Below are 137,856 nucleotides of genomic sequence, written 5' to 3' on the forward strand. Positions count from 1 at the left end.
TCTGGGTCATTCTTCTTCACCTTTTTCCTCCTTCTTCATCATGGGTTTGGGTGGTTTTCTGTAACTGGATGAAAAAGGTCCACATTGCAGGCCTTGGAGGATCACTATTGGGTGAGAAATATAAATAATATAGGTGTCACCTCATCATTGGGTAATTATCACTTAAATAGCCCTGGAAAGAGTTAGAAGCTCTCCATTTTACCTTGTTTCTCTAACTTGCCAGTTAGAACTCATGGCTCATGAATTTGTAAATAGATAAGAAATAATAAACATCCAAGTCCAAATTCAAAACCTACATTTCCCGTGTATTAATCCTGACCTTGGCAAGGAAAAAAAAAAAGGAAGTTAGAACCTTAAGAAGCCATGAGAGCCCAGTGTGTGTGTGAGGATGTGGCCTTGGTCTGGCTGACTAAAGCCAGGTGGGGTTGGGCTCCTCTCACAGCCATGGAGAGCACATCCCTTCCCTGGCAGCACATTTGTCTGCTGTATCTATCTTTTTTCTGCCTGATGTGAACATTCCCTCTAATCCTGCTGCCATCTGTCCGCTTGTTTTGCAGGTGCAGCCCAGGAGCCTCTGAGCTCGTCGGCAGGTGAGTGTTAAACCCAGAGAACAGGTGGAAAAAAGCCACTGAGTGGTGGGTGCTCACAGTGGTCACTGCTCCAGAGTCTCACCTTTGGAGAAAGGGGAAAAAGGCCTCACAGCTTTTGCCTTAATTAGTGTCTAGCCTCCGTGCAGCTTGACATCTCCATTTAATTTTGTTTGCAATATACATGCAGAGGAGAATGATAATGTAATACCGTAATGATCGTTCCTGAGACAGTCACTTATTCAAAATATTACTCCTGTTTAATCAGTGCAGCCAAGTGATTTATTGACTTGCATAACCAATCTTGCCTGGCGTCTCGCTGTAATTAAAACAGCCACGTTCCCCGAGTCCATCACACGCAGTAAATTGTAAAGAGCCGTGTCAGGGGGACATTAATGCTCAGGGTTCACACGGGTGACAGGCAGGTCCCTCAGAGCTGGGCTCATCCTCTGCAGCAGTGTGATTTTAGCTGGTGGAGCTGCCACCTCTTTCCCAATAAGCATCTCCTGTGGACAAGCTGCTTGGGGAGGATTCAGGCAAAGCAGTCAGGTCACACATCTCACTTGGCATGGGCAGCTCAGCAAGGAGAGGGAAGAATGATTCTGGGCCCCTCAGTTTGGGATGGACATTGAGTGCTGTGTCCGGTTTGGGATGGACACTGAGTGCTGTGTCCAGCTCTGGGATCTCAGTTTAGGAAGGACATTGAGATGTTTGAGCTCATCCAGAGGAGGGAATGAGGCTGGTGAGGGGCTGGAACACAAACCCTGTGAGGAATCTGCGGGAGCTGGGGGTGTTTGTCCTGGAGAAAAGGAGACTCAGAGGTGACCCCATCACTCCACAAGCCCCTGAAAGGTGGCTGTGCTCAGCTGGGGCTGGGCTCTTTCTCCAGCAGCACTGACACAACGAGAGGACACAGCCTCAGGGCCAAGGGAAATACAGGTTGGGTATCAGGGGAAAGGATTTTACAGAAAGGGTGATAAAGGACTGGAATGGTCTGCCCGGGGAGGAGGTGGAGTCCCCATCCCTGGGGGTGTTTAAAGCAGACTGGATGTGGCACTGGGGCCAGGGTTTAGTTGAGGTGTTGGGGTTGGGTTGGACTCGATGATCCTGGAGGTCTCTTCCAACCTCCACATTCTGTGGTTCTGTGAAGAAAGGCCTTTTGTATGATGTGTTCCAGCAAAAGTTTATTCCAGCACGCCGAAGGGAATCAGGAACAAAGCTGGGCCAGAGAAGGGGCATTTAGGGATTTTGCCAGGAGTGCTGTGGGGGAGTAAATCTTTGTTTTTATCAGATATTAGGAGATATCTGATCCCTGCTCAGTTTATGGAGGGAGGTGATTGTGAGGAGAAGCTCAGTGATGCTTAGTCTGGACCAGAGGAGACCCCAAAGCTGGGGCAGGAACTGAGAACTCTCAGTGAGCTGTTTGCTCCTTTCCAGGCTTTGGCAGGAGTCCATGAATTTGCAGCCTTGGAGGCAGAAGGTGATGGTGACACAAGTGTTTGAAATGCCAGGAGGAAATCTGGTGTGAAGAAGGGGAAGCTCTTGCTCTGTCCCCCACTCCCCTTCCCCTGCCTGAGCTCTCCCTGCAGCTGCCAGTGCCCCAAGGCATTGGATCATCCTGACCACTGATAACTTCACTTTTATTCCTGGGGAGTTTGTGAGAATCAGTTTCTTTTTATCTCGAGTCAAATTCCAACAACCAAAACGCAGATATTCTTTAAAAAAAAAAATATAGTGGAAGATGTCAGCTTGTCATTGAGAAAAGAACAACTGTCAAAACCCAAAGATTTTCTGCCAAAACCCACTGAAAAATGTTGGCTGAAAACTGCAGAGCATGAGAAGCCAGTCCAAAAGAGTCAGTTTGGGTGTTGTCAGCCTTTTTTGGACAAAAATCCTAAATATTTTGGAGAAAGGGGCAGCCTCCAGGAACTCTTGTTTTCAGCAGCTCCATCTTCTGTCGGTCCTAACCCAGAATTCCCCAATGGGATCCATGCTGCTGCCCCCCAACCTGACCCACAGGAGACAAAGGGGAGAAAATCATGATTTCAGTGGAGCTTGGTGGCTCCTCACTGCCCCAAGACCCTCCCCAGGAAGGGACAGTTCAGTGGGGAATTGGAGAGGAGAAAGTGCCTTCAGTCCTGCTTTTATTCCTGTTTTTGTTCTTTTTTTATGGGTATGACCCTGCCCTGCCCAGGAAGGATGCTCAGAGCTGTACCCACCATCAGCCACGCCAGCCCCTCGCTCCTGGGCAGGGAGGAGAGGTCTGGGGGAGGCAAAGGAATTCCTGCTGTGGAAATGGAGAGCGGAGAGCAGCTGCCTGCAGTGAAACCAGCAGCCCCAGGCAGTCAGCTCAGGGAGGGCTGGGGACAGGCAGGGAAAGGACACGGGCAGCTGCAGGGCACAAAAAACCATCTGGATGCCGCTTGTCTCTCACTCGAGGCTCTCATCCGTGTGCTGGAGTGTGGGAGGTTATTGAATTCCCAGGAAAGGGCTTGGGGCTCTCACCTGCCTGGCTGCTGCACGCGGGGCTGGTGGAGCTGGGGCAGCGTGTGTGCAGAGAGCTGCATTCCCAGCACAGAGCGGCCCCAGGTGATGGCACAGCCACCACGGAGGGGTCTGCGGGTCACATTGTCCCCACGGAGGGGTGTGCGGGTCACATTGTCCCTATGGAGGAGTGTGGATGTCACATTGTCCCTATAGAGAGGTCTGAGTGTCACATTGTCCCTATAGAAGGCTCTGGGTGTCACATTGTCCCCACGGAGGGATGTGGGGGTCACATTGTCCCTATGGAGAGGTCTGGGTGTCACATTGTCCCTACAGAAGGCTCTGGGTGTCACATTGTCCCCACGGAGGGGTGTAGGTGTCACATTGTCCCCATGGAGGGGTCTGCGGGTCATACTGTCCCTATGGAGAGGTCTGGGTGTCACATTGTCCCCACAAAAGGCTCTGGGTGTCACGTTGTCCCCACAGAGGGGTCTGGATGTCACATTGTCCCCATGGAGAGGTCTGGGTGTCACACAGCCCCTGGCAGGAGCTGTCACCAGCTGCAGGTGTCCCTGGGGCAGCCTCAGCCCCTCGAGTCCTCACCAGGGAATTCAGGAGCAGCCCCAGGCCAGGTTTTTTGTGCCCAAACGCCTGTGCAGGTTGGGCTGGCTCCCACAGTTGCTGCCACTCCCCCGCTGCTCCTTCCAGCATCCCTGTGTCTCCTCTCCCGAGCACCTGCAGCTCACAGAGCTTTTCCCCTTAGGACCTTTTCAAGCTGAAAATTTCCTTCACAGCTTCCTCATCTCAGAGATACAACCCTGGGTGTTTGGTTATTCCTTGGGTTTGATGTCAGGTCCTCTTCAGGATAAGGGAGGGGAATAAAAAAGTCATGGTCTTTGGCCACCCACTCCAAATAATGTTGCAGGAAATCCTGTCTCCCATTAGGCACGGGAGTGGGATCAGAACCAAAGCAGGTGGCTGCTCACCCAGAGGCTGACCCAGCCTGAGCACAGCACAGCCAGCTCTGGCTCGGGGCAGGAGGTGCCTTTGGCTGCTGGTGATGCCTTAAAGTTGGAGCTTTCCTGTATTTCAGATTCTGTGCTGCCCAGAGGTGCAGTTCTGAGCCTCATATTAAGTGTCAGTCAGCTCTGCACAGAGCAGCGAGACAAAAATATCCTTTTCCTGCTGAAGACCAAAGGCACAAACAAGGGAGGAACAAGAAGGATGGGACCTCACAATCTGAAGCTGTAATTGGACAATTAAACCCCAAGATGCAAATGGACCAAAACTTATCAAAGTGTGAGACCTCGTGACCATTTGTCCATTTTGTGCCCATTTTGTGCCCACCTTGGGTGTAGCCCTTGCCAGGCTCTTGCCCTGCCCAAGGTGGACCTTAAAGGCCTTTTAATAAATATCTACTTTATTCTCAGCTCTGCCCAGTCTGTTCCAGCTCAGCCTTCCCAAGGCATCACAGCAGAGGCGGATCCACACCCCAGAGCGCCCAGCCCCTGGAGCAGCTGAGAGGTTATTTCATGCTCGGGTGGCCTGAGAAGCAGGAGTGATTTATGGCTCCTGGGGCTGGTGTTCATCACTGCCCAGGGCAGCGTGTGCCGCTCCCACCCTGGGGAGACTCGGTGTGAGCTCAGAAACATCTGGGCTTTCCTTCTCAAATCCAAGGTGTAGCTGATGAACTGTGAGCTGAGGGCTAGGAGCAGGGGCTGGGAGGGGACACAAAGGTGTCAAACCCCGGAGGCTGCCCCGCAGTGTCTGCCAGGAGCGGCGCACACGGAGCACAGATGTGCACACATCTGGAGAGAAAGCCCAGAGGTTGTGAGAGCAGACAGAACTGATCACCAGCGCCTTTCCTGGCCCTGCTGCAGCCCCCAGGGGTGCAGGGTGGGAGGAAAGTGTCACTAAAAGCCTGTCGCCAGCCGGCCGGCTGTCACGGCAGCCTCAGCACTGTCACCTGTGGAGCTGGGACATCACGAACCAGCTCCGGGGCAGGGAACAGCCCCCGACATGCGTGACCGGGTCGGCGACAGAGCTGGTGGCACCAAGGTTATGCTGGACCCCGTGTCAGGCACTACCCCACAGTCCTGCCCTACCCGTGCCACACACAGGTGTCCTGGCTGTCCCCAACCCCGTCCAGGGCGCTGAGGTGGCACCAGCTGGGAGGTGGCAGCCAGAGATGCTTCTCGGTGACAGGGAACTGCTGAACGATCTGTCACCTTCCCGCGTCCCCAGAGGGTGTGTGGCTTGTGTGTGCACGGCACTCAGGGGAACACTCCTGTCCGGGACTGGAAAATGGAATTTGCAAGGGTTCAGCAGCCCGAGGGGAAGCTTTTACTGGCTGGAAATTACGCCTTGCTCAGAAAGTAACATCGGCTCTTTGTTTGAGCGCACGGAGCGTGTAAGCACAGGAGAGTCTCTCCCGGCTGTGAGCAGTGAACGGGGGCTCTGGGGGTCCCCAGGGGCTGTGCAGCCCCTTCCCCAGCTCGCAGCCCTCGGGCAGAGCCTGCGGACGGAGCTTTCGCCTTCCCCCTTCTCAAGATGCGATTGCCACCTACAGTTCTGCAGGCACAGGCAGCTCCAGGGCGCCGCTTCGGGCACCATTTCGGCTCCTCCCAAAAGAACCCCCTTCGTTCGCCCGGGCATGGGAATTTTCCTTCTCCCGGGTGTGGGAATTTTCCTTCTCCCAGGCATGGGAATTTTCCTCCTGGATGCGGGCATTTTCCTGTCGGCGCGATCCCCCGCTCCAGGCTCCGTGCGCAGTGCCCGCGCTCCTCCTGCAGCCTGTGTGCGCTGCCTGACAGCGCAGCCCCAGCCCCATCTGTGGTTACAAATTAGCAGCTTAATCCTAAACATCCTCTTTTTTTTTATTTAATTTTTTTTTTCGCTTGGAGATGCTTGTCCGAATCTGATTTTTAATCTGTCTTTACCAGCTGCTCCTGCTGCCGCCGCCTTTTGCAATTTATTTTGCATGTGACTTAATTTATTTTGCGTGTGATTTACCCTGGATTAAAAAAAAAAAAAATCTGCCTAATTTTCTCCCATGTCAAACATCCTTTTAGCTGGAGACGGTGCTTTAAATGTTGCAGAGTACAAGGGGAGCTCTGCCAGCGCAGCGGTCTCTGCTTTTCCTCGGGATTTATTGACTACAGAGAGGTCCTGCTCTAATCTTCTCCTCTCACACCCTGTTTCTCTCCCTAAAAACCACTAAGCTCCTTGAGTCTCCCGTATCATCTCTGTGATGGGCAGAGCTCCTCGCTGGCTCATCCCCTGCTCAATCCCATTGAAGTGCAGGGCAGCGCTCCGCATCCCAATCAGCACGGATTTTTTTATGGTTTTATTTTTTTTCCCTTGAATAGCCTGGTTTATGCACGCTCCGGGGGAGACAGCCAGCCTCCTAAAGACTAAAATCCTTCCAAAAGGGATTTTAAGTATTTCAGATAAATCTTACTAATGGTAAATGTAGCTATTCACTCCCAGCTCTTCATCCGAGGGATTTGACCCTTTTTTATGTTAATGCCGGCACTCCGTGGATGCTGCTCACGGTGCCGCTGCCTCTCCCTTTCGCTGCCGTCTGCCATCAGCCATCCCCGCCCCTGAGCTGGAGGTCCCCAAGCGCTGTTTTAAATAAAGGATGGGTTCTCGCCTTTTCCTGCGGGGGCGGTGAGTGCCGGGGGTGCCAGCCCGGGCCGGGAGGCACCAGCAGCATCACCCGCTGCAGGGCACAGGCTTTTCTCAGCCGCCGAGGATCAATCCCAGCCCCCGGGGAGGAGGCAGCTCCTTTGGGAATGGTTCTCACGGTGCGCTTCTCTCCCCGAGCGGTGCCGGGTGCTCGGGCTCACCGCGCCGCCGGGGCCGTGATGGCACAGGGGGGACTCTGCTGTCACACCGGGGACTGTGCCCGTGTTGTCACACCGGGGACTGTGTCCGTGATGGCACAGCGGGGACTGTGCTGGCACAGCGGGGACTGTGCCCGTGTTGTCACACCGGGGACTGTGCCCGAGTTGTCACACCGGGGACTGTGCCCGTGATGGCACAGCGGGGACTATGTTGGCACACTGCTGACAGTGTCTGAGCTCTACACCAGAGACTGTGCCCGTCCAGGCACACCGGGGCTGTGCCCATTTTGACATACCGGAGGTTGTGCCCATTTTTGGCACACCGGGGGTTGTATCCGTGTTGTCACACCGGAGGTTGTGCCCATTTTGTCACACCGGGGCAGTGCCCGTGTTGTCACACCGGGGCAGTGCCCGGGCTGTGTGTAGACACACGACAGCCAGAGCAAACCGCTGTGTGCACACGTTTCTGCTCGGAGCCGTCGGGGCGGTGATAACCTGGGATCCAAGAAAAAAAAATAAAATAAAAAAAGAAAATACCAATTACGCCAGGCTCTTACCAAAGAAATAAAAGAAGGGATGTAAGAAGGCTCCTGGAAGTGTTCTGGAGGAATTTCTTGGCACTGCTCGCTCCCGCCTGTCTGGGGCTCGTCAGCCGCTGACAGCAGTAAGTGCACGGGGCAGCGCTGTCAGGAGCTGGCGGCAGCGCTGGGCTCCTCCTCGCTCTGTCACTCAGCCCTGCCAGCCCCATGGGAGCTGCACAGTGACAATCTCCGAGCTGCTGCCTGGCCTTGCCTGCCCTCCGCTCCGGGTGAGCGCAGGGGAGCACCTGGACAGCAATTATTATTATTATTATTATTATTATTTCCTCTGCCCCGCTCTCTCTGGAGGCAGCTCTTGGCAGCGCAGCCTCGCGAATCCTCGAATCCTCGCTGGGATTCGCCCCCAGCAAATCCCCGGGACTCTGCACGGCTCCCGGGGTTCTCGGGGGGATTTCGGGGCACCAAAGGCTGAGGTTGCGGAGGGAATTGTGCCTCTCTGTCTGCGGGAATCGCGGTCCTGCTCCCGCTGGAGCCGTGCGAATCGTGCCCTGTGAGCTGCAGGATCCCAAATGAGCAAAAAGCCCCCAGCGAAGTGAGCCAGGTGTTTGCAGCTGGGTCCCCCGAGCCGAGGGAACCCTTGCCATCCCAGCCCCAGCCATCCCCAGGGCTGGAGCACATCGTGCTGGAGCAGGGTTGCCTTCCCTGATTGCTAATTTAGATTTTCCTGCCATCCCACACAGTGGAATCAGGGGAAATAAAATTACAGACTTATTCACTCTTTTTGTACAGCTGATGTGCTGATTACCTGTCAATCACAGAATTGCATTAACATCTGACAGTGTGTGCATAACAATTACCCCCATCAAATTAAGGAAACCTTTCACACTCAGAGACACAGAGAGGGAGGAAATTCAATCAGCGTAATTAGTTCAATCAGAAAAAAAAAATAAAATCTTCTTTTCATCAAGAAGGGGGAAAACGTTCAGTGAGAGCAGGGTGGGAGCCAGGTACGGCTCTGGGGCAAGAGGGTGGCTCGGATTGGATTCCCAGCCGAGAGTGACGAGCGTTTACCAGGCTCCACGTTTCTTCTCCACCCCACTTCCTCCACCCCTGGCTCCCAAAATCCTTTTCTGTGGTTTCTGGGTGTGCTTTCCTGCTCACCTGCAGGCGTGGGTTACCCAACCCCTCCACAATCCCTCCTCTCTGCACCCCAAAACAGGAGGAGGACGTGCAGGGATGCTGAGGCTGCCAGGGCCAGAGTGCGGCTGAGGTTTTGCTTTGTATTCCCCCTGGAGGTTTTGTTTTGTATTCCCCCTGGAGGGGACGGAGATAATTAATGCTAATTCCTGACAGCAAAGACAAGAGAGAGGAAGAAAAGCTCCGTTAGCAGATGTGTAAAGGCAGCTGGAATTGGTGCTGCTGAGTAGTGGCACTCCCAGACTATCCCAGGACAATGCCAGGGCTGGGCATCAGCACCACCTTCCCCCAGAGTGCTCAGAGAAAACTGGAAGGAGAGGGCAGGAGAAGCCCAGAGTGCTGGATCTGTCCCTTCTGCCACCTCCCTGTGTGAACCCAGGGACCAAAGGTGTCAGGACACCGAGGCTGAGGATGGCTCAGCCCGGGATCAGGCCTGAGGTGTTTCACACAGAGATCCTAGAAATGCCATGCGCTGGAAGGAGGGAAGGGATGTGGAGCTCCACGACATCTCAGCACAGCCAGCAAAAGCCACTGGAGTGACTAAAGGACGCTGGCAATAGTGCATGAGACAGGCACATGTGCCAAGGAACTCCTGAGCTTTTCTCCAGTTAATTGTCTTGTAATTCAATTCAAGTTGAAAGACAAAAGTGTTCGTGCCTCAGCCAGCAGCCCTGGGGGAGAAAGGTGGAGCAAGGGCAGGGGCCTGGAGAGGTTTTCTCCAGCATCAGCTCTGTGTGCTGTGAAGGTGTTACCCCACCAGAACCCGGGTGGTCTCATGGGCAGGTCCCTTTGACACCCACCACGAGCTGTTTGGGGTCACTGAGCCCCTGGGTTGCTCTGGCCTTGGTACAGGAGCTCCTGCACCTGAGCTCCTTGCTCTTTTGGGAATACTGGAGGTGAGATTTAAAGCACTTGGGGGTGGGACAGGATTTCCTGTTGCTGGGGTCATTTTTTAGGCAGAAGAGGAGTCGTTGTGCAATGGGATAGAAGGGTCTGTCTTGAGGGCACAAGCAGAGAGGGATGTGAAGCTGGGAGAGAGCAGGATCCTCCCGGAGCACTTGTATGGGAAAGGATTGTCAGGCAGGGCCAGGGAGAGGAGAACAAGCTGCTGGAGAGGCTGTGGGATTCCTGATTCCTCCCAGGGACAAGGAACATCCCTGGGACTGGTGACACAGAGCTGCTCCTGCCTGAGGCAGGCAGGTGCCCCTCTCAGTGTGTGTTGCTGTAGTTCTGCTGTGCTCATTATTAGTTTCACATCCCAGCTCTGCACTCAGACCAAGCCCAGCTTTGCAGGGCTGTGCTGGAGATGAAGGATCCAATCTCCAACCACTTGCAGATAAAGAAGGAGAGCAGGGAGGGAGGCAGCAGAGACACAGTCAGCCGTGGCCTGTGCCCATGTGTCTCCTCTCTGGGTGCAGATGTACAAAGCCACGATCATTTTCTTTCCCCAAAATACGGGCTATAAACGAATAAGCAAGTAAATAAACCCGTCCTCTCTCAGCAGCCTTCGTGCCATCTGCTCACCATTACCACCTGGCACCCACCCAGGAGTTTGTATCTCCCTTTTGCTCCAGAGGATCCAAAGCCTTCTGCAAACTCGGGGCACTGTTTGGCTCTCTCTTGCACCTGTGTATGTGCAGAACAACTCAGCGCTGACTTTGTCCTTTGAGAAGCTGATATTCAGGTTATTGGATGCCCACTGACATGGGCAGATGCCACCTGGATGGCCTGGGGCAGGCTGCTGAGGGACCTGAGAACTTGTGCTGCAGGATTCACCTTCCAAAATAATCCACTTGCCCCAGGCTGGGCACAGGGGATGGAGCGAGTGGGCGGCTGCATTCTCCAGTTCCTCGTGCCCCAGGTCTGCACAAGAATTTAACTCCAGAGTCAGGCAAGGAGCAGCAGAGCGAGGAATTAGGAACAAATTGTGAACAGATGTTGGGCAGAATAATGAGGAATGGATGGGAGGCCCACCAGGATATGTGGATGAAGCAAAACAAGCCCGGGGCTGGCTCCAGCAGCAGCTGCTGTCCTGGAGGGAACAGTGTGAGGAGGAGGAACCAGCCTGGAGAGAGAAAACTTGTGCTGTGCAGGTTCTGCTCCCCGGGGCCGCCTCTTGCAGCAGCTCCTGCTCTGCTCTGCTCTGGTTGCACAGCAACATCGCATTAGGATGCAGGATTTCAGCACTCAGCTGCCGTGCTTCCACTCACCCCCGAGCTGGGAAAATGGAGATGGCTTTGCCTCTCCTTCCACCTCATCCGTGGCTGCAGATGGAGGGAGGAGAGAAAAGTCTGTGAGCAGGACAGCTCACAAACGGGGCAAAAAATTCTTTGCATGGTGATAAAATCAGTGATTTGGTTCTCTTGCTTGGCTTGTGTCCCTGACCCTCGCTGGAGTGCAAACTTCATGGCATGAACAGCTTGGGTGAGTCCTGCTGGTTTCTGTGTAAAAACTCAAAGGCCTTTGATGGAGAAGGACCCTTGGACATGGGCTGGGAAGAAAAAAAATTCTTCTGAAATACCCCAAAAGGGAGTTTCTCTATTTACCCACAAGAGTAAAGATCAAAACATATTTTTTGTCATTAGCACACTCTAAAATAGCTTGTAATGAGTGAGTCAGAGGCAATGCTGGGGAGAGAGCAGGGCCTGTCATTCAGCACATGAAAGGCTGGAAAAGCTCTTTGTCTGTTCTACAGATTAAAGTATAAAGATTGGAGATTACTCCAGGCTGCAGATAATGGTGGAGCAGCTACAACCTTGGAGCAGTGGAAGGATGTGCTCTGGGCTGCTTCCCTTGTGGCTGGAGCAATATTGGCAGAGGGGCCAGAGCCGGACCCTGCCCATCTGTCCCGGCTGCCATCCCTGCTCTGAAAACTTCTTCTCAAGGAAATACTTCTTTTAAGTGCTAATATTGATATTTAAAATTGTTTCTTTTTAAGGGTTCTTTAAGCAAAATGGAGTTTTATCTGTGATTCAGCCCAACTTGCCAGTCAGGCACAGAGGGGTGTGTGTACAAATCTGTGCACACCCAGCCATGGCTGTGTCTGTTGGGACTGGAAATCAGTCAGTGCTGGGATGTAGTGACTGCTCATGACATGAGTTGGGTCACCAGGTTGGTTAATTGCTGCATTAATGACACCCTGGGACAGAGAAAGGCAGGAGAAAATAATAATAAAAAAAGCTTAACAAATTAAAATGGCAATAAATGCAAACTCTACCTGGACGTCGCAGGATGGTTTTCAAAACCAGCAGCTGAATTGGAGATGAGGAGACACCAAAAGGAACCTTGTTTCCTTTCTGTTCTCTGTTTGAGCAGCTCTGAAAACTCAGTCATTTTGTGTCATAAGGAAATTTCCCCAGCAGCAAGTGCCCAGCACTCCTGGGCTCCCTCCCTCCGGCTCAGGCTGGGCACCACTTTTCCCTTTCCAGCAGAAAATGGAGCTTCACTTTCAGTGCTGTGAGTCACGGGTGGGAAAGGGTGAATGTGGGACCAGAGAAAGGACCTGCCCAGGGCCCTTCCCTGGAACTGTGGAACACCTCAGGAGGGACTGAGGTCACACCACGGATGGCAGTGAAGGTTGGGGCTGCACATTTCAGGGGCTGGGTGTGTGCAGGAGGTGAGCAGGGAGCTCCTCTGCCCCTTCTCCATCCCTAAAGCTGGGGGTGTTTATCCTGGAGAAAAGGAGACTCAGGGGTGACCCCATCACTCCACAAGCCCCTGAAAGGTGGCTGTGCTCAGCTGGGGCTGGGCTCTTTCTCCAGCAGCACTGACACAACGAGAGGACACAGCCTCAGGGCCAAGGGAAATACAGGTTGGGTATCAGGGAAAAGGATTTTACAGAAAGGGTGATAAAGGACTGGAATGGTCTGCCCGGGGAGGAGGTGGAGTCCCCATCCCTGGGGGCGTTTAAAGCAGACTGGATGTGGCACTGGGGCCAGGGGTTAGTTGAGATGTTGGGGCTGGGTTGGACTCGATGATCTTGAAGGTCTTTTCCAACCCAGTGATCCTGTGATCAAAGGGTTAATTTCTGCGTCCCCATCAAGAGGAGCAGGACCAGGAGGGAATCAGGACCCGGCTCACCCCTCCTGCCATGGGAGGGTCCAGGCTGCAGACCTGGGGCTGTGACTGCTGCTGCTGGCCAGAGAGCAGGCAAAGCCTTTCAGAACCCGGGTAATTTGATTAGAAATTAATTGGCCTACATCAGAGCCTGAAAAATCCAACAGATTTGCTGCTGATAAAATTAAAATTAGAAACTGAATTGATTAGCCTGTGCCAGCAAAGGAACCAAAATGTCAGAGGCACCAGCTGCACATTTGCATTTGGTACTTAACAAAGTTCTCACCAAAGCGAGTGAGAGATGTTTGACATTTCCATGATTTCTGCAATTCTAATGTATGTTTTATTGATATTAGTTCCAAAATGCAAGGGGATAATGAAGTGGGGAATGACAGGAGGGAGTTTGGTCATTCCAGCTCAGTGTCTCATCCAGGGTGTGGCTCCTGCTCTGCCATTTTTAGGAGCAATTGGTGTTGGACTGGGCATGTGTCATTTTTATGCTTATCATGCTGGGGAAAAAAGAAAACTTGGGGAGTGTAAACCCTGGTGAAGTTTTAATTGGGAACAGTTATTTTGAAACATTTTCTTCTCTGATGTATTTTACCTTGGGGACTTATTACTGTGGGAAAATCCTTTCACATTTATGCAAAGGTTTCTGCCAGAGCCTACTGGGATATTTTAATTTCAGTTTCACAATGAGATATTCAGGAATATTGTGAATAAATTGGAATGATTTTTACAATGGGAAATTACGAACATTTTCACCAAAGGGGGTAAATTTTTTGGTGTGGTTTGGGTTTTTTTGTTTTTTTTTTTTTTTTTCCAAAATGAAAAGCTCCAGAATTTAGTTTTCTCTTTTTCAAATCCAGGGGCATTTCCATTGTGCCTGAGGCCTGGTATTCACCAGCTGCTGGTCACTGCTGGTGCCTGTCACTGCCCATGGGCTTCCCTCTCTCCATCCCTCACTGTGCTTGGCCTCCTTTCTGTCCCTGCAGACTAAAATTATAAATATGTCAGATGAAAAGCTTTGCTCTCTTGGAGTGAAGGTGAAGGAAAGCCTATCAATTTTGCAGCCTGTGTCTGAGAATCTGAAGGACAGCTGAAAATTCCCTCTTAAAGAGAAATCCCTCCTGCTTCATAAATATTAATTGCAAGTCAGTGGTAATGAGAGAGACGAGGAGCCTCTGGCTCTGATCTGTGATTGTTTGACTAATACAAGCAACAGTTTAAACACGCCAGTTATTATTTGATATGACACCAAATTAGAAGTTTCACACTTCTTATTAAATGTTGGCTTATGGAGAGCAGGAGGAATGTGATTCTGCAGGTCAGGGCGATGCTCAGCAGATCTGGAGATTAAATTAAATGAATGCCAGGTGGGTTGGGAAGGTGCCACCAGGGTGAGGTCCCCAGGCTGTCCCCAGGCTCAGCACGGGAAGATCGAGGCTGTGCTGGTGCCTTTTTGTGACTACCTAAAAACAGAGGGCAGAGAAAATAAAGGCATAAAAAGCAGTTTTATTTATTGAAGGGCCTTCAGGTACGTTTAGAGCAGATGAAGCCCCCCAGGGACTACATCCAAAAATGGATGATGGGTCATGGGTTTTCACACTTTTATAAGTTTGGTCCATTTACAGATTGAGGTTTAATCCTCCAATTACAGCTTCAGGTAATGAAGTCATTTACCCCAAGTTTGCTCCCCCAACTCACTTCAGTTTCCATCTCTGAGGCCTGAGGCAGTGAGGTGTCCTTGATCCCCATTCCTGGAGAGGAATTGTTGTGTCTGCCCAAAATGGGGAAGCAGCAGCTCACACTGTGTGTGGAGTTTAGAGTTATACCCTAAAGAATTGCAGGATTACAAATATATGAAAGATATAAAAGCTAAAATCCTAAGGCATCAGTGCCAAAGCACCCACCTGCTCCAGGAATGGAACTGCCTCTAAATCTTATAACCAGGCACTGAAAATTGGGAAAACCAGAATGTTTCCTCCTGCCAGCAACATTTCCTGGGGGACTGGGGCTCTGTGCAGTGAAGCCTCAGCAGAGGGTGGAGGAGGCACAGCCCAGGGAAGGAGCAGGATGCTGGTCCTGTGTTTTCCCCTGAGAATCCCGGGGCTGCCAAAGGGCAGCACAGCCAAAAACCAGATCAGGTGTCTGCACAGGCCCCTGGTGGCTGTTTCCCGGGAGAAAAGGTGTGGCTCCAGAGGAGCAGGGAGTGGAATCAATGATCCTTTGGATGATCCAGGCAGAGCTGGAATTCATCCTCTGGTACATTAACTGGGCATTATTTGTACCCACTGTATCACAGGCTTTGGGGAATGTGGGGCATTGTTGGTATTTTTATGCCCACAATTAATTGTTGTGTTCAGCTGCCGTTTGTGCAGTGGGTTCAGGTGACGGGTGAGCTGACAGCTTCCTGCAGTGACCAACAGCACCAAAACCTGCCTGGGGCTGAGCAGAATCCTGTGGATCCGTTGGGAACAGACATACAAGGAATAAGCTAAGGATAAGCAGGAAAACCTTCCCTGGATTCCACATCCACTCACAATTCAAAGCCCAAGCCGAAGTGACCCCGAGCGACTCTGACCATTTGAAGTCTGTGCTATAATGCTGCTAAAATTACCAAACCTCACAGCACTTAGGAAATAGCCATTATCAGGAGCTACTTTTATTGCCATGGAAACGGGAAGATAACAGAGCAAAGTCCGGCCACGTGTCCCAGCTGAAGGTGGATGTGTGTGATGTTTATGGATGAGCTGCTGGCCTGGGTGGGGCTGCCAGGGCCCAGGAGGTGCAGGGCTTCATGTGCAACATGTGTGTGGATATGTGTGAGTGCATGTATAAAAACGTACCTGCATAGAGAAGGAAAAATACAGCTTTGTGTCAAACCCCCAGAATTCCCCATTTCTTCGTTTTTCTGGACTTGTGGGAGGTGTGAGACTGATCCAGGCAAAGGGCAGAGCAGGGAATCCAGCACAGCACAAAGGAAGGTCACTTTGCTAGCCCCTGCCTCATCTGCACCCCGCATTCCTCCTGGTGCCTCAGATTTGGGATGAGAAACTCCAAGGCAGGGATGTGGAGCAGAGCAAGGGAGGACGTGGGGCTGGTGACACGGGAGCAGCTGCTCCTCCAAGGCTCTGGAGGCAGGGACAGTGCCAGCTGACAGAGCAGCCTGCAGGGCCCCTCTGCTCTGTGGAAGGAAGAGATGATGAAATTTTAATCAGAACTTCCCCAAAGTGCACAGGGCTGTGAATGAGGGCCTCGATGTGCTGCTCCACCTCCATCTTTCTCTTCCTCCTCTCATCTCAGGCACCATCATCTGTGGAGCCACCGTGGAGTGTTTTGTGCTCAGACTTTCCCCAAGACTTCAAGCCACCCAATTTACGTTCCTTTGAAGCACGAGACCTGCTCAATCTCTAATTTATATCTTTTAATTAGGACACCAAAGCGTGCGAGAGCTCAGGGGAACCATGTCCCTTTTAAAAACAAAGTTATTGCTTTAATAAACACGAGAGGAAGGCAGTAATGGACATGAGAGCTTTCCCCTGGTTAAAAATTTAGTAATCCAGCCCTGCTCTTAATGAGAATGAGGATTAGTCCCAGGGAACAGGAGCTTTTTTCTTGGCAGTGCAATAAGGATGGATGATGTGAGTGTGGGGAATGGCACGGCAGAGCCCCTCTGGCAGGGGGCTTGGGGCTTCCTCACCTCTCAGCCTTGTTTGGCTCTCTCCACGAGGGAATTCCTGCCCAGGGCAGTGCTGCTGGTGCCTGGCAGGGCACCCCCAGCCGGGGCCCAGCTCTGCAGGGAGGGCTCACCCTGTGTGCACACAGCTGGAGATGCTGGGTCCTGTCTCACTGTGATGTAGGTAATGACTCTGAGCTCCCGTTAAACCCCATTTCGCATTGTGCCTTTCATTATCCCTGTCATCTTCTTTATTCCCTGCTCACTTTGAAGCAGGCACAGCTTTGCACGTGGCCCTGGCTGGCCCTGGTTGGGGTGTCATTATTCCTCAGGAGCACATTTGCAGGATGGCAGCAGCTCTGGTTTAGAACAAAGGAGCCCAAAACCCCCCCAGGAGTGTCAGGGCAGTGGTGGGAGCTGGAGGGGCAGCAGAGCCTCAGTGCTGGGGCAGCCCCACAGTGACAGTGCCAATGACAGTGACAGTGCCAGCACAGGGGACACTGGCAGCTGTGGCACTCTGTGCAGCTGTGGGAAGGCTGGTGTGTGGCAAGTGGCTTTGAAACAGCAATGACACCTTTCTGGAAACGGAATCAGTGACACCAGAGGTCCTCCTGTCCCTCTCTGCGCTCGGGGGAGCTGATTGAGCCATGGGGAACAGCCCAGTGTGAGGCAATAGGAGTGTTCCTACCCCTCTCTTCTGCTTTGCAGCCTCTCCCTCCTCTGTTCATCGTTAAAGGCGTAATGTTCTGTCATGTCTGGCTTGGCAGCATGTCAGGAGTCCGTGCCAGGCAAAGTGGGAAGTGAGACTAAAGGATTTCCTTTCCACGTTCGCTCCATGTAAAATTTTCTCGGCGTTCACCAGATTGTTTTGCCTTTGCCCTTGAAAATGCCTCTTGTGCAGAAAACTCTCACCCACCCCTGTCCACCTGGCCTGAACCTCCTCGAGGCTGGTCCAATGTCTGGCTGTTCTCTGAATGGCTCCAGCTCTGCTCCAGCAGCAGGTGGAAACCTGAGGGCAGCGTCCCACGGAGCACACACAACAACGAGACAAATGAAGGAGGATGGTTTTTTTGCAAGACAAGCCAGTATAAAAGGCATTTATTCCTTCTTTATAGTTCATTAAAGCTGAAATGAGATTTTGCTGCTCAGAATTCAGATGCTCGGGATCCTTTCTGAAAGTGCTGTGAGCTCTTCTATCTAATTTTGGAAGAGATATATTCATACTGCTCCTGATGCACTTTGTTGTGTCCCCAAAGGCTGACAACCTGCTGGCAGAAAATGCAGGAAAATGCAAGTCAACCCAGAGAAATGGTGATTAGAGTGAGGCAGCCACAGGCCAGTCACTGACCTCTCCTGTGGCTCTGAGCTGTGCTGGTACCTGCTGGGAGCCAGAGCAGCCCAGGGATGGAGATTCCCACTGCACTGTGACCTCCTGTTTGTCCCCAGGGACCCTCCCCAGTGATTCCTGGTGAGGCTGGTGCCCCCTCTCCCCCTGCAATGTCTCCTCCACTTTTAGGGATGTTTTCATCAGGCCATCCTTTTCCCCAGCTCTAGTGCAGAGTGTGGCACTGCCCTGCCCTGCCAGGGGACAGGAGTTGCCTGATGCTGTCATTGGGGTCATTCTGGGCCATGGCTGTGTGTCCATCTGACATCTGCACTGTGCAACGTCCTCCTGATGCCTTGTGCTCCCTCCTCTGGGGTTCTGATCCCTCCTCTGGGGTTCTAATCTTTGTCCTGGGGTCCTGATCCCTCTTCTGGGGTTTTGATCCCCCATGCTCACTGTCCTGGGGTTCTGATCCCTGCTCTGGGGTTCTGATCCCTGCTCTGGGGTTCTCATCTTTGTTCTGGGGTTCTGATCCTTGTTCTGGGGTTCTGATCCCCTGTGCTCCCAGTTCTGAAGTTCTAATCCCTATTCTGGGGTTCTGATCCCTCCTCTAGGGTTCTGATCCATGCTCTGGGGTTATAATCCTTCTCTGGGGTTCTAATCTTTGTTCTGGGGTTCTGATCCCTGTTCTGGGGTTCTGATCCCCCATGCTCACTGCTCTGGGGTTCTGCCTTAACGCCTTTGCACAATATATATGCATTTATTAGTCCTGTGTTAAGCATTCTAATGAATCCAGGCCTTTGGGGAGAATTAAGAGTGAATTAACGCTGCATCTGAAAAATTAAAGGAATAGTCAAGCAAATTTCTTTTTATTGACTTTTAGTGAGCCATTTAATCCAAACATCTCGTTAACTGCAGTATAACGATACACTATAATGGGTTCTGCAGTAAGAACAATTAGCTTTGCAATTAGCAGAAGAGTGAGCGCTCTGCAACCGGCTGCACTTGGCAGGAACATCCCGTGGAGAGCAAACAGCAGCATTTCCATGGGCAGGGCAAAACCACTGGGGTTTAAACCCCAAGATTATTTCTCCTGTTGACCCAATGACCAAGATATGGGGGGGAAGGTTGGCTCAGGGTCATCTTATCACCCTGTCACTGGCATGGGGTTGGTCACTGGCTTTGCAGGGTGAGCCCTGCAGTCCCTGTCCTGTCAGTGGCATCCCGAGGTGGGCGCAGTGTTGGAACTCTGGAGGGTGAAAATTTCAGGTTTTCTGTGCGAAAAGACGCTGACCCTCAAGGAACCACCACATTGGACTTGAGGCCGTGGAAAAGGTTTCTGAAATTGTGATGGCACTGGGGTTGTGGGTGTGTGGGTTGAATAGGATTGTGTGATCTCACAGGGTGAAAAACTTTGAATTTCGGGGTTTAGTATGTAGTAACAAATGTGAAGCAATGTGGAGGATTTTGGTCATTGTCTAAGTCCTTCTCCCTCACCTTCTTCTTCTTGATTTCAGGTGGATTTTTTTCTAATTAGGTGAAAAAGGTCCACATCCCTTGGGTGGTCATTATTGGGTCAAAAATATAAATAATACAGGTGTCACCTCGTTATTGGGTGATTAATGCTTAAATAACCTTGGAAAGAGCTAGAGGCATTACTTTTACCTCCATTTTCTAACTTGCTAGTTAGAGCTCACAACTCGTGAGGCTGTTAATATAGATAAAAAATAATAATTTTTTACTCACACCGAGTCTGAACACGAAAACTGCGACTCCCGTGTATTAATCCCGGCTCTAACAGGAAGAAAAGAAGATAAGAAATGAAGAGTACAGGATGGATTTGTGGGGAAGCCTGGGCTGCTGAGCTGCTTCAGTGCAGGCAGAGAGCACCCAGAGCTGGAACCTGCCTGCCCCAGGGATGGTCCTGGGGAGCACAGGCTGCCGTCACCTCTGAGGGCACACGGAGATATTCCTGCTCCAGGAATTTTCTCTGTCAAAGGCAGAGCCTCTCTGTGGCTGCCCTCAAGCTTGTTTCTGAGAGAATATCCACCTGGGACTGTGCTGAGGTGTGGGATGTAATGGCTATCCATCACTCCAGGCCCCATCTGCCTGGAGCTTCTCTTCCTCGGAAAACTGAAGACAACAAGGTTTGACATCTCAGGCTATTGAATAAATAATAACCATCAAAATGTCAGCGTTTAGGTTTTATTTAAATCTCCTCACCAACAACACTAACTTAAACTTTATGATGCACCATTACAGCCTCCGAGAGCGTTCTGCCTGCTGAACAATATGTTCCATGAAAACTGATATAATCTGCTTGTTATCTGCAGCGCTGCCTTGTAGTGGGGCTTTATTGATTTTCAGCACAATCACAATAAAAAGACTCTTTTTTCCCCCCCTCTCTGGTATCTTTTCATGATTCTGCAGGATTTGTTTCCTCCCATCTGTCATTTTTCACCCACTCTTATCTTGGCTGGTTTATAATGGTGAAAACCCACAAGTCACTATTTATTTGCTGAGCCACATTAACAACCAGAGGCTGGAGTGGAGATGAGGAGAACTCCCTGGAGCTGCACGGGCAGACAGACAGACACACAGACAGACAGACAGGCACAGAGATAGGCACACAGACAGACAGACACACAGACAGACAGACAGATACACAGACAGACACAGACACACAGACAGACAGAGAGATAGGCACACAGACAGACAGACAGACACACAGACACACAGACACACAGACAGACACACAGACAGACAAACAGACACACAGACAGACACAGACACACAGACATACAGACACACAGACACACAGACACACAGACAGACACACACAGACACACAGACACACAGACAGACAAACAGACACACAGACACAGACACACAGACATACAGACACACAGACACACAGACACACAGACAGACACACACAGACACACAGACACACAGACACACAGACAGACACACAGACACACAGACAGACACACAGACAAACACACAGATACACATAGACACACAGACAGACACACAGACACATAGACACACACAGACAGACAGACAGACTCACAGACAGACAGACAGACACAGACACACAGACACACAGACAGACACACAGACACACAGACACACAGACACACAGACACACAGACAGACACAGACAGACACACAGACACACAGACACACAGACACACAGACACACAGACAGACACACAGACACACACAGACAGACACAGACAGACACACAGACACACAGACAGACACAGACAGACACACACAGACACACAGACACACAGACACACAGACAGACAGACACACAGACACACACAGACAGACAGACACAGACAGACACACAGACAGACACAGACAGGCACCCAGACAGACACACAGACACACATACGCAGACAGACACACAGACACCTCACAGGGGCTCCCTGGAGCAGGGGACAGGGGCTCACAGAAGCTCTGCCACCCTGGGAGATGCTGGGCACACAGCTGCTGGGGGACACCCCGGTGAGGAGGAGTGCGGTGGGGAGGCCGCTGGAGGAGGAATCTGCTGGCACAGGTCTGCCTCTGGTCTCTGCCTCAGGCACGTGTCCCAGGACAAGGGACACCTCTCTCAGGGACCAGGGAAGGGTCACAGCTCTCTCAGGGACAACGGGGGGCTTTGGGCAGCTGTAAAGTCACACAGAGATGTCACAGCAGTGGCTCTGGTTTGGCCATGGATGTCTGAAGCCATCTCTTCTGCAGAGTGAATGGCCCCTTGCTCGTGCTCACACCCTGCTCAGGGAGCTGCTGCCCTGTCCTCGCTCCATCTCCAGCAATAATCTAAAGTCAATTTGCTATAACAATTGAGACTGTTCCCTTTGATGAATTCCTGTTTGCCTTTAATTTGTTACAAGATGATGAGACTTGGAGGAAATGTTCAGCTGTCAGAAAAGTGCACTCTCAGACACTTAAATTTGTGAACTTTGATATCATCGACTGAGTCATTTTCCAGAGACTCTCTTTAACTCCCGGCGTTGTCGGTGCTGGGTTTTCTGTCTTTCTCACATTTGCTATGGCACCAGGCTGGGTATTTTACACTGGGAAGCCTACCTGTGCCTTGGTGAGATTTAGATGCTTTGAAATGTCACTTGCCATATGTTACCACGATTATTATGAATTACATTCAGACGAAGAGCAGCTTCTCCTGGGTCTGTAACGCCAGACCTTTGCACTTCACAGGATGCCAAAGAGCCCCTCATGAAATGCCAGTAATAAACAAACCTCATCTCTGCCCAACCAGGCACTGGATTCATTTTAAGCTTTTGAGTTGGTTACCTTCGAACCTTGGGCTTGAGTGGCAGGGCTCAGCAGGGACATTCAGCCCCAGGGTCCCAGTTTGAGGGGCTGGATAATGCCACCAGAGCCATGAGCACAAGGCAGTGGTGTAGGCAAACACTGCTCAGGGAAGGGATGCTGAAGCTCCATGCCAGACACAAAACTGGGATGGTTTTCCTGCTCTTCCCCCATAGTTTTGCTGCAGCTTCCCTTTAAGGAAGGCAGGGATAAAAACGGGGGGAGAAAAAATCTCTTTGCATTTCTGAGAGTTATGAAGTAATCAGGTGGCATTTCCCTTCATCACTACTAATCACAAGAACAAGCTCTCACAAGGAATTAGTTTGCACTAAACCTTCTGTAAACCTTGGAAGGCGCAGATGAGAGATTGCAGAGCTGGAGATTATGACTTTTAAGTTTAATTCATTACCTCAAATTAGCATCAAACTGCTGAGCCCTGTGAGCAGAGCTCAGGCACAGCCCCTGCCCTGAGCTGCACAAACCCAGCGGCTCCAGTCGGGTGAGACAGAGCAGAACTGAGAGCAAGGCTGGAGAGGAGCAGTTCATGTTCCTGTGTGCTCCAGACAGGGTTTTCTCTTGCTGGAAAAGATCATTGCATTATTAGGCAAAAGAGATTTTTAACATTGATTTTTTTTCTATTTTCTTTTTTTTTTACTTTCTTTTTTTATTTTTTTTTCCTGTGGTTCTGTTTAAGCTGAGTGAACAGCCTGGGCATGGGAGCTGTGCCCCTGCAGCAGTGTGAGCCAGAGGTGAGCGAGGAGGAATCCTGCTCTTAGAGTTCTGCTTGGATGAGCTCCCATCTCCCTGGCAGGGACAGAAAAGGGGCAGCAGGCTCTGGGGGGTGTTAGTGATATTTGTACCTGTCAAAAAAAACTAAAACAGTCTGGAGACAGGAGAGGAGGGAGCTGCTACTGGGGATGGTGGCTCTGCTCTCCTGCTCCTGGGGGAAAATGTAGGGATAAATTATTACAGCTCCAAGAGCAGTGGAAATTTCAGAGATAATTTTTGAAACTGATGAGTGTGAAGCGCCAATAAATCACTGAGGGGTGGTGGAAGGAGCTGGGCAGTGGGAAACCCAAAGCTGAGCCACCCTGGTCCTGCCACGAGCAGCAGGTCCCCCTGGCCCTTCTCAAGGGGGGAGAGAGGAGCATGCAGAGGTCCTGGGAACATGCCACAGAGTGCAGCTGCCCCCTCCCTGTGCCAAGAGCCATCTGTGGGGGCAGCTCATTGCTCAGCACACAATCCAGGCTCGTTTATACGCGCACAATAGAGGGAAATGGCTTTGCTGCTGGGATCAATCCTTCAATCGAATGCCTCTCACTCCATTGTAACTGTATTTCATCACCTGCTCGAGGATTTTCAGGTTTTTCACTTGACAGAACAAGAGCCACGGAGAGAAGGACAGAAGGATAAAAAGCACTCCAGTTTCCATTCAATGCACAATGACCTGGGCAGGAAAGGAAAACTCATGAGCTACGATGATACTCTGCTTATGTCTGGTGCTGCACTCGTGATGCTCTGTGTTATGGCTTTGTGGATTTTAAAGCAGGGCTCAGCACCTGCTTGAGCATCTTCTGCTACTCATGGAATGCTCCTGCCAGCTCGTGGCTGTGCCTCAGGCTCTGGGAGAGGGGAGCAGGGCTGGCCAGGCACAGCCAGAGCACCTCTGCCAGCCCAAACGGGGTTTGGCCACGGCAGAGGGGCACGGTGAGGGTGCAGGGGCCTGGGTGAGGGATCCCACATTCCCTGAAAGGCTTTTCCAAGCAGCCTGCCTGGCAGCTGCTGCAGACCTGGAGGCACTCAGAGCACTGCTCACTCTCGAGTGCTCACTCAGCCTGAACCAAAGGCTGTGGCAGCGTGGGGATGGCCCAGCCCTTCCTCTGCGCCTTCAATCAGGTGATGCTCCAGTGAGCCAGAAACTGAACTGCAAAAGCCATTAGATCCAGCAACAGCACAGCCAGGGCTCCTGCTCCCCGCCACACAGAGCTGTCTCCCTGGACTGACCCACCACTGCTCCTCCCAGTCTTGTCTTCATTCATTTTTCATCCCCCTGGCAGTGCTGGGCTGCGGCTGCAGGGCAGTGTCCCAGGAGCAGGGCTGGGGTGGGTTTTCCATCGTGGTTTTGGAGCAGACCAGAGTGGGGAGTGCACGACCTGGAGCCCTGGGCACAAACCAGCAGCGACAGACTCCTGGGCTGTGTCCTGTGAGGGGACCAAGGGCTGGTCCCCAAGTGCGACCTTGTCCCCAGAGCCCATCCCAGGTGAGTCTGGCAGCACCGACCCTGTTCCAGGACAGGAATGTCCCCTGCCCCACACCTGCCTGCATGTCCCACATCCCCACAGCAGCAGCACCCTACCAGCCCGCTAATTATGCCATTTAATTAGATGACAAATATTCGTCTCTCAGTAATGACTCTGCCCGTGCTGCATTTAGCTCCTCGCGCTGCAGTGACGCAGCTTCCACCCGTTTGCTCCCTCCTAATGAACAACCACTTAGAATTTTAAAAAGTGGAGAATATCTTTCTGAGTTAATTAGCTTGAAATTAGCTTAATCACAGCTCATTTAAACTTATCTAAACAACAGCATGAGGAACTCTAGGAAAACTTGGGCTCAGCCTTACACAGCTTTCCACCCAGCGAGCCCGGCCGGCTGGAGGTTTATGCTTCTGTGGCAGACTAATTTGAATATTAATTGTGTGTGACCTGTTGCATTCAGCTCATGCAGATCCAGCCCACAACTACTTTATTTACCTGCTCTGCCTCCTGCAATCGCTGTCAGGAGTAATGAATAAACCCTGAATTTGATCCTGAACAGAGAAACGTCATGCTGGAACAAGTTTATTATTTCATGCGCTTTTCAGGGTTCCTGAACACGGTGTAAGATGTGATCAATTGAACATCTGGATTTCCTGGAGGCTGAGGCAGGATCATGCAATATTTACATCAATATTCTGAGATCAAAGAAGGCTGCGAGGCTTCAGAAAACAACCTCCACGCAGAGGGATAAAATGGAGTGCAGGAAACCGCAGCTGAAATCCAAGTCAAGCCGTGCCCCGTGCAGACAGACCCCGACACAGGAGGACACGAGGAGGCCCCTCAGTGCCAGAGGGAGCTGCTGGGACATGGGTGCCATCAGAAGGGAGGGATCCACCACACCCTGGGATCCACCTGGCCCAGCGCAGAGAGTGACAGCCCACCTCAGGAGTTTGCTCTCGTGTGCTCCCACCCAAACCGCCGCGTTTTCAACCTGCTCTCAGCTCCAACTTCAAAGAGGGAGACAGATCCTTTAATGCTGAATTTCGGTTTCCAGAGCAAGTTCCACTGCACTTTCCCCCCACGAGCAGCTGGGAGCTGCCTGGTAGCAGGAGATGCTGATGGCAGTGCCAGCCCTGCTGCTCCTGCAAACACGGAGGAGAGCGGAGCAGGGTGAAGGCAGAAATCCTCCGAGATCTCATTAGTGGGAAGCATCCTCCAACTGCTCCGTATGGTTGTCAAACCCCAGCCTGCTCAGGGTGCAGCCACAGCACAGAGAACCGTGTCCTGGGCACAGAAGGGAGCATGGGCAGCCTGGGCTGATGCAGTCACCTCTGACCAGAGAGGTCTGGGCTGCAGGTTGTTCTGAGCTGTGTCACAGCCCACTGCCCATCTCCTCATTGCAGAGATGGAGGAACACACAGCCATCCCCACTGCAGAGCAGCTGCTGATGGGGTAAGAGGTGGAATGTGGGAGGGCCCCATTTCAGTTCCATTACACCAGGCTGAGGCTTCTTCTGCTGAGGATGAGGAGCAGCTCACCCCAAAATGTTCTGCTGAGGATGAGGAGCAGCTCACCCCAAAATGTTCTGCTGAGGATGAAGAGCAGCTCACCCCAGTACATTTGGCTGAGGATGAAGAGCAGCTCACCCCAAAATGTTCTGCTGAGGATGAGGAGCAGCTCACCCCAGTACATTTGGCTGAGGATGAAGAGCAGCTCACCCCAATACATTCTGCTGAGGATGAAGAGCAGCTCACCCTGGCATGTTCTGCTCGGGATTACAGGCAACTCACCCAGGTACCTCTCTAATTGCAGGTTTGCTGCATGGGCAGATTATTGTCACTGTGTCAGTAGTTCCCAGAAGGAGCTCCCTTCAGGGACACTCATATTTCCCATATCATGGCAAATGTAAGTAGCACTGAGGGCCTGTTTCACCACTCTGGTATTTGTGCCACTCTCATTAGCTGTGTGAGGCAGCACCACGAGTGGAGCAATTCCTGTGTTTTTAAATCAGACACGATATCAAAATACTTCAGGGCTCTTTCAGCAAAGAAACAAACACCCTCTGCCCACTGCAGTGATACCTGGTCCCTCTGGCTTAGTCATTGACTCTGCAGTTAGCAACAAGGTGAATTTTAATTCCAGACCATTTTTTTTTTTTCAGTCCTGCTGCTCCTTGTGTGTGTTGTGTCTAATAACAATGTGAGCCATATGGTGCCTCCAGCACTGGGACTGCAGCCACGGGGTAACAGATGCAAAATGGCCCAAGATAATAGATGGAAAAGTTTGTCTTCTGGCTTTTGAGGAGTTTGAAGAGCTACCAAAAACAGCGACATGAAATATTCAGCAAATTAAACACGGCTGGAGTCTATAAAGTCCAACCCAACTGGAAATTAGTTCTGCTGGGGACCCTTTCTAGGACAATTTGGAGGCACAGCTCCAGAACCATGTCTGCAGGATGAGCTGCCTGAGAGCTGCTAAAACGTCTCCTTCACCAATCCTTTTAGGAACTACCCAAAAACTGTCCACCAGAGCCAAGTGGGCAGCGCCTGGAGCAGGGAGAGGGGTGACATGGCACCCTGAGCTCCTTCCCTTGCCTGGATTTGGAACTCCCAGACTCTTTTCCTACCCAGATGCTGGCCTACAGCTGAGCTCTGCGGAGTCCTGCCTTTCCCAGACATGCAGGTCCCGTTGTCCGAGAATTTCCAAACTCACTGGCACAAAATAATTGAAACAAAATGAAAATTAGGTTCTAAGGGGTAACTTTTACAGCAGTTTTACAACTGTCAAAGCAGTTCCCAGCCTGTGTCAATACTGGCCTGAGACCCCACTAGGGCTTGGCTTTGCTCTGACACAGGGAAAGGAGTGGACTGGAAGGCAGGAGTGTATTGACCAGCCAGGAAAGCTCCTGAGGATGGTGTGTTTGGGTTCATTGCTCCCAGTGCACGGCCTGAGTGCTGAGGAGCTGGTATTGCTCATTAGAAAGGCATTAAAACACGACTTACTAATGACTGCGGAGTTCCACAAATGCCACCGCCCCATCAAACAGTTATTCATTTATTGATTTGCATTAAACAAGTAGATAAATACTTAATCTGAGTAGCAGCAGCAGCAGCAGCACTCTCATCATAAAGTGAATTAGTGCCTAAAATGTCTCTGGCTCATTAGCAGACTCAGGGCTGTGTCACTGCTCCCAGGTCTGCAGGCAGAGCAGCTCATGACCCACATCCCCATGGCTGAGCCCCCAGGCTGCAGGACAAGAAATGAACTGAAAAAAGATTCTTTTTTAGAAGTGGTAAACTGACTGATAATCTCAGGTTTTGTCTCTTTACGTTGTCAGTGGGAAGGAAGAAGGGCTGAGGGGAGAAAGGTGTTCTAAAAGTTTATTTAGTTCTTACCATTCTTCTCATAATTCTGCTAATAAAGTTTTCTTTAGACCCTTTAAAGTTTTGAGCCCTTTTTGCCCCTAAAGCATTTCCCCCTAATCCTTATCTCAAGCCCAGGAGCCTTATTTTAACTGATTTTTCCCCTCCTTTGGTCCAATTACAGCAGAGGAAGATGACTAGATGGTTTTTGTGAGTGCACAGAGCCACAACCTGCTTTGTCCAGTCCTTCCAGAGGGATCCAGGAGTAGCAGGAGCATCTGGGGGGACACAGCCTGCACACCATCGGTGGGAACTGAGGCCCCTCCCCTCCTGCCTTCTCTCAGTGGCAGAAATGAGCTGTAATGAAATGTGGAGTGCCAGAGCAAGGGAACAGCTGGAATCCGTGTTCCTGCAGCTCCTCCTGCAGCCCAGGCTGTCCGGGGGCTGTGCTGGGGCACAGGGGCCATCCCAGTCCATCCCAGTCCATCCCAGTGGCTCTGCAGAGGGGTGCACTGAGCTGCTCCCCTTGTCCCCATGGGTGACATCCCTCTGTGGCTCTGGGGCTGGCTCCGGGCTGCTGGAGGAGGCAGTGTCAGGACTGGCAGAGAGGCCACAGCTGGAGGCAGGAGAACTGTAAATAGCTTTAAAAGGTAATTAAGACTTTGGACAACTTTCTTATTAGAGGTGGAAACTAATATTGATAACCTTCTTCCTGAGCTATTCTCCTGTGGAAGGATTTGCTACAGGAAATCAACTGAGCAACATATTAAAAAGAAAAAAAAAAAAAAAATCCATTCTCATCATCCCTTTTCACATCCCGTCTTCCTTCCCAGGGCGCCTCCTCTCCTCCTGTCACCCATCAACAAACAAACCGCTTGGCTCTAATTGCGAAGGACATCCTTTAGAGCCGGGAGGTGCGAGCCCAGCGAGATGGATGGGTGGGGTGGGATGTTCTCCCCGCTGACACCGTGTCCCGGCACCGGGGTGGGAACAGTCCGGGCTGATTTACTTCAGATCTGAGCCGGGAGGGAATTGGAAGGCATGAATCATTTTGACGCAGACGCTGCGGAGATGGATTACCTGGTTTGGCAGCTTGCTCCTCTCTTTCTACAGCCACGCTTTTCTCCTCTCAGTGAAGTTTCATTTCCCAGACACAGGAGGTTCCATGCCCCAAGGAGTCCTGTGTCACTCTCCAGGTGTGTCACTCTCCGTGGCCACGCTGGACCGGTGGCTGCCAGAGCCACGGGGTGATTCCTGCTGGTTGGAAGCTGCTGTCCCCCTCCAGACCCAGGCCTAGAGCCCTCTCCTTTCACCTGGCACCTCCAGATTCTCAGCCACAAATAGCAGTGGGCTGAAATATCAGCTCTGTCTCCCACCTCGGTGGGTGCAAAGTGCACAATCTCTTTCTGCCCAGGCTGCTATGGGTGTTCAGCACATCCATTCCCAACTTCTTCCCCCCAAGAACTGCATCTTTTTTTAAGACTTGTAGCTGAGCAGCCACATGCAAGGGTTGGATGGCTGTAACCCCTCACTGGGAAGTGACTTTTGCCTTCTCCATCAGACTCTGTGGAAACCAGAGCTGGAAGAATAACGCTGCTCCACATTTCATTCACCGGGCAGGACTTTCCCACTGTGATCTCTGGGGCTCCAGCAAAGGGCAGCACACCAAAGAGAAATCTTGACTCGCTTGTATGATGAGGCAGGACTCTGGTCCAGCAGGCCTAAATTCCCAGATAAATAAGGTCCCTACACCTTCTCACCTTAAAGAATTCAGCACTTCACACCACAAATTATGAGCTAAACAGGCAAATAAGCCCCAGCCCTGTTTTGCAGTGATTGCAGCAATCAGAGCCCAGCTCAGGTTGGCTCCCAGGGGCTGTAAATCCTGAACTCTGCAGGCACAGCCCCGGTTGATGGTTGATAGCAAGTGATTAGCCTTAATTCCACTCTTCCTCTCTTTTAAGATGGTTCATCTGGAGCCCCCCCAGTGTTCTCTGATCAGGAGCAGGGCCATGTGCAGGGGACAGAGGCTGCCTCTGCTCCTGCTCAGACACCTCCAGCCTCCCCTTCCTGCTTTCCCGCTTATCCCCAGCTTAACTCCTCCTGAAACTGATTTTTTCCTTGGTGGGAGGGGATTTGGAAGCAGAAGGAAATCAGGGGATGGAAGCAGCCCTCTCCTGAGGGGTTGTTAGAGCAGCCAAGCTGCTGCTCTGGGGCAGGTACAACTTCTGCCACTCACAACATCCAAACCGTGACCCTGGGACGTGCCCAGCTCCCCCCAAAAGCTGGTGCTCCCACACTGTGCCATTCCCCGGCGTTTCCACCTGGCCCCTGGGTCTCTTGAACCTGTCTGAGGCACATGAGCCAAGAAGCAGGTTGTTTGCATTTATTTTTAAGAGGTGGTGGATTTTTGATCACAGCCTCGCTTCCGCCCTCCTCTCCATCCCCTCCTCCAGCTTTCTTTGAACAAATCATTCCATTTGCAGAGTCCTGTTGTTTAATTTTGCCAGTTGCTGAGTCTCAACCTCCCGTTAATTGGTTTTGCCCGTCTTTGTGCGTTCCGTTAAATGAGAAAATGCCACACATAAAATTTTAATTTTGAAAGCCGCCTTGTTTGTTTTATATTGAAATTACCCACGCCACGTCGGCCCGCAGAAACAGACGCTTTCTCATTTCATTAAAAACTCTTTGTGATGATAAAAAAGCAGCAGAAACGAGATAAAAAGTGGTGTTTCCTTAAAGGCACATGAAAGTGAGAGAGATAAATCCTGTGTATTGTAGGGATCAAATCCAGCGCAAGGCTGCGAAGTGGCGATATCAGCAAGGAGGCTGTGCCAGCAGCAGTGCAGCAATAGCTCCTCTCCCAGGATGCTGCAGGCTCTGCCTGGCCTGGCCTCTGTCACCCGACACTGCTCCTGTCCCCTCTGTCACCCGACATTGCTTCTGTCCCCTCTGTCACCCAGCACTGCTTGCCTCTGCGTATCTGCAGTGAGGCACGCAGGAGCTGTGTGCACCGTGTGTCCTGTGTGTCCTGTGTGTCCTCTGTGAGTCCTGTGTGTGTCCTCTGTCCATGTCCCCTGTGTGTCTTGTGTGTGTCCTGTGTATGCCCTGTGTGTGTCCTGTGTGTGTCATGTGTCCCTTGTATGTCTTGTGTGTATCCTGTGTGCCCTGTGTGTGTCCTGTGTGAGCCCTTGTGCACCCTGTGTGTCCTCTGTGTGTCTTGTGTGCCCTGTGTGTCCCCTGTGTGCGCCCTGTGTGTCCTGTGTGTGCCCTGTGTGTGTCCTGTGTGCCCTGTGTGTGTCCTGTATGTGTCCTCAGTCCATGTCCCCTGTGCGTCTTGTGTGCACCGTGTGTGTCCTGTGTGCACTGTGTGTCCTCTGTGAATCCTGTGTGCCCCTGTGTGTGCCCTCTGTGTCCTGTGTGTGCCCTGTGTGCCCTGTGTGTGTCCTGTGTGTGCCCTGTGTGCCCTGTGTGTGTCCTGTGTGTACCCTGTGTGTGCGCTCTGTGTGCCCTCTGTGTCCTGTGTGTACCCTGTGTGCCATGTGTGTGTCCTGTGTGTGCCCTGTGTGTGCCCTGTGTGCCCTGTGAGTCCTGTGTGCCCTGTGTGCCCTGTGTGTGCCCTGCGTGCCCTGTGAGTCCTGTGTGTCCTGTGTGTGCCCTGTGTGTGCCCTCTGTGTCCTGTGTGCCCTGTGTGTGCCCTGTGTGCCCTGTGTGCCCTGTGTGCGCCCTGTGTGCCCTGTGTGTCCTGTGTGCCCTGTGTGTGTCCTGTGTGCCCCTGTGTGTCCTGTGTGTGTCTTGTGTGTGCCCTGTGTGCCCTGTGTGTCCTGTGTGTGCCCTGTGTGTGTCCTGTGTGCCCTGTGTGTGCCCTGTGTGCCCTGTGTGTCCTGTGTGCGCCCTGTGTGTGGTCCTGTGTGCCCTGTGTGTGCCCTGTGTGCCCTGTGTGCCCTGTGTGTCCTGTGTGCCCTGTGTGTGTCCTGTGTGCCCCTGTGTGTCCTGTGTGTGTCTTGTGTGTGCCCTGTGTGCCCTGTGTGTGCCCTGTGTGTCCTGTATGTGTCCTGTGTGTGTCCTGTGTGCCCTGTGTGTGCCCTGTGTGTGTCCTGTGTGCCCTGTGTGTCCTGTGTGCCCTGTGTGCCCTGTGTGTCCTGTGTGTCCTGTGTGCCCTCTGTGTGCCCTGTGTGTGTCCTGTGTGCCCTGTGTGTGTCCTGTGTGCCCTGTGTGTCCTGTGTGCCCTGTGTGTGTCCTGTGTGTCCTGTGTGCCCTGTGTGTGTCCTGTGTGCCCCTGTGTGTCCTGTGTGTGTCTTGTGTGTGCCCTGTGTGTGTCCTGTGTGCCCTGTGTGTGCCCTGTGTGTGCCCTGTGTGTGCCCTGTGTGTGTCCTGTGTGCCCTGTGTGTCCTGTGTGCCCTGTGTGCCCTGTGTGTCCTGTGTGTCCTGTGTGCCCTCTGTGTGCCCTGTGTGTGTCCTGTGTGCCCTGTGTGTGTCCTGTGTGCCCTGTGTGTCCTGTGTGCCCTGTGTGTGTCCTGTGTGTCCTGTGTGTCCTGTGTGTCCTGTGTGTGCCCTGTGTGCCCTGTGTGCCCTGTGTGTCCTGTGTGTGCCCTGTGTGCCCTGTGTGCCCTGTGTGTTCACTGATCCCTTGGGTGCTCAGTGATCCCGTATTTATTCTGCCCCATGGCATCTGTAAGTCAGCACAAATAAACAAACTTCCAGCTTCAGACTTGATTGCTTCACTTCCCTTTACAAAGTGAGTTTATTCTACTTGATTTTCAATATTCTTCAGCAGTTGCTGAATAGCAATTCAGCTTTGCACAATTTTTCCACCCACTGCCATTTTAAAGGTCATTTAATTATTATTACAGAGAACTGCAAAAAGATAGAGAATTGTTTAAAAGCTTTAAGCTTCAACAGGTTATTGGCATGGATTTTTTTGTAGTCGTGGTAAATGGATCAGCATTTATAGCTGGGGTGTGTTTATTGCAGTGTCACCTGCTGCTCAGAGCCCTGAGGCAGCCCAGCAGCACTGCAATGGGAGGTGCTCAACTGCTCCCTTCAGGGATAGTCATTTCATCTTTGGGAATTTCAGACCCCCAATCCCCAAAGCATTCCTCTTCGGGAGGCAGCTCTGCAGACCCTGCAGGACCGCGGGGATTGTGGCTGTGCAGGAGCAGCCTCAAGTGTGTGATGACAGCAAACCCCAGAACCTGAGGCTGCCGGCGAGCGCAGCACCTCCTGAGCAGTCAGAACACGCTGCTGGGCCGCTGCTGTTCATGGCTCTTAGGAAGATTTTGCATGCAAAAGTGGGTTTTTTTGCCTTATTTTCATCAGGACGTAAATGTGTCTGTTAAAGCAAACCTAAATGGGAACCAAAAGCCAGCCACTTGTTTTCATGAAAACGTGTTTTCTACCAAAACGCAATTATTGCTGATAAATGGGCAACTTTCTACCTTCACAGAAACACTGCATGGAGCAGGGAGGAAGAGAAGGATGTTTCCAGGTCTTCCAGGTTTGTAAAGAGGCAGGATCACAAACAGGGACAGGGGTGAGGCACACCAGATCCACCTCCTGCTCTGAGAAATCGGAATTTGCTGGTGTTTACTGCAGACAGAATTTAAGATTATAAACCAAAGGACAAGTTTTCATTTCTGCACATCAGATTGGGCACACAAGCCCAGCAAAGAGCATGTGTTTGTCAGCAGACTGCAAGTGGCATTAACCAGTCTTGGCCAACCATTAACCGGCTTTCTGCATCTCATCATCCTTCTCGTCCCAAATGCTCGTTCCACAAAGCTGAGACAATAAACCAGAACGTTTAGACTAAACTGTAAAACCTCGCTTAGGCCTCTAGGTGGAAGGCTGAGAAAGCAAATCTGATTCTTCGGATTCCTTCTTCTGTCCCAAAGAGGAAAACAAACGTGCAATCGCTTCTTTGCCCCTTGCCTTGGTGTCAGCTGTGAATCAGGTGTGTGGGCTTGGGAGGATGTTAACACTGGCGAGGTCTGAACTGAAACTGTCTGACAAACAGACCTCAGATCCCACACACTGAATATTGCCTCTCGACTCTCCACTCCAGATGCTGTTTTGCAATAAATGCATCACTCCTGCACACGGTTGTGTAAAAGTGGAAAGACAGGCTGGGGCCGGGCCGGGCTCACCCGCTGTGGTCTCACAGCAGCGGGACCAGGATTTGGGGCTGGGGATGAGAGTGGCCCAAACCTCCAGCCACAGCATCCTGAGTCCCGTGCTGTGCCAGGGGAGCTCTCCCTGCCCCGGACAAAAAACCCACGGCTCCTCCTCAGCAGCAGCAGCAGCAGCAGGCGGCAGCGAGCGGCCGGCTCCGCTCCAGCCGCACAGCCACGCCTCGGAACGGGGAAATCCCCAGCCCAAGGCAGCGAAAGCAGCGTGTTGCTTCACTCCGCCGGGCTGTTCCCGTAGCGCAGCCGGCCGAGGGGGAGGCCGCCGCTGTTTGCTCAGCCTTGCACAACCCCTGTGCAGCGGCTCTCCGCTCAGCCCAGCCCCTGTGCGCGGCCCGGCCGTGCCAGCCGTGGCGAGGAGCTTTGTCCTGCTCCGTGGGCCGGCTACACACCTCCTCCAGGCGTGTTCTGAGCAGGTGGGAACCACCTCGTGGTCCTTGCCTGTCCCCACTCTGGCAGCTCCTGAGTCACATCGGTGCTGGCGCTGACATCACGGGAGCTGCGGGCTTCCTGTGTGTGTGTCTGTGTGTCTGTGTGTCTGTGTGTCTGTGTGTCTGTCTGTGTGTGTCTGTGTGTGTCTGTGTGTCTGTCTGTGTGTCTGTCTGTGTGTCTGTGTGTGTGTCTGTGTGTCTGTGTGTCTGTGTGTCTGTGTGTCTGTGTGTCTGTATGTCTGTGTGTCTGTCTGTGTGTGTCTGTGTGTCTGTCCCGCTGACACACATCCGTCCCGTGGGACGCCCGGCGCTGCCCCACATTGCGCAGGCAGCGGCACGACCCCGCGGACTCCGGCGGCCCGGCCCGCAGCAGGAGGAAATTAATTTCCTGACCGGTAATTGTGTGATTAGAGACAGGACCTGTCATTCCTGACAAAAGCGTCGGGGAAACCCAGCTTGTGTTCCCTTGCGGAGAAGGTCCCCAATTGTCCAGGAGTTAACCATTGGGTTTGGGACTTCACACTCTTCCCTGATTTCCTGGTGCCCAGAGCAGACACTGCCGCTCTGCTTTCAGCTCCTTAGAGAACAAAACCCACTTCCCAGATGGATGTGACTTCTTAGGAGGTATTTGTTTAGCCATAGGCATAAATCTTCTGCTCTTCACATCGACCTGGGTGGGATAAAATATTCTGTGACTGTCTATTTAAACATCTCACATTAATACCATGAAGTGTTTGTTCAACTTTTATTATTCTTTTAGTTCTGAAGCAGCGAATACTCGCAGGCATGTCAGAGTACAGCAAATCCAGAGCTGCAGACACTGCCTCCAAACTAAACTGGGGTTGAGCAGGCAGGGATATTTCTGGATGAGGGGACCACTGACATTTTCCAGCAGAGAGGCCGCAGCTGGGAAGAGCTGAGCAAAACAGTAAATGCTGCTGTCACGGCCACTTGCGCAACCGCTCGGTTTTCCCCAGCGTTACTTTTTACTTGAATTTATCACTTCTCTCTGCTCTTGACCAAGCTGCTGGAAACCCGAAGTTGGCTGGTGAGCCAGAAGTGCTGCTTCAGAATGGAGAGGGTGCTGCTGGAGTGTAGATGCTGTGGGTACTGCTGCTAGACACGATGCTGGGATGAGGTGATCACAAAGGGGAGATATTGAATCCCTGATGCATCCTGAGAGGGACAGTGGGACTGTTTCCCCCTGGCTTTGGCTGTGGAGGGATTGCTTTCCCAGGTCCAGCTGAAAGCCTGGGTGATGGTGAGGCTTCTGCTGCCTCTGTCACTTCAGCCCTCAACAGTGACAGATTTATGACCCAGAAGTCCCTCGAAGGATGACTCTTTTCCTTGACAAAAGTGCATGAGAAAAAAAATTGTCAGGGTGTGCCCAATCCATCTGTCATTGAAGAGATAGGTTTGTCCTATAACTTAATGCCATCAGTCACTAAGACCAAAGGTAGAGATCAAGGCTGCTTACTCAGAGGAGAACCTAAGGCCGTGTCTAGTCAGGCACACAGTGACAGCCAAATAAATTTCCTTGGTATAGTCCCTCAACGAGCATGCACTCTCCTCCAGAGCTCAGAGACATTCCTGCTCTGCAAGAAGCCCTCAGGCTACTCTGGGAGTAGTTACTCTGGAGAGTATTTATGGGAATCTCCTTAAAGCCCATGGAGTAAGTTCAAAATGGAATGTTCCAGAGAAAAATCCATCTACTTGTCTGCAGCTGCATATGGAATCCCACACTCATGGGTGAAGGCAGCACTGGGAGGACCACAAGCAGCATCAGAAGGACTGCAGGTATACAGGCTCCAAACATGAGTTCTGCACATTCTTGATAAGCTTCTCCTCTAGTCCTCCCTTGATACATTTTCTTTTTTTCTGAGAAGACCAGAGGTTCATTTCTCCTCTGGAATCACTGCAGCCCACAGCACTGGGGTCTGGAGGCCAGGAGCTCTTGCCCAACATACAAGTGGGAGTAACCTTCCCTCAGTGCCTCCATTGGGCCTGTGACCAGATCAGGGCTTTGCTCAGCTGGTGAGCTTTCACTCCAGCAACCCATGATGGTGCTGCCATCAGAGACTTCTTCATCAAGGCCAGTCAGAGCAGCAGATGGTCTCCAGGGTACCATCACCATGAACCTGAGTGGCTGCACTGTAAAAACAACCATAAAGGGATGTTGCTTAACTTTCCTCATGAGGCATGGTGACTCTCTTCCAAAAAAGGGCATAAACCATCATTTTTCCTTTAATTCTGGAATGTGCTGAGTCCTCTGTGATAAATTATACTGCTTGCTGTAAAAGAAAATCCAGAGGCAGCTCTGTGAGCCTCTTGAGGGCCTGGGTTGCAGGTGATGGGAGAGTTCCGTCCATCACCAGAAGCACATGTAGGTGAGTGCAGTGAGATGAGCCATCAGGTCACTCCACAGACGAGCACGGCATTTATTTAGGACACCAAAGCTATTGGAAACACACAGATCCCAAGGTAGTCAGTCCCAGCCATGTCAGCTCCCAGAGAGGCTGAGGAATGAGTTCAGCTTGGAGCAGGTGCCTTAGTAGGTACTTCATTACTCAGGGTTTGTCTATACAGGATTCTGAAGAAAATTAAATTGGATTAACTAAGTCTAAAGTAGAACATTAAAATTCTGCATAAAATTCTCATTCAGAATTAAAGTGGCCTTAATTCAGTTTAATTTACTCCCAAATGCTACTAAATACGGGCATTTTAAATTGCCTTTAATAAACATAATGGTCCCACACAGGCTTTTATAAATGAGATTTAATTAGCCCTTTTTTAAAAGTGAGTTAACTGCCTTGAGCTTCCATAGATAGGTAAGCAGCCAGGTCCAGGGCCATGGTGCTGACAGGGCTCCTGGTTGTGGCTGGCTAGAAGGAGTTGCAAAGCTGCATCACTTCCCAAGGAACTGCCACAAGGCCAGCTTCTTCCCCACCTAATAATGGGAGCCTTGAATATCACCTATTTTGACTGTGTTAAGTGCATGGGTGGGAGATGAAAGGCTCTGCCAGAGGACAAGCTCCTCCTTTAAAATCTGGGACACGGGGGTGGTAATCCCTAGAAAAATGGGGCATCAGGATTTTGTGAGACTTGCTCATGAACAAGAAGCCAGGCTGGAGGAAGGCTTACACTGAGTCAGCAGAGAAGGGGATGGAGGTGGAGGCCTGGGAGGGAACTGAGCCCATCCACAGTGCTCCTGCTGTCACAGAGCACTTTGTGTCCCCACTGCCCCTGGATGCTTTAGTTCCTTTTTAGCACACCAGAATTCCCAGCTCAGCAGGATGAGATGCTGCTGGCTGCTCCTAATGACCATCCTGAGGGTACCTGGCCTTGCCAGCTCCTGTCCTCCCCTCGCTCTCACAGCCTCCTCCTTGGAACAGCCCAGTGCTCTCTTGCGCTGTGCTGGGGACTTCCACCTCTTTCCTGTGGCCACAGATGTGTCACAGAGGACAGAGGTGTGAGCCCTGCTCAGCAGTGCCAGCTGACAGCCACAGAAAGGGGATGCTGCAGCTGCCCTGCTGTGGGCACAGCACTGGCCAGAAGAAGCAGAGCCTCTTGCCTCGAAGTAAAGAGCCTCAGTGCATCCAGGACCCTAGCAGGAAAAGCCTTGTTCTGTGAATCTTCATGTCTTCAGAAGCCGGAGCTTAAAAAAAAAAAAAAAAAAAAAAAAAAAAAAAAAAAAAAAAAAAAAAAAAAGTACTCTTCAAAGCAGTTTGCAAATGTGAAAAAGAAAAAAATAGTAAAAATTATCCATAGGAAGCTCTGAGGTGTGATTGGCATGTGACTGCCTTGACTCTTTGGGTGGAGAAGCCGACAGCCTCCCTCTCTCCTGGCTTTTCTTTCACCAAATCAGAGCCGTGCGGCTGCTGTCACTGCTTTGCATAAATCAGGAGATTCAGCTCTGTGCCTCTTCCTTGGGGTATGTCCTGTGTGAAGTGCATCTGTGGCCACGCTTTCTGGTGCAACAGACTTTACCCTGGAAGCAAAAGCACACAAACAGTGCTAAATTCATGCTGACTGGAGTAGATTCCAAGGGGAAGAAGTGTTGGGAAAGCACCTACTTAAGAACTGAGTACGGATTATCTCTGATCTGAATCTCGCTCTGTGTGTGTGTGTTACTGCTGAGCACACAGTGCGGTTGCAGACACGGCCAGAGACAAGGAAAAATGATTGTTTCGGGGTAACCACAAGGAAGATGAATGCAAATGTATTCCTGTAACTGGGAGAGTTCCTCGCTCCTGAGTTGGGCTCCGGTACATGGCCTCGGGGAAGCCAATTTGCAACTACCTTCACTAAATTGTTTAGGCATGATTAATCAGAAGTCAGAGATTCGAAGTTTTTGCGCGTTTCACAAGGCAGATTTTAACCCCTGCAGTTCCACGGGGGACACGCACTGGTGGGTACCAGATGTCTCCTGCCAGCGCCTATCTCCCCCGCACGCCGATAACCCACGGCCGGCTGAACCACGGCCAGCTGCACGGCCGGGACGCGGCTGGCGCAGAGGACATTTACGGCGGAGGCCGTCCCCTGGCGGTGCCCCCGGCGCTGTGACACCCGTGCCGTGCCGTGCCGTGCCGTGCCGTGCTGTGCTGGGCTGGGTGGGCTGGGCTGGGCGGGCCGGGCAGCGCCGCTCCTCCCCTGTCTCTGCCCTTCCGCCCCGCGCCGCTCTCCGGTATAAATGCGCGGCCGCCGCCCGCCCCGCTCCGGCCCCATGGAGAAGCAGCGGCAGCCCGGCGGCGGCAGCGGCGCGGTGAGCGCTGGGGCGGGGAGCGGGGCTGGGTCCGCCCGGGATAAGGGCCGGGATCGGGCCGGGGATTGGGCCCGGGTCCGGCGGGGATCGGGCCGGGAGCGAGGCCGGGTCCGGCCGAGATCGGAGCCGAGGTCCGGCAGGGATCGGGCCAGGAGCGGGGCTGGGGGTCCGGCCGAGATCGGGGCCGGGGTCCGGCCGGGGATTGGGCCCGGGTCCGGCCGGGATCGGGCCGGGTGTCCGGCCGGGAGCGGGGCCAGGATCGGGCCGGGATCGGGCCGGGTGTCCGGCCGGGAGCGGGGCCAGGAGCGGGCCGGGTCCGGCCGGGGTCGGGGCCGCCCTAACGCCGCTGTCGCCCCGCAGGTGCCGGCGGCGAGCGGAGGCCGGCCGTCCCCCGCCGGGAGCCATGAGCGCGGGCAGCAGCGTCGCCCCGGGCTGGCCTGAGGCGCTGCCGGCCGCGGCCCGGCCCGCAGCGGGGATGAGCGGCAGCGAGAGCCCCGAGGGGCCCGGGGACGGCCCCGAGCTGCAGCTGAAGGTGGATTTTTTCCGCAAGCTCGGCTACTCCTCGGAGGAGATCCGCGTGGTGCTGCAGAAGCTGGGCCTGGGCGCCGACACCAACACGGTGCTGGGGGAGCTGGTGAAGCACGGCCCGGCCGAGCGGGACGACCCCGAAGGCCCGGCCGGGCCCGGCGAGGCCCCGCTGGTCCCTCGGGGAGGCGCCGGCAACAAATCCCCCGCGCCCGGCCCCGAGGAAACGGAGAGCGACAACCTGAAGCCCATCGTCATCGATGGCAGCAACGTGGCCATGAGGTGCGTCCGGGCTGGGCGCGGGGCTGTGGCCGTGTCGCCTCCGGGCTGTGTGATCCCCGCTCGGAGGCGACAAGCCGTGAGCGCGTCGCTCAAAGCAGCCGCTTTCTGGGTGTTTGGAAAGGGGCCGGTCATATTTTCCAAGGTGCCTCTCCGGCACACGAGGACGAGCATCACGTTTGCCGGTGCGGGCCGGTCTCGCCGCCCAGAGGCAGCAGTCACGGGGCGGTGATGAGGGCAGCGGTGCTTCCTTCAAAACAGACATTTCCTCCTGTGCCCTGGCGCTGAGGGGTAACTGAAGAGACGTTGTTCTCTCAGCTAGTGGCTTTGTGTAAGTTTCCGTAGCAGGAAGTTGCTCAATAAATAATTATAGGGTTAATTACAGAAAGGTTTGTAATGCGGAGCTCCCACTGGAGACTTGTCTCCAGATTGTGCCTCTTGTGTTTTGGTGAATTTCTGTATGAAGTAGAGAAGGATGAGATGTCAAAGGTGTTGCTAAGGCAGGGCTGTCGCTGTTGGACGCTGTGACCAGAGCCCCCAGTATCCATGAAGCATCCAGAATCTCGGGGCTGGATATTTATTGGTGTGATATCCCTAATTTTCACCCTAGTTTTTACTCCCACGATGGTGAGCGTTGCTTGCTCTCACCCCAACCCCAGCAGTTTGTGTTCACCACCTCTGTATAGAGAGAGTTCTGGACTCTTAAAATTTAATGCACCAGTTCTGAACTGGGTTCTGAAAGCTTTTCTCTGTTGCAGCTCAGAAGCTGCCTGCTTTGTTGTTTATGTTTGTGTATTCAGGCTTTATAAAAAATAACCCTGGGTGCAGGTGGAGCTGCCGTGTGGGTTGCAGTAGGTTTGTCTGAGGTGAAAGTGCTGCGTGGAGGTTTGTTTGCAGGTGTGGTTTTTGCCAAGCCCTAGCTGACAGTTCTGAGAACAGAACCGAGAGTGATGGGGCACAGGCGAGTCCCATGGTGAATGAGGAAAGGGTGATGGCAGTGGAACAGGGCTGGAGAGTGAAAGCTGTGCCTGATGCCCCTGAAAATAACCTGTTCCAGTTGCTACCCTCTCCAAAGCTCTGGGAACACTATGGAAAATGGCCTATTGTGAGCTCAGGCTGATAAGTGACTGTGGTAGCAAAGTTTACCTTGGATAAGTGCTTGGGCTTTACCAGCAGGATTGGCTGTGTTTGTTAATGAGGAGCCTCTTACTGATGAAAGTTGCTCCAAAATGCAGAGGGGAAATCACAGTGGCCGTGAGTCAGGGCAGGTCAGAGCCCAGGGTCTGACATGAGAGAAGCAGTCTGGCTTTTTTTAAGCAATTCGCTAGAAGGGGAATTCCATTCTGAAACTTCCTGTATTGATGGTATGATGTTCCCTGCTGATTCATTTGCAGTGTGTACAGCGGCCTCCCTCAACAGCTCTTGACAAACTTATGCAAATCATAGTGGAAATTAGTTTTTACTTCCTTCTAAGGGAATTTTTCTTTGGCTGCTGCCAAATCAGATCAGCCCAATTAGCTGCCTTCTGGAGGCTTGAGGCTGGTAGCAGGGACTCAAAAAATATAGAAAAAAACCCAACAAGCCAGAAAGAAATCCACCAAAAAGGATTTGATTTTCACATTTATCTCTAAAAAGTTGTAGTAACCTGTGCCTGGCTGTTTATAGCTAAATTCATCTGATTTTGGAGAAAACTTTTAGAGCATCTTCTGATGGTGATTGTCAACCTTCTGTAATTTAGAATTCTTATTGGAGGTGCATTAGGTGTCTCTTTAGGTGTTAGTTCTGTTGCCAAGTGTTTAATTCTAGAATAAGTACTTTTTTTGTACAGCTCTTCAACTTCCTTTGTAGTTTTAAAGAAAGGGTGAGGCCTGGAGGAGAAGTGAAACTTCTCTGTAGGGTGCTGCAACAGTGCCACTGCAGGAATGGCTCTGGTGAGGGGCTGCTGAGGGCTGGTGGGAGCTGAAATGTCCTTCAGGTGCAGGTGGGAGGAGTAGGACTTGGGACAGGTAGTGCCCAGGTGAGGAAAATCTTCCTGAATTCTGAGAGCAGTTCCCCTTTTGGTGCAGTGCATGAATGCTGTGACAGAAACACAGGCAGTTGGATCCCCACAGTGACATATCAGGCTGGAATAGATGTGTTGAAAGTTTGCCAAAAACGCTATCAGCAGAAGAGCTGATTGCACTGTAAATACTAGTGCTTGTAAAACAGGAGGGGCAGTTTCCTCCTAGAAGTTCTGGAAACGTATTGATATGACCTAATGAACAATTAGGAAGCTTTTTGCATCAGTACATGGCTTCTGACGAGGTTGTCAAACTCTGTTCTCCAACTGCCATGAGCTGTTCACTCATGCAATGCTGATCACAGGAGATGTTGCCATTTTGTGCAAGGAGTGCAATTGTAGATGAGGTTTTGAGCCATCATGGAATGAATCATCTTTCCTTGAGGTGAGAGTGCATCTAAAATACTGTGTTTTCCTGAAGTGATCAGGACAAGTTTGCAAGCAAACCCCCAGTGAGAGTGCAGTGCACCCTGGCAGGAAACAGCCGCTGGCATTAGCTGTCAGAGTAGCACAAAGGGGTTTGGGATCACATTGTGCTCTGGGCTAAAAATAACCATCGGAAGGCCAGGGTTGAAGCAGAGGCTGTGGCAGAGCAGCTGCTACAGCTCCAGCTGCTGCCTCCATCCCAGTGAGTTTTTGGGTGTTTACTGGTCTCCTGGGGTGCTGGAATGAACAGGGGTGCTGGGCAGGTCTGAGTGAGGCTGTTGTTACACAAGACAAACATGTGTGGTTGCTGCCTGTGCTCCTCAACACTTCACTGAAACTTGTCCTAGTTGCCAGCTCCCTTTGCTCTGCATTGCCTGACTGGCGTGTACTGAATCAGGAGGGAATTAAAGTCTTAATTTTCTCCTTTGCAGCCATGGGAATAAAGAAGTGTTCTCCTGCCGAGGTATCCTGCTGGCTGTCCAGTGGTTCTGGGACAGGGGACACAAGGATATTACAGTCTTTGTGCCATCGTGGAGGAAGGAGCAGCCCCGACCAGATGTACTCATAACAGGTATAAAAATACGGAAAACAAAAGTAGCTTTTCAGGCTGACTGCTCTGTCACTTAGTGAGCTTGCAGAGTTCTGGCTAAGTCAGTAATTAACTTCAGAATGGAAAGTCTGAGTAGTAGGAGCTGCCATGAGCTGAGCTGACCAGGGAGAATTAGTCATTAACTTCTCCCCTAAGCCAGCTTTTGCCTGAATCAGTTGGAATAGTTCAGACAACAAGGAATATAATACTGCTCTGCTTCCTAACTTCTTGTCTTTTATTTCATGACTCTTTTTTTCCTCTTGCAGGGGTACACTTTGTGCTTTGTATCTAACTGAAGCATATTTAGCCAGAATTATTCAAACTGAGGGGAGCTTGCAGAGAGCTGGGATTTCTGAGTAACTCAGAACAGTGATGTGTGGACTCAATATTTCTGAACTTGAGAAGAGCCAGCTCTTCTCTAGGGAGACTTTTCAACAGTTTTTCCCAAAACAACCTTGTGTAAACAATATTTTTTTTCCTCATAACGACAGGTGTTGTTTGCTATTTCTGTTACTTAGCCAGTGAAAGAGGTTTGAGCCCTATGGGCCAATAACGTGCCTTTTTAGCACGGCATGTTATAAAAGGGCTGAATGAATTGTAAATAACCCTTCTGATTTTTTGACTGAGGTCAAGCATCTTTATTTCATGTCCTATTGTGACAGCGATGAGCAGGGTTGAATACAGGGTTATGGAGAGATGGAATGACTTCACATGAATTTTGTTTATTTATAACATTACTTTATCCGTGTGAAGGGCTGTGCAGGGGGTGTGATGCTCTTTTAAACCATAAGGACACAGACTCTGAGATTCAGAAAGCTGAGAATGACTCCTTTATTTTTGGGATGTGTCCTCCTTTTATACTATTTTACACAGACCAATTTGATTGGTGAAACAAAGGTAAACTTTAATCACATTGGTCAGAGCAGAGGGACACCAAGAAATCCCTCCTAGGGAAAGGAACGAATAACACAGATGCAGTTACAAAAACATTTCTCTTGTCTACAGAAAATTCCTTGGGGAGAGGGGAAAAGAATTTCAGAAAACTAACACATTCTGACGTGGAGCTAGGGCTACAGGTGTTGTGCTCACAGCTGTGTTTTCTCCAGACCAGCACATCCTGAGGGACCTGGAGAAGAAGAAGATCCTGGTGTTCACGCCGTCGCGGCGGGTGGGCGGCAAGCGCGTGGTGTGTTACGACGACCGCTTCATCGTGAAGCTGGCGCACGAGTCCGACGGCGTCGTGGTGTCCAACGACACCTACAGGGACCTGCAGAACGAGAGGCCCGAGTGGAAGAAGTTCATCGAGGAGCGCCTGCTGATGTATTCCTTTGTCAACGACAAGTATGGCTGATGCCGTGGCTCTTGAGCTTTTTGGGGTCTTTTCAGGTGCTGGGCTGGGGTAGTGTGTGAATATGAGCTCCAGGACGGAGTGTTAGTACGGTCTCTTTGCGGTCAGACGAAACAATCCTTCCAGGCCTAAGATCCAAGGACAGCCTGTGCCTCAGGCCGTGAAAAGAGTAAACAGAACTGAATTGAGGGGAGTAAACTGGGGGAATGTGACTTCATTACCTGGCGCTGTAATTGGACAATTAACCCCTGATGTGCAAACTCAGGGGAAAAACTTGTGACCATGGTCCTTCTTTGGTGTAGCCTGTGCAAGGTTTTGCACTGCCCAATGTGTGCCTATTGAAGGCCTTTAATAAATACCCACTTTATTCTCCTAACTCTGTCTAGCCTCTGTCCCAGGTAGCCACTCCAAGGCGTCATGGTCACACCTTCCTGGGCTTTAAAGAAAGATCTGTGTGAACACACTGCCTTGTTCTAATGAAGCAGTAGCAAGTGATGCCTGAGAAGAGCAAAATGCCAGTGAGGAAATAAAGAAAAGCTGTGGGATACAAAGGCAAAAGAAGTTGATGGCATCTCGGTAGCTGCTCCTAATTTGGAGCTAGGAGCTCCAAGGAGAGCTTCAGGGTGTGATTTCCTCACAAGACAATTGTTAGCAGGCTCAGCAGCAGGTAGTAATTCTGGTTGACAACCAAGCATTGAACCTCTTCTGTGCCTGAAGGGAAGCATTTTGTGCTGGTGTGGGCTGGGTGGCAGGAGGGTTATCTCTGCAGGAAATGGGCTTTGTAGGGCACAGATAGCTTTTGATCTTCAGTGAAATAGGAGGCTTTGAGAAGAAACTAAGCCTCGACTCAGAAAAGTGAACTGCCTCTTACTGAGGTTTGTTTTTCTTTAGGTTTATGCCTCCAGATGATCCTTTAGGGCGTCATGGCCCCAGCCTGGATAACTTTCTCAGGAAGAAACCTATAGTTCCAGAACACAAGAAACAGCAGTGCCCTTATGGTAAGACCTGCCTTCTTTATGTGAAGAACAAGGTGTCTGTGCAAGTGTCATTCATAATCTGGTCAAATCCAGCTGTGCTCATTCCATGCTCTGGCTTCCCTTACAGGGAAAAAATGCACTTATGGAATTAAGTGTAAGTTCTACCATCCTGAAAGGATCAACCAGCCCCAGCGCTCGTTAGCTGATGAGCTCCGTGCCAACGCAAGGCTGTCTCCAACCAGAAGTACCAGTGCCAAGGAGGAGAAGAAGGGGAAACGGGGTTCCCAGGCAGAGCTCTTGTGCTCTGTGCCCACAGAGAGTGACAAGAGCTCTTTACAGAAGGTCTCTGCAGAGAGGAAGAGCTTGGCCCACAAAGGCAAGCCCAGTGACGTTGTGCTTCAGGCCAAAGGCTGTGTGCCGGGCAGTGTCTCCCCTGACAGGTACCAGCAGCCTCCCATGGACTCTCTGTCTTACATCTCTCAGGACCATCTCGACTCAGGCATTGGGTCTCTGGAGAACCAGCTGTCTGACATGTGGCCCCACAGATGTTCCAGCCACTGTGACCATTCCCATGCTGAGCAGGTGGCTGTGTGCACCTGTGGGAGGCAGAGACCCGTCTACCCACATTCCCCCAGCTTAGAGCAGAACGGTCTGGTCTCTTACAAGCACAGCTGCCATAAATCATCTTCCTCTGGTGCTGGCTTCTTGCAGTACAGCCCTGAGCTGTCTCACTCAGGAGCAGCCCACTCTTTCTCAGGCTATGGGGTACCTGTACACACAGGTGCTGCAGGGCAGTACAGCCTGCCCGGGGAGTTCGGGGCCGCCCTGCCGCGCTCGCGGGAGTTCTGGTCCGAGCCGTTCCCGCTGCCCCAGGTGAGATCCCCCGGTGTGCCCGACCCCCGTGCGGTGCAGAGGGCCCCGGGGCCGCCCTATGGGGACTCGGGGCCCTGGGCTGGCTCGGAGCAGTTTGCAGAGGAGAGGGCCAGCGTGCACGTCAAGCTGTGCGGCATCTTCCACCCGCACCTGGTTGATGCCGTGATGAGCCGCTTCCCCCGGCTGCTGGACCCCCAGAGGCTGGCAGCAGAGATCCTCACCTACAAGGCCCAGAACCCAGGTATGTGAGGCAGGTGCCAAGGGCAGCCAGGCATGGGGGGAGCTCGAGGGCTTGGTTTTGCCTCTGTAGCTGCCACAGATGCCTTCTGAGTGTTGGGCTCCAGTTGGAGGCTGGATGCCGGATGTGGTGTGCTCACAGTAAATGCTGCTCCGGCTATGACTGCATGCCTGTGGGAGAGGTGAGAACACCTCGGCATCCCACCTTCCCCAGGGGCTGCTAAGCATTGGAAGAGAGGCTGCAGCTCTAGAGCAGGACTGCTCCTTTGGTGTTCATGGGAGTTTAGCACACCCTGAATTGCTGCAGTTGTCCATGAGTGGATGTAAGAGAAGTGAGTGCTGCCTTTGTAGTGGCCTAAGGCTAGTTTCTGAGGACCCAAATGCCTTGTCAATGCTGTTGTTAGGTCCTGACTAAGCCTCTCTACTAAATCCCACCATTCAGTGGCAAATGTTGCGTTATTAATGTAATCTGAAGCTGGGTTTATCTGACTGGTTTTACTGGTGCACTTCTTGAAGGATGTTTTCCACACCCTTCCCACCTCAGCTTGCCTTCCTGAGGTGAGGTAATTCTGCCACATGGACCACAAGTGCTTAGTGAGCTGCTCAGCTCCCAGGAGCTGGGTCCTTGCTCAGGAGGAGCAGCTGGACACTGCTCCAGAGCTGTGTGTGAGCTGTGTGCTGGGCATGTGCTGACATCTGCAGTGTCAGAGCAGGTGGGTGAGCTGAGCATGCTGTGAGTGCTGCTCTGGAGCTGTCGCTGTCCCAGGCTGGCTCTGTGCAGCACTGACAAGGATTTATTATGTGCCTTTTGCCTTCAGACAGCAATAGAACAGCTGCAGTCACATCTGGACTGCTGCCAGGGGCCTTCCTGAGGAGTCTTTAATATTTTAGGCTGTAAAGCTGTTGCTTTGTCTTCTTCCTCACCAATATTCCCCTGTCCCCTTTGGCTGTGCCCAACTAGAGCAGCATCCAGAATTCTAGAATAAGACTTATTTGGCAAGACTGTTCTGTTTTATTTCCTCTTACTCTGTAAGATATTTTCTATTGTAGGTACTGTAAGAGACTTTAAATATGCAAAACCAATTGCTGTAGTAATTGGTTCTGGTCCTGAAATTTTACTGTGCGAGGGATGCAGAAATGTTCCCGGGCACCTGCAGGCCAGAAGCAGTTGATTTGTTGATACACATTGTATCTGTGTGTGTTGTTTTCTAAATACAATACGCCCTTCTGTGGTTAAACTCAAGGTTATTGAGTGGCAAATTAGGAAGGGGAGAGTGGAAGGCAGCTGGTCCTGAAACCCTCCTGGGAGCAGTGTTGTCTATTCCTGCTCTTCCCTCTGATGTCCAAGGAATGACCTGCCCAAACTGGCACCATGTGCCATGAGACCACAGGGACATAGAAACCTGTATACTTGGTGAATAATGATACATTACAAATTAGTAATGTTTCATGTTAGTAAGCAAAATGCTTCTTAATTTTAAGTAACCTGATACTTTGCATATTTGTGAATTACAGAAAAAGAAATGGTTTTTAATGTTATTGTTCAGCACCTTGCTGCTTGCAGTTTTAATCAATGCTGTTCTCACCTCAGCCATGTGTTACTTGGCAAGGTGGGGTTGGGTTTCTGGTGGAATGCTGGTATCTGCTGCCTCTCTTGCAACGAGAACATTAACATTTTGTACTCCCCAGCTGACACTTGCTGAACTTTCTGTATCACTATGCAGTATAGTCATGTACTGAATAGCCATGTGAAAGCCATGGCAAAGAACAGCTGTGTTATAGAAATAAAAACTGCTGAGTTGACATATTTGGTCTCTGGTGGCTTTGTGGAGGAGCATTCAACATTTTGGTTGGCTTTCCAAGGAAGTCAGAGAAATTATCCTTCCTCCCTGAGGTTCTTGAGACAGGCTTTGGTCTCTGTGTGCAGTCTGAGGGCTGGTTATTGACAGGCTGTTAATCGATGCAGCGAGACCAAAACATCCATGTGCTGTGGCAGATAAGGGCATGTGCAGTGTCTGCTGTTTATTTGCCTTTACTGGGGTTGCTCAGTGCCCAGGGCAGGCACTGGCAGGGCAGGTGGGACAAGCAGCAGACCACAGTGTGGGTGTCCCAGGTCCTGGCAATTTTGGACTCAGAGTGGGCTGTGTGCTTGACTTTAAGAGGCAATTCCACAGTCCAGTCTGGAAATAAATACCTGTTTTATCCAGTTACAGTACATCTGTGTCAGATGTGTGGAATATGTGAATGGTACCATGTCCAGATTTTGCCCTGAAGATTTGTTATGGCCTGGAATTGCAGCAGGAATAGCAGTGCTCATGCTGTGGTGTAAGGATCTTCCCCTCCCACCCTGCTCCACTGCAGCACAGCACGTTCTTATCTCACTGGTTAAATAACTTTATGGTCTTTATTGAAACTTGTGCTCTTCATTTACCACAGGGCAGTGACTCTCTAGTTAATCAGAAACCAGGGAGGCAGGTGCTCCCAGGGACCAACTGCATTTCAAAACAATCCTGCAGCCTCACAGTCTGAAGTGTCTTTACTGACTGCGGGACAGGAAGCCTCTGAGGATGTCACTGCAGTGACAGAGCTCGTGTGGCTCTGTGTGTGTGTGGTGGGGGGATGGAGTGGTGTGTCAGGGTTCTGAGCACACCTTTAACCAGGTAAGGAGTTTGCTGCTGTCTGTAATGGGATCTGTAGTTAAAAAATGCTGCAGGATTTTAAGGCTGGTGTTGCTGTAATAGAAAATAGGTTATTCTAATTTTACAGGATGTGTAGAAGGGGGCAAATGTTTTTGTGTCTTTCAAAGCTGCACTGAGACAAAATTAAGTGAATTAGTGCAGAGGTTCATTATCACAGGCAGGAGAGGAAGAGCTGGAGCTGAGTGACTTTGGTTGTGATGTTTCTATGGCAGTGACAGTCCTGAGGCACATGGAGCAGTTTGGGAGGGTCAGGCCCTAGCACAGATCTGGTGGAAGTTACTCCCCAAACTGCTGTGTGTGCTGCTGGGGCAGTCAGCAAGCCCAGCCACCCTCCCACTGCTGTGCTCTGAATGTTCTCCTTCATTCACACAAAGTGCTGTGTCCCCATTTCCCAAGCTCACCGTGGTGCCAGAGGTTTGGGAAATAGGAATGCTGATGGGAACAGTTGTCACTGCACATTTTTTCCCCTTCACAGACTTCCCCTTCCCTGACTCACAGACTCACTGGGTGGGGTAGGCAGCCCCACCACTTCCTCAGTGCCAGAAGTTGTGGGGCTGCCTACCTGCACACCTTGGCAACCCTGCTGGGGCTGTTAAAAGGGGGGTTTTGGGGTCTATCCTTTGGCTCAGCACTTCTGGGGAATGGAGATAGAACCTGCTGTGACTGACTGCTGGGTGTTTGCCTTGGTTCCTGGGTAAGCCAAACTGGGTCAGAGTTCTGTGTCAGCTCACTGGGCTCTTGGAGGGAAGGAGGTCACACACGTGGGCCTGTTGAAGGTTTCCTGTGCTTAGGGGCTTCCCAGCCCTCATCCTGTCAGCTGTGTGCCACTGAAGCCTCGTGCTGAGCTTCAGGAGAGGCTGGTTCCTCCAAACAGACCAGTCTGCTCGCCTCTCCCTGGCCCCACTGCCCTGTGCTGCCCTTGCTCCCTGAACTTCCATTTGAACTCAGCTGGTTCCTCCCGTTGGGGTTTCCAGGATGTGGCTAGCTCAGTTTCAACACTTTAAAGCATTTTCAGGAGCAGGAATGGGAAGGGTTCCTGTGCTGGCTGTGGGAAAGGGGATGGGGTGTGCACCATCCTGGGGTGAGGTGATGTGTTTGTTATGGAAGCAGATTTCAGCATCAACCCTGTGTTCCCCCCAGTGCTGAGGCTGCTGCTTTCCCCATGCAGAGGAATAGATGCATTGAGCATGGCAGCAGCTCTGCACCCCAAACTGCTGCAGCAGCACAGCCTCCCTGTGAGACTGCAGGAAGAGAGTAGCTGCACAGTCAGTAGTGCATACAAGAGAAGGGAAAGGTGCTGGGGAGGAGCTGGGTGCTGCCCCGGGGCACTGGGGGGAGGCTGGGGTGGGGTGGGGTGGGGATGGTTGTGCTGCCTGTGCAGATGCTGTCAGCACTTGCCCTCCAGCCACATGCTTTTCAGTTCCCTCACATGCTTTTCTAAGGGCCCCGAACACCCGGGTGTTCCCCAAGGCCGGGGGCTGTCCCTGGAAGCCAAAGCCCTGTCTGGGGCAGCAGCAACCTGCTCAGCCCTCCTGACGACGCCACTGAGGCCCCTGGCCAGGACTGGGGAGCAGTGTTGCACAAGTGCGTTGGAGTAAATACGGCCTCAGGTTAAGCAATAGGTCAGGAGGCTTTGGTGTGGTGGCTGGGGAAAGGTTTCTGTGGCCTCTGAGGTGACTCTTGCTGTGCTACAGGTGCCGTGGTGAGGGGGCTGCTCCAGTGAGGGGTGCAGAGCTGGTGGCTGTAGCTAATGCTGCTGGATGTCACCCTCCGCTTCCTGCAGCCTGGCCCCTGCGGGCTGGCTGGGGATTTCCAGCCCGAGGATTGCCACAGAGAGGGGCAGGGTGGCTGCGGCAGGAACAGGACTTGTCACATCACTGGCGCTCCCGTAGCCTCAGCATGAATGTTGCTGTGGTTCCTGCAGGAGGATGGGAACACCTTGGGGCTGGGGTTTCACTGCAGCAGGGCTCCCAGAGCTGCTCATTTGCAGGACCTGGTTTACTTTGGTATTCCTGAGCAGCACGGGGCTGTCCCACCTCCACCCCAGCGGGGCCGGGTGGGTGCAGGGTGAGTCAGGGCGCTGCTATTTGTGTTGCATCAGTTCCCTGCATGTGGGAGCTGCCCGGGCACGTTGGCAGGACAGATCCCTGCCTGCAGCTGGAGCCTGGCCCCAGCCCCTGCTGCGGGTGGGCGCTGCTCCCTGCTCTGCTCTGCTCATCCTGTCCCCCTCCCCAAAGGGCTGGGGGCTGCTGCAGGGCGCTGGTGCAGCTGTCCCAGCTCTGCTGGACAAAGACCAGGCAGACACAAGCATGGAGAGCAGCTGCCTGTATTGAAGGGTGGGAGCCTGGGGCAGGCGGGGCAGCCCTCAGCCCTGCTCCCTGCGGGGCTGCAGCTCCTGGGCCCGGCTGTTCTGGCCAGTGAGGGCCGTGCCTGGGGCTGCCCCGGATGTCTCAAGGGTTGTGACATGAGCAGCTGTGGGAGAGGATGGCTCTGGCCAGTCAGGAAGTCAGTGGGTGAGTTTTGCAATCCGTCACCCCAGTGCAAGGTGGCTGAAGCCGGTGCTGACCAGACTCCTTGTTCCGGGAACCTCCCGAAGAGCAGCAGAGCAGGAGGATGCTCCTGTGGGGCACACTCAGCCCTGTGATGTGTCCTGGGGCAGCCCCAGGGCCAGTGGCTTGTCCTGACCTGCCTCCAGCTGGTTCCTGCTCCTGGGAAATGGCTGCATTCTGCTGGATGGAGGCACATACAGGGAGACATCTGGGACTGCACCAGCCTGGCCTGTGTCCTGCAGGGCCTGGGCAGGGAGGAGTGTGGGGATCCTTCCTGGTTTGCTGAGGCCCTGCTCACACCTTCACTTATATTTTCTGCCTGTCAGGTTGGATGGAGCCACGTGGTTGCCGAGGTGTCTCCATCCACTGGTGTCCTGGAAAAGAGCAAAGGAGAGAGAGGGGGACACCAGTGGGAGTACCAGGAGCTGGTGGGAACAGATGCAGAGAACTGGGAGCCTTTCCCAGCACCTACCTCTCTGGGCTGCCCAGTGCCCAGCTGGGAGCTGGTGCATTGCCCATATTGCCCATTAGCAGAGATCAGCACATTGTCCCCAGCGCTGGTGGCAGGTCCAGCACAGCATCCCCTCCCCAGATACTGAGTCCCTGTGCCCCCCACAATTCCCAGCCCTTACCTGCTGGACTCTCTCCCTCACTCCCACTGGCACTTTGGTCCTCTGCTTCCCCCAGCAGCTCGGGGCTGTCAGCACTGTTCCACTGCCACGGCAGCTCCTGCAGCTGCAGCAGGCTGTGAGGGTCTGGGCTGTGGGAGGGGACAGAGGGCTGGCACCCCCGGGGGACTCACCCTTTGGCGCAGGCTTTGCTGCTCCCTCAGCAGCTCCAGGAACCGGCTGCTCCACAGAAGCTTCTCAGCCCCCAGCTCGGTGCAGAGGAAGCGGACATCGGCCTCCAGAGCGTCCAGCCTCCCCAGCACGGCCTCGCTGCCATCGCCACGCCGCTGCTGCCCCACCGCTGCCCTGGCACCACAGCTCAGCTCCTGCCAACCCCCACGGCACCTGCCAGCCCCTGGGACACCCCTGGGCCACCCCTGGGACAGGGACCCACCTGTGTGTCCAGGTTCCCACGTGGAATCTGAATCCGCATCCTCCTCGCTCCCCTCCAGTCTAAGCTGCAGGGCTGTGCCGAGCTGGAAGCCGACACGGCCACTGGGGACTCACAGCTCCGTGGGCAGCTGAGCCCAGATGGCACCAACCCTGTCTGGGGAACCCCCCTGGTGCCACCCCACCCAGCTGGCCGTGTGGCCGGGCTCAGTGACACGGGGGTTGGCCAGCACCGCGGTGTTTCCCAGCGGGGGCGTTTAGTTACCTCCTCGGTGACCTGGAAGGCGCCATCCCAGCAGCTCTTGTAGCACATCAGCAGGACCTGGGGGACAGGACGGCTCACCCCTGCCCTGCCGAACGCAGGGCCTGGAGCGCTGTCCCCGCGTCCCCAGGGCTCTTGCTGGGCACAGCCACACAGCGCCTTGAGCCAAACCAGCCCCCGGGCCGAGGCTCCTGCAGCCGGGTGCCGTGGTGACGGCTCCCCCGCCCTCCAGCAGCCCAGCTGCAACAACCCCCAGCCCGCAGCAGCAGTAGTGCAGCCAATGCACCCAGCAGCACCCCTGCACGGCTGCAACAACCCCCAGCCCGCTGCGGTGCAGCGATTGCACCCAGCAGCACCCCGTCCCTGCCCTGGCTCCGGCCACACGCCGCGTTTGGAGCCGGCACAGGAGCCTGGATGTCCCTGGGGAAGGGGCTGTGCGGTACCGACCCAGGCCAGGCTCCAGAGCCCCCGCAGCCCCCGCAGCGCCGTCCCGCAGAGCGACAGCAGCCAGCAGCCCCCGGCGCGCAGGACGCGCCGCCAGCAGCGCTCGGGCGGGGCGCGCCGCCGGCCCATGGCACCTGCGGGCCGGGACACACGGCTCAGAGCCCCGGGTAAACCCTGCCTCCGCGCACTAAAGGAGGGGTGCCGGGGTCTGTCCGGGCTCGCTGTGAGCCAGGACAGCGAGAGGGAACCGGAGCGTGTGCGGGGCCGGAGCCCCGCGCCCCCTTACCCAGCCGTGCCCCTCGGCCGCCGGATGAACTCCTGCCTAATCCTCTTGGTGACGAGGCTGTGCAGGGATTAGCGGCTCCCTAACGCTCCACCTTTGGGGTCCATAAGGACGGTTGAGAAAAATGGGCCAGGAGACCTGCTCCCTTAAAAAGGCCTTTATTGAATTTTCAGCTCTTTAAGGGGAGTCTCGAGGGGTCGCCTGCGCCGCCGCCGCTCCCTAGCTCTCGGGTCGCCGCTGAGGAGGAGGTCCAAGGCGAATCTGCTGCTCTCGCCGCAGAGTCGGGATTCCTGCCTCACGGGAGTACCCAGGAAGTCACTTGGCTCGCGTCGTCTAGGGGTGTTACTTTTGTCCTTCGCTCTTTAGGTCATGGCGAGGAGATAAAGACTGCGCTAGGCATCATGGTAGTCTTCTGATTTGTCTTCTGATTTTCATATTAGGCGGGGGCAACAGTGTGACGAGCAGGCAGGGGAGCATTAGGCGTGGTCAGCAGTTTGACGAGCAGGCAGGGGAGCATTAGGCGTGGTCAGCAGTTTGACGAGCAGGCAGGGGAGCAGCGGAGGCCTAGCCCGACGGAAAGACAGGAAGGATCCAGGAAAAAGGGGTATGTAACTTGGAATACAAGACTGAGGGACTTACAAACTGGGAAAAACAGGGTGTTGGGAAAAATGGGGGGGACAAACATTCTTAACAGCTGATACAATTCCTTCAAATAACAGGTTTAGCATGGCTTTAACATATTAACTTATGCGTAACAACAACCCAACAGGAGTTTTCTGGATTTTGTTTATCTCAACGGTGGTTGCTCTTCAACGCTTTTCTTTGCTCAGGATTTATTTTTCACAAGCAAAGGACTCTAGACGTATTTCTAACCACTACTTTTAGCTTTAATTAGCAGTCAGGTAAAGCCCGTGCAGCTCCCTGTGACTCCTGTGCCCAGGCACTGGCCATCCTGGGGGTCTTTAGTCACTATGGCCCTTTAGGAAGTAAAACAGAAGTGTTCAGAAGTCAAATGGAAGTTGTAGGCACAACTGCTGCAGTCAGGACCGAGCAGGGAAGAGCTGATCTTTGATTTAATCAAGTGTTTGCCGTTTCTCTTTGTGCCCCGATCAATGTGCCCCCCTCAGGCCGCTGCCATCAGACATCGACCTGGGCAGAACAGGCTGTCCCCTCCTCCGGTGACAAACACAGCCAGAGGCACGAATGGCTGCATTTCCCCACTGTCCCTGCAGCACCGCAGTGTGTCACAGGGAAGGTTGAGCTGACCCTGCCACACAACCTGCCTGCACACGGGCTCTGAGCTGCTTCTCCAAAATGTTCTGCCCAAAAATGTCTGTCAGCTTTCCTCGAGGTCAGAGGTGCAGCAGAGACTTCAGCCTCTGAAGTCCAGGTGCTCCAGCCACCCCTGCTTGGAGCAGCAGAACTGTTTTCACACTGAGGCCAGGGAATCAAAACCATCAATGGAGAGAATTCTTTTTTCCAGAACTATGCAGGAGCAAGGCCTTGCAGTTTATGTTTCCTAGATCTTCCACCCCCCTGTACTTAAACTCTGTGACTTAAAGCACAGAAGTAGGCCAGCTTTGCAGCTTGGCCTTTAAGCTGCTCTGTCTTGATCCTCCCGTGGAGAAGCAGCCGCCAGTCCCCGAGCAGAGGCAGAGCTCCCTGCAGGATAAGCCAGTTCCCTCTGGGAACAAACACGGAGCTGCCTTGATCCCCAGATCAGACACAGCCCAGAGAATTCTGCTCCTGTGCACTCCCAGTGCCTGGAGAGAGCTGAGGAAGACCCCAAACCCCAAGGGAGGAGGTGCAGCAGAACAAATGCACCCTCGGCTGTCCCAAGGGCTGTGCACGCTCGGGGGACTCAGTGACAGCCCTGTCCCACGGCCCCTCTCCCAAGGCCCCTTTCCCACGTCTCCCTGCAGCAGCAGGGGTTACACAAACACATCCCAGCACTGATAACCAAGGCAGCTCCCCACGCTGAGGGAAGCAAAGCTCAGTGCAACAGCAACACCAAGATTCTGACCTGGCTGCTGTGAGAAGCACCCGGCCCTCACTCCTCTGTCCTGCTCCGGGCACAATCCAGCTGCCTCACCCCTGACCTTAAGCAATGTGCCCACACCAGCAGAACGACGGACATCCCAGTCCTGCCCTGCTGCTGGATCAGCCAAACACAACCTGAGGTCAGAGCTGGCACTCCCTGCAGAACTTAGTTACAGCTGCCCCGAGGAGAGAAAGCACCAAGAGAACCTCCCATGGGCCAAGGGACAAGGAACAGCTCCAGTGCCAAAGGGGAAGAATTCCAGCAAAGTCCCCATAAAGCAGGTGGACATTAAAAAGCACCAGGAGTCTAAGTTTGCTCTGAATAAACCATGAGAAGAGACAAACATGGAACTTTTATTGTTTATGTACAAATGACAGAAGTTTGTATTAAAAAGAGAACCCACCCAAAGTCAGCCACAGCAAAGCGCTGCCTCTGAGCTCTGGCCCTTCCTGCACCTAATGCACTGAGGAATATTGGGAGATGGTGTTTAATGTGAAAGTAAGAGAAAAGGGTTAAACTACCCCCTTCTCTGCTTGAGTAAGAATCAAAAGAGCTGCTCCACAAAATGAAGAACCTTCCACTACACGGACTAAACAAAGAAACCCAAAGTCAACTTGTAACTATACACTTCAGCTTTTAAAAAAGCCCAACAAAACCAACGAAATAAAACGAAAACTAAGTAACAAACCTGCAGAGCTAAATATCAGCAACAAAAGTAATCTAAGTCTCACAACATGGATGGGAAACACTGAATCCTATCCCAGTTCCAGTGGAAAAGGAAATGCCTCTCTGAGGGTCTGCAGGTGAGGGGGGGCAGCAGTATCAGCCATTTCAGGAAGTTCCCGACCAAGGTGGAAGCACAGAACGGTCAGGAATTTTTTGTCTTCCTGCAACTCAGGTGATTTAAAAATGATGCAACGGACACGATCCAGGATTTCCTCCCCCCATCCAAGTCCCTCAGAGTGAGTCACTCCTGCTGCAGCTGCCATCCTGCTTCAGGGCTTCTCAGTGGGGAGTCACAGACCTAAATCCCAGCAGCATCAGCACTGATGGCTCTAGTAGTCCTGCAGAGAAAGGACAGCACATGCACGTTAACACATTCCCACCTCCGATTCTGCTCTCGGAGCTGGGGGGTCTCGGTCCTCTCTCATCTCACACACCACTAGCTGCAGGCAAAACAGATCTTTTTCTTGTAGCTAAACATCAAAAAGGACCCTTCCAACCTTGAGTATCAACTCAAACCAGATGCTTTGGATGCTCCAGACCATGACAACAGGATGCAAAGCAGCTTTTTTCATGAGAAGCACACAGGAGTTAGCTGTGACCCGGGCTCAGAACAGCCCACCTGGGCTCAGCTGCTGTCACAGCCAGGGGACAATGCTGACCTCACGCTGTGACTCCTTCAACCATGACAATAAGAACTCAAATGACAGCAGCAGCAGGAGGGTTTTTAAAGCTTGCGTGTCAGCCAGCCCCTCCAGTGAACAATGAAAACACAGACAGAGCACGGATACTTACGGCTCTTGGCTTTTTGTTTAACTTGAGATCAATCCTGTGGTTGGAAAGACAAGAGAAACGTCCATGTCAATACCTGACCCAACACCAGAGTTACTGCACAGGGCACAGCTACGACAGAGACTACAGTTAATCCATCCATTCCCAACTGGCTGAGCCAGGGCTGTTCCCAGGGTTACTGGGCATGAGAGCAGCAGAGGAGACTCGAGGTATTACTTGCCAAAAAGCAGATTCCATCCACTCCCAGACAGAGTTAATCAAGGGGCACAATCAATCACAGGGCACTTAGGCAGGTGAACAAAGGGAACTAGGCATGCTCCATATTAATTTAATCTGCCAGAGGTGTAACTATGCCACAGGTAATTAGCCAGACATAGTGTGAGAGTTATTTACTTGGATAGAGAGAGGAGTTAGGATGACAGGGATTATATGAGCCAAAGTTACTGAGTTTAGCACATTTTTCCACAAGGAAATATCCAAGTCTATACTTATCTCCTTAAGCAGCAAAGCCAAAAGAATCAGTTTTTAAACTAAGTTTTAAAGTTAAAAAAGTTTTATCTATTTAAATATGAAAACAGAAAGGTAAAGAAGAGTGAAGTTAATTTATAATTTGCCGAAGTTATTAAATAAAATGTTACCTCCATCACGCTTTTCTGTTTTTAAAAAAAACTTCCCAGCCTAACCTAATATACATACCTACAATTAAACAGATAAACTAGGGGTTAGCGAGGTCTCAAAAGGCACATCGGTGTCTACACACTAACAACACAGCACAAGTACTAATTCAAGTCAAACTTACTCAAAGTCATAATCAAACATGCCAGACGGGCTGAGGGGCAGCATTTGAAAGGAAGAAAGCAATAGAAATTAATATACTAATGAATTAAATCAATTAATTGATTAGCCACCCTAGCGAGATTGCTAAAAAAAATAAAATGAAATAAATAATAAAGCCAGTGTTCAAACACCATCCAGTTCTTCAGATATCTTAACCAGGAGTGGACACAAAAAGCACTCTGGGTTGGCAATCCAGAGTCCCCCTCCCCACTGGATTTCTGGGGACAAGAGGTGTTAGCAGAGAGGTGGGCTTGGTTTACACAGGGGATTTTAGGAGCTGAAAGAGGAGCCAGACCCAGACAGGGCAGAGCTCAGGGGCAGGAGAGGAACCCGAGGGCTTGGAAAACCAAAGTGAGGGGTGAGGAAGCAGGGTGGGCTTAGGGAGCTGGGGAAGGGGCTGGGCTGCCAGGGCGAGGCAAAGCTGCTTCAGGCAGAGGTGACACAGAACTCGGTGCCCAACCCTGCACTGGGCTGCTCTCCCCACGGCCCCAGTGCTGCTGGCCCTGCAGTGGTGGCCAGGGACGTTTGGCCACAGCTGATCCATTTGGTGACTGTCCCACCCCCTGACACAAGTGGCACAGCACAGCCTCCAGACACAGCTCTGCCCACAGCTGACACGGGCGGGGAAGGACTGACCATTCCAGGACTGCACTGCCAAGAGGAAACAGCACTGAGTTTCCTCATGTTAGCCATGAAAACAGCCGAGCACACCGAAAATATCCGCCCTGGCCTTGCTGTGGTGTGGCACAGAGGGAGCAGAGGGACAGCACAACCTCTGCAGCCACACCTGAGGCTCTGTGTGCACCTGAAGCCAAAGGTCCCCAGCTCCCCACACGGGACCCCCAGCGAGGCTGTGCTCCTGCAGGGTCCTTTCCCAGCACCTCCTGGTTCTCCAGCAATGGGGGAGTGAAACCCAGAGTCGTGCTGGCAAATGGAAGAGCTTCTGAATAAAGAGAAAAGCCAACAATTTCTTTTTATTTTTCTCTTTTTCATGCCAGAGCCCTCAGGGGACAGACCCACAGGTCTGGCTGGAGCACCTGGATCACTGCACAATCAGGGACTGGGTTGTTGCTGGGGTGCTTTTAGCCTAAATATACTTGAGAATTGTTTGGTCTTGTCTGCCAAAATTTAGGGGATAGTCAGTAACAGCAATCACATTTTTAACAGAGCTTTTATTACAGACAAATTTAATTATCTTTTTATCTTTTTTTTTAAGTCTCTACCTGGCCCTGCTAAGCATTACAAACAGTCAGTTCCTGCCTCACTGAGCCCCTTGGAGTGTCTGACAGGACCTGGGAACACAGAAGCTGCCACAGGTGAGCAGGGCAGGGCTCCTCTGTCCAACAGCCTGGCCTGGCAGCAGCAGCCAAAGCTGCAGAGGGGGAATGTGAGGGAACCCAGAGCCACACAACCTGTTGGGGGGCAGCTTCCCCCCAGCTCCAGCCCCCAAAGTCCAGGTCATGGACCGGAGCAAAGGGATTTATGTCACTTCCAGCACCTGCCCTGCACCCCACTATGTTGTTGGCCATGGTTTGTCCAGGGAGAATATTTTATAATTTGTTTGAAATGGCAGTTTTCTTAAGCTGTACTTCAGTTTTACAGGTTGTTTCTCTGGACTTGTTCACAGATGTAGTTTCTCGTGTTATTCCTGAACTTCTTCCAAATATCTACAGGCAAAAAAAGAGATTTGAACTTCTTTGGGTTCCCAGCTCATGAGGAACCAAAGGGACATCCAGTCCTTTCAGATATTTGCCCAATTCAGGCTGCTGTAGGAAGGACATTCTGACCTTAGAAATGAAGACATGCTAATGACTCAACACTTAATGAAGGCAAAAAAAGGAGTTAAGCGTTTTTCAAGCATTGTACCTACCTCGTGTCCCCACCCCAACTGTCCCCAGCCCGCCTTGTAAACTTTTACCACTTTAAACTCTTTCTCTAATTGCATGGCAGGTCCCTTAAAGAGTAGAGCCTGTCCCTAGGCAGAGCCAACAGCTCAGAGCCAGCACAGACACTAGAGAGTTTTAAAAGCTCCATTATTTCTATTAAATCCTTAAGCCCCAGCTTCAGCAATCCTTCCAGAGGGGCACAGCTCTGCAGGGTCTCCTCTCCGTGGTTTTCCTCCCCCAGGGCCTGACTCACAGGCACTGGCCCTGCCAGCAGCCTGGGCTGAGGGCACAGGCACCAGCTCACTGCCCTCATTACGCCTCAGGGGCAGAGCTGGACACGTAAATCCAACCAGAAAAGAGTTCAAGGAATCTGTTTCACATGAATTTCAGGTCACTTTAATAACAAACACTCTGAGGTGAAGGTGACACAGCAACTCCTCTATGCCAGCACTGAGACTCGGCTGGGATGTGAGAGCTGGAAGGGGCTGCAGTGGAAATCCAGATACTGGGAGTATCCAAAACCCCAAAAACATTCCCATAGGCTTTCCATCCAAAGAAATCACTAACATTCCTGTCCTACTGGGCTCTGCAGAAACCAAGCAGCAAGCTCAGGAGGCCAGGACCTGCTGGAAGGAATAAGCTTTCTCCTGGAGAGATGGGAGTGCTGGGGAAGCTGCCCAGAAGCACAGCTGTGCCACAGCTGGACTGAGCACCCTGTGCTGTTTGTTCAACTTCCTCAGCACTTTCCCCTCCTCTTCCAAAACCAGGAAAACCACCCAAAAACTGACCCCAGCTGCCCATTATTCCTACGTGTTACTGGTTCCCCTCAGGCAATAAATTCAATCCAGCCCCAGCCAACTGTCCAGGTGTGGCTGTGGTGAGCAGGCTGCTGGTCCCACTGACCTGTGTCTGTTTTTGTTCTTTCTCTTTTTGTGGCTGCTGTGGTGGCTCCCAGAGGAAGTGGAGGAAGCTGCTTTCTGAGGCTTCACACCCTGCACGGAGCCATCCAGCTCTTCAGCATCCTCCTGGTTGGGCTCATTCTCCTGGTTGTGGAAGTCTGGAGAAGTGTCACTCTCTGTGCCACTGCCTGGCTCCCCTAGAGCAGGACAAACCCGGGTGAGCACCAAGGTGAGGTGCCCTGGCACAGCCCTGAGTGGGAGAAACAACCCCAGAAGAGCAGCAGAAACACCTGAGCCCTGCAGCCCAGGTGATTCCTGTGGATCACAGAGCCCTGGAAACAACTCTGCAGCATGGACAGGAAGCTGCTTCTCAGCACTGAGGAACCACATCCCATTTGGTGCTGACCACAAAAACTTTTTTTTCAGTATCCTGGAGGTGAGTGGTCCCTCCCCACATCTCCTGTGGCTGACACATCTACAGTGACGCAGTGCTTCAGCTTGTCCAGCCTCTTCCTCCAAAGAACACCAAATTTCCATCCCTTTTACACACAACAAACCCCTGCTGAGTGTGAAAGGAACTTGGGAAGTCAACAGCTGGGAGCAGTCAGACACAGGGACTGGAACAGGAGCCCGAGCCCAGCCCAGATCTGGAAGGCTGAGACAGGGCTGAATGGTGGGGAGAGTGTAATTCTCCCCAAATTCAGAGAAAAATGACAAAGACACTTACGCTTCTCAATGAGCTGGTCCTGGACTCCAGCTAATGCACTGACAGCCTGGAAAACCAAAGGGGATGTCAAGCCAAGCAGGGATTTACTTCCCAGTGCTCAAAGCACGGAGGCCAGCTCACACAGACACATCCCTCTGAAGTGCCCCATGTGTCACCAGGGCTCTGGGGCAGAGACAAGCCAGGGGACAGCAGTGACACCAGTGACAGGCATCCTCCCACTCCCCGGGCACCCGGGAAAGGGGCTCTGGAAGAGGCTGGGATGGGGATGCTTAGGGCAGGGAGCCAGGGCAGGTACAGCACCTCCAATGGGGAAATCGTTCTGCAGGTGATCACGGCAGGACTGAGGCACCAAGGGACGGGGATGGGATGGGGATAAAACAGGAACAGGAACAAGGAAAGGGATGGGAATGGAGACAGGGATAAGGAGAGGGGTGGGTACAGAGATGGTTATGGGGTCAGGGCTCATCCCCCTGTGCCCATCCCGGCACTCACCGCTGCCGAGGTGACCGAGGACTTGCTGAAGAGCCTCTCGGCCTCCTTGAACTTGCGGTTCCTCCGGTCGTTTTTGCTGTTGGAGTTCCTGCAAGAGAGACAGGCGGGATGGCGGGGCCGGGCGGGCCGGGCCGGGCCGAGCCGGGCAGCTGGGCAGCGCCTCCGCCACTCACTTCTGGTTGGTGAGATAGCGATCCCAGCCGCGGATGATGTTCCCGTACATTTGCGTGTCCTCCAGGTAGCTGCCCTCGAAGGCGTAGATCTGCCGCTCCAGGTTTGCCAGCGTCTCCTGCCGGGAACACCGCCGCGCATGGAGCAGGCCCGAGCCGCTCCGGCCCCGCCGCTCCCTCCCCCGGGCCGCTCGGCCGCCACCCGGACCGCACCGAACCCTTCCCCGGAGCTCACCGCCAGCTCCTGTTTGCGTTTCACCAGCTCGGCGAGCTCCCGGCGGGTGTCCGGGATCTGAGGCGGCCCGCCGGCCTTGGCGTGCAGCGCGGCCATGGCGGCGCGGCCTGCGCGGGGCGGGGCGGCGCCGCGGCCGCTGGGGGCGCTGCTGAGGCGGCGCCGGGCCCGAGCCGGGAGCGCGGGAATGGGGAGCGGGACTCGGGAATGGCTGGGGAGCGTTAATGGTTTGGGTATTCTGTGATCGGGACTCGGGAATGGCTGGGGAGCGTTAATGGTTTGGGTATTCTGTGATCGGGACACGGTAATGGCTGAATAATGTTAATGGTTTGGGTATTCTGTGATCGGGACTCGGGAATGGCTGGGGAGCGTTAATGGTTTGGGTATTCTGTGATCGGGACTCGGGAATGGCTGGGGAGCGTTAACGGTTTGAGTATTCTGTGATTGGGACTCGGGAATGGCTGGGGAGCGTTAATGGTTTGGGTATTCTGTGATTGGGACTCGGGAATGGCTGGGGAGCGTTAACGGTTTGGGTATTCTGTGATCGGGACTCGGGAATGGCTGGGGAGCGTTAATGGTTTGGGTATTCTGTGATTGGGACTCGGGAATGGCTGAATAATGTTAATGGTTTGGGTATTCCGTGATTGGGACACGGTAATGGCTGAGGAACGTTAATGATTTCAGTGTTCTGTGATTGGGACACGGTAATGACTGAATAATGGAATGATCTGGGTATTCTGTGATTGGGACTCGGGAATGGCTGAGGAACATTAATGGTTTGGGTATTCTGTGATTGGGATACCTTAATGACTGAATAATGGAATGATCTGGGTATTCTGTGATTGGGCCAGCACTAATACCTCAATAACTTTAATGATTTGGGTATTCTGTGATTGGGCCAGCATTAATACCTCAATAACTTTATTGATTTGGGTATTCTGTGATTGGGACACGTTAGTGACTGAATAATCTAATGATTTGGGTATTCTGTGATTGGGCCAGCATTAATACCTCAATATATTACTTTAATGATTTCGGTATTCTGTGATTGGGATACCTTAATGACTGAATAATGTAATGATCTGGGTATTCTGTGACTGGGATACGTTAATGACTGAATAATCTAGTGATTTGGGCATTCTGTGATTGGGACACGTTAATGACTGAATAATGTAATGATTTGGGTATTCTGTGATTGTGCCAGCATTAATACCTCAATATATTACTTTAATGATTTCGGTATTCTGTGATTGGGACACGTTAATGACTGAATTATCTAATGATTCGGGTATTCTGTGATTGGGCCAGCATTAATACCTCAATAACTTTAATGATTTCGGTATTCTGTGATTGGGATACGTTAATGACTGAATAATGTAATGATTTGGGCATTCTGTGATTGGGACACATTAATGACTGAGTAATGTAATGATTTCGGTATTCTGTGATTGTGCCAGCATTAATAACTCAGTAACTTTAATGATTCCAGTATTCTGTGATTCTGCCAGTCCTAGTGACTTCAGTATTCTGTGATTTTGCCAGCCTTAATACCTCAATCACCTGATGATTTCACTATCCCGTGATTATGCCAGCCTTAACGATTTCAGTATTCCGAGATTCTGCCAGTCTTAAGTATTTCAGTGTTCTGTGATTCTTCCAGCCTTAGTAACTCAATAACCTTAATGATTTCAATATTCTGTGATTCTGTCAGTCTTGATAACTCAACAACCTAATGATTTCAGTATTCCGTGATTCTACCATTCTCAAGGATTTAAATATTCTGCGATGCTCCAGTCTTAAGGATTTCAATATTCTGATCCTGCCAGCCTTAAGGATTTTAATATTGTGTGGTTCTGCTGCCTCTGATGATTTCAGTATTCTGTGATGGTACCAATCTTCTGTGATTCTGCCAGCCTTGGTAACTCAGAGATCCCGTGATTCTGCGGTCTTCAGGATTCCCCCTGAAAGGAATGAGGGATTTGTCTTTACAAACCAACTGTGGGCCTGCTAGTGGATAAAACTAGTGCTCAGGTGTAGAAACACTGGGAAGGATTCCACTGATTGATGAATGGAACCAGAGGGATTTGTCTTTACAGATCTGCTGTAGGTCTGCTGCTAAATAAAACTGGATACTGAGAGATGAAAGAAGCAATGGGAAGAAACATAAATTCCATGGGAATTCCATGGATTGACAGAGGGAAAAGGGAGGTTGTTATACATTAGGAGGAGGTCTGTATTAGGTGATTTGGGAAGTCTGTACCTGTCAAGTACCTCAGGGAAAGAGAGGGAAATGTGGCCAGGAAACTGGGATGAAAAGGAGGCTGTGTCCTCTAACAATTTGAGACCCCCATGGGAAATGCCTCATGGCCTCTCCCTTTATTCCAATAAAGTTCCAGGACTCCTCTGTCTCCTTTTTGGACATAAACCTCTGGTGTTTGTGGATTAATTTTCCTGACACCTCCAATCCAAACCATTCTATGATCCTATTAAACTGTGTCACTGATCCTCTGCAGTGACACTGGGGGGCCAGTTTGCACTTCAGCAGTAGTTATTCTGCCACTTCACATTCCTGTGTGAACTGTGTCAGGGGACACAGGATGAGCCACTCTGGCCACCCTCAGGTGAGAAAGGCCCAGCCAAAGGAGTGGTACAAACCTCCTGTGCTCCAGCCCCTCCAGGATACAAATTGTGCAGTTTTTAACTTATTTCTTTACTACAAGTAGAAATAAGTTTTACTAAGTTTAAGTTTTTATAAGTAGAAATAAGTTTTTATCTTATTTCTTTACTACTTGTTTATTAGAAACAAGTACAGAAAATTCATTTCTTTTGACGGAAAAAAAAAAATGGACACTAGAAAAATATTACAACTGAAAGCAAACAGAGTTAAATTTACAAATTGTTTATTTAAAAACCCTTGGAGTAGATATAAAGGAGCTCCTCCTGCTCAAACCCCATCCTACCCATCTGAAACCCCACGGCAATGCCCCATATTTACACTACCAATGTGTACAACAAGCACCTTGGTTTACAGTCTGTACACAGCAGGGATGGACAGGTGAGACCACAAACGCCCAGGTGGGTCAGTAAAGGGTGGGACACACACACTGAACACAAAGCAACGTGGAGGAGACACCAAAGATTCTGCAACTCCCAGTGACTGGGACTGGTGCCTCTCTCCCTGAACACTGACTGACTTCTTTACTGTGTTAAACAAGTGACATGGGCTAAGTTTTTATAAAAAGAGAACTTAAATAGTGCAAACTGGTTAAAACATGTCACCCTATCAAAGGTGTTTCTATGTGACATAAATAAACCCTGGGGTGGGGTCAAAAGCAAGGGCTCCAGCTTTCAACCCAGACAACTCCACATCCAGGACAGTTTCAGCATCATGAGTGGGAACAGAAAACTTGGGTCACAGTCTCATCACCTGAAATTCCAGGAACTGTTTTAACTTCTGTTTCCCACTCCCTTGTGATTTCCAGGCAGAATTCCAGTGAAATGCCCGTCCCTCAATCACCATGAGGCAAATTAAATGCCCAAAGCATACAAATACATGAGGGTCTTTGCCATTTTAGCAGTGATCCAGGTAAATTCTCCTGTCAGAACTCCCAACAGGCAGAGGAATTTGGCAAACTACGGAACAGGACGTGCACCAGGTACTCTCTAAACTAATCTTTCAGTCTGTAGCATTTTCAAAGGGCTATAACAAAACAAGCCATAACAACAATTTTCCAGATGCTGTCTGTGTTTGACATGGTTTGCTGGAAGAGTCTGGCAACATCTGTGGAGGGTTTCCAGCACCACAGCTTTCACGTCCAGGTGCTCTTCGGCTTCTTGAGAGAAAAATAAAACAAAAGTAAAGCTGTATTTCCTGATATGCAAAACTATCAAAGACAAATAAGGAGCAAAGCCCCCCAAAACAAACTATGGGAAGAACAGACCAGCAACACAGAAAGGACTTTAAGGCAACAAGAGGCGTCAGTGCTGCAATGCTCCGTGTTCACATCCCAGTCCCGTTCAATCCCAAGGAGTTTCTCTCCTCTGCCTCTCCCCAGCTTCTTCCTCATCCGTTAACTGTCAGACTCTTCCTCCTTCTCCTCATCCTCATCATCGTCCTTTGCGTTGGCCTCGGATTTGTCTGAGGATTCGTGGAGCAGGACATACTCCCTGCTGCTGAAGCCAAACTTGAGCACGTCCTTCTCCTTCAGTTCATAGTAGCGCTGGGGCTCGATGCGCTGGTTGTTGAGGAAGGTGCCGTTCCCCGAGCCCAGGTCGATGATGTAGGGCCTCACCCTGCGCCCCACGGTGCCGTCAGCTCGGGTGTACTCCACCAGCCTGCAAAACAAACGCTGCCTGAACCACCACAGAGATGGGGAACGTGCCCTGAAAGCAGCTGAGACTGAGCAGGTGGGTCTGTGCAGTGAATATTCATCCGTCCCAAAAGCGGAGCAGCCCAATGAGAGCAACGAGAAACTGTGAGACAGAGAGGCTGCACCATTCCCTAAACCTCTGGGGATGTAACACAGCAACTCCTGCTTTGGGACAGATGTTCTCCAAGAGAGCACTGCTGGCAGCAGCAGCAGCTCCCTCTGCATCAGAGCACAGCTGCCCTCACTGTGAGGGAGCAAACCAACAAACCTCTCCTCTAAATGTTTTTACTGTCAATCACACCTGGTGGGTTATTCCAGCCTGGATTCACGGCCCATGCTACATCTAACCCTACTGTGTGATTTCTCTGTTTATGGCTAAATTACAGGAATCTCAGATATAGCTGACCACTGCCGGGATGATCCACAGCAGTCACACACCAATTCAATTCCTAACATGCCAACAGTAAACTTGTCATGAAAGAAAGACTCCAAGTATTCCAGAAAGCAAAGAGCATAGAAAAAGGCAGCTTTATTTTCTAATTCTTACTACCTTTTATAAGGTGTTCTGACACAGACTTAACATGATTGGCGAATAGGAACGACACCTCTCTAATCCCATTGGTTAAACTAGAGAAACAGCAAACCACCACCTGGAGAAAGACCCTTTGGAGAAAGGATACTTGCTTACCAAGATTGTTTTGAGGAAGGATAGCTGTTTACCAAGACTGTTTAGGTGAAGAAACTTCCTTTCTCAAGGAAAAAGTTAACAGCTGCTGGAAAAAGCTTAGCAGGCTAAAAATCTCTCAGACCCAGAAACACCAGGCCCACACAAACTCAGCCCTCCCCACCAACCATTCCAGGGCATGTGCTGCTTCCCTCCCCGGGCTCCCCGAGGTGCTCACCGGTACTGGAAGACGGCGTGCTGCTTGGAGCAGGAGGGGTGGTCGATGGGGATGTCAGCAATGCGGCGGTGCCGGCCCAGAAGGTAGGCACTCTGCCTGTGGATGTACATCACGGGCAGGAACTCGTCGTTCTTGAAGGGGTACAGGCGCCAGCGGGTCTTGGGGATGCGCGCCTCGGGGGGCTCGCTGTACTTGATCACCACGCCCCTGAAGGTGTTGGTGTCCTCCAGCAGGGCTCCTGACAGCTCAAAGCTCGGCTTCTGCTTGTTCTCAGTGGTTTTTTCTTTGGGTTTGCTCTCCGGCTGCCAGGGCTCTGAGTTGTGGTCGCCGCTGCCCTCGGTGCCCTGCCGGTGCTCTCGCCTCCTCTCATTGTAGAACTCCCTCTCTGCCTGCTGCTCCCGCAGGTTCTGCACGTCCCGCTCGTGCCCGCGAGCTCCCGGCCTCTCACTGGGGTTCTTCTTCCTGTCTGAGTGCTCCTTGTGCCTGTCCCTGTCACCGCTCCTGTCCCTGTCACCGCTCCTGTCCCGCCGGTGCTCCTGCTCCAGCGGGTGCCTCTGCTTCCGCTCCTCATTGCCCCTGCGGCAGTGATCCTCTCGCTCCTGCAAGGGACAGCCACAATGAGAGAGCAGCACATCGACCTCGGCCTTTCAGAAAGTCCCAATCCTACACACTGGGAAAACACACACCGGGACGTGTGTGCGCAGCTGATACGCCGCGGAACATATTTCCTTGCCAAACTAGTTGGGTTCGCACAATTTGCATAGAATAAAGCACCAGAAACAGGCAGTGTGGCCTGCTCTGGGCGAAGGATGCAGCTCCCACGGATGCCTGAGCTGTGACACGGGCTAGGCTCCAACAGGAGCTCCAGTCATTGGCGGCACAGCGTCAGCTGGGCAGCGGGAGCTCCTGACTCGCCCAGATCCTCCCTCTGCTCATGGGACACGATGCAGGGCCCAGTCTGAGCTGACCGGTGAAGAGGCGCCTTCTCCACCTGGAACGTCCGAGTCTCGGAACCGCGTCCGCTGCAGCGCCCACAAGGCCCCACTGTACCGACAGCACCTCTTACCTGCTTTACCCTCACGGCACCGTGATGCGGGCTGTGGCTGCGGCTCCTCCTGCCTCGCGGGGAGCGGCTCCTCCGCCCGGACCGGCTCCTCCGTCGGGGCGACCTGGGGAACAACGGGAGAGGTTGAGCGGCGAGGCCGGGCCGAACGTGGGGCCGAGTGGCCGGGCCTCCCTACCTGCTACCGCGGCTGCCCGCGCGCGGCCCTGCCTGGCCCCGCCGCTCCTCTCCCGGCGGCGACGGGCTGCGCCGGGGGCTTCGTCGCTCGGCCTTCACCGTCACCTCCCGCCGCCGCCGCCGCTCTCGCCTCCGTTCCTCCGCCGCCGCCTCCATGGCGTCCGTCCCGACCGGAAGTACCACCACTTCCGGTCCGCGGGCACTTCCGCCCGCCGGCGCTTCCGCCCGGCCGTTACTGCGCCTGCGCGGGGCCGCGCGCGGCGGCGGCGGCGCGGTCGCCATGGTGACGGGGCCGCGGCCGCCATGGCGGCGCCGCCGGAGTCACTGCTGCGGTACAGCCAGCCCATGCTGGTGTCCCGGCGAGGAGAAAGGGCCTCCGCGGGGGTGAGCGGGAGCGCGGGGCACGCAGGGGGTGAGCGGGCAGAGGGTACCGCGGTCTCCTGCCCGCTGCTACGGCCCTGTGCTTTCCTGTTCCCTCAGAGTCACCCGCAGAAGGGGACGTCCCCGCTAACCCCCGCCAGCATCCCCTCCTCGCAGCAGCCGCAGGAGCTCCTGAACCTCATCCTGCCGCCGCGGTGAGCGGGGCCGGGCCGGGCGGGGCTGGGGTCCGCCCGGTGACTCCGGTAACGGCCCGTGTCTCTCCGGCAGGGAGTGGGAGGAGGCGCGGAAGCTCTGGGTGCAGGAGGTGTCCACAGCGCCCAGCACCCGCCGGGACGTCGTGCTGCTGCAGGAGCAGCTGGACCGGCAGCTGCAGCAGCGGCAGGCGCGGGAGACCGGGCTGTGCCCCGTGCGCAGGGAGCTCTACACGCAGTGCTTCGGTCAGTGCCCCGCGCCGCTCACACACTGAGGACAGGCTGCAGGGAGATGCCTGTGCATCATGAACAGCTTTAAACACTCTTAGTTGTTATCTTAGTTGCACTTAAACCAAGTTTATTTGAAGTGAGTTAAAGCCGTGTGTGTCTTAGGCACTCTGATGATGCAGTGCTGGTCTCCCAAAGGTGAGGGGTGACCACGGGTTGGAGAGCGGATCCTCTGAAGGCTCCCCCATAACTGCAACAAGTCATCACACATTTTAAAGTGTTTGCTGTTACAGCTTTAGGGGATCAGCATCACTGGCATTACCTGAAAGGGCTGCTCCACCACTCTGCTTTTACCTGCTGCGCTCAGTGCTGAGGCTGCAATGTAACAAAACAAATCTACTGTCTCTAGTACATGTCATGTCCTAAATGTGGGCCCATTTACCCCAAAGGCCTGCATTTGCCTTTCCAGGAACCTCTTTATTCCCTCAGGGCCCCATTTACCCTTCCAGGACCCTATTTTACACCATCATATAATAGGGACTGTGGGGAGACAGATAGAGATAGTGCTAAATGCAATTCCTGCCTCCAATATATGGCAGCTGCATTAATTATCAAAGAGTGGGAACAGCCTTTCCCTCACAGCTATGGGTGTGATAAGAGTGAGTTAACTACTAGTAGAGAGTTAGTTGAAGTGCTGTGGGGAGGAAGGGATAGAAGGTCGTGTGAGGGACGGATAAAGTGAGCCACTGTACGAGGGACAGACAGGGTCAAGTGGCTGTGCTAGGGACAGGAAAGAGGGAGCTGGAACTGCAGAAGGAAGGGAGGAGAAGGAGAAAAACCAGAACTGTGTGGAGCTGCCTGTGGGAGGTTACATAGAAAAGGCATGAGAGACTTGTAGATCACAAGGTCCTCCTGATGCTTGGAGCCCTGTGAAGTTTTTACAGAAGGACTCTGAGTGCAGCGTCCGTCTCGACAGCCACAGGGACAGTTTTGATCTGTCCCCTGGCTGTGAGGCGCAGGGGATGGGCGAGAGGAGCAGCGGTGTCCCCGGAGGCACTGCAGCGCCTGTTCGCTCTCTGCAGACGAGCTGATCCGGCAGACCACGGTGAGCTGTGCCGAGCGGGGGCTGCTGCTGCTGCGGGTGCGGGACGAGCTGCAGCTGACCCTGGCCGCGTACCAGGCGCTGTACGAGAGCAGCGTGGCCTTCGGCGTGCGCAAGGCGCTGCAGGCAGAGCAGGGAAAGGCGCACCTGGAGAAAAGGGTGAGTGGGGAGCCCCGTGACGGAGCTTCCTGCCTGTGAGAATAGCAGATTTTATAGCCTTAAAGCCATTGTTTCCTTTTCCGCGGGATGGCAGCAAAGACCAGCAAAATACTGACTGTCCTCGGGCTTAGCTGCGCTTCTGAAGCTCGTTCTACCACACACCACTTTGTCCTCATGCTTTAAGTTTTAACTCTCATATTTTTCAGATTCTTTACTGCATGAGTATATAAATCTGAACTTCATACAGAGTGTTAGCAAGTTCTCTTCACAGTTTAGTCTGACAAAACAATCCTTTTCCAGCCTGAGAACCAAGGACACCATTGCAGCTTCAGGCCCAAAAGTATAAACAGCAGATTGCTCTCCTCAGTCTGGCAGGATGGGACTGCATAACCTGAAGCTGTAATTGGACAATTAACCCCAATACGTAAATGGGGTTACAAAACTTATAAAAGTGTGAAAACTCATGACCCGTGGTGCATCTTGGGTGTAGCCTTGGCCAGGCTCTTGTACTGCCCAAGGTGTATCCTTCGAAGGCCTTTCTAAAAAAAATCTTCTTTATTCCTTTAACACTGTCCAGCCTCTGTTCCAGGTAGCCCCTCAAGGCATCAGTCCCATCCTAAATGCAAATTGACTGTTTGCCAACAAAACTTGAGTCATCTGTACTCTTTTCCAAGATTGTAGAGCTGGAAGAGGAAAAGAAGGAGCTGGAAAAACAAGTGAGTGAAGAGAAAGCGAAATGTGAGGCTATTGAAAGGCAGGAAACTGAACGGCGAGAAATAGAAGAGAAGAAACACAGTGAAGAGGTTGAGTTCCTCAAACGGACAAACCAGCAGCTGAAGGTCAGTAAAAAACTCACAATTCCAAATACTCGTGGTAAAATTCTCATTAAAAAGCATTAAAGCCCTGGTAACACAACACACCATTTAACATTAAATATTACCCAAGAACAACTGTGCAGGGACGGGATAATTATTTGTGCATGTGGCTTTGGGGAGAACAGAGCTTCTGCTCTGTACTTTGTTTTTAAAAGGAAAAGAATCCCACATCTTTTGAGTAAGGAAAGAATGTCACCCTGAACAACATCAAATGTTTCTGGCTACAGCTAAAAGCATTTCCCTCAGAGCAAGCTGCTTTTCCTGCAGATCCTACTTTCTGCTCACATTTTCAGGCTGCCCTGGAATGTTTTAGGACACAAAGTCTTAGCTCAGATATGTGTTGCCCCTGAATCCTTGAAGTACCTGTACTTGGCCAGCTGTGTGTGCCACTGCTGTGGGTTATTGTGGTGGCTGCTCCCATCCATCCACTAACTGGTATCAAATTATCTCACTAATCACAAAACTTGCTGTTCCCAGCTACTCTTGTCCCAGAGACAGTCCACGTTCCAAATGTTGGAGAGCCAAATACTTAATTTAGCTCACACAGTCCAGCCTGAAATCAGAGAATTCAGACCACTGTTTCAACAGCTTTTATTTAATTTCCCCCTCGATGCTTCACATTCTAAACTGAGTCCCTCATCATACAACAGAGCCAAGGCCAGCTCTGTTCTCCTCAGAATGCAACAAGTGTGCATGCCAGGAAGGACAAACTGATTTATAAAACATGTAGGAATGGAATTGTTGGGGAACAAACCTGGCCTGGCTCTCCTGGCAGCAGCACAGTGTCCCTCAGCTCCTTGCTGTGAACATCCAACAGAACATTTAGCCCTTCACAGCACTGAAGGTTTATTTTTTTAGGTTAGGGAATCTAATTTGTCTCACTGTCTCATTTGTTTTTCAGGCCCAACTTGAATGCCTCATTGCAGCAAAGAATTAAATTGTTTTGTTGTCCTCAAGGCAGGCTCAGAAGAGCTGTCAGAGCAAGAAGCTTGCAATTAGTGACAAAGATTTGTCTTCCTAAAACGATCTTGAGTTTTCACTTACCAGTAACAGCAGGCAGTGTAACTGTGTTCTTTCTTTCTCTCTTGAAGAGCTGAAATTCAAGAGCTTCATTAATTAATGCTCCCTCCTCCAGAGCCATCTCAGCAGTCAGCTCTTTGAACAGTGAACTTGTCTGGGACTTGCCTGTTGGTAACGTGCTAATGGCCTTCAGAGCAATAGCTAATAAACCTTTTTAAATGCAATCTCTCTGACATTATTAGTTTGAAAACCTTGTAGAAGATTCAGACACAATATAAAAGTGCCTGCAAGAAAAGTAAGTGACGTGCACCAAGAAAGAAATGGCAGCTCAGTCTTGGACAGGTGTCTTACGGTGTCAACTGGATATGGAAATCCCTTGTCAGAACATCAGCAGTAACTGAGCACAGGCAACACCAAAACTCTGCTTTCTGTCAACTGTAGATTGTTTCTAGTGAAATGAAGTCACAATGGCAGCCATAGGTTCATTTCTCAGTGGAAGCCAACAAAATCCCTGCTTGAGGTACCTCTGTGAGCAGCTGGTTACAAAGCAAGTGAACACGGGAAAGAGAATTCCCTGTAGTCATGTGGAAAACTCCATAAAGCCAGTTTCCAGAAAAAAAAAAACAACCCACCCAAACCCCACCACTGAGCAACACTGGGAGAAGCTGTTTGGCTATTGCAGTGTTTGCTGGCCTAGGACAGCGATGTGGAAATACCACCAGCTCCAACAGCACAAAGAACTTTCAGATGATGCAGAAACAAAGGGAGAGATGCTGCTGCTGGGGCCAGGACAGACCGGTCACACTGGGCTTTGAACAGGAACCGCAAGTTTTATAGTAAAAAAAGCCACCGCATACTAGAGCTGTTTTATGTAAAATTTAATAGAATAAGCAGCTATTGCTTATGTTAGTATTTTTTCTGCTTTGATCTTTGTCCCTCCAAGCCAATTTTTTTCTTGTTCTTATTCTTATTTTTCACGTTGTGAGTTTCATAATAGCGGACTCCGACTTTCTTGGAGCGCTGCTGCCTCTCGGCTCGTCTCCTCTGCAAACACAAAACACATTAGCAAATCCCCAGCACCCAGAGCCTCGGTGTCTGCAGCCCTCCAATGGGGTTCACTTGGCATTCCACGTGAAAAAATAAATCATTTCAAACAAAACGTTACTGATGTGACTCTATACGGAACCCACCCCCCTTAGCTCCACTTCAGTCTTTACAGAGGTGGCCAGCAAGGTACAAGATGCAGTCTGGTGTGCACAGTCAGGTAAGAGGGAGGTGATACAAGTTGTCACAGAACATTCCTAACAAAATTCAGTTTTCATTCCCCTTCTGTTCATGCCCAAAGTCTCAAGGCTCTTTAGTAAGAACAGGCTCTTTAGTGGTATCACCAAGGATGAAAAAGCCAGTTTATTTCTCTGCTCAGTTGTACTATAGGAAAGCACACTTACCTCTTTGCATGTGAGTTTCTTACGAGGCTTTTTACCCAACTGGTCATCATCATCATCATCACTTTCCTCTTCTTCTTTCCTCTTTCTTTTCTTCTCTGGGCTGCCTGCAAACAGCAGAGATCATGCACTTGGTATCTTCCAGAACACTCATCTGTTTGAGGAACTTCAGGCTAAGGGAAACCATCTCAACTCCTTGAGCAACAAATTCCCTTGGCTGTATTTAAGAGCTTCTACCAAAACAACATGAATGCTCCTCACAAGGGAATCACAGCTATTACTGTCAAAACTGCTCTTGAGAAGCAGGTTGCTCCAGCCCCATTCAAGTCCAGGAGAATTCCACAGTCCTGTCCGGCTCTCCCACCTGACTTTGACTTTACTCAATCTGACTACAACAACTGAAGCAGTAAAAACCTATAGCCTGAAGTATTTCTGCTTTTGTAACATCCCAAACCCCATCCATTCCTTCCTGTAACACTCCAGGGAAGGGGAGCTGCTCTGGCTGCAGCCTGCCCAGAGCCCAGGCTGCTGGAACCCAACACTTGCCTTCACTGTATCCTCCCTCCCTAAGAGGGACCTCTCTCATCACACAGCTGTTCTGTAGGAAGGCTACACTGGGTCAGCAGCAGCCCTTGGGTCAGCTAAAGAGAGATGTGAGTAGTTTTAGGGGAAAAGAACTTGCACACAGGATCCAGTGGATGCCATTTTTTTCTCTGGCTCATAGGATTTCCAAATGTAAATTAAGAACATTTACTAGTTTTGTTTTACCTCTGTCTTCAGTTTCTTTGGGTTCTTCAGCCTTCTGGATGGATTTTGCAAATATTTTGTCACTCAGTCCCTTGGGGATTCTATGGAAGATAAAACCAGCAATAAAAGATGACCAACAAGCAATAAACAGTGACCACCTCTGAGAAGCCATCCGACTCCAGCAGATCCCAGTCCCCTGTCAGCATCAAAGCCAGTCTTTGCAGCAGAATATTGCAATACCCTTGTTGCTGGAGTTACTGTGTGCTGTATGAGAGAGAAAACACAGCACTTAAACCTTGAAATCTCAGTCCTCACAAGGCTGGTGGGTGAGCTCTGCTAAAACTGGGCCTGCTGGATGGGCCAGGATTCACTGCACGTGCAGGAACACCCAGGCACATCCAGCCTTGGTATTACCCCACGTCAAGGAGAGATCCAAACATGCAATATTGCTGCCCAGAAAACCAAGATAATGTTAACTCTAATCCATAGTTTAAGAGGCAGCTTTGCAAAAGCAAGAAATTTTTTAATTTGCTGGTAAATAGCAGCTCTTGGAATAATCTTGCAAAAACAAACTGCTACTTGGCCCAATTTCCAACCCTTAGAGCTAAGCCAGATAAGCTGTGGCAACTTGTGTGTGGCAGCATGGGGGAACTTGTCAGACAAGTCAGAAATGGAGTCTAACTACAGCAGAGCCTCATCAACCCTTTTTCCTCCTGCAATGTATTGGACAGATTCAGGTACCTTATTGCTGAGAATCTCTTGGCCTTGGCTTTATCCAAAAATTTTTTGTATTTTGCAATCTTGTCCTCCAAAGTTTTAAGAACTGCTTTAGAGCTTTCCTGGGCACCTGGTGCAGCCACCTGCAATCTCTCCTCTCCTGGATCCTGATGTTGCTCATTCTCCTCCTCCTCCTCTCCACAGGACTCATCAAAACCTGTATCTGAGTCATCAAAACCTGGCCCATCCACAGGAACCAGGTCTTCTTCTGAGAACTGAGGTGCCACGTTAATCCTGCCAAAGTTCTGCCGGACCTGGGACATGAGCTGCCTGATTTCATTGTTTGTGTTGTTCTCCTCCTCTGCTGGCTCCACACCAGTTGCCACCATCTCAGAGACTTTCTCCTCAGTATTATCTTGGATGGATGTCACAGGTGCTTCCAACACAGGAGGCTACAAGGAAGAGCAGGATATATTATCCCCAAAGTCTGTCCCACCATCTCCAGGAACAACTTCTATTTTCTCTCTTTGGAAAAAGCCTAAGATGACACATGATTACTGACATTTCTGGTAGTCAGTAATGACTCAGACATCTCAGTAAAGAGCACTGCTACCTGGTCCTCACCAAATTCAGGTGTCACCTGAAGGACCATGCTTGGGAGGACATGCACTGCCCAAGTCTCATGGCACTTTGGGAAATGCAGCAGCAAATACCATTAGGAAAACCAAATATGTGGGAAGAGGAGGCACAAGCATGACGTTCTTACCTGGGCATCTGGCTGACCTGAGGCTTCATTCGGTGCATTTGGTGGCTTCACAAAGAAAGGGATTCTGCCCCTCTGCCAGTCATTGAGAACCATCTTGCTCACAGTCTGCAAGTCAGGCTCACCACCCTGAGAAAAAACAGGATCAGTTTATGTCCATGTTTGCAGGGCACACAGCCCTCCTATGCCCCGTGAGCAACAGAAACATTGCCATTTCCCATTCTCAGAACAGGCCACATGCTCTTCCACCCTGAAAATGCAGGAAGCTGTTGCACCTTTAGCAGTTTTCCAGTCCTAGCAGCAAGTTTCTCAAGGAAGTCTTCTGCATCTGTCCAGGATTCAATTTTGTACGTCTTCCTGATGTACTCTTCTTTGGCTCTTTCCAGCACAGCAGTGATATGGTCTTCAGGGCTCTTAATCTTTTCAACTTGAACCTGAAAAAGCACAGAAGAGGATCAACCCTCTGAGACCATCACAGTGACAACAAGCAAAGCTTTCCAGCACCCAGTGCAGACACATACCACTCCCTTCAGCACAATGTCTGTCTCTGAGTCTCCTGATGGATAAACCACCCCGGGGCAGTCGATGAGGAAAATCCGCCGCATCAAGGTGATGTATTGCCACACCTGCAAGAGATCAGAGCTCCCCATCAGCACCTTCCACACAGCCCTTGTTTCATTTTTCAACACCAGAGTCAGAGAAACAGAGCCTGACCCAGCATTTGGATCAGGAGAGCACAGACAGGGAGCAAGGGCAGCTGGGCATTCCCATCACAGCCCTGCAGTACAGCAGTGGGAATTTGGGAATGCTGCCAGAGCAGTGCCTCAGAGCAGGACTGCCCATTAGCCCCTCCTCAGGGTCACACAGCCTGTGCAGGTCAGTGCAGAACTTGACAAGGTCATTAGGCTGATTTCACATGAATTCTGCCTTCAACCACATTTGTGTCTTCAACACAGGGATGCTCCTACCTTTGTCTCCCCTGCAATGGGGGCCACACTGCACACCTTCTTGGACCGTAGGGTATTGATCACTGAACTCTTGCCAACATTGGGGTAACCAATGAATCCCACACTGATCTGCTTCTTGTCAGAGTGTAACTGGTGAGAAATAACACGTTGTTTTACACCTTGGAGTGAGGGACAGAATTACCACTGCAGTCCTGACCCTACAAACACTAACAAAGCAAAAGACCACACACAGTAACCCCCCAAAATCAACCACAGATCCCAAAAACTGTTTTGTACCTTTCCAAACTGCCTCAGAAGCTGTATGAAGGCACCTTTGCCAAATGGGTTTGTGAGGCTGGCGTGGAAAGCGAGTGTTGGATACTCCTGGGAAAGGACAGCAACCCAGCGCTTCTGGAGAGGCAAAGGGGACTGGGTTAGAGACCCAGGGCTGGAGAGTGACACTCTGTGCCCAAAGAGGGGCACACAGCATCTGCACTGGGCTCACAACTGCAGCTGGCCATGAACATTGCTAGGGAAGAACCTTTGAAGCACTTCCCCAACCCAACAGCTAAAAGCACTGAGTATTGTTTGTATAAAAGACAAACAATTTCCCAAAAACGCCTTCACTGCTAGCTAAAACTCATTAGTTTAATGACATAAAGCAAACCAGCTGGGGTGGATATGGATCCTAGGCAGACTAACATTTAGCACACTCTGGAGACAACAGCTGAACTGTTAAATCCAGACAGAGGAAGTAGGGAATTTGTGGCTGGCGTGTGTTGCTCAACTTGGCCAAACTTGGACAGATTTACATGGTAATTGTTACTTTTACTGCAGGCAAGCAGAGAACTCCCAGCACCCCAGCTGCAGTTCAGCCTTCCAGACCAGCATGGGGACTGGCACAGAGCTACAGCACAGCCACAACAGGGACAAAGAAGGTCCACAGAACAAGAGGCAGGACTGTGCTTACAGTGACCCAGGTAGGAACGAGATCACATTTGTTCAGGACAAAAATGAGATGTTTCCAGTGCTTCTCCTTTTTAAGGTAGGATTCCACATGAGGGGAGCGAGTGCCCATGGGATCCCGGGCATCAAGAACTTGAACAACAACATCTGATGAGTCAATCACCTAAAAAAATAAGAATAAAAAAAAAAAATCACACAGAAATAAAGGACTTTGCAGAAAGCAAGATATCTGTATCTCCCAAATGAAAACTAGTCGTATTTGAAACTACGTCATTAATTAAAAAACCTTGTATCCCTCACAAACTGCTACTTTCCCACAGACCAGAGAAGTTCAGACTAACACCCATTGATGCTCTACTCTCTCCTCTCCCAAATCTCCTTCAAATTCAGCCTGGACAACTGAAAGATTTTTACCTGCTCTTACGCACCAGGGAAAGAAAACACTACACCCAAAATGGGAAAACTGAAATGCTGCAGCACACAAACCCTCAGTGCTCTTCATCCATTCAGCAACAATTCCCTTCTACCATTTCATAATGGATCAGGGCATAAAGGATGTTTTCTGGACCAATATGAAACACACAGCCAAGCAGGAACCTGCTGTTAGTCCACGAAGCAACTACAGCAGGGAGCTGTCATTTTATGACTTGTTTCAAGCCAAGTGAATTTGTTTCACAGCTTTTTCCTGCAGTTTTGGCAGCCTCTTACTGAAATCTGTTTTGCTCAAGCATTCCCAGTGCTTTTAGATCCAAATGAAAAGGTTTTAAGCTACATTCAGAAATTCAGAGCAAAAAGCTGAGCAATTCCACACCTAAGAGTCACTGAGGGCACACAACCTGCTCGTACCACCCCAATTCAGTCTCCACTTCTCTGGAAGCCTTGGTGGCTCGTGGAGAACTGAGGGTCAGAGATCTCCCAAGACAACCCCATCAACATGCCAGATGCTTTTAGCCTAAAGAAACTTAAGGGAACATGACTCTTTTAGTTGTGGTGAAGGCCCAGGAATTCAAGAGAATCTTAAACCTTCATTCTGCCAGTCCTCTTCTTGATCATGTACTTTAAGAATGTTTGTTCCTGTAGGACAAGAGCTCAAGAATCAAGCTCAGTCAGGCAGAGGTTTGGAAATTAAAATCTGCTCTTTTTGAGTTTTTCTCATTGTTGCTGTACAGGATTTCAGTGCTCTGCTGAAGGCCCTCACTGTGTAAAGGCTGCCAGATGTGACTGCTGCAAATTCCAAGTGCCATTTACCTTGTAGAGCTCACCCCAAATTCTTTTGGATTGTCCTTTCTTAAAGATTTCCTGTTGTGCTTCATTCCTAAAAGACATCACCAGAAACATCAACAACCACAGATACAGAGTCAGGATCTTCTTCTCTTCAGCCATTTACAGACAAAAGAGGGGCAAAGCCCAAGTAACAGTTGGTATTTAGCCAAAATCCCAAATTCAGCTAATCTCCTCTTCCTTCCTTCTCACACAGAAACAGCATTGATGGAGGTACCACATACTTCTTTAAAAACAAGGCTGGCTTTTCACATGTGTAAACAATGAATCATTTTTCCTTTCCAGTCACCTTACACCAGTGTCCTCTGTCACCAGGTCTCGGTCCTTGCCCTGGTCATAAGACTCTGACGAGGCCTCAGCATTCTCCACCAGAGACTGCACATCACTTGCAGACAGATTTGGTCTTTTCCTTTGTGATTTGGGGCCAAACGTTGTTTCAAATGTTTCTGTGTCAAGAATGTGAACTCTGGAGGTCTGAAAAAAAACAGGTTGGTTAAAAAAAATAACCCCAAGCACTTTTTTTTCCCCATCTCTCGTGACACGCAGGGAAGGAGCCTCAAGTCCAACACAGCCCTGGCAGCCTGTACCAAGTGACAGGCACTTCCCTAACAATGTTTGAGTTTTCCAGCTCAAGCTTTGAGAAACACAAGAGTGGATATTTAATAAGCAACAAAACATTCTGCACTCGCCAACGAACCATGCTTCAGTTCTTCCACCATAAATGGTGTCAAATGCAATTACAGCCACCAAGATGAGAATTCAGCTGCTATCTTTGATCATTTCTTGTTTTTCTAACAAGAGCACAAATCTCGCCAAATTCTCAGATTTTTGTCAGGAATAATTACAATCAAAACTGTAGATTTTAAAGCTTGCAATGAAAGCCAGCTTGCCTTGGAACAGCAAACAATCCATCGCTGAAAGCAGCAATTTGTTTTTGTAACGCACGTTTTAACACAACTTTTCCCCTAATTTAAATAATGTTCTTATGACACGAGCTTAGAAAGTTTCCATATGACAAAATAGCTACCAATAGTCCAAAATATTGGTGAAAAAAAATGGCAATAACAAAAACTTGATGTACTAGAAATCAAGGCTGAATGAACAAGAATTTTGGATATGGGATAAACACACGTATTTGAGTTCAAATTCATTAGCTGAGTGTCTGCAGGCCCAGGAAAGGCCCAGGAGCTGCTAGAGGCATTAGAACATCAGCTGGCACAGTAACCTATCTAAATCAGGTCATAATATGATAGTAGCATAACCTATCACAGAATCACAACAGGCTTTGGGCTGGAAGGGACCTTAAAACACATCCAATGCCACCTGTGCCATGGGCAGGGACACCTTCCACTATCCCAGGCTGCTCCAAGGCCTGTCCAACCTGACTTTGGACACTTCCAGGGATGGGGCAGCCACAGCTTCTCTGAGCAGCCTGTACCAGGGCCTCCCCACCCTCACAGAAAAGAATTTTTGGGCTAATTTCCTATTGGAAAATGAGAATTTTTTATTAAATAACGTACCTTTCTTTGCCTTCACATTTGATGCCCACAGTGACAGGGAATCAGAACCATCCTCCCCCAAGGAATCTACTACAGCTGCCCTACCCAAGGCTTCCAGAAGCCAGTATTTCCCCAGAGTGAGCAGAGACAGCACCACTGTCCCCAGGTGAATCACTGTATGCACACACCTGCCCAGCCACTGATACTCACGTGTGGTTTGATCCTGTCATAGAACAGGGACATGGGCAGCTTCTTCTGCTTCATCACCACCCTGTAAGGATCCTTCATCACAGTCTCCATCTCCTCCCGGAATTTCTGCAGGGATGATTGCTTGATCACACGAGTATTTCCTGAGGGTAAAACACAAACACTGCACTTGGCCATTCCTGATCTCAGCTGCTCCAACTGGGGACACTAACAAAACATGAACTTTCCATCTAGGAACAAAAATACCAGTGACAAACCAAAGGGTTTTACTTGAGATCAAGCCCAAGTAGGCAGCCAATGCCTTTCTTTCCCACCATTAATAGGAAATTTTAGAATTTACTTAACAGCCATACACATGGGCAAACCATGGGGAACAGCCACAGGAACCAAATAACCACCCTTAGGAGTGTGCAAAGCAAACCCCCAAAGCACAGGCAGAGGGTGATAATGATGCCTCAGGATTTCAGCTTTTATATTTTTCATATATTTGTAATCCTGCAATTCTTTAGGGTATAACTCTAAACTCCACACACAGTGTGAGCTGCTGCTTCCCCATTTTGGTCAGACACAACAATTCCTCTCCAGGCCTGGGGATCAAGGACACCTCACTGCCTCAGGCCTGAGAGATGGAAACAAAAGTAAATTTGTACAGCAAACTTCGGATAAATTCCTTCATTACCTGAGGCTGTAATTGGAATATTGATCCCCCATTCTGCAAATGGACCAAACTTTAAAAACTGTGAAAACCTGTGACCCATTGTCCATTTTTGGGTGTAGCCTCTGGGGGGGCTTCATCTGCCCTAAATGCACCTGAAGGCCCTTCAATAAATAGAACTGCTTTTTTATTTCCTTAATTTTGTCTGGCTTCTGTTTTTAGGTAACCCAACAAGGCATCAACAACAGCAGAGGTCTCTCACTTTTCCTCTCAGCACCTGTCCCACACAGCTCTCAGACCACCACTCTGAAACAAACACCTTTCAACACAACATCAAAGTTCAACACAAACACAAAGTTTCAACACAAAGTTCGATTTGAAGCTTGCTGAGTCTGGAACTTGGACAAAACTCACCGAACCATTTGATATTTGGTTCCACTCTTGCCACGGTGCCTGGTGCCACAGTTGACTGATACTGCAGAGGTTTGATCACCTTGCCATATTTGTTCCTAAGGGGCAAATGAAGCCATGTCAGTGCACAAAGGGCAGCACTGACCCGTCCAGCCCTTGTGTGTGCCAGGCCAGAAGCAGAGACACAAAATGCAGAGAGACCCTTCACCTACAGCTGGTGCTTCCCACGAGGGTGAGTTAATCCAACCCTGAGGAGCAGCACTGGCAGTCACAGCCCTTGGCCTCACTCCAGCCTGGCCAGATCCTCCCTGCAGCTGCTTGTGTCAGCCCAGGAAGGGCTCATGGGGCTGCAAAAGGCATCAAGGACCTTTTCTAGCAAATCCCACTGTGCTCCCTCACAAAGCCTTTTAAGCAGTTCTGCCCACCAGCTCTGCAGGACTCATCCACACAGGATTCACAAGGTGAGACCTGGTTTGAATTCAGCAATATTTCAAAATCCCTCCTCCCTGATTGCTCTGCAAACCTTGGGAAATTTGGCAAAATAACCCAAACATGCTGATGTAAAACAGGAATCTCAGGACTGCCATGGCACAGACACTGTGGGTGCCAGTGCTCCCCTGCCAGTGATCCCTGACTGGAGCACAGAGGGGAACTGGGGGACTCTGTGAAGATGCTGAGGGGAGCTGAAACTCTTCAGGTATTTTGGGGAGAGCTTTGGAGCTGTGCTGCTGTGGCAAATTCGGGAATTCTGTGTGGTTTGGGTCTCATGACACTTCATGAAGAGGCATCAAGTGTTTCCCAGCTGTATCGCCGGTACATCGCTGGGCTGCTGAGAGCTCGGGATCAGGCGTGGGATCAGGCTCCGCAGCTCACGGGGTTACAGAGCACATGGTGGAGTGACACCGTGCCAGGACTGAGGAGTTTTGTGGCCTATCCCTGGCACGGCCCTGCCCAGGCGGTACCGGGAACGCGGCCGGGCCGCGCTCACCTGCGCTCCTTCTGCCGGTACATGTTGAGGCGCCGAATGGTGGCTCGGTCCCGCATGTTGTTCCCTCCCTCGCCCCCGATGCGATCTGCGGAGACAAGAGAACATCAGCCTCGGTCCGGCCCGGTCCAGTCCAGCCCGGCCCGACCCGCGGCCCGACCCGCGGCCCCGCTCGTACCGGGGTTGGTGCTGGCGCGGGAGGGGTTGATGGAGCAGCGGCCCTTGTAGCGTGGCTTCACCATGGTGGCGGTGGCGGTGGCGGTGCCGGTGGCGGTGCCGGTGGCGGGACAGGCCCGGAGCGCTCGGGCCGGGCCGGGGACACGCACGCGGCACTTCCGGCGCGCGGAGGGCTGTGACGCACTTCCGGGAGCCGCCGGAAGGCGGCGCAGGCGCCATCGCTGGGCCCGGTTGCCACGGCAACGCGTGGGCTCGGCCCTGCCCGGCCCCGGGACCCTGAGGGGTCTCTTTGTGACCCCTCCGTGTCCCCAACGTTCCCCCGTGTCCCCGCCGTGTCCCTGTGCTCCGTGTCACTGCCCGTCTCCGGGGATGGCGGTGTCCGCCCCCGAGCGCTGCGCTCTGGCCCGCTCCGGCCCGGGGCCGCGGGGTTGTTGGAAGGCCCGGCGGGGGCGCTGGCACGGGAGCCCCCATTGTTTGGGAAATGGTGTTTGTTCCCAGACACAGAATGGAAATGGTTCGGGAGAGCGGCAGGAACGCTCCCTGCCTCTCGCTGATGGATGGAGGCTGCTGGTGGGACACTGGGGCTCATGGAGGGCGTGAGGACTGCCAGTGGGACACTGGGGCTGCTGATGGGACACTGGGGCTCATAGAGGACACTGGGGCTCCTGATGGGACACTTGAGCAGCAGATAGGACATTTGCGCAGCTGGAGGGACAATGGGGCTGCCGGTGAGACACTGGGGCTGCTGGTGGGACACTGGGGCTGCCGGTGGGACACTTGAGCAGCTGGAGGAACACTAGGGCTCCTAATGGGACACTGGGGCTCCTGGTGGGACACTGGGGCTCATAGAGGACACTGGGGCAGCTGGTGGGACACTTGAGCAGCTGGAGGGACACTGGGGCTGCCAGAGGGCACTGCCGCAGCAGAGATTCGAGCACAAGGCAGTGCTCATGGGCGTTCACAGGCACACGGGGCTGCTCTTTCTGGGTTACTGGCAAAGAATTTTAAAAATTAGCAATCACAACACTGCGTGTTTTTCTGTGTGTGTAAAGAATCGCAGGGACGGCGCGCTAACAAATCAAATCTGTGCGAGGTCTGCGTCCAAAGCGTGAGCCCACATCCTTGTTACTGCCAGATTGTAACAGCAATTTGAAAGCTCCTCACCTAGGGGAAATGAACAAAGCTGAACTGAAACAGCGTTAATTGATACCAGAGCTTGGGCCAGGGCCAAGCTCAGCACCTTGGGGAATACTTGCCCAAAACACAGCTCTGGCCCATCCTTCCGAAACACTTATTAGCAGCAGAGTGTTCCCAGCCAGTGCAATGTCCTTCTGGTGCTGCTAATGCTCCTTTAAACCCAGAACAATAACAGAGCTGCTGGGATTTTGTTCTTTTAATGATTTTCAGCGTTTTGCTGTGAGGTGTAGAGTCCCTGCTGTACAAGGGAGCCATGATGAGTCAGGCCTTGGGACATGTTTTGTAAGACTGAGTCTGGAGTTGGAGACTGTTTGGCTTAAGCCTACACGTTCTGGTTTTTCTCTTAATAGAATTATCTGTGCCTTGGGCATTGAAAAAGTACACATTGATGTGGGCATAAAAAAATCAGTTCCAAATTGTAGATAATTGTTTAAGCTATCAGACTCGAGGCTCATGTAGAAGAGTTTTCCCAGGACAAGTGTGTTTTCTATTAGAGTCGATATCAATCTGTCAGAAGAGCCTTTTGATTTTTAAAATTTTAGACTAAATAGTTGAGTAATACTTTTGCTCTGCTCTCCCCAACTCTTTCTTCCTTTCCCTTAAGAAAACTCCCTCTTTATTGTTAGCAAGAGATCTTGGGGTGCAGCCAGAAAGTCGCCGTCTCTTTCTGAGAGAGAACAGCCCCAGCCAGCTTTGGGCAGGAGGTCGTGGCAGGGAGAAGTTGTCTTGGGGCTGCCCTGGAGTTGGGTGCTGAATTCCCAGGCTGGAAGCATTGATGGGATGGCTCAGACTCTTTACCCAGCCATGCCCCACACCCCTATTGGAGTGGGCTACCAGCCTGGATTTTGCTTATCAAAGCAAAATCTTTGATATCTTTGCTTATCAAAGATCCTACTGATAATGTGTGAGGCCTGCATTCAAATTGGCACTTTCCTGTGGGGCTTTCCTCACTGTCACATATTCCCTGACCCAAATTCCATCACTGGGGCCAGCAGTTGGTGTTTAACTTGCAGCATCCCCGAGGCTGCAGCAGCTTATTGTGTATCTGATAACGTGTGAGTTATTTTGCTCCACTAAACTGATGTTTTCTAGCTCTATGACTCACAGCTTTTCCTTTGCTCTTGATGCATTCCCCCACTTCAATCTTTAGCTTTTTCTCCTTCTGTCACCATTGGCTGTGTCTGTGCCACAAGAAACCAGGACAACAGGGTCACAGATCATTGCTGGTTGCCTCTGCTACGTGGCCTCAGCTCCTCAGCACCACTGCCCTGACCAGGGCTGAAATGAAATAATTTTGAGTTTTATGTGGCCTCATCTTTGTCAAATCCCAGTGAATGTGGTTACGTGATGCCATCGGAATGACTCATTCCCATAATTACATATGTTCTGAGGGGTTATTCCCATTGTATTATTAAAAACTAGTGATGTTGGATTTTTGGCAGGGACTGTCTTCCTGGTATGATCTACAGATTTTGTCAATTAAATGAAGGAAAAGTGGATTTCCAAGAGTTCAGAACAAGACCGGACTTGCACTCGGAGCCCTTTTTCAGTGTGGCATTGAGCTCCACTGTTTTATTTAACAGGATAAAGCAGCATCAGCCATCTCCCTCTACTGCAGCAGTTCCCTGCAGAGCACAAGGATGCAAGTGGATTTTGTAGCTCATCTTTAAAATCAAAGCAGAAGGTATTGTAGGCAGTTTATCACCACAGCAGCTTTCCCAGCTGAGTTCCTCAGGCATGGCTTCCCAGGGATACAGCTGGCAGGGCAGGAGATAGGGCACCTTGGCAAAAGAAGTTTCTCTCTCCTTTCTCTCTCCAGGTGAGACAGCTCTTGAACAGGAAAAACAAAGTGATCCTGGATTGCTGCCTTGGACATAGAGTTCCCAAAAGGTGACTGAAAGCAATAGGGGAACTTGGGAAGGAGGAGAAAACTGAAGTCAAGAAAAAAGGCAGAAAGGTGCAGGAGGACTTTGAGAGCCCAGGCTGAGCTGTGGCAGTGGGCTCAGAGCTGTGCAGGCTGCAGAGCCCTGGGCTCCACTCTGGGGACATCTGGCAGCGCCGTGGATCCGGCATTCACCAGCACACTGGGAGCTGAAGCAGTTAAATGGGAATATTTTCCTGTGGTTTGATGTGAGCAGTCATGGAAAGCAACTCCTGCCCCAAGGGGCTGGGCTCCTCTGTGGCACAGGAGGGGCTGTGGCCACCAAGGCCTTGGCAGTGCCTCTAAACCAGCCCTTTACCTCAGGCTGTAAATAACAATATACAGCCTACCTGGCTGCCTCTTTCTTCCTCTTCTTCAAAAATTCTGGGAATTCCATGAAGCAGTTCCATCCAAACTATGGTTTGGCATTGAGTTGGGTGTGATGTATTACCGTGTACATAAATGCCATCAGGGTGATTTATTTGTGGTGACTGATGAAATGCACTGGTATTTCTGTAATTTTAAGATAGATTTTTTTAAAATGTGATGCATATCATCTCTCTGTGACGTCTATTGACTTGATAAAATCTGTGTATATATATATCTGAATTATTATTCGTTTAGTATTTTCAGACAATGTAATCCAAACAATGGTTTTGGAGATAACCTGTTTCACTATCCTACTTTGTTTCCTTTAATCAAAGCTAAGATTTCTCCTGAGTGAGAAATCATTTAAACATTAACACGGGCTAAGGAGTATATACATTACCTCCACCTCTCTGGGGCTGGAAAGTCAGTGAATTACTGTGTGAGGAGTGTGTGTGCACACAGTTCATTGACTACAGATGATGAAAAATACAGATTTATATTACCCAGAAAGAGTTAAGAATGTGGTAGAATCAATGTGTGTTTGGTGACATTCATCTGCTGTAGGTTCCAATTCTCAGCAAATCAGAGAGAAATTAAATATTTCCAAACCCATGGCTGCAAGCTGTCCATTATTCCTGGCCCTTTGTTCCCTGCATGGCATGGGATGTGTTGCTCAAAAGCTGAGGAAAGGGACTAGAAACCATCCTGCAGATTCTGAGTGAATAGAATTCTGTCCAGCAAATAACACCAGGTTGTTTGTTCAGCAGGGAAAATGAAGCTGTTTCCAGTGCAGTTCCTGACAAAGGATCTCTCTCTCTCTGTCTGTCCATCCAACAGTGTCCATCTCCAGTTCAGCATCACGCTGATCAAAGCACAGGGTGGGAATGCAGGAGTCAGAGCAGTGATGTTCCCATCCATGATCCATGGGGCTCCTTTGGCTCTCAGATGTAGGCAGAAGGTTCTCAGGAGAGACTCTCTATGTCTGTGGACACTTTTGATTAGTTGGGTTTGACTCCACTTTTGGTGAATAAACAAATGAAGCTGGTTCAGCAAACCCATTTATTGATTTATTTGTTTAAAGACATGTATTTTACAGTGATGCCATGGAGACAACACCACAAGAGGGTTATTTAGTGCATGGAAAGAGAGCATTCACGTGTGTGTGAGTTGAGGTGACATCTCAGCTTGGACTGGAGAGCTCAGTGTGCAGTTCACGTTGGTCAAAAGGCAAAATGTTCCTAAATTCATAACCAGCTCTCTAGGAGTGGGAGTAAGCACAATTTTTGAGCTGACTCAAAAAAAAAAAGAAAATAAATCAGATTTATTTTTATCTTTTTTCTCCTAATTGTTCTAAAACAATTTAATTTTAAAATCACCCCTACTGAAAAATCTTGGATATTCTTAATATGCATCTTAAACTTCCTGTTGCCTTTGTCCCTTTTTCTTCCCATTTTGCTCGGAAAAAAGGAAGAAAGTAGGGGAAAGGCTACAACAGAAAGAAGTTGGTCAGTTTTTCTAATAATCCCTAGAGTTCTCTAAAATAGGTCCTGTTGATTTATTACATGCAGTTTAGTTTTGAAATAGTTGTGCTAAGAGTGCCAGGAGTTACTGTAGGGAATCAAGTCATTAGCAGAGCCTCATGTAGAAAACTTCCCTAATGCATTCTCTTTTCCTTAATCCTCGCTGAGAACTCGGTGGGGATGGGGCTCCAGGAGGGAGGAACAGCCAGTGACAGAGCTGAGCTTCACCAAGGGGTGACTGACTGGTGGGTGCTGGTAAAACTGGAAGGGAAAAATGGTTCTGCTTACAAACAATGCCATGGCACAAACAAAATACTTCTCTCACGGGCTAGAAAATAGAGCAAGATTGGATCATTCAGCTGGGAAGCTTTCAGAAATCGTATGAACATGATCCGTAAACAACTTAAAGGATGACTTTTAAGAACCTCTTTCTCCCCTTGCTTGGTATGCTGGTCGTTTATCATTGTGCTGAAATGGAATCCCCTTTGAAAGATTTAACAGCTTCTTGTTTACTTAAACACCAAGTGGACGATAGGCTGAAAGGTTTTTCTGCCAGCAGAGCAGTCACGGAGAGCTTGGTACAGCTCCGGAGCTGAAACAACTGTGCAGCCTCCACATCCTGCACCGAGCCAAGCAGCCCTGGGGTGGCTGAGCGAAGGGGCTTGGGGTGTCCTGGGCCAGAGCTGAGTCCTCCATGGGCACCACGAGGCACAGGCCAGAACCAGGGCTGTGGGTGTGGGCAGGTGACCCCTCGGAGGGACAGGGAGCTCTCTCACAGGTCACCTGCTGGCTCACTCTGCCCTCCAAAGCACAGAGCTGAGGGTGGTATGGAAGAAGTACGGCGAAGATTGGATTCACCAGGGTTAGTCTGGGGTGAGGTTTCCCGTGCCCTTTGCCCTGCCAGGGGAGTTGGAGCTCCAGCAGCACGTCCCTGATCCACCCTGGGCACATCTCTGTGAGCCACACACCATCCCTCGGGGCCAGAGAGCTTCTGCTCAACTCTGGAGAAACGAAATGTGTCTCTACACGTTTATACAGAGAAAGCACATTTGAAAATCGCAGGGCAGTGGGTGGTGAGACAGCCTGTGACACTGCTGATGGAAGAGCAGTGAGCCCGTGCATCCCACGCAGGGTTCACCAGGTCTGTCTTGCACAGTCCTTGTCCCGGTTCCTCTGCTCAGGTGTCACCTCTGGCAGAGCAGGAGAATCCGGGAAATTCCAGCCAGTGGGATGGCAGACAAGTAGTTTCTACCCAATTTAAAAAATTTGTTTCTCTTCTGCAGGACCTGAGCTGTGCCTTCCCCCTCCCGCCTGCCTCCCCCTCCTGCCACACGCCGGCAGCCAGGATTGTCCCCAGCTGTCCCCAGCCCGGGATTGTCCCTCAGCTGCGACTGGCTGAGAGGAGCCTCAACGTTTCAGCAGCCTGTGGTTTGTTGTAACCTGTCATTTTCTCAATCTGCTGTGTGTTAAGTGGATGGATCCTTCAGTGGGGAATTCCTCGGGGCTCGGCGGGGTGCAGCTGGGGTCCCTCACTCAGGACAGCTGATGGGTGGCTGCAGTGCAGCTGGCAGCATGCTCTGGGATTTTCTTAAAGCTTTCATGAATTTCCCTTCCACAAGTGAGTCTCTGTCCTGTGGGACACCAGCCTCCATAGGGGCCAAGGTATGAACCACACACTCAGGAAGCTGGTTGGTATTTTGATTTTGTTTTGGGGGTTTTTTTTGTTTTTTGTTTTTTGTTTTTTTTTTTAATTTGAAATAATTCTTTGAAGCAGATTCAGGGCAGATACCACTGACCTCTTACTACAAACTTTTAACATGTATTCTCAATGATAAAGTCATACAGCTTAAAACACAAAATAAGGGGTGAGGGAAGAGAAAGAGGCCACTGCTGTGTGTGTCTGGGTCCCAGGTCAGGGCGAGTGGCCGTGTGGGTTCAGTCTCATCCCCTGGCTGAGCGCGGCTGTGCTGGTCTCCAGCTGAGGCCTTTGATCATGAAATCAATCCCATGTCTGGGTCCTTCACTGGTTTATGCTCCACCTCTCCTCCCTGCAGTGTCCCCACAGAGCCCCGGGGCTGGGAGCTTTGCCTCTGTGTGTGCTCCCACTCCTCAGCAGCGTTCTTCCACAGTCCTGGGCAGGACTGGGGATGTGCAGCCTCCTTAAGTATTGTGTGTGTGGCCTCTGTCAGCCCGTGGGTCAGTCTGGAGTATATGTCTGTCTCTGGACACGTGTACATGGTGTAGCAGTGCTCTGTTCAATAAAGCTTTCATATACATAGCAGCAACGGAGTCTTGCCTGCAGGTGACACACAGGGCTGGCTACTGGGCAGGGCTGGCGGGTGTCACGGCCACCGTGGCCCCTCTCTGTTTGTTCTTCCTCTTCTTGGTGCCAGACTTGGTGTCTTTGGTGTCTTTCCGATTTCTGTTCCCGTTATCTTGCTTTCCTTGCTCTTCCTTTCTCTTCCTCTTCCCTGCAGTGAAGCAAAGGGGCAGCGTGAGGTGGAGCGAGGCATTGGGGAACAGATCAGCCCTGTCCCCACCCTGCTGCTTAATTCCTGTGCATTTAATCACTGCTCAGAACCCTTTCCCCTCGGCACAGCTGCAATCCTTGTCCCTTCTGTGACAAGATAACCAAACCATCACCCATCCTGAAGACACTAATTCCTGGTGAAAAGAGACCTAAGCATTCTGGTGGAGAAGCCAGCTCCCATCACAGCAGCACACAGGCATGCACCCTTGGCTGCTCTCTGCCCAGGGAAAAACTAAAACAGCTGGAACCTGTGGCACACACAGCAATCTGTGCCAAGGATCACCCCCCTGGGCTCTGTGCCCCTTCCACTTGCAGCTCTTCCGAGTGCCATCACATCCTTATCCCCTGCACTTCACAGGAGTCGGGAGCTGCACAGCTCCCACACAGTGTCACATTTGTGACACTGGACAACTGGCTAACCCTTATGCCTGACCTCTGCAGGATGTGGGGAGGGATGGCGAGACCTCCCCACTGATGTCTTAAGTTGGGGCTTTCATGTTTTTCAGATTCTGTGCTGCCCAGAGGTGCAGCTCTGAGCTCACAGTCAGTGTCACTCAGCTCTGCACACAGCAGGGACACAAAACAAATCCTTTCCCTGCTGAAAACCAGGGACAGTGATTACAAGTTTTCAGGCCCAAAAGCACAAACAACAGTGGGCTGAAGAAGGAAAACAAAAAGGATGCGACTCCATAATCTGAAGCTGTAATTGGACAATTAAACCCCAATATGCAAATAGACCAAAACTTAGAAAAGTGTGAGACCTTGTGACCGTTTGTCCATTTTGTGACCATTTTGGGTCCACCTTGGGTGTAGCCCTGGCCAGGCTCTTGTCCTGCCCAAGGTGTGTCCTTAACCATCTTTTAATAAATCTCTACTTTATTTTCTTAGCCCTGCCCAGTCTCTGTTCCAGCTCAGCCTTCCCAAGGCATCACCACCCCTGCTCACCTTCGGGGCACTGGCTCTTCTGCACCGTGCACCGCCGCACCTCTGTGGTTGCAGGACACAGAGACACGTCCCCAGAGGGAGCCTGCAGAATCCGCCGTGTCCGGTCCTCATTGCCCTTCTTGAAGCCACAGAGCTTCCTTTTCTTGGAGCAGGGCCCCCACGGCCCCCACTCGCTCATTTCACATTGTGCTGCCAGATAAGAAGAGAGCGCAGCTGTAACTCCTGTTCCTGGGTTGCTGTGGGACCCCAGCTAGGGATGGAGAATAGCTCAGCCCAGGTGGTTCCTGCAGAAACCATAAACCTGAGACGTGGGAGGCGGGATATGGAACTTAGGAGCTAATGGCATCATTCCAAAATAGGTCATGTCTCTGGTTCTGGTTCTCCATTGGTTTGGGACCTTTGACTTACAAAGTCATGTCCCTGTCCCCTGTTCAGGATTGGACCCCTGCCCCCAGATAACTTTATATAATGTTAAGTTATCTGTCCCTCCCAAGTCTTTGGATGCTGCCTCTTGGACGTGCAGTCCCTGTGTTTGTTATTTTACCACCATTAAAGTTTATTTTTTGGGCACTCCATTGTTCCCACCCCTCTATTTTCACCACGCTCCCCTTACTGGACCTGGAGTTGCTGTGAGCTGGCTGCAATGGTTTGCCAGCTCAGGCCATCCCAGAGCCCAGCCCTGCCTCTCTCCCCCACCTCAGGCTCCTGGGAGAGTGTTTCCCCAAACACAAGGGAGTTGTGTTTCCCCAGCAGGCTCCTGAGTCCCCCAGCACTCCTTTCCTTGCCACACCACACCAACTCTGGTCTCAGTTCCCAAACACCAGGGGCTGCTCCCATCCAGGCTGGTTCCCCAAGGGCTCTGCTCCACGAAGGGCTGTGCTGTCACCCCTTTGACACCATGAAGGGGTTCAGATCATCACCTAAACCCCCCTGCAGCACTACCCACCACACACACGCCGAGTTCAGGGCTGCTTACCAGGACTGCTGCACTCCATGGTGCCGTTGGCAGCAGCGTAGCCTTCGGGGCATGTGACGTAACATCTCCCTTTGTGCAAATACAAACCCTCCTTACATTTTGTGCAAAAGTTTCGACTGAAACAGGACTCACAGTTCTCAATTTTGCATTCTGGGAAAAAAGAAAAACAACGAACAAAACAAACCAAACAAACACCAAAGCCATCATGTAGTCCAATGTGAACAAAAGATTCAAGAAGCTCCACACTGTCAATCAGGGCCCAGTCCTGGCTCCCAGGGGTCTTGCAGCAGCCAGGGCATGTCTCTGAACATCCTGCCAGGCCTGGCCGTGCCACTCAGAAGGGAGTTTTCTTTACACCATTCCCTGTGCTGCAGCTCTCACAGGCAGCCAGCAGCAGCCACTGCCAGCACAGAATGAGGCAGGGTTGGGAAGTTTTGGGATGGTGTTCAGCTGAGCATCAGTCAGCCAAAGGGGACAGTGTGAAGGATACAGTCCCAGCTCCAGCTGCAGCTACAGGACAGGCTGCATGGAAAGGGATCTGGATGGAAACCTGGCTGTGAGGGTGCTGTGCATGGACCTGCCAGGGGAGTGATCTCCTGTTTCCACGTCCAGCTCTTTCTGCTGCTCTGGCTACAAGACGCAAGCCAAAGATTTCACTCAGAGCCTCCTGGGTCTGGTGAGCAGCAGAGCAGGAAAAGATGCACTAAATGCCTGAAAGGATCTCCCTCCTCCCAAAGGCTGCCAGTGTGGCAACCCATATAACAAAACTGCCCAGGGCTCCTGCAAGACCCCACATCCACAGCACATCTGTGTGGTGCTGAGCTCTTTCCAGGATCAGCCCTGCCTCACCGCTTCCATACAGCCACAGCACCTCCTGCACCAGGCACGTGCTGCCCTGCAGACCCCTGCCACCTGCCCGTGCCCCGTCCCCCCAGCCCCACACTCACTGATGCACTTGTTCATGTCCGTGTTGCGAAGGCCAAAGTATCCCAGCGGACAAGAAGGCAGGCAAATCCCAATTTGTCGGATATCGTTCCGCTCCAGAAGGATGAAGAGTTTGGGGGAACACCTCAGGCACCCATTGAACTCAGAGCACAGGTCACAGCCTCTGGCACAGCCCTGACTCAGCTCAGTGCTGACTGGAAGAGCAGGAGAGAGGCAGTGGTTAGTGCCAAGCTCTGCTGACCCAAACCACTGGCAGCACTGGCAGGAAGGACAGGAACAGGGACAGAGCAAGGGCCAGGGTCCTGCAGCACTGACCCACGGGCAGCACTGCTCTGGCCAGACACCATGGCCCTGTCCCTGATGGCCACAGCAGCCAGAGCTCTGCCCAGCACAGGGAAAAGGGTCACAACAGTGGCTGTGCTGAGGAGCAAGACCCAAAAGTAGCCACCTACTGTGCCCAGAGCCCCAGCACTGTCCAGCCCACTGCCTCCCAGCCCTGCTGCCCGTGTGGGGCACACACCAACCATGGGCACGTGCCCAGGGTTCCAACACCTCCTGCTGCCTCCCTGCTTGGAGCTGGAGGTGCCTCCATGCCGAGGACCAGCGGGGACCAGAGTGCATGGCCCTGGAGCAAAACTGTTCCACTAATTCTGTCCAGGCTGCGTCCCAGGCTGGATCTCACTCTGACCCTGCCTATGTTAAATTTTCTCTGGCAGTCGGGAGGTGTCACTGCCCCCAAAATAGAGATGTGTTCTCAGCTCCTACGTTCAGTCCAAGAAAAATACTCAATCCCATGTCTTGAGAGTTTTCTGCTTTTCATTATCGTATAAAATGCTGCTTGTTTTGAAACCAATCGCATTCTTTGCAGACTAGAATGCAGGTTATTTTTATTAGTTTATTATGCAAGCCATGTCTTTGTTTATAGAAAAGCTGTGTATTTAAAAGATGTATTCTTTTAAATACCGTGTTTACTACACTTCAAAAGCAAGCGCAGAGCAGCACAGTGTTCACGTGTCAGGACTAGAGGTGAGAGAGCTGCCCTGTCCCCAGGCTGTGACCCAAGAGCCTGGCAGCCCCCTCTGCCTGCCCCAGCCCCATCACCAGCCCTGTGGGTGTGGGGCTGCTTCAGCCTTGGGAAGAGAAGGGAGGGGGTTCCTCAGCCCCCAGCTGCCAGGAGGGTTCAGTGGTCTGGACTGGAACCCCCTTGGCACTGTGAGCCCTAGCCCCTCTACACAGACACCCCCAGGGATCCAGCCCCATCCCTCCTGCAGCGCTGAGCCCTGGTGCCAAGCTCTGAATCCATGGCAGAGGCATAAACTGGGCCCTCGCTGGAAATTGCCCTTTATAGCATTAGCCATGATGTCAGCTTTTCCTTGTTCTCCCAGGGCTCGGCGGTCCCAGTTTCAATATAAAATCAATTTTATATAATTCAATTTAAACCAGTTTTAATGTAAAACAGCTCTAACATGAGCTTGCATAAAGGAGGGCAAACGCCTGTGGCTGCTCTTGTGCCAGTTCTGCCTGGCCGCCCTACACGAGCCCCACCAGGGACCCTCGGGGCTGGAGGCATTACTGTGACCTCGGGGGACACTGCAGCTCAGAGCTGGGGCAGGTCAGGGCACATGGGGAGTGGGACTGGGGGGATCTCTGCAGGCTCTTGGGGCTCCACAGGCCTTGGCCAAGTGTTCCCTGTCTCGTAAACACATTCACACCAGCACGACCTTCGCGGCATCACGAGAGGAAGTAAGAGAAGAAAAGCATTTCATACATACTTCGTCTTTGCCTCTTGCCCTTCACCACTTTGCTGCTGCCTGTTAGATCCATCGAGCTTAGAAAAACCACCACCACAAGCAGTCCAAGCTGCATAGTAACTCTCCAGCGCTGCAGCCCCTCCGTCGTGGGGTGGTTGGGGGCGCGTGCTCCACAGCTGGGCTCTCTGCTGCCGCTAAATCCTCTCGGGTGGGATCAGAGCTGAGAGTCTGTGCACAGAGCCGGGTCTGGGACCATATCCACAAACTACAGCAGCACCAGCCAGCTTAGGTAGCAGGTAACATGGCTCTACCTTCATCTCTGTCAGGAGTGCAGGAGCTCGGCCCTAGTCCCATCGGGGGCTCGGCAGTGGGCGTTAGCCGCTCGCAGTTTCCAGGTACGCGGGCAGGAACTGCAAAAGAAGAGGGGAACAGGTTAACTTGATAGACAGCATCGCTCCCACGATGGCTGGGGGTGAGCATGGGGGCTGTGGGGTGCACCGGGGGTGCTGGCAGATGGCAGCACTCGGAGTGGTGTGGGAAGAACCCGTTCTCAGCCTCATCCATAAGTCCCTGTCGCTCATAATCAGCACCCGCCAAAATGCTCAGTGCGTCTTTGCCATCTGCCACTGCTGCAAACAGTAGTTATGGCTGGGACTTGTTTAAAATAGAGCCAGACCCCTGGGCTGCCCTCCCCAAGCGGCAGATGGCTGCTGCGGGTGCCAGGCACACAAGATGTTTCCCATCAAGCGGGCACCTCTGGGGCTGGTAGTCAAGCCAAGCAGAGAGCGAGCCTGCAGTCCCCAGCCAGGGCTGGGGCTGTCTGGGGACGGGGTGGGATCCTCCACGAGCTGCCCAAAACGCCGCGTTTGTGCTCTGAGGGAATTTCCAAACCTCCCATCTCCCGTTCCCCGAAGCACAGGGCAGGGTCAGCGCTGCCTGCACAGGGCTGAGCGCGGGAGCTGCTCTGCCCCAGGCTCAGCAGCAGAGACAGCGAGGTGTGGGACAGAGCCCAGTGTGGGGCAGAGAGCCTGGCATGGGGCACAGAGCTCAGCATGGGGCACAGAGCCTGGTGTGGGGCACAGAGCTCGGCATGGGACACAGAGCCTGGTGTGGGGCACAGAGCTCAGCGTGGGGCACAGAGCCTGGTGTGGGACAATGAGTCCAGCATGGGGCAAAGAACTCACCATGGGGCAGGTGAGCCCGGCATGGAGCAGAGCCCAACGTGGGGCAGTGATCCCAGCATGGGGCAGTGAAATTGGTGTAGGGCAGTGACCCCAATGTGGGGCAGTGATCCCAGCATAGGACAGAGAGACCAACGTGGGGCAGAGAGTTTGGTGGTGGGCAGGGAGCCCAGCATGGGGCAGTGAGCTCAGTGTGGGGCAGTGAGCCTGGCATGGGGCAGAGAGCCCAGCTGCCCTCACCAAGCCATGGCACAGAGCAGCCCAATGTGCATGGCAGGACAGAGTAAGGAGATGGCAACACCAGCAGGACAGGCTGGGCAGCAAACCAATGGCTCTGCATCAGCTTGAGGAGGGAGAAGGGAATCCCTGACAGCCTGCCAGCACCCAGGACTCCACATGTACCATCCTTTCCTGAGAGTGCCCAAGCCCTTGCTCCAGCTGGCTGCTGACAGGGCATTTTCCCCGTAGTTTTCAAGTGGTTTTCCCTGTGCCCGGTGTGAAGCAAAGGCAAGCTCCGTGCTGCACCAAGAGATCTGGCACTGCCAAGGCGGGCCCCACTCCCCTCTGCAGCTGGCAGAGCAAAGCCCTGCCAACGGCGGACATTGTGTTGGAATAAAGGCGACAACATTTGCTCTGTGAAGTCAAATGAAACAGAAAATTGTTTTAATCCCTTTATAACAACTGCGCAATCACCGATGCCCCAAACAACTGGTGGCGACAGTGCTGGAAGTGAGCCCGGCCTCAGGCTGGGATGGACTCGGTCCCCAGGGGCTGGTCCCCTCCCTGCCACACCCTGCCAGGGTGGGGACCTGCAGAAGGGCCACTGGCTCGAGCAGCCCCAAGCTCCAGCTCACCTGAGGGAGTTATGGCCACAGCACAGAACCCTGGAGCCGGGGGTTGCCCCAGCAGCTGCTGTAAGGAGATGTGACCCGGCGCTGTCATTGTGGCAGCACAAGAACACTGAGCTGTGCCTGGCTGTGTCACCTGTACCCGCAGAGGTGGCGGCCACCGGGAGCTGTGGGGACATCATCACTGTCCCCCCGCCCTGGTGGTTGTGAACTTTTCACCGTGTCCCTGCTGCGGCTGCCGGGGCAGGAGCCCAGCGCTCCCCATGTGCTTGTCGTTACAGCCCACGGCTCGTCCGCAGGATTTTCAAATAAATAATTAGTCACTTGTGTAAACACCAACTTGTTCTGCACTTTCCAAGCCTGTTTGCTGCAAAGCTGCTTTATAAACACTGTCAAGTGCTTTAAGCCGGGCTGCGGCTGTATTTACGGAGCTGTGCAGGGGCAGGGATTGCCGCAGCTTCTCTGCCCTGGGCACGGCGCCTGGGGGACAGCGGGGCAGGGGGACAGGTGCTGTGGGATGGTCTAGCTATGGACAACACTGCCACAGGAGGCCGGGGATGTGAGCAGTCCCATCGGTGCAGCACACCCCAAAGTCTCCGCGAAGGAGCTGCCGGTGCCAGAGGCTCCGTGGGACCCGCTCCGCTTTTTAATTACGGCGGCTTTGCGGGAGAAACGCGTTCACAGGAAGCTCACTCCGTGTTTACACAACACTCACAGTTTGGGCACGGTCCCCCGGCGAGGGGACAGCAGCAGGGATGGATGTCCGGAGGGAGCAAACACAGCCCCAGTGTGCCAAGAGCCAGCGTGACGCTCGTGCCGCCACCGCAGACCCCATCTCTGAGGGCTCGGGCAGTCCAGGGCAGGGTCAGGGGTAGTGCCATGGGAAACCTGGAGACCGCAGCACAAGCCTTGTTTCCTCGCTTTCCAGCTCAAACACTGTGCTGAAAGCACAGAAAGGCCGCTGGCGTTCCAGGTGCTGCAGGCAAGTGTCTTTGGCAGGTCACACATGATCCAAATCCCCCCCGTGAGTACCTGGGGGTCTGTGCTGAGCTCTTCCCACCCTCACTGCAGGACACGAGTTATGATTCTTTCTGTTACCGCAGCAATCAGTCAAGCTCAGGTTGCTACAAACAATTTCCAGTCTAAACATCAGGAGGATTTATGCCATTATCCCATCTACAGGAAGAATTTGGGGTAACCTGAATTGCTCTGAATTCATTTATGGAGAGACCTGGCCCCTGAATCTTAGATGGCACTAAGCCTTGTTTGCAATTCAATCAGGATAAATTGGTCCTTGGGAGCTCCAATACAAACCAGAAAATGTAAACCATCCAGATAATTTGCCATTAGTCCTCCTACACACAAGGTGAGAAAGACCAACATTATATCCCCGGGATATTTGAGACCTAATCCACAATAACTGAATTGCTGATATATTGCCTCTTGCTGAACGTACCAGGGATCCGAAATGTAAACAGGCTCTCCAAAGGTTTACTGAGCCTTGGAGAGAAGGACCAGATGCTGGAGGCAGGACAAACCTGGTTACAGCAGGAATGAACCTCTGGAACTGCCAGGTCCCTGCCAACAGAGGGCTGGGCACCAGCTGTCAGGTGGGGAATTTGGGTTTCCAGGTCCTGGGGCTGGATAGGGAATTTGAATTTCCTCTTGGTAGTCAGCGAGGGGTGTGAATATGCACAAACTGGCTTCCTGCAGGAGGAGTCATGGTTCCACAGGGTATTTCTTGGGCTAGTTTGGTCCCACATCTCCCAGCCCCACACACACAGGGGACCTCTCCCCAGGGCAGAGTCTGGCTCTGGGACGTTGTGAGTGGCAGCAGCAGCTCCACCAAAAACTGCCAGCCCATTCCCCAGCCCACCTTTGTGAAGCTTTCAAAGCCCCCTCAAATACCAACGATGTGCCCACATTCCTGGTGCTCCCTGAGCCTGCTGGCTGCTCTGCCTGAGCCCTACTTCCCTGCTGGTGACCCCATGGCAGAGCTCCCTGCCTGCTCCACCAGCCCTGCCGGGGGTGGGAAGGGCTGAGGGAGCAGGTTGGGGCCCTGGTTCTCTTTGGGAAAGTCCCTCTCTTCTGCTGTGCTCCCGAGGGCTGTTTTCCTGCGTGCAGGGCTAATGCTCCAGGAGCAGCACTGTGAAAGCCTCAGCAGTGGAAGGTCCCACCACGCCTGGCTCGGCCATCACAGCTGCCACAGGGTGTCTCACGTGCCTCTGGCAAACATCTCCGCACATGCACAGGCAGAGCCACTTTGTTCTGCTTAATCCTTGATGCAATAAAAAGACGGCTGCATTAAGTCAAATTTCCGAACCAGAAGGTCCTCATTTGATATTAAACCCCATTGCCAAGTTCTGCAAAATCCCCAACCCATAAACTTCACTGAAAAAAAAAATAAAATAAAATAATAAAGCCAGATCTGGCAGCAGAGCTATCCACAGCATTGTTGAGGTCTGACTCCTTCCACCAGCTCCTGCACTGCATTCCCCGGGTCTGCAGAGCCCCGCTGGTGGGGAATACACTGAGGAGAGGCTGCTGCTTGTAGCCACCCCTCTGCCCTGGCCTGCCCATGGGAGCTGCTCTGGGGTCAGCAGCACCTCAGCCCCTGCAGCTCCAGCCCTGGCTCCTCTCCTGCCTGGTGCAGTGCCCCCACAGTAGCTGCTCCAAGAAACGCTGTGATCCATAGTGCCACAGGCCTCCCTCCGGGAGGGCTTGTGCTTCAGCACTGTGAAACATCAGGAAATGTTTTACAGGGGGATTCCCATGGCCCTCATGCCAGCGCAGAGGCAGCAGGCTGCTCTGGAGAAGGAGGAGGAGGCAGAGCCCTGAGGCAGGCTGCAGGATCCGTGCCTGCTGCTTCTCCACACAACCAGAGCAGCATCTGGGACCGCACCGGAATCATCCTGCCAGGCACAGCTCCGTGCCTGGGGATCTGACTGCAGTCATGGGAGCAGCAAACCTGTGTCTGGTAGGTACAACTCGGGTGGGTTTGAGCCTCCTACAGACCAGTGACTCACCAGAACAGCACCACCGAATTACAGACCAGGAAACAGAACAGCCCAATTCGGGGTAGCACAGACCAGGGCACTGAAAATCTGCCTCTCACCCCAAAAGAACTCCCTCAAAGCCCATTGCTGAGCAGGGACATGCTCAGCAGGTGCCCCAGGAGGTGTGGGGTGGACACACACCATGGCAGGTATAGCCCTGGGGGTGGGGAGCAGGGCTGCTGAGGCTCATCCTACAACAAGTGCACACATTCAGCTCAAGACGCAATTCCCCTTATTTCTGTGGAAGGGCATGCAAACAAGGGCTTACAGCTCCTTCCACCACAGACCCTGCCTGCCAGCTTTGTACACACACATTTCCAGGCTCACAGGGGCCCGATGAGCCATGAGCTGCTGTGCTGAGCTGCAAAAGCAAAGCCAAAGCCTGAAGCCCTGGGCGAAGCCCTGAGCAGCACCTGGGGCTTTCTGCCTGGCCGTGTGCACAGGAACCATCTGCCAAACAGGGCTTCCTGAAGGGATTCCCAGTGCTCTGGCTCTCCCAGCCATCACTGCCTGGGAAACCTGAGCCCTGCAGAGCCAGGACTAGCACCAACTCCAGCAGCAGAGGAAAACAAACAGGAAAAATCACTTACAGCCTCGGCTCTGGGTATGTGGCAGGACAGAGCAGGAGGGGGTGAGCAGGGAGCCAGGGTGTCCTCCTGCTGCTGCCAGCCTGGACTGAGCCCATCCAAACTCTGCCTTTTTGTGGGATAACACCCCCCTGTGCCACTAGGACAGGGGGAGCAAGTTCTGAGCTCTCTGCAGAGCAGAGTTTGCAGTGAAAGACATCATCCTGCAGCTGCCCCACTGCCCACGAGCACTGAGGAAGCTGCAGTCCCAGAGGATCTTCCTGGAGGCAGGCTGGTGGTGGGTATGGCAGGAAAGCTGTCGGTATGTGCCAGCTCTTAGGCAAAGACAGGCACTTCCATCCCTGGCAAGGTGACAGGTCACCCTCACAGCGCACGGGGTGTCTGTCTCTGCTGCCAGCGCCACCTGTCTCAGCTGCACGGTCCCCTCTGTCCCACTCCAGGGCTGTCCCCATGGGCCAGGAGGGATGACCTGCCCATCATCTCTGTTGCCAACCACAGTCGGGGCAGAGCTGTGCCAGCTCACATGTAGCCCGGCTGATGGGAAGGTGGGTTAGTGCTCGGCTCAGCTGCTGCCTGCACACGGCGGCTGGTTCTGGCTGTGCCCGGGGCATCCCTGCCCCTGGATCTCTCCCCTGCACCCCGGCTCCTCCCTGCCGCGTCCCTCAGGGTGGTGCTGCTGCTCTCGCAGCGGCCGCGCAGGGGCCGGGGAGCTGATCCAGCTGAAACGAGCCTTTTTTGCCGGGTGGTTTCCAGGCGTGTTGCAGCACTGGCATTGCCAGGCCCGCGGTGCTGCTGCCATCCTCCCACCCATGAGAGGATGGAGTCAGGAGTTCACCCGCTCCAGGGGCACCAATGCACAAATCATTCCAAGTGGAGAACTTCTCCAGGCAGAAGGGAGAAGCCTCCAGGCAGATGTTTCCCTGCCCGGTCCCTGTGGGATCTCAGCACAGACCTCCCCAAAGAGCACTGCCCCAAGTTCACAGACCTTCAGGTGACAGGATTTGTTTCTGTAGGAACCTGCTGGCCCCTGTGCGGCAGAGTGGAGGCTCCATGCCTCATCACACAGCCTTTTCTTCTGCCACTTCTACCCTATATCAACGCCTTTTACTGTAAGCTGCCTCTTGAACCCCAAACCGCATCACCTGAACAGCCCTCCTCCGTGCCCAGGGCCGCTCAAGGGAGGAACACACACACCTCAGCCTATGGAACACTCCAGCAGCCCAAGGGTGACCCAGCCGCAGTCACCCCCACCCATTCCCGCAGCCCCTGGCCCCACCAGACAGAGGAGCGAGAGGCTGAAATCCCTTTGACCGTCTCCGGGGAGCCGCGGCTGACCCACGGCAGCCAGCCCTGCATCCTGCACCCACCGGCAGCCCCACGTCTAATCCCTGCCGTGTAATCCCTGTGAAGTGTTTCTGCACTGCTCCCCCCGCTCAGAAGCCCAGGAGCCCGTACTCACCCCTCGCTCTCCCGGCGCCGGCCGGGCACCCATGGGTGCGTGGCAGGAGCTTTGGCTTGGGTGCAGCCACAGCAGCACCGAGACAGCGCCAAATTAAAACTGTCCCGTTCCCTCCGGTGCCCCCGGGAGCAGTGGGAGGGCACCAGGGCACCGCCACCCCGTGGACCCCGCAGCCGGTCCAGAACCAGCTCCGAGCGAGCTGCCCAACACCCCGAGCGGCGCTCCGTGTCCCCTTCCCACAGCGACAGGGTCGCAGGGTGCCAGGGGACACACGCGGCAGCCCGGCGTCCCTGCAAACCCCACGCACCTCGGCCACAGGGGGAGGAAGGGGGATCCCACAGATCGCGCTGGGATTTCGCGCAGCTCTCATTGTCTGAACTCATTATCCACGTTGCACAAGGCGAGCCCGCAGTCAGATGCTGACACGGCTCGCGTTCTTCATTAGCAGCAGCCCGCATTGCAAAAGCTCCATCGACACAAACATGCATGCTTGAAGCCCTTACCTTCAGCTTGTCACTGCCTCATCACTGCGGAAAAGACTCTACTGGGTTCTCAGATTTAAAATGCTATAAGAACAACTACAAAATTCCTCAGTTCCTCCAGAGAAAGTTACACACACGTTTCTGTCAAAAAAAAATGAAAAATACGTATTCATGGCGAGTTCATGGAGAAGTCTGGTGCATTTGGATATTTTGATCACTTGTTTTTGGTTTTTTTTAAAGCTGGTTTCTAACGGGGTCCCAGGCTTTGCACAGAGAAACAAACCCTTCTGCGATGTGCAGGATCTCAGCTCGTAAAGATCGCTCAGGCTAGTTCCTACTCCATCAGCCCACGCTGCTCCCTGCGTATGCAAAGCAGAAAGTATGTGATCATATCAGAGCAATTTGCACATTAATAAATCCTGGTCTCAATCCGTAGGCTCCGTCCCCATCCACCGGGTAGGGGCTTTTTATTATTATTATTACCAGAGTATCCAGCTTTCTAAAGGCATCCAGTGCAAACTCCTGCATGAGGGAATTCCACCCCACTAGTACCACCTCCTAAGACAATATCCAGCCAAAATATTGTGACTGTTGCAAAACCCGGACTGGAGCTCCACAAAGGACCTTCCAGCCTCGCATGCAGAGCCAACAGGGTCTCAGTAAATTACTGCAGAGTGACACACCATCGAGCTGTCTTTGTAGTCTTTTTTATTTATGACAGTTAATTCCGAGTTATTACTAACATTTTAGTGGTAAGTGGCATATGAAGTCATCAGCTGTCACAACTGCATCTGTTAATAAACATGTCAGATATTAAAAGCAGCTTATTATCCTCTGGAGGGGAGAAGGCATGAAGGCAAAGAGCTCAGAGCCTGGTTGTTTTTCCGTCGCTGCCTGTGCAGCAGGAGGGAACATTCCTGCTCAGGAGAGCAGCACGGCTGTGCTGGGACTGCCTGGGACACCTGCTCTCCAGCACAGCCTGCCAGCTCTGCTCCCTGTGCTGTCCTTTCCCTCCTCCACCTGCACTCCAGGATGGACCTGTGACGGACCCTGCTTCGTGCAGGTGAACATCAGGGGGACATCAGTGCCCAGGCACCTTTCCAGAGCCCCACCATACCTGGTGGGAGGAGCAGATCCTGCACTGGGGCTCAGGTGGCAGCCAGGTGTCCCCAGGGGCCACTCTGGCCCTGGCCCAGTGCTCCTGCACAAGCCATACTGAGGGGTTGGTGGCCACCAGCCCCCTGAGGGCCAGCAGTGCTGGTGCCCAGCCATGACTGATCCTCCTCCCTGCTTCTCACAGGGTTGATGTGAGGCTCAAGGCCATGGGGCTCTGGTGTCCTGGGGTGTCCCAGGGCTGTGTGACAAGCTGCCAGGCAGCCCCTCAGCATGACATGCCCGTGGACCCTGGCAGCCTCCTGGGGGAGATTCCCCAAGCTTGCAGGGCTCGGAGCTGGAAGCCAGAGGGCACAGGCTCTTTCAAACGATGTGATGAGCTCTGTGATGGCTCCTGAATCCCTTCTGGATCCCCTGCTGGGGTCAGGGCAGTTCCCCTCCAAAAATCTGCTGCCCATGAGCCCCCAGTGAAAAGAGGTCCCTGAGTATCCCTGACACTGCTGCATGAGCCCTGGAGAGTTCACTGGACTCAGCATGGACCTGGCAGCCCTGTGAGGAAGAGGAGGGCAAGGGCATGGATACAAAACATGGCATCTAGCAGCCCCCAAACTCAGAGATCCAGAGAGCCTCATGAATTCTTCACTCACCTGCCACCTCCTCTGCTGTGAACACAGAGGTGCAAAATAACCCAAACGAAGGCAGGAGGGAAAACTCACCCTTTCTGCAGCTTTTCCTTTCGTGCTGTGTGTGTTAGTGCTCGTGTACATGGAAGTTTTATTCATCCTGAATTCTCCTTGGCACCTCGTTAAATGTCCCTCGTTTCCTATTTGTAAATGATGTCACGGAGATCTTTGCTCTCTCACGGGAGTGTTGAGAACGTGTTCTGCTTGTTGGCAGATGCTGAGCAGTCACTGCTGCAAGTCTCCCTATCAAAGACCTTTTTCTGGTTTTATTTAGAGCTTTTTCACTTTCTATTCTGGGAAATTCTCAAGTACCATCAAATAAATATTGTCAGGGACAACGTTACTCTGTTGATTGCACAAGTAAAGAAATCTGATGAACCCAAGATCTGTATTTCGTGAACTTTGAACAGAGAAACCTCTTTTCTGATACTGGAATGGTGCAGCCTCAGCTGACAGCTGTAGATGGAGTTTCTAACTGAGCAATAAACCCCAAAGCCAGAGCTGTGTACTGGCAATGCTGACAGACCCAGATGCAGCAGCAGGGCTACTGGCACAGCAGAAATCAGCCAACAGAGCAGTGTGTGTGTGGCTGAAGGCAACGGGACGTGCTCACAGCTCCCTGGTGCCAGAGGTGTCATTGCAGAGCCTGGAAAATCCAACTAAAACCTGCCTGAATGCCCTGCACAATAAATCCAGCACCAAGTCCTACATTTCTTCCCCTTCTGACAGGAGCTCATTTACGGGCTTGGTTTTCTTTAGCTAATGGCTGTTGAGGCTGGTCCTAAATTAATCACAAACAGGTTGTTTCTCTCCTGTAGAAAAGGACATGAAATTGCCTGTTTTAGCAGGATAAGATGCCAAGCCTCTGCAGATTGGAAGCAGAGGGTTCCTGGACACCCACAGCAGGTTCCCTGGACTCCTCTGGCTGGGACATGGGCACAGTGGCTCTGCACAAAGCTGAGGGGACAACCCCACTCTATTTCTGCATGGGAAGAACTCCCTCACATCCCCTAGCTCACCCTTAAAGTACATGGTTCTCCTCTGCATTAAAAACCTGCAATACTTGGGTCCAATTTCATCCCTCTGTAGTTCCTGTTTTACAGAACCCTCTGCCTCTCTCGGAGAGGGGGAAGGTGTCTCCATGGAAGGCTGACCCTGCCCAGGGACTGCAGGGACAACCAGGAGCCGTGTCCCCTGTCCCTGTGCAGCTGAGGACATGGGGCTGTGGGTGTACCCAGATCTGCACCAAGCAGATCCAGCACTGAGCACCACAGCTTCTTTCAGACCCACAATAACCCCACCAGAGCCTACAAATTCCCAGCTGGCACAGGAGGTGCATTACTCATCCCTGGTGCCTCATCAACCCTTGATAATATCTCAGCATAAGCAAAAAGCAGAAAAGACACTCACAGAGAAAGCAGAAGGAAAGCGAGTATGTCCTGAAGTGTCTGTGACACTCCCAGACTGGACACCAGGTCTTTTCTGGCCTGCTGCCTGGAGGGTTCTCTGCTGCAGGATGACTGATAGCCCAGGAAATTGTTTGTAATGACACCTGAGCATCAGCAGCCCGAGTCTGAGGAGCACAGTTCTGCCAGTGCCTGCCACTGCCTCCGCCCTTGCTCTGGCTGAAGGCACAGACTGTGCTCCTGGCAGGGGCTGCACAGCCTGCCCTGGGTCAGGAACCCTCATCACGCCTTCTGGGCGAGAGGGGACAGCCAGAGGATGTGGAGCTGACTTCCTGATAGGATCACCCAGGCATGCCTCTGCTTCCCAAGCAAGCCCAGGCTTTCATCCAGTCCGTGCTGCTCTCTGAGGTGCTGGCTCTGGCAGCTGGAAGTGTCTCCATCTGGGATTGTCCCCAGATCCTCATCCCAGAGTGGTGCTGAGAGCCACAAGCTGCAGAATTCCTTCTGTGTAAAGGTCTCTGCAGGTGACAGGAGGGTGAGACCCTGTCAGCCCAGAGGTGAGGGGGATGAGATGCTCCATCCTGCCCCAGATGTGGGAGCACAGCTGGTGCCTGCCTGCATCCTGTGCCCTGTGGGCTGGTCAGGAGTGGTGCAGCAGCACTGACTGCTCCTGGCTCGCCCCCCCAGCTGCCTTGCTGCTCAGAGCCTTGGGCCTTTCCTCTGGCCCCTCGTCTGTGCAGTCTGGGCATTTCCCCTGTCCCCGAGGAGCAGCATTATGTGCATGTTGGGAAATGCTCTTTTCCCATTTGCTGCAAAGGCCCTTTCCCCTGTTGTTTGAGGAATGCTGTTTGAATTAGCTGCACGGATTGCAAACAGACCCCGTTGTTTTCCTTTCCCAATGCAGGGAGGCTTCTGTTCTCTCTGGCCTGCTGGATTAACCAGGGGCCTTACACACTGACCTCTCTGCAGCTCAGGGAAGCTAATTTAATCCCAATATTGTTACAGATCACAGCAGGACGGATGTCACAGATTCCTTGAGGCAAACCAGCATGGAGTGCTGGCAGGGACAGCAGCACGCTGTGTTTGTAGAGGCAGGAGCTGCTGCAATTTTTCTGTTAAATTCCCTCTACAAAACTCATGCAGCTGGGGAGGACAGCAGCACTGGGGAACAGGGGGATGCCCTGAGCACAGAGGTGCAACTGAGGAGATGCTCTGCCTGCATCCCCTGCCATGCCAGAGGGTGGAGGGTGGCTCTGAATCCTGGCAGAAGAGAAGGAGATGCAGACTCACATCTCCTTGCTAATTCTTTCCCATTATTATTCTTTTTCTGGAAAAGCCATCAGCACCCTCACAGCAGGGCAATCTGTATCCATCTCACTTGTATTCCCAAGGGGAGGATCTGCCTTCTCACCCACGGCCCCCTGAAACAATCGCTCTCCCCAGCACAGCCAAGGAGGGTGTCCAGCCCCCAGGCAGGGCAGAGGGGTGCAGGAGCCACCAGGGTTTGGGGGGAACCCTGCCTCTCCCAGCATTGCTCGAGGGGGGGCTTTGATGTTTGGGGAAAATAAATTACTTCGGGATGCTATTAAAGAGAAGTTTGAATGATGACACATCGCAGGGTTGGGACTTCCAGCGTTTCTTGTAAGCTCCATCCAGAGCTGGAAGTGGAAGAGGCCACTGGCACAGCCGAGAGGACATGAAACCAAGAGTCTCTGCAGCAGGAGTGGCTTTGTGAGCAGCTTGTCGCTCTCCAGGCGTCTGCTCCCACCCTCCTGCCTCTGCTGCTGCAGATGTCCCCCAGGACCACGGGGCAGAGTCTGAGGAGCACAAATGGGGCACTCAAGGGAGCCACAGCCCTTTGAGGCAGTCCTGGGAGACTGGGACAGGGACGGGAGCTGGGCATGCAGCCCCTGCTCGAGCCCATCCTTCCCTCAGCCATGATCAGCTCTTGGGAACATTCCTGCTGGATGACATTTCCCAAGGCATAGAGAGAAAAAAAAAATTTAAAAAGCACTTTTTTTTTTTTTTTTTCCCAATATAAATTCTTGCAACATTACAAACCCCACACAATAGTTGTAAGCCCTGGAACGGCTGGGGGTAAAAAAGTTACAGTTCAACATGGAAATAGCACTGCCATCTCCAACTGGTGAGTCCCAGATGTGGGACATCATGTGTGACAAAACCCCACAGGCGGGACATGCAGGAGGACTGTAATTGCTGTGGGCTCCCATCACTGTGTGGGGACAAGGCTGGTAACCCTGGGAGCCCCGGGGGTCACCTGCCACAGCCAGAGCAGAGCCCTGCATCCAGGGCTGGCACTGGGAGTGACACAGAGCTCCTTGTTGGCCCAGCTGTGCCCACGGAGATGAGGCTGCAGCAGAAGGGACCTGCAGCAGTTTTGGGACCCTGGGGTGATTTTAGGATGCTGGGGTAGCTTGGGAACAGCCCAGGCATGATCTGGATGTTCCTGCTTACCCACAGAACGGATGCTGCTGCTCTGGGTTGTACTGACACAACACCAAGGGGTGGGAAGTGCCTGTCCGTGTGTCCTCACTCACAGTGGACATGTGTCCCCTGGACAGGGACCCATCCAGGTTATCCCAGGAGCACCCCTGCACTGAAAGCAGCTGAATAAATCAGCAGCAAACACGTGGAGGAGAACCTTGTGAAGCAAAAGCAGCAGTGCTGTGTCCTCTCTGCTGTCTCCTGAGCCACCTGCAGAACACCTGTAATTACTTTAATTAAGCTTGGGACTCTGCCATGCCCGTGCCAAGGGCACATGTCTGCCCATGCCCAGCCACCTTCTGCCACGCAGAGGTTCTGCAGAGCTTTCCAGCAGAGCCAAAAGCTTTGCTGGTGTGGATGGGAAATGTCTACATACTGTGTCTTCAGCTGTATAATTAATTGGATGCAGCACTGAGCAAGGAGCTAATTCTGCCCGGGGCTTTTGGTCATGGCACAGACATGGAGAGGCCCAGCCCAGGCACTGCAGGATGAGGCTGGGATCAGGACAGGGGACAAGATTCAGGCTCCTAGAGCACAGGGAGGCCAAGGTGGGGAGGATGAGGAGTGAAATACCCCCTCAGTGGGAGGGACAACAGCACAACTATGGCAGCTCTGCCCTTTCTCTTTCTGCCTTTTGCCCCCTTTCAGGTTTTGGATGCATTCATTATGCGGGACCTCAGGGTGAGGCTGTACGCCCCACACAGCAGCGCCCTGAACCACCTCACATCACCCCACATCACCCTGTATCACCAGCCCTCGTTACTGCCCCAATAACCCCCCACCACGGCACCAACACCAGACACTTCAGACACCCGAGCCTGCATTTGTCTGGATTTTAAATATCTACAGGACAACAGCATGAGGAAGAGACGGGTCAAACCTGGCACACCAACCCCAGCACAGGGCAAGAACACAGCCAGAGCAGCAGTGGGGCAGTCTCTCATGGGTGCCTCTGCCCTGGGAGCTTTGGGGGGGGTTTCATTTCCAATTAAGTTTTTCATATGGTAACATTCAGGATTTTGATGGGAGATGAGGCTACTTTTGCCTAAGAGAGAACATACTTTCACTGCTGCGCCTGGCCCAGGAATGAGCTCTCCACTATTAAAATGTAATTTAATTTATCTCCGTGGGTTTTGTGATGATTGGGATTTGTTCTAAGGAGACCTTTAAAGGAGAATTTTTGCATTATTGAATGTATGTGCTAGGAAGTTGAGTTCTGGCATCCTCTGATAACCGAATTTCTTTTCTATCCTCCACTATATCAATCATGATAAAAGCCCTTGCCAAAGCCCTAACTCAAGCCATGCTTCTGGCATATTGTGAAACAAATCAGCAGGGGAAAAAGGCAAAACCCACAAGATGCTCTAGCCCAGTATTTTTTAATGTTAGTTTCAAGGATATTGATGGTTTACCTCATCAGGTAAGTATTTGTAACACAGTTGCTTTCCCAGGGTTAAACCAGGACCAAGTGGCTGCTGAAACTGCAACTCGTTTGCTCTGACAGACCTCAAGTAGCTTAAAAAATGAGTTTTCCTGAAATCCGAGGCCTTGAACACGCCATGCCATGGCACTGGTACCCTCCCAGCCAGGGCTGCAGGGTGATCCCATTTTCCAGGGACTGGTCTGACAGACACCCAGCTCCCAGAGTTTCCCAGGGCCCCCCAAACAGAGAAGACCCCACTGGGCTGTGGGTGAGCTCTGTGCATGGAGCAGTGGGCAAGGCACCCTTGGCCCTTTCCCCCTTGGTGAGAGTCCTGCACGCAGAGAGGAAGGAACCTTTTTCAGAGCCTCAATTTTATCACTCCCTGACGCACCGGCTTGTAGCAGCAGCGAACTGTGCTGTGAAAACCTTCCCTGAGAGCATCTCCAGGGCAGAGGGGAGCCAGGATGAGTTCAGCACCAAGGCTGGCATCACTGCCAGGACCTGTTTGGCACTCACACCTCTCTGGCACGGGCGGCACTGCCGTGCTAGCCCAGGACAAGGTGCCTGTGTGGTCCCAGCTGCCGGAAAGCTGCTGCTCTGCTTTGCATATAAGTCAAAACCTGTGAGCTACTGGTTACAGATACTCGCTGCTCCGGCAGGCTGCAGTGGGAGAAGGGAGAGAGCTGCCAGATCCAGCTGGTCTCTGCTCCAGGAGCTGATGGAGGATTAGCCCAGCAGCGTGTCTTTACAAATTGTCGGTTCCCAGAGTACACAAAGCAAAGCTCTGAGGATTGAGTGTCTCAGCGCGGAGGCCAAGGCAAAGACTTCGGCAACCTGATAGCACTTTCCACCCAGACACAGAGACGTGTGGACCCCGGCCTCCTGCTGCCCCCACGGAGCCCTGCCTGTCCCACAGCAGCTCAGCTTTGGCCAAGGCAGCGTTGGTGGCTCGGAGCAGGAGCCTCTCCCTCTCTAGACTGGTGCCCCACAAGCCAGAGAGGCTTTGCAAAGTCACCACAGGTCCCTGCTGGGATGTCCTGCAACACAGAAAGCCGTTCCCTGCTCTGCAGTGCCCACTGGCACTGTCCTGCAAAAGGCTGGGGCCTCCCCAGCAGCTGCCCTGCCAGGCACGGTGGCAGAGCTGGAAGCTCTCGCTACTTGTTTCACGGGAACTTCCGACATTTCAAAAATTGTTTTCATTCTGGCTTGGAATGAAGACAAATATTTCAGAAATTTCCTGGATAACATAAAGTTTAAAATATCCTCCAAGCTAAAATAGAAGCGTTGGGCTATCTCAGCTCTTGCATTATGTCATATCATGCCAGCTCACAGTACACTCTGCAGAGTCACAGATGACTTCCCACGAGGAGACAGAAACAAAAATACAAATAATGTCAGCGAGGGAGGAGAAACGAAATGCTGAAATGACAGATTCTCTAAAACTACTTTTTTCCCCCTTTGTTCAAATTAATCCTCCATGGGATATTTTTTTTTTTAAAAAAAAGCACACAGCCTGGCCGAAGCAGCCGTGCTGTCCTCTGGAGCAGCACGAAGGTGACACCAGCGCTCCCCTCCAGCCCATCCAACCTCAGCGCAGCAGCCGGGCTGCTCCGGGCTGTCCCGGTGTCGCTGTCCCCGTCTCCCTGGCCGCGTTTGACCCTTTATCGTGTGTGCTCCAGCCCGGGGCAGGGAGCCGGGCTCTCCCCACGCTTGGGACCCGTCTATCTGTCTGTCTGTCCCGCCGGCCTCGGCTCTCTGCGAGCGCAGCAGGAGGATGCTCCGTTCTTCCCGCTCTGTCCGCTGCCGTGGCACGGCGCTTACCTGGCTCGGCTCAGCTCAGCTCGGTCGGGGCTGGCTCCTGCCCTCCCTTGAGCCCCGCACCATGGCCCGGCCAGGCTCAGCGCCGCCCCGCTCCGGGGCTCCGAGCCGGGCAGACCTCCGGGCGCCGGCTGGCACCCATCCCCCTGCCCGCCCCGTGCCTCTGCAGAAAGGCTCTGCTGGGGAAGGAGTGCCGGGGCTCATGTCTCCGGTGCTGTATCCACCCCTTCCCACCCTCTTGGGGTTCGCTCCTGCCAGTTCCACTTGTGGGCTGTCCTCACCACTTTGGGCCCTTCTACCGCTCCCCTTCTTGTGGCTCTGGATGTCACCACAGACACGCTTTTATGAGAGTGGGCTTGTGCAAGGCTTGTATAAAGTGTTCTCAGAAATACGAGGTCCTGTCATTTGTAAAACTAATAAAAATGTCCAATAATTTTTACAAGGGAAAAATGAGTCATTGGATGGCACATTTCTCATTACTGGCATTTTACAATTAAAATGAGCATCTATTGAATCAATCCAAAGCTCTTATTGTTAGCAGACACTAATAACTTCCTGAGCTATTGAAGATACTTTTTTTCTGAAGAAACATGACCCTTTGCCACGGCATTTCTCGTTGAGAGTGGTATCCAGCTGAGACCAGCTCTGCTCAGCTCCTGCTGGAGGGTTTTCAAACACATCCTGATGAGACTGGTGGCTATAACTGGGTGGGAAATTGTTTTTAAGCCCTCAAAAATGTTCAAGATTTCAAAATTTTTCCCGCTCCACATGGGGACGAAACCAGAATTGTTCAACATTTTTTACCAAAAAAAAAAAAAAAAACAAACCCAACAAAAAACCACCCCCAAAATAAAAAGCTTCTCATGGAAGCCATCTCCGGAATAGCCAATAGCCATGGGTCACGCTGAGCCAGTGGAGCAGGGGCTGCTGTGGCTCAGACCGCCGTGGTGGTGGCTGTGCTGGCATCAGCCAACTTCTGCTCCCAGGGTGGGACACCCAGCCCGGACCTCGTGACCTTTTCTGGTGAAAAATTTAATTTATTGAAACTTTCCCGGTTTCGCTGTGGCTGTTGCGTGTGCGTGGCCACAATGTGCCCCACACAGAGCTGGCCAGCAAAGTGGAGGCATCACCACCTCCCACCTTTGGAAGACCAAGAATTTTGCAGCTGCTTGTGTTTTAAAGACAGTGCATACAGTCAGAGTCTAATTTTCAACAGGCACTAAGCCCATCTGCTGCTGCTTTGTGAAGAGCAGCCTCCCTCCAGATGTCTCTGGATGGATCCTGGTCACCACAGCCACCACCTGCTTTTTGGAAATGGACACCCTGATGGAACAGAAGGTGTGGTCTGAGGAGGATTCGATGAGAAGAAGCCCCACAGAGGCACAGGGAGACTCTGAGGGCCCTTCCTTGTCCATGGGGACTTGTTTCAGCCTCAGGAGAAGAGACTAAGAAGAGCCAGTCTGACTGCAGGACTTGTTCCTCAAAGTTACTCCAGATGATGCAAAAGAGATCAAAACGCAAACTCCATTTATTGCCCTCAGCAGAGGAGTCCAGGGAAAGCTCCCACTGCAGGATTTAGCAGAGAAGCTCCAGGTTGATGTCTGGCTTTAGGAGTGCTCTTTTTCCATGTGCATCCTCAAGGCAGAGTGGGAAGCCCTTCCCCTGCCATGGCACCAGAGAAGAGAAGCCAGATTGTCCCATGTGCCCAGTGAATACAGAGAGTTTCTGAATGTGAATGGACATCTTTCCTCTCAAGCCCCAGGCAGCCAGGCTGCTGTCACTTGTGGGGAGATTCAGTTCCTATTTGTACTATCAAACACGTGCAGAGCTTATGAAAAACTGCCATGAAATCCCACTGCACAGCAGTAACAATCCTGGCTTCTAAACACTGAGTGCCCTGCCAAAGGGCTGGCAAATCCAGATCCTGCTGGGAGGAGGCGTCCAGATGCCACATCTGCCACAACAGATCCTCTCGGTGCAGGTCTGCAGGAGACCAGCCCCAGCCCAGCCTCCCCATTACGGCAGCTCCTTTCCAGAAATGAACACCTGCAGGACTCAGAGACATCCCTGGTGGAGACTTTGCTCTGTCTAGGTTGGAAGAGTCTTTAATTGCATGGAGCAGAGGGCTGGGGCTGGGTTTTTCTGGTTGAGCAGTCCAAACTGGGCACAACAGAAGGAGTGCCAGGCTCTGCTCCCTGAGCACCACTCGGGACTCTCCTGTCGCCATCCTCCCCACGGCTCTCTGGAAGGGAAAGTTCCGTCTCTTGGGAATCAGCCATGGGAGTAGGGATGCTGATGCAGGGCTCAGACTGGGCAGAAGCAGATGAGGTTGTTTTCCATTCTCTGTTGTTGTGCAATGGCCCCAGCTCTGGAGACACTTCCCACTCCTTTTCCTTTGCTACTGAGCATGGGGGTTGGGACCACAATATGTATTGTCATTTATAAGCTCTGTAGGACCCTCCTGGGACCTACGTGCATAAATCTTGGGTTTGCTTTAGCATTCCTTTTTCCTCTTGCATCCTCGCAGCACAGCTTCTGCCTGTCCTGCCCGTCTGCAAGCCTGATCTCTGCAGGATCTGCAGTCCTGTTCCCAAGAACATCAGTCTGTGCTGCTGCCATGCTCTTGCTCCAAAGGGAGCCTTGGGAATGAGCTGCCAATGCAGCTTGGCCTGGCCACGGTCCTGCTGTGGCTGCCAGGTGCCTGAGCACGGCACACACAGCGGGCACTGCCGACAGCTGACAGAAACACCAGGAATTAAGATTTTTTCCCTTTATGGCTCTGTATTTTCTGTTAAATTTTTATGGGATTTTCTCGGCACCCAAGAGCCTGGTCACTGGCAAAGCTGAGTGGGAAGACCTGCTGCTGGAGGGGACAGATGGGGACTGCCTGGGTCCCTGGTGCCCAGAGGGGACAGATGGGGACTGCCTGGCTCTTGCTGCCCAAAGGGGACAGGATGGGCACTGCCCGACTCCCTGGTGCCCAGAGGGGACAGGATGGGCACTGCCCGGCTCCCTGGTGCCCAGAGGGGACAGGATGGGCACTGCCCGGCTCCTGGTACCCAGAGGGGACAGGATGGGCACTGCCCGGCTCCTGGTGCCCAGAGGGGACAGATGGGGACTGCCCGGCTCCCTGGTGCCCAGGGCAGGGGCTGCCCGTGCTGGGGCCATCAGCCCGGCCAGGTTCCCGGCCACCCACCCGCTGCAGGTACAGCTCCCAGGTGCCACCGCAGGCTCTCGGCCCCCGTCTCCCCGGGGGCTGCCGTGTGCCCGGCCGGCAGTGAATTTGGCGTCCCCGCCGCAGGGACCCATCGGCTGATGTCGCAGGATTTCCTCCCCCCGCCGGGAGCGCACAATAGCGGGGACAGGCTGCTCCGCAGACACCCTAATCCCTTGGCGATTGTGCCGCCTTTCGGGGGGTGACAATGGCTCAATGAACGTTTGCAAGGTTAGCAGGAACGTTAATCCTTCCAGAAGAAAAATGTGACAATTACTTAATGCCGTGGCTGGGAGCTTTTGTGCGGCCCTTCTGGGCAGTGTCTCATCGGCAGGCGCTGCCCAGAACCTGCGACAAGAGGGGACAGCAGCGGGTGCTGCCACATATCTGCCCAGCCTAGGCTTCTGCTCGCCCCTCGGAATTCCCGTTCCAGCGGAGGAGTTTCTGCCATCACCCAGTGAAAGCACAAACATGTCCATGTCCAGAGCACAGGCGGCTCCGGGGAGCAACAGAGCTTTTTTTTTTGTTGTCTCAACTTAATTTCCAGAAAATCGGGTGTCTCTGACAATTTAGGAAGGCTGCAGAAGAAATGCAGCCGGGGAGGACGTGGAGGGCACACGCCCAGCACGCTGCTCTGGGGACACGGGGCACAACCTGCGGGACCAGAGCCTGCAGAGGACGGGCGGGCGGGGGTACGGGGGCTTCGAGGGGAACAGCAGGACCTCGGTCACTGGACAGTGATCCCAAGGGTTTGTGCTGACACCCCGCAGGAGGAGGGAAAGGGAGGCAGAGCAGACCTGCCCCGTGGGCCCGGCGTGTCGCGTGGGGGCTCCGTGGGGTGGGCAGAACACTCAGCTGGGAGCCTGCCACAGCTCCTGGGGCTGGCCGGGATGTGCGAGTGCAAATTGTGTCAGTGCAGAGCCTCGCTCTCTTCCGCAGGATGCTGCTTCTGGCATCGGGGAGCCGCTGGGAGGTGGAGGAATGAAACACCCTCGGCGCTGCCAGCCCGGCTGGTGTGCGGAGAGCTGTGACAGCCATCCCGGGATTTCTCTGGCTGCAGCGGCTGAGGCAAGGGAAGGAAAGGATAAAGCGCTGAGATCACAGACGAGAGCCCGCCTGCTCGCCCAGAGGCAGGCGCAAACACCACAGCACGCCCCCGCCAACCTGCTCCCGGCGGCGCTGGCCGAAGTGCCGCCGTGCTGTCCCCGCCTGACCCCGCCGCCGGCCCCACGGAACGCGGGTCACCGGCGGCCGAGGTGACAGCGGGGACAGCCGGGCATGGCCGGAGCGACAGGAGACCCCGCAGCGCTGCCTGGTGCTCCAGCCAGGGTGAGGCAACACCTCCAGATGTGAACACCTGTCCAGGTGTGCCCTGAGCGAGGCCCGGCCCCCTGGGCTGTCTGCATGCCTGGGCGATCATCAACCAGCCCCTCGGAGACACAGGGCAGCACCAGATCCTCGAGAACCTTGGGGCAGCTTTCCCTCACCTGTTCCTCCCGTTCTGCCCACCTGGGCACATCTGGCAGGGCAGGAGGCCAGCGGCGGTGGGGCAGCAGGGCGGGCTGTGCCCGGTGCCGGCTCCTCGGTGGGCGAGCAGCCGCCCAAAGAAGCCCCGAGCCCGGTTCTGGGGGCTGCCGTGCGTGTGTGCGCTGCCGTGGGTGTGTCCCGAGTTCAGGCACTGCAGGCGGAGAGCGCAAATCTGCCTCTGATTAAACCGGCCCTTTGTAATAGAACCTATATGAGGCTGCACTTAACACCCATCATCGTGAGGAAAGCCCAGGCTCTCTTCCAGCCGGTTGGGCTGCGTGCCTCCGGGGCAGATCTCCCAGGGACACGAAACTGCCGGGGCAGGAACTTGGATGCATTTCTGTGCGGATTCTTCCCCCTTCTAGAGAGGCACAATGGGGCTTTGCATGAGTGATACAAACATGCCAGTTGTACTTAAGGTTGACAAATAATGTAAACCACACAATCTGGTTTGAGGGAAACGGCTTCACCACAATTTATTTTAGTGCTTTAAACATCACGCCAAACTCTGTAGTGAATTGCTAAATTAATGCCGGGCTGCCATCTAAATAGACATCTTCAGATCACAAGCATGTTATAGGGGGAATGGTTTCCTTTGAAATGGTTCCCACAGCTTAAAGGCTGCGCAGAGAAAAAATGTGCCCAGGATTCAATTGCTGCCAACATGTGGTGGCCACATTTCTCCACCGCTATTGGCCAAGATGAGCAGTAAAGCTGAGGAAGCATCATCTGAGTGGAGAGATAAACTGGTGATTGCAGGGAGACAGGGAATGCCATAAGCAGCTCGCTCTGAGGAAACGGGTAAAGCAAAATAACCTCAGTTCCAAGCTTTTAGCCTGGAAAAATGGGCCCTGCCCAGGAAGGCATCTGGTTGTCCCCATCACACGTTTCCTCGGCTGCTTGGGATGCAGCAGAGCCCAACAAAAGCACGGTGGATGTGTCGTGTCCTCCACTCTTTACACTGAAGCCTTGGCTGATGTTCTCAGCGCTGCTGCCCTCTGCTCCCCGGGCTGCTGGCACCAATGGCAATTTCCATGTGCCATGTCCTGCATCTCCTGACACAAGAGCCTGCCAGAGCCCCTTGGCGTGGGGAGCTGCAATTCTGGGGCCAATGCCCCCCACAGGTGTCAGGGACGGGGACAAATGAGACCATGACACCTCCCTTCCAGCTGAAGGAGCTGGGGAGGTTCATGGTGGATGCTCAAACCCCACGTGGGCTTCGCATCTGCATTTTGAAGTGGAGATACCCCTGCACCCATTGACCAAGAGTGGACAAAGGATGAGGAGACAAAGGAGAGGGAAGAGAGCAGTCATTTGGCCACTGTTCCCACCCTGGCAAGTTGGGGCTGGTTTCCCCATCACCAGTCTGAAGTCCATCTTCCATGATTTCGTGGCTCAGTCGCTCTTTCCCCTTATGGTTTCCTTCAGCTGAGCTGGAGGAAGAATAAAGAAATGTCTCTCTGGGCCCCAGCCTCTTACAGGGCTCATAAATATGTCTCTGCTTAAAAACTCAAGGATTAATTAACTCATGAGTATCTCCTAACCAAAGTTCTGGGAAAGAGCACCCTCCTGCGTGGGAGGCAGCACATCTCTGGGCGGTTTCCCTGGGGCCTCTCCCCTTTCCCCAGATGCCTGACTGGGCAAGAAGTGCCCATCAAGTGGGACCCTGGCCTGGCACTGCCGCTGCTGCCAGCCGTGCAGGGGACGTCAGTGCCACCAGGCACCTGGGTGGCCATCACCATCGGCTCTCAGGCCACGCTGCCGTGTTTCCTTTACAGTGTTTTCAATTAGGTGCTTGACAATGCCCAGGCTTGGTGGTCCCTCATAAATCGCGAGCGCTGACGGTGCCATGGGAAAGTTTGGGCCGAGGGGGGTGGTGCCTGGGGGTGCATCATGGGGCTGGGCTCTCTGGACACCCCAGCCAGCCCCAGCCCTGCCCAGCCCTTTCCCAGAGCAGCCAGCCCCACGGCTGGAGGGCTGGGTGAGCCCTGCCTGTGGCTCCCACCTCGCCCCCATGTCCTGTCCCACCTGGGGAGGTGCCTGCCGCGCTGGTGGGTGCCCCTTCTCCCCCGAGGAACCAGACAGGCACACTCCTTCTTTGTCCCTGCCGGGTCTGGGGGCAGCAGGGATGGGGCAGGACAGCTCAGGGGCACTGCTGGGTGGCGGGCAGGAGCTTGCCCCACACTGACAGCACTTCTGTCTCGGGATTTGCTGGGTCCTGGGAGCCCAGATGGGCACAGCACCCTGCCTGGGGAGCTGGTCTGGTCCAAACCTGGTGCAGCCCCCAGGGAGGGAAGGAGAGTGTTTCCAACAGCAGTCTGGTCCTTGGCACAGAGTGTCAGCCCAGCAATCACTGGTCCTTGGCACAGTGTGTCAGCCCAGCAATGTTCTGGTCCTTGGCACAGTGTATCAGCCCAGCAATCACTGGTCATTGGCACAGTGTGTCAGCCCAGCAATGCTCTGGTCCTTGGCACAGAGTGTCAGCCCAGCAATCACTGGTCCTTGGCACAATGTATGAGCCCAGCAATCACTGGTCCTTGGCACAGAGTGTCAGCCCAGCAATGTTCTGGTCCTTGGCACAGAGTGTCAGCCCAGCAATGTTCTGGTCCTAGACACAGAGTGTCAGTCCAGCAATCTCCCCTCTCTAAAGAGCTGAGCTGCCAGGAGCCACTCCTTCTGCAGCGGGTCTGTGCAGAGCTGCTACGGGACAAACAACTTTTGCAACATGTTTTGTTTTCCACCATTGCATTTAGAAAGTAAATAAATTAAATTCATTTTGCTGCCACTTTGCTATGTCAAGTGTAACCTGAGCGCTGCTGGCAGGGGAAGCAGAGCGTGGTGCGAGGCCTCCCCAGCTCGTGGCAAGGCTGTGCTGGAGCCTGGGAGCTGGGCAGGGAGGGACTCAGAGGAGATGTGCCAGTGACCCATCCTGCTCTGCTCAGCCCCAGCAGGAATGGCCCCACACCACATGGGCTCGAAGGACTGGTGCTCAGTGGAGAGGGGAGCAGGGAGCTGAGATACCCAAGCTGGGGCCATCCATGACACACAACTGCAGCTGAGGCTGGTGGTGTCCCCCAGGGTGTCCCCAGGCCTCTCTTCCCCCTGCTGTATCACTTCACCTCCTTCACAGTGTCAGCAGGGGTGGTGCTGCTGTCTCAGTGCGGGAAGGAGCCAGGCTGCACACATCCATCCTGGGTGTCACACGGGCTGCACACAGTGTCACCCTGCAGGGCACTGACCCCAGGGGACAAATGCTCTCCCTCAGTGAGGGTCCTGTCCTGTCACTGATCTGGGTGGATCAGAGGCCCTGGGGACAGCTCTCTGCCAGTCCATGCCCAGTCCCCAGGGCTGAAAGCATCTCCCATGGCCACGCTCACCCTCCCCGAGGGCAGAGGGGCTTTGCACTCAGTCACCCACCACCCCAAGCCAGTCCCTAGCCCCTCGGGGCTGCCCCCTGTGGCAGCAACAGAAGGGGCAGGGGGATGCCCAGCCCAAACCAGCTCTTCTTTGCTGGGGCTCTCTGGGCAATGGGGCTGCACGGGCCTGGTGGGTCCCACTGTCCCCGGGTGGGCTTGGGGACAGAGCAGCCCACACTGTGGGTCAGGGCAGTTCCCTCCAAAGCCCTACAAACGAGCAGCAGGGAGGGAACCATTTGCACTGGGAGCACCATCCAGAGGACTGGATTTTCTCCTCTCTGTGAAGGCAGCTGTCTGCACCCGGGACAGACCCTGGTTACTTTGGCATGGCAGCCAAAGCACCCACTGATGTCATGTGAAATGGAACTTGGCCCTGGGTGCCAGAGGACTCAGGCTGCTTCCAGCTGGCCTCACTGCTGCTTCTCACACTGTCTTTGGGACATAATTAATTTTCTCTGTTAGAAGGGTAGTTTCCAGCTAAGCAGGGATCCTCTCTGGGTTTAAAAGTCAGTGAAAGTGATTTCCAAAGCATGGGACACCCTTTCCTCTCAAGAGCTGCCTTGGAGAGGGAGCAGCAGCACTCCTTGGTTCCCACCTGTCCCAATGCCATTCTGCTTCATTTTTGAACAAGCCTGACTGTTTGGCTTCATCCAACACCTCTAGGTACAACCCAGTTCTCTGCAGGACCATGGCACACGGCTCTGCAGCGTGGCCCTGCCCATGGGGACAGCTGTGCTGGCATGCAGGGCTGTGCTGCCGGGTGGGTGGTCAGTGGCAGTGGCTGTGGACCAATCCAGCCACTTGGCCTTCTCCTTCTTCCACAGAACTTCTTCCTTTTGCCTCTGCACCGCCTACAACATGACTACACTGAACTGGAAACCCGGAGAGCCCCAGCTGTGGGAGATGGCAGGTTGGGCACCCAGCATCAACTGGTTCTGACAAGATCATGGTGCCCAGGATGTTGTCCCCACCTCCACCCTGGTCACTTGGAGAGGTTTTTGATGAGACAGCTACCTCCATCCCATCCCATCCCTTCCCATCCCATCCCATCCCATCCCATCCCATCCCATCCCATCCCATCCCATCCCATCCCATCCCATCCCATCCCATACCCACAGTCAGGCCCCACGTGTGGGGAAACATTGCAGCGAACTCTTTTACCAGAAAACACGCAAGTGACTCTTTTAATGATGACATCCAAATGAAAACAACGTGGGCTTCAAAGTCTGTCCTCGGGATGCTTTGAGCTTCACGGGCTTTCTGACAGCTCCTTCCCATCCCAGGGAATGCACCCGGGAGCACCAGCCCTTTCCTGAGGTGCTTCTCACCACTCAAACCCCTCTGTGAGGCCACAATTCGGGCAGGGAGAGTGGCTGCTGGCAGGGCCTTGCTGGGACACCAGGGATTCTGTCACTGCCCAAACTGGCCGTTCAGCATCTTCCTCCCTCCTGCCCTTTGCCAGCAAAGCCTCGGCTGTGGTTTGCTCCAAAGGCCGTCTCCTGTTACCCAAACGCAAATGTTGATGTTTGAGGAGGGGAGATGCTGATGAAAATGGAGCTGGCTCTGTTTGTTTGGCAAAGCAGCTATTTTAAACAAGTTCTGTTCACACAGCTTGCAGATCGGAAGGAAGTTTTCCCAGCCATAATATCCTAGCTCAGCGCTGGGCAGACAATGGTTCAGCAGTTGCCCGGGATTAGCTGGTGAAATCACCCCGTGCAGCCCGGGAAGGACGTCTGGGAAAGGGCAGAACCGGGTTTTGTGCTGGGCAGGCCGGGGGGGTCAGAAGCTGCCCGGGGAGCTGGGTGTGCCATGAGGGGCTGGGGGCAGCCAGGCTCAGGGCAGGTCAGTGAGAGCTGCTCCAGCTTGTCCTGCACAAGAGCTTCAGGACAGTCCTCCCCGGCCTCTCAGCACCTCTGTGCCCTGCTGTTTTTCTCAGAAAATCGACTGAAGATGGTTCAATGCAAAGTAGGTTTTTGTTAGGATACTTCCCAAAGCAGCAAGCCCGAAAAGAGGGCACCTTGTCACCGGCAGTGTGCCGGGGAGAGGTGCCCTGCTTCCTGAGCAGGGGGAGCGAGAGATCCCATCAGAACCACGTCTGCTGTGTCCTGTGCCCTGTGTCCTGTGCCCTGTGCCCTCTGCCCCACACCCTGTGCCCTGTGCCCTGTGCCCTGTCCCCTGTCCCTGTCCCCTCTGTCCCATCCCCTGTCCCCTGTGCCCTGTGTCCTCTCCCCTGTGCCCTGTCCCCTGTCCCCTGTCCCTGTCCCCTGTCCCTGTCCCCTGTACCCTGTGCCCTGTCCCTGTGCCCTGTCCCTGTCCCCTGTGCCCTGTGCCCTGTCCCTGTGCCCTGTCCCTTGTCCCCTGTCCCCTGTGCCCTGTCCCGAGGCTGTGGCGTCCCGGCCGCTGTTCCCTGGCGTGTTCCCTTCAGGAAGGCAGACAGGGCTCCTGGAGGGTGGCGGAGGCGGCAATGCCAACTCCTTTATTCATTACAGCCTCACATACAAATAAAACTCTTTACAAGCTTGCTTTGAGCCTTTAAAAATGCCGTTTAGGACGTGTCATTTGTATTGTCTGACTCGGAGGCAGTAAAATCTGCTCTCCACCTACGACCCAAATGAGTTGATTTTATTTGCAGGGCGAGGGAAGCTCTCCTCAGCTGTGCCCCAGTGCCCAGGGCAGGTCCCCTGTGCCCGCTGCGGACTGGGCACCACAAATTCCCTGTGAGCACCCTGGAGGTCCCATGGGACAGGGACACGGAGCCCTCTGGCTGCTGCTCCCACCAGGAGAGCCTCCTGTGCCTCCTGTGTTCGCACTTGGCACATCCCAGAGAGCGGCTGTGGCAGCGCCTGCGATGCCACAAACGTCAGGGGAAGACACAGAAGATTAAAGCGGATTAATCCCGGCCAACCCTCCGGTCGCTCTGCGAATGCCAAGGCGTGAAAGCTCCGACTCCGGAGGTGCACATGGAAACTCTCCACCAAGGGGGATTAATTGCAGGAGCACTGGCCCATACTGTGAAGATTTTTTTCGTTAAACGCTCAGATGATGCTTTCTGCTTCCTCCTCCTCTTGGTGAATCTTATTGTGATCAAATTAAAGGAATTCTTGTTAAAATGTTAATATCCTACTAAGGCCATTTGTTGTTTTTCTCAGCTGCCTCTGGTCTCTTTAGAGACTTTGCTGCCTTTTCCTAACATTTTCCAGCTCTTCCCCCTCGGTGCTGCCCTCCCCCCTGTTTCTGAGGCAAACTGGAAAGTTACAGTTGTGGTTGAGCCGTGGCTGCGGGCGGTGAGTCACGGCGAGGATCCCCACTCACAGCTCGTAAACAGGAGGGAGAAACACGAGTTCCTGCCCGGGGCTGTGCCCGGGGCCTCGCACTGCGCTGGGGATGGGGCAGCTAGGGGGATGGAGACATGGGAATGGGGATGGGGATGGGAACAGGGACAGGGAGGGGAATGGAGACATAGGGATGAGGATGGGAGTGGGATGGAGACATGATGGGGATGGGGACATGGGAATAAGGATGGGGATGGGAATAGGGACAGGGAGAGGAATGGGGACATGGGAATGGGGATGGGGATGGGGCAGGGAAGGGGATGGGGACATGGGAATGGAGACCCGGGGATAAGGATGGAGATGGAGATATGGGAATGGGGAAGATGCAGGGAGGAGGATGGAGACATGGGAATGGGGATAAGATAGGAGATGGTGCAGGGAGGGGGATGGAGACATGATGGAGACATGGGGGTGGGAACAGGGAGAGGAATGTTGACATGGGGATGAGGATGGGATGGGGGGAGACATGGGAATGGGGATGGACACATGGGAATAAGGATATGGATCGAGATATGGGAAGGGGAGGATACAGGGAGGGGGATGGAGACATGGGGATGGGGATAAGGATGGGGATGGTGCAGGGAGGGGGATGGAGACATGGGGATGGGGATGGGGGAATGGCGACATGGGTGTAGGGATGGGAACAGGGAGAGGGAGAGTGCTGGACTGCTGGCCATGCCCCTCCCTGGTATGCAGGGTGAAACCAAGGCTGTTTCTTGGTGGCCATCACTGAGCTGGGGGTCAGAGGAGACCCCAGCCCCTGGCAATGTCCCTGGCCTCCTGGCAGTGTCCCTGTCCCCTGGCAGTGTCCCTGTCCCCTGGCAGTGTCCCTGGCCCCATGGCTGCTCCCACTGCTGTGCACGTGGCCATTCCCAACCTGTGTCCCAAGCTCCCTGCATCACAGAATGGCTGCACAAAGACCTTCCACTGACGTGACAGCAGTGCCTAAAAGCTTGCTTAAAAAGCTATGGAAAAGTAGAAGAGTGATAGGGTTTGGTTTTTTTTTTTTCCACAGCTAAGGAAAAAAAAATGCTCATTTGTGGGCATTTTCCATTCAGGAGCATCCTGTGCAAATGCATTGTTCCTCTTTGAATTCCTCAGCATATGGCATTCTGTGCTGTTAGAGTTTAATATTCTTTTCATTACCGATATCTAATACAGACAAGTCTTGAGGGTTACACAAAACATATGTGAGCCTAATTTGTTTTTACTGTGCCACATGGTTTTACTCCCTGCATCATTCAGTTTGTCTTTTTTTTTTAAATCATGTGATCAGCAAAAACTTAATGCTATTTTTAAGCGTGGTAAGAAAGTGAAAAACACATTTACTGTGACTGCAGAGGAAGAAGAGTGTAGATTCCCTTCTGCAAAAGTAGCTGTTACAGCGTGATAGCAAAATGACACTGCTGCTGTAAAAATGGCATGGCTTTGGCAGTGCAGTTTGTCAAAGCAGCTTGTGAGGAGAATCCCTGAAAATTCTGGGCTCAGAGTGATTGATCTGACTGAGACAGATGACATTGGGTTTCACAAATATGCAGATCTGTGGTGACAAGCCACCTTTCTGTGGGGGAACCCACCTTCTTCCTGCCCTTCACCCTTCTCCAACTTCCCCTCATCTGACACCTCTCTGGAAAGGTGGGCATTAATTTATTGCATAAATCTCTTCTAATGCTCCTTTTTAGCCCTCAAATTGTATTTTGCCACCTGTACTCACATGGGGGATACAGAAATATGAGTCCCTGCTGGTTGTGGTCGCCAAGCCAGCAGTGAGGATTCCGTGCTTGGTTCTCTGCTCTGCAGTTGTGACCCCAGTCAGCCACTCAGGTTGAGTTCAGCTTATTTGTGAATTTGGGACCCTGGGAATGAGCAGAGCAGGGAACAGGAGAGGGTAGGAGAGCACGTCTCTGCTGCTGGAACAGGTGTCACCTACAAGGGCAGAGGTGCTCAGTGCCACACAGGCAGGTCCCTGGACATCGAAATAACCAATATCAGACCACGAGCAGCCTTAGGTGAAGGTGGATCTTTGGCCCAAATCTGAGCCCTCTGACCCTTAGTGATGGAGATCATCAGCAAGGCTGAGGACGCGTGCCCACCCAGTGATGGGGCAGAGGCAGAAAGGTGCCCACTGCCCATCCCTGTGCTTCCCTTTCAGAGATTCTTGGCTCACAGGACTGGATGCCCCAAGCCCTTGAGCCGGCACTGGGCTGGTGAGACAGCACCATCCTGCTGCCAGCCCTGTGCCTTATGCCCAGAGCCTGCTGCAGCAGGTCAGGGAAACCTGAGCCCTGGCATCTGGTGCTGCCAGAGAGCTCCAGCCATCCCCAAACACAGGAAATCCTGGCGCTGCCACACGCCGCATCCTCCCTCCCCACACATGTGCCTTGTTAGCAGTGTCAGGAGCCTCCAGCTCGTGGGTGACTGCTAACCACAACCACCAGCATTAACCTCCTGCTTGGAGGTCATTGCAACAACCCACAGAAATGCCTCGGAATTGGGCTATATTGAAAGAAGCTGGTGCGTTCCTGAAATAATTAAAAAAAAAAAAAAGCCACTTTATTATTTATGTATTTGAGCCTTTGAGAATTCTGGAGTAGAGTAATAAAACTGTTGTGGACATCTGGAGCTTCCAGGGCAGGAACCCCAGTGTGGCTGTGGAGGAGGACAGCTCCGTTAATGGGCTGAGGTCATGGCTGCTGCTCTCTGCTGCTCCATCACAGCAGTTGTGTGCATCCAGATGATCCTCTGGGGATCAAAGAATCCAGTGTGAAAACTATCTCACCATCCCAGGAGGAGCCTGGCCTGAAAGGTGGAGCCTGGAGCAGCATATAAAAGCTAAGGAGGCATCAGATCTTACATCAGAGAGCATGGATGGAAGGGAAGAACAGGATGCCCCAGCAGCTTTCCCAGTGTGAATCTATCTGTTCCTTCCAGATGGAAAACTCCAGAACCTGCAATCCAGTGTCACTGTGGGACCCCCAGTTTGCTCAGCAGAGGCTGGATGCTGTGGGGGACACACCTCTGTGTCAGACACACCCAGCACAAATAACCCACCGTGCCTGGGCCAGCTGTGCCCCTCTGGGTCACCAAGCTTTGGGTCCAGGAGCTGGTCCTGTGTCATGGAGCACATTAAAACCACAGCCTTTGGCTGCACACAGGGCCTGGCCTTCAACGGGTTAAGGGTGATTTGAATGATTCCTTTTGTTTAGATTCATTTCAGGTTTCGTGATTTCTGTTATTGCTGCATGAAATCACTTGCAGGCGCTCGAGGTGGGGTGGGCTCTCGGAGAGAGGGAGCAGATGTGAAATAATTGGAAGCACAACAGCAGCCACAGCAAGTGCTGCCCCGCTCTTCCAGGTCCAGAGTGCCTCTAAAGCTTCAGCAAACCCTGTTTGGAAATTGCACTGGTCATGGAGAGAGCCTGGGAGTGGGAGGGCAGGGCAGGGTGGGGTGCAGGAACAGCAGATCTCTGCCCTTCACTCAGTTCTGAAGTTCTGCTCATCCAGGCTGGTGCCCCAATGCTCCTTGGCTTGGCTTTGAGGTTGGATCATTCTGATTCTCATTCCGTTCAGAAATAAAGCTGGAAAATATGGGAATTGCTGCAAAAAGGTGAATTCTGTCTGCCAGGAATTTGGTGAAGGAACAGACCCAGAAATTTCATCAGTGCTTCAGCAGATGGGCTGTGTGCTGGTGGGCAGTTCAAACCCCAGCATGACCATCCTGGGATGGGGTGGGGTGGGATGGGATGGGATGGATGGGATGGGGTGGATGGGATGGGATGGGATGGGATGGGATGGGGTGGGATGGGATGGATGGGATGGGATGGGGTGGATGGGGTGGGGTGGATGGGATGGGGTGGGATGGGATGGGATGGGATGGGATGGGATGGGGTGGATGGGGTGGGATGGGATGGGATGGGATGGATGGCATGGGATGGATGGCATGGGATGGATGGCATGGGATGGGATGGATGGCGGCTCTGCATCCTATTACTTTGCCTACAGCATGCCCTGGCCTGCAGCCCCTCTGTGCCTGTGCACCACTGTGACCTGCTCCAGCTCCCCAGGTGTGACTATCCCATGTGGGATGGTCACCTTGAGGGCAGCCACTGCCTGGGAGTGTGGGCTGGGATCCATGAGAGAACTGTCCCATTCCAGAGGTGAGTGCAAGATGCTCTGCTGCCTGTCAGCAGCTCTTCCCTGGGCTGAGGACAGAATCTGCTCCTTCCTCCACCCGCAGAGCTGCTGTGATAACACATGTCCATGCCTGGCACAAGCTCACCAGAACCTGCCTTATTCCCAAGGCCTGAGCAGAAGCTGCTGCTCCTCCATCCCCCACAGAGAGGGTCCTGTCATGCTGGGACGTGCTGATGCCAGGCAGAGCAGGGCTGATCGCAACGTGCCCCAAACCTGCTCCTTGTGCCGCCAGAGGGGTGAGAACCAGGAGCCCACACAATGAAAATTCAAAGCAGCCCAATCCAATAACCAGCTGGAGCTGCAGGTGCTAATGAGATTGTGTGTCGCCTGTTGTTCCCCAGCCTGAATCCGTCAGGAGCTCTCTGGACCCCACCATGGCAACACTGGCTTTAATTAAAGAATCTCTGCGTGGCACCGGAGGGCAGATTCACCCGTCCAGGATCTGTGGCACTCGCAGAGTCACGAGACAGTCTGTCTCCCTCCAGAGATTAGGCTGTGGGAATCTCTCAGGTTGCTTGGCACAAGGAAACAGAGGAACTTCTGTGTGAATCTGAAGAACGTAGTTCATTAACTTTTCTCACTCTCCCTTTGGCCCAGATGCAGAGAGTGTCTGGGGGCTCACACCCCAGGAAGGCGACGAGGCTCAGGGTTAATTAAGGAGCTGACATTCCCAGAACGTCACTCTCCTGGGAAAGCATCCTAGTGCTGAAGCCACTGGCTTCAGAGCTGCAGTGCAGCCAGAAGGGTACCCGGAGTGTCCCCAGCCTCCCCTGGCTGCCTGTGGTGGGGGCAGCAGGTGGCATCTCACTCCTCACTCTCTGTTGCTCCACTGGAAAGTCACATCCAGCAGCAAACCCCTTGTCATGGCTGGAGAAACCACGTGTGTGTGTGTCGGTGTGTCTGTGTGTCTGTACATCTGTGTGTCTATATATGTGTGTATCCATACGTGTGTGTGCTCACACATGTGCATATCTGCATGTGCATGTGTCCATATGTGCATCTGTGTGAGTGTGCACACGTGTGTGTCCGTCTGTGTGCCTGTGTGTGTCCATGTGTGTGCATGAGTGTGTGTGTCCACCTGCGTGCATGTTTGTATCTCTGTGTGTGCATGTGTGTGCATCTGTTCCTCTGTGTGTGTGTGCATATGTGTTTATATGTGTTCATGTGTGCACATGTGTGTGTGTCCATGTGGGTGCACATGTACCTCTGTGTCCATGTGTGTCCATGTGCGTGCATGTGTGTATCTGCATCTGTGTGAATCTGTGTCCGTGTGTGTCTGTGTGTACCTATGGGTGTATCTGTGTCCATGTGTGCACATGTGTGCATGTGTATATCTGTGTCTGTGTGTGTTTATCTGTGTCCATGTGTGTATATTTTTGTGTGTATTTGTGTACTGTGGGTGTATCTATGTCCTTGTGGGTGTACACATGTGTACCTGTGCCTGTGTGTGTGTACATGTGTGCATATCTGTGTCTGTGTGTGTATCTGTGTGTGTATCTGTGTACTTGTGGGTGTACATGTGTGCATCTGTGTCTGTGTGCCCGTGTGTGTGTCCATGTGTGTCCGTGTGTATCTGTGTCCCTGTGGATGCACATGTGAGCACACGTGTGTGCACGTGTACCTATGTGTGTATGTGCACATGTACCCATGTGTGTGTGTGCACTTGTACCTGTGTGTGTGTGTGTGCACATGTACCCATGTGTGTGTGTGTGCACATGTACCCATGTGTGTGTGTGCACATGTACCCAGGTGTGTGTGTGTGCACGTGTACCCAGGTGTGTGTTTGCACATGTACCCGGGGGTGTGTGTGCACCCTGTCATTTTGTGCCCAGCACTGTGGGGCTCGTGGCCATCACCCGCCCAGCAGCCCGGAGCCGTGTGGGCTGGAGGGGAATTTTGGAGCAGCAACAGGGAAGGTGATGTGTCTGCCCTGTCCTGTCACAGCATGTGGTTCTTCTTCCAAAATCCCAGCACTTCCTGCAACCTGGTCCACTGAACCAAAATATCTTTCGAAAGAAATCTGGAAATAGACTCCGACAGTATCAAAACATCCTGTTTCGACATTTTCTGAATGAATCACTTTGATTTTTTTTTGTTTGGGATGACCTCGTTGCCTTTTTTTTTTTTTTTTGGGATTTTGTTTATCGACAAGTTGTAACCAAACCAACTAATTGATTTTTGCCTCACTGAAACATCTCAACCCCCTTCCCCCAAATCTTCTTTGAGGTTTGATTTGCCGTCCCAGAGTATTTCTAAATATTATAGTTTTGTTCCAACTCAGAGCCAGATTTTGCAATCCCGAGCAGAGCCGGTCAGTCCGGCTGTGCAGTGCTGGGCACATCCTGCTGGGATTAGGGCAGAGCTGGGGGGTCTCACCAGGGGCAGCCCTGGGTTGGGGACATCACCGAGCCCCCCGAGCCCAGAGGTCACCACGGGCTCCCACCTGGGGCTGGGGGTGATGGGGCTGAGGGTGATGTAGCCATTAGCACCATTTGACAACTTGTCAGGATTAGAAAGCTCGTCATAAAACCCTCCAAAATGAGCAGTTTTTGTGTGTGTGTGAGTTAAGCTTTTCTGCCCCAACCAGGAACAGATGTCTGAACTGGTTGATGAATTGGAAACATCTGAAACAACTTTCCAAGCCGAAGTACAATAAATATACCTTTCATCACGATCCCTGCAAGAGGGTTTTAGAGGCAAAAATCACTGAAGTGTTTAATATGGACCGTGGTGAAGAATCATTATAACAAATGAACCAAATTAAATGAGAATTTCTCCCTATTTTAGTGACTTTGCTGAGACTCCAGGTATCACCTTCTGAGCTGGCAGTGGGGCTCTGTCCTGCCAGCCTTCTCAAATTGCTCTTCCATGGCCTCATACTGTCACCTCCCATGAGTGCAGGAGGATGAAGAAGCAGGGCCACCCCAGAGGGTGTGCAACCCCAAAGGGCACCCAAACTCTGCCCTGGGTGTGTAGGCATGAACCAGGGGTGGGCAGCTGCCATCTCCCAGGATATTGGGACCCACATCCACCAGCAGGACAGACAGAGGCAGACACATGCCTCTGGAGCCTTTCCTGATGTTTCAGCATCTCCAGAGGCTGCTGGTGGCTCTTCAACCACTTCCCCTGACACCTGCCTTGGCCCCTGAGCCACCAGTGCTGCCCCAGCCCAGCACCCCCACGCTGGACTGGGATGTTGGGGGAGGCTGGGGCTGACCCCAGCGTGGCACGTGGGGCTCTGTGGCTGCCCAGGAGCCAGCCTCATCCAGCCCAGGAGCAATCAGCAAAGCATCCTCGTGCCTCAGTGCCAGGAACATCTGTCAGAGCCTGCGGGCTGCCTGCCAGGGTTCAAGTGCTGCCATTCCAGTGCTGATCCCACGACCTACAGAGATGAGAATCTTTCAGCAGGAGTCATCAGAAAGAGTTTATTTTTTCCGTGTCTCCACTTGGTTTATTCCACTGAGCAAAGCTGTGTCCTATTGATTTATTCTGAAATCACATTTATTTTCCTTTAAGGAGTAAAACCCAGTATTTCTTCTTTCAAAATTCACTTGGGCTGCACAGGATTTAAGGGTCATATTTTCAAGTGTGAGCATGTCCATGGCAGCTCCCACCTGAGCCTGTAACTTCCTTTTTACATGATATGAGACCTTGCCCTGGTGCTCCCAAGTGCAGGGAGATGCAGGAGGCTCTGTGCTCCAGGGAAAATTCACTTTTGCTCCCCTCGTGACTCCCCACTGTGCCCTCACCAAGGAAAAGATAGAAAAAAAGGAATTTCAGAATCATCACTGAGAGCTGAAATATGGGAACAGAACAAGGACCGAGGCCACAGTTGGGTCTCTTTGGCTGTGCTCAGGGACTCCCAGTGCATCTCCTGGTCTGGATGGAGCTGCCAGTGCCTCCAAGCCCTGAGCTGCCAGCATCACGTCATCACCCTGATGGGAAAAGGTGGAAATAATCCTCTGGGGTTTTTATTGGACACTCACTGGCACACACTGACCCTCTGCCGACACCTGACCATGGCCCCCTGCCCAGGAGAGGGCACTGGGTGTGACACCATCCCTGCCCCTGGGAGAGCTGTGTTATGTAAGAGCTGGGCACTGGCTTTGTACAAACACAGTATCAGCACGGCTACAGCATCTACAAGTGCCTGGAGCAGAGTGAGTCACCAGAACATGACTCAGAATAAAGGAGACACCTTTGATGTCTCCATTCCCCAGGGCCTCTCTGGTGGTGTGGAGGGGCCTGGGGAGTGCTGGGGCCATCACAGATGTCACTAATGGGATACTGATGCTTCTGCCACGCCACAAGGCCGTGGTGCCCCTCCCGCCAAGGAAACACGGCCAGGGATGCACGGCCTCCAGCTTGCCTGCCTAAAACTTCCTTCCCTGGGGCCTGTTGGCTAATTCCCACCCGTGGCAATGGATCAGCTTTTCCTTATGCCGGGGATCAGGGGCTGGGGGACATGGACGTGCCAGCCACACGTGCACCAGGGGCTTGGAAGTGCTGCTTCAGGTGATTAGAGCGAGGTGCGGCCGGGCTCCGGGTGTGGGGGCTCGGCAGGAGAACCAGCACAATCCCAAGCAACTTTCTCATTTAAGACAAGAATATTTTGGAAGCCACCACCTCCCTCCACTTGCCAGCAAGTTTAGAGTTTCATAAAGTCAGCCTGGTAATGGGTTACAAATGTACCTATCAGTTTTACATTTGTTTTCATTCAGGCTCAGTGAGTCTCCACCAAACCTGGCGATGGCAGGGAAGGGAAGGGCCCCCCCATCCCAGTCCCCTTTCCCTCCTCGCTCCCCTCCCAGCACACCCACAAGTGAATTGTTCTTCCATAATCTAAACCAACACTTCTCTCCGGCAAATTGGATTTCGGTTAAACCCTGTGACTTATGTGCAAATCCTGACAGCAGCTCGCCTTGCGCAAAGCTCCCTGCGGGGCGCGGAGCCACCGCGGGCACGCGGAGCCGGAGCCTGCACAGCTGCTGTCCATCAGTTCCACCCCGAAATCCCGGGCCCTGCAGCCCCCCGTGGCTGCTGCTGCGCCCCAGACCCCGGCCAGAACCTGGTCAGACCCTGACCAAAGCACCCCTGGATCCTGGGAGTTGTACACCCAGTCCTTGGGCACCACTCTTACAGTTCTCGGGCATCGTGCACCAGTTCCTGGGTGATGCACCCCAGATCCTGGCCAGCCCACTGCTTGGATCCTGGGAGTTGTACCCTCAGTTCTTGGGTACTGCTTTTGCAGTTCTCAGGCATCATGCACCGGTTTCTGGGTGATGCACACCCTGTATGGGATGTTGCACCCCAGATGCTGGGTGATGCACTCCCTGTCCTGAGTGTTGTACACCAGTTCCTGGCCAGCCCACTCCTTGGATCCTGGGAGATGTAGAATTGTACCCGCAGTTCTTGGGCACCACTCTTACAGTTCTCAGACATTGTACACCAGATCCTGGGAGCTGCACTCCCTGTCCTGGGTGTTGCACCCCAGATCCTGGACCAGATCGTTGCACCTCCAATTAAGCAGCAGAAAGCCAATCCCAGCAATGAGAAAACCAGCAAAGCTTGAGTTCAAAGAGCCTCACGCTGCTGTTGGAAATTCAGGATATAAATGTTATGTGGCACAATGCGTGGTGGGCACTGGCTGAGGTCATAAAAGTTAGGGGGTTTTTTTCTGAGAGTTATTGAATTTTTGAAGCTGTAATAAAGTGCAGTAACCAGAGGAGTCAATCGAGCAGGTCTTGTCTGGATCGTGTGAAACTGAAGCTGAGCAAAGTCACCCATTTCTAATTCAGTTACATGGTGATTACATGGGCTCTTGGCTGAACAGCAATGAGGGGTTTTATTTTCTGTGATGAATGAGCATTTTTAGTGTCTGAAGTAGCAGCTGTCACACAGCTCATACTTTTGCCAAGAAAGTAATTCAGAGGGGAAAGATAAATTTTAACTCAACTTCTTTTTTATTTTGAGATTTAGGACTGAAGATTGACGGAAGAGCCCCCAGTCCTCAGGATCCAGCCACATCCAGGTGTTGGGCCAGCTGGGGATGCTGCCACCACTGCACAGACCCCTAGGACTTCTGGTGGTGTCACCTCCCAGCCTGTTCCATGTGTCACCTCAGCCCTCCACCTTCCTCTGGCCTCTGTCCATCCATCCATCTGACCCAGGACACTGGACCCGTGGCAGCTCTGGGGTTTGTTTGCTGCAGCTCCCCAATGCCTGAGCAAGAGCTTCACAATAAGATCCACTTCCTGACTTACTCAGAGATGTTACTGGGTCCCTCACGATTGACTCTGCTGCCGAGAGTTCTCTGATGGGGAAAAAAAACAAACCAAAACCACTCTATTTAATTTTGTCGTCTGTTAGCAATTTAAGTTGAAGAAGTGGTGTTCAGTTCCATTGTTTTCAGCCCATGATGTTCGTGTGGAAGGTTTCTTTGATTCAGGATGCTGCAGTGCAGGAAGGAACTGCAGACACTGTGCAACAGCACTTTGGTGAAAACACAGATAATTGATCAGGAGCTGATTGCAGCAAGATACCAATGTTGTTGTTTATTTAAAGGGATGTCATCAACTTAAAATTCATGTTTAATTTATCAGTTAATTCACATGCTAAGACTGAGAGATTTTACACTGAGTCCAAGAGAATGAGATCAGGGGCGGGTGGTTTTCCCTGTCTCATGTCTCCTTCACTTTATGCTCTTGGCTTCATCTCTGCTGTATTCTGCACTTCCTTAGAGCACAGACCTCGTGGAAGTCCATGCTGTAGTAAAACCAAACACACAGTGCTGTGCACGGTCTGTGTTCAAAGCTCCCCCGGCACCAGCGCTGCCCTCATGGCACGACACACCACCTGGCACTGAGGGCTGCAGTGCCCAGCAGGAACAGGTCATTGTAGCCAGCTCCCCACAGTCCCAGGAGGTTTGGGTAATGGGTGATTTTATCCTCCCCCTCCTCTGTCTGAATTTCATTTCTGGTTTGCATTAATCCGCTTCATTGTTCCAATCAGAATATCTACGACACAAGCAGCAGAGGCAGCATTTGTCCCTTGGGGCTGGCTCTGGGTGTGGGAGGGCAGGTGCTGGGGCAGTGCAGTGCTGCAGATGCCAACCTCCGGGTTCTCCCTTGCTCCACATCCTCCCCAGGACACAGCTCTGCAGCCAGGCAGGAGAGGAGCACCAGGAGCCCTGACAGGTGCAGGCAGGACGGGCCTCGTGTGATGGGCTGGGATTGTGTGAGGCTGCAGGGCTGAGCCCTGAGCCCAGCCAGCTGCAGGGACAGCCCAGCATAGGTTCTCTGAGCCCTGAGCCCAGCCAGGACTAGCACAGCTCAGCCTAGCACAGCTCAGCACAGTCCCTTCTCACCCCAGCACAGGCTGCAGGCACAGCCCAGCTCTCAGCACAGCCTCTCCTTGTGCCACTGCAGCTCAGCAGAGCAGGATCTCACTTCATTCACGCTGACCAAACGAGGAGCAGCCGGGCTGTGCTCTCACAAATGAAACGCACGCTGCCCTGGCTGCTCCCTTTGCCAAGAGGCTGCTGATGGGTGACCCAGGGCAGCGCTCACGATCTGGTGTTTTCCTGATTTCACCAACCTCCTCCAGTAGTTTATTGATACCCAGAGGCACCAGAGCAGCTGCAGCCCAGAGGAGAGGTCAGGCTCGCTGCTGGTACGGGGCAGGCACAAAAAGACATTTCCTTATGTCACAAGGAGCTCAGCTTCCCTGTGCTGCCCGTGGCCTGGTTTGGGTCACAGAGCAGCCTGTAGAAATGCAGCAAAACCTGCATCCACTTCTTGAGGCACCAGCAGCAGCTCCTGGAGACCTGATGGAGGAAGGAAGGATGCTCCAGCAGCACCATGTCCTCCACATGTCATGCCTGGTGTTATTTATCCTGCTTGAAGTGTCAGCACAGACACTGGTGGAGCACTTAACGTCCTGAACTTGGCCCACAAACTCTGCAGTGACATTAAGCAAATCTGCTTCTTATTGTTATTTATCTGTGTAAGGGAGCAGCAGGGACTGCTCCATAATTAAGGTCAAGCTGTGTTGCACTCAAAGTAAAACTCATTGCAAACCCTCTCTGAAGTGTCATCATTTTCAAAAGAAAGTTCCTTCTGAGATTTTTACAAGCAAACTTATTTAGGTTAGTACTTTCGGTGGAAACTTCCCTGAAGGGGAAGATTTTACATCCCAGGATCAAACAAAACAGACCCTCTCAAGTTGTGAAAAATAACGACTGAAAGTGTCTATTAATCCTGGATAAAAATTGCTGGGTTGTTTTTCGGGTTTTTTGGTTTTTGTTTTTTTTTTGTTTTGTTTGCGGGGTTTTTGTAGGTTTTTTTTTTTTTTTTTTTTTTTTTGGTTTTGGGTTGGTTTTTTGGGGGGTTTTTTTGTTTTTTTTTGTTTTGGGTTTTTTTTTTTTTTGGTTGGTTGGTTGGGGGTTTTTTGTGGTTGTTTTTTTTGTTTGTTTTGTTGTTTTGTTTTTTTTCTTAATGGGGTTGGGGGGTTTTTTTGGAGGGGTTGGAGGGTTTTTTTGGGGTTTTTTTTATGAGCTGTCCTGCTAGCTCTGAGGAGGCAGAGCAGGGATGGAGGAGGGAGAGGAGAGAGGAGAGGAGAGGAGAGGAGAGGAGAGGAGAGGAGAGGAGAGGAGAGGAGAGGAGAGGAGAGGAGAGGAGAGGAGAGGAGAGGAGAGGAGAGGAGAGGAGAGGAGAGGAGAGGAGAGGAGAGGAGAGGAGAGGAGAGGAGAGGAGAGGAGAGGAGAGGAGAGGAGAGGAGAGGAGAGGAGAGGAGAGGAGAGGAGAGGAGAGGAGAGGAGAGGAGAGGAGAGGAGAGGAGAGGAGAGGAGAGGAGAGGAGAGGAGAGGAGAGGAGAGGAGAGGAGAGGAGAGGAGTGCGAGCAGAAAGGGTCAGCGTGGCATGGGCAGAGCCGTGAGTGTGGAGCACAGGGCTGTGGACACCGTGAGCTGAAGCAGCAGGATCCTGCTCACCGCGGAGGTCGGGGATGCCCCAGGGAAGGACAGAGGGAAATCTCCGCCGCCAGGTTTTGGGGAGCTCTGTTGGGACCCCCCAAAGCTGTGGCAGGGCACGAACTCCCATCTGCATGTCCTGAAGTGGCCGGGAGCACTCAGACAGCGGCAGGACGGGTTTCCCCTGGCCGAGCAGCCAGTGTCCCACGCACCGGGGACTGTGAGCTTCCCCTGCCTGCGAGTGACATGATTAATGGGCTCATTAGCGCAGCTTTCACTGCGCTGCCTGACACGCGCTCTCGTGCTTGTACACAACTGCCGAGCCCTGGCTGCCGTGCCAGCTCTGATTCATGTGTCAATAAACAGCGCAAGGGAAGCGCTTTTCCCTGCCAAAGCAAACAATCTGTATCTTTTTTTTTTTTTTTTTTTTTTTTTTTTCTTTTTTTTTTTTTTTTTTTTTTTCTTGGTCAGGGTTGCAGCATCCCGGTGAAATCGGTGGCGAGAGGCACCGAGCTGCGATTCCTCACTCTCCTGAGCGTCCCCAGGTCGTACCCATGGGGCTGCAGCCTTTGGCAGGTGTGGGGCATCCTGGCCAAAAGTGTCCCTGCAGATTCCTCTGCCCGTGGGTGACAGATGTCTTACAGCCAAAAGTGGAATGCGTTGTTTAATGGTAGTTTTATCAATAAAAAGGAATTATTGGCCTATATCCCTCCTGCAGCTTTAATAAAAGTCAAATGGGCACTTTTGTCTTCTCTCTTTTTT

The 137,856-nt window shown here is 52.6% G+C and overlaps 7 protein-coding genes across 18 annotated transcripts; 2 read left to right on the forward strand and 5 right to left on the reverse strand.

Moving 5' to 3' along the window:
* Window positions 1-38,922: 38,922 nt before the first annotated feature.
* ZC3H12A (zinc finger CCCH-type containing 12A) lies at window positions 38,923-48,169 on the forward strand. Of its 3 annotated transcripts, none has more exons than XM_066335333.1 (6): window positions 38,923-39,053; window positions 39,414-39,860; window positions 42,774-42,913; window positions 44,008-44,272; window positions 45,171-45,277; window positions 45,384-48,169. In XM_066335333.1, exons 2-6 carry the CDS (start codon window positions 39,457-39,459, stop codon window positions 46,376-46,378), a joined length of 1,911 nt encoding a protein of 636 aa, XP_066191430.1. In that variant the 5' UTR covers window positions 38,923-39,053; window positions 39,414-39,456; the 3' UTR covers window positions 46,379-48,169. The 3 variants fall into 3 exon arrangements, with proteins under 3 accessions (XP_066191430.1, XP_066191431.1, XP_066191432.1); XM_066335334.1 differs by having other exon boundaries at window positions 44,038-44,272; XM_066335335.1 differs by lacking the exons at window positions 38,923-39,053; window positions 39,414-39,860 and adding an exon at window positions 42,086-42,301.
* Window positions 48,170-51,802: 3,633 nt separating this feature from the next.
* LOC136371299 (uncharacterized) lies at window positions 51,803-53,507 on the reverse strand. Its single transcript, XM_066335336.1, has 3 exons — window positions 52,938-53,507; window positions 52,417-52,758; window positions 51,803-52,349 (listed from the first exon to the last, which is right to left on the reverse strand). The coding sequence occupies exons 1-3, from the start codon at window positions 53,505-53,507 to the stop codon at window positions 52,152-52,154; spliced, it is 1,110 nt and encodes a 369-aa protein (XP_066191433.1). The 3' UTR covers window positions 51,803-52,151.
* A 2,506-nt stretch (window positions 53,508-56,013) lies between these two features.
* On the reverse strand, window positions 56,014-62,614 carry MEAF6 (MYST/Esa1 associated factor 6). 7 transcript variants are annotated; one of them, XR_010745322.1, is made up of 9 exons: window positions 62,464-62,614; window positions 62,232-62,347; window positions 62,059-62,146; window positions 61,567-61,612; window positions 60,844-61,036; window positions 58,017-58,046; window positions 57,856-57,913; window positions 57,221-57,254; window positions 56,014-56,766 (listed from the first exon to the last, which is right to left on the reverse strand). XR_010745322.1 is itself a non-coding variant. In XM_066335328.1 (8 exons), exons 1-8 carry the CDS (start codon window positions 62,557-62,559, stop codon window positions 56,758-56,760), a joined length of 612 nt encoding a protein of 203 aa, XP_066191425.1. In that variant the 5' UTR covers window positions 62,560-62,614; the 3' UTR covers window positions 56,014-56,757. The 7 variants fall into 7 exon arrangements, 5 of the variants coding, with proteins under 5 accessions (XP_066191425.1, XP_066191427.1, XP_066191428.1 ...); XR_010745323.1 differs by lacking the exon at window positions 58,017-58,046; XM_066335328.1 differs by lacking the exon at window positions 57,856-57,913.
* A 2,729-nt stretch (window positions 62,615-65,343) lies between these two features.
* Window positions 65,344-69,344, reverse strand: SNIP1 (Smad nuclear interacting protein 1). The gene is given in 5 exon segments (XM_066335183.1): window positions 65,344-66,795; window positions 67,733-68,331; window positions 68,799-68,901; window positions 68,974-69,244; window positions 69,247-69,344. Coding segments are annotated over 5 exon segments (1,311 nt in total). The 5' UTR covers window positions 69,320-69,344; the 3' UTR covers window positions 65,344-66,530.
* On the forward strand, window positions 69,233-78,524 carry DNALI1 (dynein axonemal light intermediate chain 1). Of its 4 annotated transcripts, none has more exons than XM_066335184.1 (6): window positions 69,233-69,356; window positions 69,453-69,547; window positions 69,621-69,790; window positions 70,855-71,033; window positions 71,708-71,872; window positions 78,385-78,524. In XM_066335184.1, exons 1-6 carry the CDS (start codon window positions 69,276-69,278, stop codon window positions 78,520-78,522), a joined length of 828 nt encoding a protein of 275 aa, XP_066191281.1. In that variant the 5' UTR covers window positions 69,233-69,275; the 3' UTR covers window positions 78,523-78,524. The 4 variants fall into 4 exon arrangements, with proteins under 4 accessions (XP_066191281.1, XP_066191282.1, XP_066191283.1 ...); XM_066335185.1 differs by lacking the exon at window positions 78,385-78,524 and adding an exon at window positions 72,810-73,152; XM_066335186.1 differs by lacking the exon at window positions 78,385-78,524 and adding an exon at window positions 73,000-73,152.
* GNL2 (G protein nucleolar 2) lies at window positions 73,792-83,888 on the reverse strand. The gene is made up of 16 exons (XM_066335182.1): window positions 83,730-83,888; window positions 83,555-83,639; window positions 82,570-82,664; window positions 81,504-81,643; window positions 80,084-80,268; window positions 79,762-79,828; window positions 78,518-78,676; window positions 77,845-77,958; window positions 77,569-77,697; window positions 77,122-77,226; window positions 76,876-77,034; window positions 76,604-76,729; window positions 75,862-76,289; window positions 75,142-75,221; window positions 74,377-74,480; window positions 73,792-73,972 (listed from the first exon to the last, which is right to left on the reverse strand). The coding sequence occupies exons 1-16, from the start codon at window positions 83,791-83,793 to the stop codon at window positions 73,835-73,837; spliced, it is 2,178 nt and encodes a 725-aa protein (XP_066191279.1). The 5' UTR covers window positions 83,794-83,888; the 3' UTR covers window positions 73,792-73,834.
* A 6,186-nt stretch (window positions 83,889-90,074) lies between these two features.
* On the reverse strand, window positions 90,075-96,225 carry RSPO1 (R-spondin 1). Its single transcript, XM_066335415.1, has 5 exons — window positions 95,904-96,225; window positions 94,134-94,325; window positions 93,187-93,336; window positions 92,211-92,399; window positions 90,075-91,206 (listed from the first exon to the last, which is right to left on the reverse strand). The coding sequence occupies exons 1-5, from the start codon at window positions 95,995-95,997 to the stop codon at window positions 91,055-91,057; spliced, it is 777 nt and encodes a 258-aa protein (XP_066191512.1). The 5' UTR covers window positions 95,998-96,225; the 3' UTR covers window positions 90,075-91,054.
* Between the last annotated feature and the right edge of the window lie 41,631 nt (window positions 96,226-137,856).

This window comes from Sylvia atricapilla, chromosome 24 (genome assembly GCF_009819655.1).
Source record: "Sylvia atricapilla isolate bSylAtr1 chromosome 24, bSylAtr1.pri, whole genome shotgun sequence".
In the NCBI taxonomy this organism is placed as follows: Eukaryota; Metazoa; Chordata; class Aves; order Passeriformes; family Sylviidae; genus Sylvia; species Sylvia atricapilla.

Bases quoted from the DNA above. Each gene is read 5' to 3' on its own strand.
- ZC3H12A (XM_066335333.1), top strand. From the start codon at position 39,457: ATGAGCGCGGGCAGCAGCGTCGCCCCGGGCTGGCCTGAGGCGCTGCCG. The intron at 39,861-42,773 runs GTGCGTCCGGGC...TCTCCTTTGCAG, and splicing joins GGCAGCAACGTGGCCATGAG to CCATGGGAATAAAGAAGTGT. The intron at 42,914-44,007 runs GTATAAAAATAC...CTAGGGCTACAG, and splicing joins ACCAGATGTACTCATAACAG to GTGTTGTGCTCACAGCTGTG.
- MEAF6 (XM_066335327.1), bottom strand. From the start codon at position 62,559: ATGGCCGCGCTGCACGCCAAGGCCGGCGGGCCGCCTCAGATCCCGGAC. The intron at 62,147-62,231 runs GTGAGTGGCGGA...TCTCTCTTGCAG, and splicing joins CGCTATCTCACCAACCAGAA to GAACTCCAACAGCAAAAACG. The intron at 61,037-61,566 runs GTAAGTGTCTTT...GTCCTGCTCTAG, and splicing joins GGACCAGCTCATTGAGAAGC to GGGAGCCAGGCAGTGGCACA.
- DNALI1 (XM_066335184.1), top strand. From the start codon at position 69,276: ATGGCGGCGCCGCCGGAGTCACTGCTGCGGTACAGCCAGCCCATGCTG. The intron at 69,791-70,854 runs GTCAGTGCCCCG...CGCTCTCTGCAG, and splicing joins GCTCTACACGCAGTGCTTCG to ACGAGCTGATCCGGCAGACC. The intron at 71,034-71,707 runs GTGAGTGGGGAG...CTCTTTTCCAAG, and splicing joins AGGCGCACCTGGAGAAAAGG to ATTGTAGAGCTGGAAGAGGA.
- RSPO1 (XM_066335415.1), bottom strand. From the start codon at position 95,997: ATGCAGCTTGGACTGCTTGTGGTGGTGGTTTTTCTAAGCTCGATGGAT. The intron at 93,337-94,133 runs GTGAGTGTGGGG...CTTTTTTCCCAG, and splicing joins GGACATGAACAAGTGCATCA to AATGCAAAATTGAGAACTGT. The intron at 92,400-93,186 runs GTAAGCAGCCCT...CTTATCTGGCAG, and splicing joins CATGGAGTGCAGCAGTCCTG to CACAATGTGAAATGAGCGAG.
- LOC136371299 (XM_066335336.1), bottom strand. From the start codon at position 53,507: ATGGGCCGGCGGCGCGCCCCGCCCGAGCGCTGCTGGCGGCGCGTCCTG. The intron at 52,759-52,937 runs GTAACTAAACGC...GTCGGCTTCCAG, and splicing joins CCTTCCAGGTCACCGAGGAG to CTCGGCACAGCCCTGCAGCT. The intron at 52,350-52,416 runs GTGAGTCCCCCG...AGCCTGCTGCAG, and splicing joins AGCAAAGCCTGCGCCAAAGG to CTGCAGGAGCTGCCGTGGCA.
- GNL2 (XM_066335182.1), bottom strand. From the start codon at position 83,793: ATGGTGAAGCCACGCTACAAGGGCCGCTGCTCCATCAACCCCTCCCGC. The intron at 79,829-80,083 runs GTGACTGGAAAG...GATGTCTTTTAG, and splicing joins ACAGAGGACACTGGTGTAAG to GAATGAAGCACAACAGGAAA. The intron at 77,698-77,844 runs GTACAAAACAGT...ATTTCTCACCAG, and splicing joins TTCTGAGGCAGTTTGGAAAG to TTACACTCTGACAAGAAGCA.